This window comes from Microcebus murinus, chromosome 11 (genome assembly GCF_040939455.1).
Source record: "Microcebus murinus isolate Inina chromosome 11, M.murinus_Inina_mat1.0, whole genome shotgun sequence".
In the NCBI taxonomy this organism is placed as follows: domain Eukaryota; kingdom Metazoa; phylum Chordata; class Mammalia; order Primates; family Cheirogaleidae; genus Microcebus; species Microcebus murinus.
In genome coordinates this window covers 37,615,466-37,759,644 of record NC_134114.1, presented here as the reverse complement: position 1 = coordinate 37,759,644, position 144,179 = coordinate 37,615,466, and the positions used below count along the sequence as shown (strand labels likewise).

General features: G+C 34.9%; 1 protein-coding gene across 2 annotated transcripts; it reads right to left on the bottom strand.

Moving 5' to 3' along the window:
• Nucleotides 1-30,559: 30,559 nt before the first annotated feature.
• Nucleotides 30,560-140,210, bottom strand: NDUFS4 (NADH:ubiquinone oxidoreductase subunit S4). 2 transcript variants are annotated; one of them, XM_012756749.3, is made up of 6 exons: nucleotides 140,056-140,210; nucleotides 89,341-89,419; nucleotides 59,232-59,404; nucleotides 50,297-50,370; nucleotides 47,934-47,990; nucleotides 30,560-30,718 (listed from the first exon to the last, which is right to left on the bottom strand). In XM_012756749.3, the coding sequence occupies exons 1-5, from the start codon at nucleotides 140,169-140,171 to the stop codon at nucleotides 47,971-47,973; spliced, it is 462 nt and encodes a 153-aa protein (XP_012612203.1). In that variant the 5' UTR covers nucleotides 140,172-140,210; the 3' UTR covers nucleotides 30,560-30,718; nucleotides 47,934-47,970. The 2 variants fall into 2 exon arrangements, with proteins under 2 accessions (XP_012612203.1, XP_012612202.1); XM_012756748.3 differs by lacking the exon at nucleotides 47,934-47,990.
• Nucleotides 140,211-144,179: the final 3,969 nt, after the last annotated feature.

Here is a 144,179-nt window from a genome sequence, read left to right as displayed (position 1 = left end):
ATGGAAGTGGGGGTGATACAAGAAAGCCATCACACTCCCTCCTTATAAATGTATCTGTGTATTCAGACCTGCTTCAGTGAAGTTGCTTACTGCCTCTTACCTACATAAGTACAGTTCAGGGGCCAGAAAGAGTTTTAGTTTCCTCTGAGTAGACAGGAAGAATTATGCAGCCCACTGGGTTTTCCCTTAGATTAGAGCTTGTTAGCACCAAAGGCCAGGATTTGGGCTCCGTTCCTGTTATCTTTCTTCTGCCAGAGCTGCTTAGTATGATTTTTCCCCCTTTGAACTTGCTTTTTGTCATGTCAGGGTACCGATATCTCTGCTCCAGTACCTGTAGTGACCTTGGCATCTGCACTTTGCATGCTGACCGTGGTGTATACAGAGTAATGTGCTAGGAAGCACTTGAATGGGATCGGAAGGTTTTTGAAACCACTTCTTTTGCTTTAAACCAAAAAGCGTCTAAGACCACGTGACCTTCTCCTGGCTGCTCCGGAGTACCTGGAGAACATTCCAGAGGCCCACACAGAAGAGGGCCTTTGATTTGGTCACCAGAGCTGCTGTCAGCATGCAATGGCCCTTACTTCCTTTGTCCGCTCTGCTGCCCCGACTTACTTCCTGACCCAGACTTCAGTTCAGAAAGGAATCCCGTGTTCCTGGTTGCTTCTCAACAGGATGTTCTGCCTGCTTGGCAGCATAGAGATGTGGTGATTTGTGATTTGTTGCATCGCAGGGCATCTTGAAGGCATTTCTTCTGACCACCCTGCTTGCAGCTGCCCACTTCCTCTCCATTCCAACAGCTGTTCTGGTGTCCTGCTGTCTTCTCTCTGTGGACAGCAGACAGACAGTCTCTGCAGCTAGCGTCCATCCTTTCAGTGTTGGTAGGCTGGCTGCAGTCCAGGACATGGGTAGACAGATACAAGAGAACAAGCTTGGGAACTGAATGTTGGCAAGGGGGTGGCGTGAACACAAAGGCTTTTGCTAGTGATCATCAAGGAGGGGCTGCAGGAGCATCTTCCCCCTCGGTTGATGACCTTTCAGCGCTTAGTATCTGTATGAGCTTTGATACCCAGGGAACCTTTGTGGGACAGTATCCTCTAAAGGCACATGTTTTCTTCGAGGACTTGTTCGCCAACTCGGAAAGGTTTCTACTAGCCCTAATAAGCTTATGGCTTCCCAGCAACCTGGACCCAGCCCCTGTATATTCCAAGAGCAGTGACTGTAGAATTAGGTAAGCAAAGAATCTGATCTGACAGTACATATGGTTTGTAAGCGTGTGTTAAACTTCAGAGCAAGGAAAGTGCAAAGTGGAGAACAACAACGCCAGCTTAAACCCTCCTAGCCTCTCTGTCAAGATGAATGGAGAGTGATGACATTTCTTTCTTTTCAAAACTGGCACAAGGAAAACTCTGGAAAAGAAATGGGTAAGCCGTGTCACAGACTCTGAGCTGAGAAACCACATGCTGCACCTGAAGTAGGAGCTCAGGGCCTGGACTCCCGGGGCATTCTGCAGTGGCAGGTGGCAGGTGGAGACAACATTGTCAAAGGGACTGTTTTCAGGAAACAGGAATGAGGAACAGGACGGAGATTGGAGAGAGAAATGCAATTAACATTTGTCATTTTGGGCTACCTAGCACATTAACTGCCACGTGAGTTGTATTTAACTCACGCTAGTTGTGAGCTCGGGGCCCCATGAAGCATATGTAATTCACATGTCTCTTTACCTTTACCTTATGAACTATTTTTCAAGTTGCATATAACTCACACACAAGAAAACAATAAAAATAACACATTTTTAATTAGGATCACTCTGTTTTTGAAGTTTTTATTCTATTTTCATAATAAAACACCAGGGCCCCAGGGGCAAAAATTTTTTTTTGTAGTATGGCAGTCAATGTGCTAATATATAGACTACCTTTCTGTGTTTGAGAAATTTCTCCCCTAAAGGCCAGAAAACCCACTTCACTAGCCCTCGTTGCTGCTGAAGTTTAGGCATGTGATCTAGGGCGGATCTCTCAGGTGACTCAGCCCCGTCTTTGAACAGGGAGGCAGTGGCACCGAGAAGCACAAAAGGGAAGAAGGCATTTGGTTTGCAGTAGCACCAACACGCAGACCCCATGTTCTAGCATGTTCTAGGAGGACGGGAGAGCCCCTCTGGGCTGGGTCTGTGCTGCTGCCTGTTCTCTGAGCTCAGTGTTCTTGCAGAGTTCGTGAGCTACCTCCTATTCTTTGAAAACAATTTCTTTTCTGCTTAAGTCAGCCATAGTTTCTGTTGTTTGCAAAGTGAGACTTGAAGTGAGAAGACACCAGAGCTGCCTCTCACTCCTCACCCAGCGTAGTCAACAGTTTGAGCCTGAGTCTGTAGGGGCTAGCCTGGTGCTAGAGTGGGCCCGGAGTGGGGCTGCCTGAGGTGGGCCCAGGAACGTTGGGGCTGGCCCATTGCTGGGGCCAGTCTGCAGCCTGGGGCCACTGGGGTTGGCCTAGTAGTGGGTCAAGCCTGGAGGCTCAGTCTTTGGGTGCTAGCCTAGTGTCTGGGCCTATAAGGGCCTATCTGGTGTTGGATTTTACTGAGGCAGGCCCAGTGTTGGGGTCTGAGGCAAAGTCCAGTGCTTGCTTCTCTCTCCTTCCCCTAAGCAGAGGGTATCTTTCTTCATACTGTGCTGCCTGGGGTGAGAGGAGGGATGATGTAGGTAATGTATAACTCTTCCCCATTTCAGTGCATCTTTTCTTATTTCTGTGCTACACCAAGGTGTTATAATCTGTTTTCCTTAGCTCTGTGTATTTGTAAAGGTATTTTTATTGCATTGCTATGCATTCAAATGGATGGTTCTGTGGGATGGGGGATGAGGGCTGGAAAGTCCTATTTTGCTACCTTGCTGATGTCCAGACTCCTATTCTGTACAGTTGTTGAAATTACTGGTATAGTTTGATTTATTTTTCGATATTAACTTGAGGCATTTTTTTCTTTATGCTGTTGAATGGATTCATTAAGTTTTTCTTTTTATGCCTTTTCTCTCCCTGCTGCTTTAGAAGTTATCTCTTTCCATCATTACAATATTGTTCAGTTTTTAAAATGTATACTTGTCTTAATATTAAGTATAGGTTAATCAATAGTGCTACCTTTCTTTTGAGAGCAAAACTCTCTTTACCAATCCCCATCTGTCATGTTGTTATTGTCTAATATGGTGGTTGCATCTTGTTTTCAACCCTCTCAAATTAGTCCTTTTTATTAGTCAATCCTTATTTATATATACTTATGTTTATAAAGTTATTAACTCATCATTGCTTTCTGCTTCTTCCTTCTTGGTTCAATTTCCTTCTTAGAGGAGGTCATCCATTAGTATGTCTTTCAGAAAATGATTCTCAAATTTTGCTTGAAAATGTATTCCTTATTCTTCAGTCTTGAATAAGGATAGAATTTTTGATAATTATATTCCATCAGTGTTTTGAAGATATTATCTCCTGATCTTTGATGTTGCTGACAGGAAATCTTGATTTTTAGGTAAGATCATCGATCTTTTCCTTCTGGTTGTTTAAGACATTCTTTGCCATTTCACAGGTTTAAATGTAAATTTATTTTTGTCTCATTAGAGACCCATGCTTCTTAAAACTGAGAATATATCCTTTTAATTATTCTGAAAAACTTTCAAACATATTCTTTTCAAATATTCTCTCTTTCTGCAACTCTTCCCACATATTTTGTGTCTTTATTAAGTCTATATTCCATTTCTTCTAATATTCTTTTGGATAACTTTTTCAGATTTATCAGCCAGCTACCCAATTTTTTCTTCATTTTGTCTAATGTGCTGTTTAATCTTCCTAAAATGTTTTTTGTTAGTTTCATAGTCTTTATTATTATTTTTTAATTTATTTATTTTTGGCATATTATGGGGGTACAAGTGTTAATGTTACATATATTGCCCATGCCCCCCTCTCCCCTCGAGTAAGAGCTTCAAGTGTGTCCATCCCCCAAATGTTGCACATCTTACTTGTTGTGGTTGTATATACCCACCCCTTCCTCCCTGCTCCCACCCTCCTGAAACCCGATAAATGTTACTCCTATATGTCCACTTAGGTGTTGATCCGTTAATACCAATTTGCTGGTGAGTACATGTGGTGGTAGTTTTTCCATTCTTGAGATATTTCACTTAGTAGAATGGGTTCCAGCTGTATCCAGGAATATACAAGAGGTGCTATATCACCGTTGTTTCTTAAAGCTGAATAGTACTCCATGGTATACATATACCATATTTTATTAATCCACTCATGAATTGATGGGCTCTTGGGTTGTTTCCACAGCTTTGCAATTGTGAATTGTGCTGCTATAAACATTCGAGTGCAGGTCTTTTTCATAAAGTGACTTTTGATCTTTTGGGTAGATGCCCAGTAGTGGAATTGCTGGATCAAATGGTAGATCTACTCGTATCGCTTTGAGGTATCTCCATATTGCTTTCCACAGAGGTTGAACTAGTTTGAGGTCCCACCAGCAGTGTAGGAGTGTTCCTCTCTCTCTGCATCCACACCAGCATTTGTTGTTTGGGGACTTTTTGATAAAGGCTATTCTCACTGGAGTAAAGTGATATCTCATTGTGGTTTTGATTTGCATTTCTCTGATGATTAGAGATGTTGAAAATTTTTTCATATGTTTGTTGGTCATTATTCTGTCTTCTTTTGAGAAGTTTCTGTTCATGTCCTTTGCCCATTTTTTGATAGCATAGTCTTTATTATTTAAAAAGTTATATTTGGTTCTCTTTTACATCTTCCTATTCTTTGTGCATAGTATACTACTTTGCAGTTTCTCTTTTTTAAAATCATAATAAGTCTAAACATAGTTATTTTATATTTTCTTTCAGAATCTTTATCTTCAGAAATTTTAATACTAATACTTGTGTTTATTTTTTCTTCTTATACTGTTTGCCTCACAGTGAACTGTACCCTCATTTAGATTGATTTCTTTTCATTATGAGTGCATCTTTACCAGTGATCTGTGGGCGGGGGGTGGTGGCAGTATGTGTCTGTAGTAATTCAACATGCCTGAGTTACAGAAATATTGCTACAGTAGGAGCATTAGTTGTTCAGTAGTCCTTCAAAAAATAATTTCTCATAGAATCTCTCCCCTAGAGCCTTATAGTATGTGGAGACCTTCTGGTCATTATTTCATGGAGAAGCAGTCATTCCAAGGTTAAGGGCTTCAGTTCTAAATTTCCATAACCCACAGACCCATGACCCGATTTATTCCCATATGGGCATGAACACTCTCTCCCTTCCAGCACCCTACATGAGAGCATCCCAGCCACTGCTGACCATTCAGATATAAGTTCCTCCTTTGTTTCTGGCTGTGGACTTTTCCTCACTCAACTATATAGTTAATTTTTTGGTATGTTTTCTTCTGACTTGCTTATATGTTTGCAGCTGAAGAGGATCTCTATTATCTCAATCCGTGTGTTGTAGAAACGGGAAGTTTCATAAATTGCATTTATATGAGTATTACCTCTTGTTTGTGTCTGTTATTCAAACTATTCCCCAAATCTCTAAATCTCTGTGAAGCTTTTCCAGATTGTTTAAAGGAGAGATTAATATCTAACATTTAGTAAGCGCTATGTATTAGGCCTGAGTCTAAGCATTCTACATACACAGAGAAAAGGCCATGTGAGGACACAGTGAGAAAGTGATCAACTGCAACCCAGGGAAAGGGGCAGAAACAACCCTCCTGCACCTTGGTCTTGTAATTCCAGCATCCAGAGCTGTGGGAAAATAAATTTCTCTTGTGCCACCTAATCTGTGATATTTTGTTATCGCAGCTCTAGCTGAGTGATGCAAGCTCCTTTCCTTTCTCTTGCAAAGTATTTGATCAGTTAATGTATAATATTCTATCTTAATATAGATAGAATTCTATCTATAATCCCTTACACAATTTTATATGTTAATTAATACTTTTATTATCCTGATTTTCAGATGAAAACAGTGAATCATTGAGGAGATATAATTTTCCAGAGTCACATAGCTATTGAATGATGGGAACTGGGATTCAATTCCAGGTCTATCTGATGCCAGAGTCTATAATCTTATCCATAAGGTTATATTGCTTGGTGCCCTGTCCCTACTTTGCTAGATTGGCCATAGCTTCCCCCCACCACTCTCAGCCTTGCTTCACACAAAGACTGATTTCATGATCTCCATGGAGAAGTTCCTTATGGGTGGGATTAAAGATGGTAGTAGAAAAAACCTCAAAGAACTTATGCCCTTGTCTAAGCACTTATTCCCAGTAAGTGTTTTAGGCACAATGGAGAACACAGCTTAGAAATTCTCAGGAACCAATAGATTTATGGGAAAAATAGTTAAGAAATTTTTAAAAAGTATTATGCTACCTGTCAACTAGACAATAAATACAGTTTTTATTTAATTGAATTATAATTTTGGCCATTCAATATGAGATGTTTTTGGGAAATAAAGCATGTATAGCTATCCACTTTGTGAGCTTCAGTATTAAATTAACAGTGTACATAGACAATAGAAAACAAGAAAAACATTCTGTGTAGATCAGCCTGTAGTAATGAGAACATGTAGCAAATTAAGTACCACAAAAATATTACTATGGAACAGAGGTAATAAACATTACTTACTATCTTCAACACCATGGGAATTGTCCTCTTCTACCACTAAGAAACTTTTTCTTTTCTCTAATAGACATAATTCTTTCTTCTTTGCTTTAGCCCATTTCCAAGACATTACAATTAAGATCAAGATTTAGTTTTATAAGAGCCCAGTAGGCAGAACATTAAGTATTTAGATTGAATTTTATGTATGTTCTAAACCTCAAATATTCTCTTGTTTTTATAGCTCTGTTAGGGCCTGAATTGTGTCCTCCCCCAAATTCATACGTTGAAGCCCTAACTCTTAATATGATTATAGGTAGAGACTGGGCCTTTAGGAATTAAGGTTAAATGAGGTCATAAGGGTGGGATCCTAATACAACAGGACTGGTGTTCTTATAAGAACAGAAAGGGACACTAGAAATACATACACAGAGAACAGGCCATGTGAGGACACAGTGAGAAAGTGATCAACTGCAACCCAGGGAAAGAGACCTCCCCAGTAACAACCCTCCTGACACCTTGGTCTTGTAATTCCAGCATCCAGAGCTGTGGGAAAATAAATTTCTCTTGTGTCACCTAATCTGTGATACTTTGTTATGGCAGCTCTAGCTGAGTGATGCAACTTCCTTTCCTTTCTATTGCAAAGTATTTGATCAGTTAATGTATAATATTCTATCTAAACAAGCAAAACACAATTCTATCAAGTAAGCACTGAAAACAAACTACCTATCAATCGGCCTAGACTATACATACTGTGAGGAAATTTACTTTACTGTGACATAGAACATATCAATGTATAACCAGATATGTTCAAAAGCACCTAAATTATTTCTCTATTTTTAAAGTTGCATGGAAAATCTTCTTCACATAGCAAGTATTCTGAAAGGATGAGAACCAGAAACTTAAACAATGTTCTACATTTGTAGACAATATTAATAAAATAATTATTTAATAAGCCACTGAGAATTATTTAACATTTAAAATCTCATAAGAACGAGGAGGTGTTCTTTTTCACTTAGGGCCTAGTCCAGTGTGCCAATGAAGACTGCTGCCTTTAAGTGCATGTCTTTTGAATAGTAACCGTGTATGCAGGAATCTGACTTCTAACCAGTCTTTGGTCATGAACATCAGGCCTAACATATATGGAGACATTTATATTTCTCCCTCAAATCAATCACTTAGATTCTAACAATTCAATTTAACACTAAGGAACTTTTTTCATCATAGATCAACACTTGTGTGTTCTTCAGAGAAGGATGAACCTTTTCCCCTCAGAGAGTGTGATTTGCTTTACATTAAAGGTAGTTAGAAAGATTTAAAAAGCAAAATAAACAAAACAAAACACAAAACCCCCCTCTAGTTTCTTAGTTCTAAGACCAGAATGGGATTTGAGTATGGGATTTGAATGTCGGGACTGTGTAGCTTTAAAACAGAACACATGCCCGTAGCTCACGTTAGTAACTTGTCTCTGGCGAAGATGCTCTTCCAGGTAGAAACAAGATGTTTTCATAGAGAAGGAAATGTTTTTCCTTTTGCAAAGAATGGACAGATTTCATCTTAATCAGAAGTTGTCTTAGGCTTGAGTTTGCTTTTCGCCCTTTGCCCTCTGTGCTTCCTGGTGCTGTGTCACAAAAGGCTCCTGAGTAAACTTTGGTCCACCTTGAACATTCTTACCACTCCTCATTTGCATTCCACCTCCCAATTCCCCTGGCTGCTCCCCTCGGTTTTCTCCCTAGTTGCTGGTTCTCAGTAGCTCCATCATGGTTTTCTTTATTGCCTATGGGACACCTCCAAGGTGCTCCTGGGCCAAGAATTTACAAGACAGGCCAAATGACATAATCCTTGACGCCAAGGGTTAATGGCTTATGCCTAATGGCCTCTGAGGCCTAAGTCAATTGGAGAAAAAGTGACAGTTGGGTTTTTCTGAAGTGTTTACACTCTCCAGGGCACTGACTAGTTCATTGACGAGGTATACATCCTTCTTCTCTGAACAGTTCACAATGCAGTGACAGGGTTTGGTGATAGAGCCAAATCTAGCTTGGAGGTGGCTATCTTTCCTTCTGAGAAAGACCTTTTTTTGGATTTTTTGGCACCTTTCCTACGGGTGAGGGGGTTTGAACACATGTCCTAAATAAACTCAGACAACCAGGCCTGCATAATAAGTAAAAACTAGATTCTCTATCAACATTCATGAATAATGAGGCAGATATGTGGTATGATTTTAAAAGCGTTAAAACAAAACAAAACAAAACTAAAATAATCTATTCCCTGACTGCTCCACTGCCGCAGCTGCCTGAGATTCTACTGTGAGTTATTAGCTTAGGAAGCAGGCTGGATAATCAGGTGAGGGTGTTTTAGACAGTTAAGACTGATCAGAAATTAGTGAGCAGATGTATTTTGCTTTTTTGGAGGGGAGTAGATTAAGGTCGGCTTAATTTGGGAAGGAAGTTGGTAGGTAAGTGATAAGGACTAAGGGAAGGGCTGGGCGGGGTGGCTCACGCCTGTAATCCTAGCACTCTGGGAGGCCCAGGCAGGCGGATTGCTCAAGGTCAGGAGTTGGAAACCACCCTGAGCAAGAGCGAGACCCCCGTCTCTACTATAAATAGAAAGAAATTAATTGGCCAACTAATATATATACAAAAAATGAGCTGGGCATGGTGGCGAATGCCTGTAGTCCCAGCTACTCGGGAGGCTGAGGCAGAAGGATCACTCGAGCCCAGGAGTTTGAGGTTGCTGTGAGCTAGGCTGACGCCACGGCACTCACTCTAGCCTGGACAACAAAGTGAGACTCTGTCTCAAAAAAAAAAAAAAAAAAAAAGAAAAAGAAAAAGACTAAGGGAAGACACAAAAGGGAAGAAAGAAAGGTATGAACAGAGTTAGAGTAAAATCCTTCAAAACCTTAAACACTGGCAATAAAAGTAAAACTAATATCTAACTATAAAACAAAACATGTTTGCTGAAATTAAAATAGCTATTTTCTATATATCCTGATTACAATATTCTAGATAAGTAGTACATCAGAGCTGAACCAACTTTTCTCATTTTCGCTGGCCCCCTCTGGCTGATGCCCTAACCCAAGACTGGGGCAGCTTAGTGGCATTCATGGAGGGAAGTGTGTGTGGTGGTCTACGGGCATGGTGTGGGACCACACAGCTCGCTGCACAGCGCCGGGGCCGGGTCACAAAGAGGCTGTGATAGGAATGGCTGCCGCTGGGGCCTGCAACCAGGAGGGCCTGGGATTCAGGCTCTGACTGAGAATAACTGTGCTGAACAAAGTGTGGTCAGAGGACTCCACCCTGGAGTCGGTAGAGCACTTGTTACAATGCAGACTCCTACAGCAGTAGACTCGGTGAGAGGATAGGATAGCTGGAATTTCAGTTTTAAAATAGAGTTGCCAGGCCCAGCGCAGTGGCTCAGCCTGTAAACCTAGCACTCTGGGAGGCCGAGGTGGGCGGATCCCTCAAAGTTCAGAAGTTCGAAACTAGCCTGAGTGAGACCCTGTCTCTACTAAAAATAGAAAGAAATTAATTGGCAACTAAAAATATATATACAAAAAATGAGCTGGGCATGGTGGCACATGCCTGTAGTCCCAGCTACTTGGGAGGCTGAGGCAGGAGGATCGCTTGAGCCCAGGAGATTGAGGTTGCTGTGAGCTAGGCTGATGCCACAGCACTCACTAAAAAAAGAGTTCCTGAGCACACTGGCAACACATATTACCTACGTTTTTAGGTGAAGTTGCCACCTACTCTTCACCTTTGCCCCTAATTTCAGAAAACTACAAATCAGAGAGGCCTGAACTTTTGCTGTGGCGGCCAGTTGTGGCATGGCCTGCCCTAGTGTCTGGTCAGCCCACTGTGGCCATTCCAAGTTCTGCCCTAAGTCAAGTAAGCATAGATCCCAGGCCAAAGAGCTATGTCAGGGGTTCTGGACGACAGGGTTTCAAGATCTGGGCCTCGATTCCAGTTTTGCCACTAACTAGCTATGTGGTACTAATTAAACTTATAAAATCTCTCTGGATGTTTTCTCGTGTGTGTGACTAGAGTATAAATCAGAATTCATCTTCCAGATCTTCATATAACCATCTCTTTTTAAGTTACGAAGGTGAAAAAAGTACCTCCAATATGTCCACAATTCAGAAATTCCTGGAGTGTTTTGAAACTCAGAATTTGGTTTCTGAAATGTAGCATAATGCACATATCATATCTTACATAGTACCTTCAGGGTTTGACCAGAATCTGTAACCAAATAAACCAAATGTGATAATTATTTTTATAGAAAAAGTGTGAACATTTACACTATTATGATAAATAAAACTATTAATAGCCTTAAGTTAGGTTTTGCTGCCAAATGAGATGTCTCTAAAACTCCAAAAATATTACAGATTTCAGAACTTTTTGACTTTTGGCATTTTAGGATAAAGGATTGTAGAGTGGTACTAATGACAGTTCTTACATCTTAGCTAGAGCCCATACTTTTGGTACAGTACACAACTGTGAGGTTAGAGGAGAGAGCATTGAAGAGGAATACAGGTGCCAAGCAGGCCTCGGGATTGAGGTTAAGAGAAAACAGTATTGCAGCTTCAGTTCACGAGCCCCGCCCTGCTGCTAATGCACTATGATCTTAAGCAAATTAATCAACCTCTTTGTGTCTCACTTTTCCCATCTGTAAGTCATAGAGTTGTTGGGAGGATGAAATAACTTATTACATTCTAGGCACTTAGAATACTGCCTGGTACATAGCACTCAACAGGTGTCAATTTTCATTATCCTAGGAATTGTGCTAACTAACTTGTTTTTTTTTTTTTTTTTTTTTGCTTGTTTCTGTGTGGGGGTGGGGCTGGTGCGATAAGGCATAGAAACAGACAGGTGGTTATTTGGCAGAGGGCACTGTTCTCATTCCAGCCTCCTGTCCTCCAGTCCTGCTGCAGGTGTGGTGTTTGGTAACCCCACTTACCACCCGTTTCTGTGCTTGCCTGACGCCCCATCTGTAAAAGTGGGATGTCATCCTACTTACTGATAAGATTATGTTAAAAAAAAAAAAAAAGACTGAATTTTTCAGAAGGGGAATTACTATTTTCCTGAAAGATAAACTGTATTTCTGCCACTAATTTTAGCCTATATGGGTCACTAGGAAAAGTTAAGCAAAACAGGGGCTTGGAGGACTTGCCTTGTACTTAAACCATATGTCTACCAGGGAATCCAGATTAAACAATACCAAAATGAAATGGAGTGCATTTCTGTGAACTCGCTCATCTTCCCTACAGCCCAGGAAAATCTGCGTGATTTTAAAGATTGCAGGCAGAGGTTTGCTCTTCTCCTGATCCTAGAGTTGTATCTGGGCTATGACACATATGACCACTGAAGCAAATCACTGATTCTAGAATCAAAACTTAGCAAGAGCAGAATAGTCCAGCTGCCAGCCAGAGCTCTGGGTAGCTACAAGCTAAACCAAGTGGCATGCAAGCATTGGACATAGTTTCAGTCTCATGGAGAAGGTATTTCTTCTCAATCTGATATTTATATGATGAAAGTCTTTTTTCCTTACAAAAATGCAGTTCTCAAGTTGAGTAATTGGTAAACACCATAGTAGCAGATGTTCCAATTTACACATGCACCACAATCTAAAGCTACACTTTTGCCACCTAGATTCCAGTCATTTGTTGGAGTCTTTCAAATTTATCACAAAAAAAAAAAAGCCATGAAAAGTGCTATCACCACTAAATAGTTATTATTCTACCTGGGGAAAAGGGGTTGGTATAGGAAGAGACCAAAAGGAGGATTTTCTTTTCTTTTCAGTACATTCCAAAGAATTTACTCACCTTCTCACCACTGCCAGACATGACAAGACTTTTGAAATGGAAAAAATTCTTTCTGTGGTTTCAGATCAGCCATTTTTAACCCCCTTCACTGACTAGCTTAATTAGATTTTTCTTTAAAAGTATTGCTCTGGGCTAAACATTTGTGTGCCAAGTATCATCCTTGAGCATTATCTGTACTGTGAACTTATTAACCTCTGAGAAACCTAATAGAATCTTAATTATACTAATGCCACTGGGAACTACTAGAGTAGTCTTTGGTCCCCTTTTCTGTCACTTCCTTAGTTTTGATTTACATTTATTTTAACCAAGGTAATTAATTCAGAAATTTATGAATACCCACCTGCAAGAAATCATAGTTATAATATAGGTGGAGAATCATTTGATTCTAAAATGCTCTATAAATAAATTAAAAAACTCTTAATTGCCTACAGGATTTCCTCAGTTTATCCATCACTGAAAGATACTTCCTAATGAAGTAGAAAAAAATCACCATTTTTTAGGGGTACTTGGGCAGGCTAATGATGAAAGAAAACAGTAACTCTGATTTTGAAAAACATTTGCTTTTTTAAAGGACCACAGCTAAGCAAATCTGCTAATGAAATTCTTCTAAACAATTGCATGTCCCTGGGTAAGCCAATTAACTTAGATCTCTATCATGAAGATATCTTCCCAGTTCTATCAGGCAACTACATAGCTAAGGTGTTCATTTATATATTTCCAACTCTAGGATTGGGTTGTACAGATTTTGAAGAAGAAAAAGCAAAGATGTATAAACCTACTTATAGTTAGAACTGCCACTAAACCCTTTTAGGAAGATGGACCTTTACCTTGTTTTATAAAAATTTTTATGGCAGTACCACCTTGATGTATTCTTGCCAAAATGTTGACTCTGAATCTTACCAAAACTTAAGATTGAATTTTCAGTTTATATAAAATGGGAACCAAGAAAGGAGATAAATAACACCATTTGGAAGCAATTAGACAAATCTAGAATGTGGGACAGTCTATTTGAAAACTGATCTGGTCTCTTTAATAATTCATAATAGCTAAATCAATGTACAAACCTTGTTTTTTGGATTCAAATCCAAAAATTCAAATTAACTGTCAAAAGACATTTGATAGTGGTGGCAGGGAATCATTGCGAAATCTGAATATGGACTAGATATTAGGGTATAATACCAGTAAAATGCTATGATGTCTGGAATTTCTTTAAACTATTTGATATACTAGCAAATATGATAAAATATTAATACCAGTTTAATCTAAATAGAGCATATGGGGAGTCACAATATTAGTATTATTTTATGGTGGTTTGAAAATGTTCATAATAAAAACAAAAAAACACAAAGAGCCGGGAGTGGTGGCTCACACCTGTAATCCTAGCTCTCTGGGAGGCCGAGGCGGGCAGATTGCTCGAGGTCAGGAGTTCAAAACCAGCCTGAGCAAGAGCGAGACCCTGTCTCTACTATAAATAGAAAGAAATTAATTGGCCAACTAATATATATAGAAAAAATTAGCCGGGCATGGTGGTGCATGCTTGTAGTCCCAGCTACTTGAGAGGATGAGGCAGGAGGATTGCTTGAGCCAGGAGTTTGAGGTTGCTGTGTGCTAGGCTGATGCCACAGCACTCACTCTAGCCTGGGCAACAAAGCGAGACTGTCTCAAAAAACAAAAAACAAAAAAAAACAAAAAAAATACCCCACGAAGATATGAAAGAAGGAAATTCTACAACTTTCAGAGACATGCTTTAATTCCTTTATACTAATAGTCAGGATGTGTTTATATAGATAACATAAATTTCATGCTCATTTTCTTTTATTCTGCTCTTCAGGAAGATACAAAACAAGTAGAATTATAGCTTGTGTTTTTAAAACAAGTGGTCCATGAACCCCTGAGTTTCCCTGAGATCCTTTCAGGAAATCTATAAGGCCAAAGCTCGTTTGATAATTAGAAGAGATGTTATTTGTGTTTTTACTGTGTTGACATTTGCACTGATGGTACAAAAACAACCAATAGGGAGACAGTCTAAGATCATGCAAATATCCTACTCATCAGAACTTCCTCTTAGATTTAATATCCATCAATAATGAATCTTGCCTGATCCAATGGCTCACACATGATTAATGGCTTTCTTGAGGTATAATCCACATGCCATAGAATTTACTGTTTTTACATGCGGAATTCAATTAATTTTGTACAATTAGAGTTGTGTGACTATCATCACAATCTAATTCTAGAACATTTTCATCACCCCAAAAAGAAATCTTGAGCCCATTTGCACACTAATATTTTTCACATTTTTCTGATATTTTTAAAGGTAAAAAGTTAGGATATTGATTTGCGATCTTATTCTTTGTAATGTAGGTACTTACAGCTATAAATTTCCCTCTGAACACTATGTTAGCTATATCCCACAAATTTGGTATGTTGTGTTTGTTTTAATTCATCGCAAAATATGTTCTAACTTCCCTGTTATTTCTTTTTGATCCATGGCTTATTTAGACATGTCCTTTTAAATTTCTACATATTTGTGGATTCCCCACATTTCTTTGTGTTGTTTATTTGTAATTTAATTCCATTGTGGTCAGAGAACATTCTTTCTAAGGCTTTAGTCCTTTTAAACTGAGGCTTGTTTTTGTGGCTTAGCATATGGTCTATTCTGGAAAATGTTCCATATACACTTGGGAAGTTGTGGGTATTGTGTTCTACAAATGTCATTTAGGTCTAGTTGGTTGATAGTGTTGTTTAAGTCTTTTATATACTTGCTGATTTTCTGTCTAGTTGTTCTACCCATTATCAAGAATGGGGTATTGAAATTTCTAGCTATTACTGTTGAATTGTCTATTTCTCCATTCAATGTTGTCAGTTTTTACTTCATGTTTTTTGGGGCTCTGTTGTCAGACAAATATGTTTACTGTAATATCTTCCTGATGAATTGGCTCTTTTATAAGGTGCCCCTATTTGTCTCTAGTAACAGTTTTTGTCTTAATGCCTATTTAATCTGATATTGACATAGCCACTCCAGTTTACTTCTGCCTGCTGTTTGCTTGGTGTATCTTTTTACAATCCTCTGCTTTCAACCTACATTTTTATGTTTTTATCTGAAGTGTGCTGCTTTTTTAAAAATCTTAGTTTTATATTTTTTAACTGACATAGTAAGCGTACATATTTATGGGGTACATAGTGATGTTTTGATACATATAATACATAGTGGTCAGATCAGGATAATTAGCATATCCATCATCTCAAACATTTATTATTTCTTTGTGTTGGGAACATTTAATATCCTCCTAGTTATTTGAAACTATATCACGTTAGCTATAGTCAACTGACAGTGGTATAGAGCACTAAAACTTATTCTTATCTAGCTGTAATTTTGTATCCTTTAGCAAATCACTCCCTATCTCTCCCTTTCCCCTACCCTTCTTAGCCTCTAGAATCGCCTGTTTGACTCTTTACCTCTATGACATCAACATTTTTTTAGCTTCCACATATGAATGGGAATATGTAGTATCTAACTTTCTGTCCCTCGCTTATTTCACTTGACATTATGTGCAGTCCCATCCATGCTGCTGTGAATGATAGGATCTCACTCTTTTTATAGCTGAATAGTATTCAGTGATACATACATACATATACACACCACCTTTTCTTTATTCATCTGTTATTGGACATCTGGGTTAATTCTACATCTTGGATTTTGTGAATAGTGCTACAATAAACATGGGGGTGCAAGTGTCTCTTTAATATAATGATTTCCTTTCCTTTGGGTAAATGCCCAGTAGTGATATTGCTGGATCATATGGTAGTTCTGTTTATGGTTTTTTGGTGGAACCTCCATACTGTTCTCCACAGTATCTGTACTAGTTTATATTCATACCAACAATGTATAAGAATTCTTTCTTCCACATCATCACCAGCATTTGTTTTTTTGTTTGTTTTCTTTGTGTGTGTGTGTGTGTGTGTTTTTAACGATAGCCACGCTAACTGGGGTGAAATAATACCTCACTGTGATTTTTGATTGCCTTTCCCTGATATGATTAGTGATGTTAAGCATATTTTTGTTTTTGTTTTTTTGGCCATTTGTATGTCGTCTTCTGAGAAATGTCTGCTAAGATCATTTGCCCATTTTTAAAATAGGATTGTTTTGTTTTTTACTGTTGAGATGTGTAAATTTCTTATATATTCTGGATATTAATCCCCTATCAGTTGAACAATTTGCAAATATTTTCTGCCATTCTGTAAGTTGTCTTTTCACTCTATTGATTGTTTGCTGTGCAGAAGGTTTTATTAAATAGTTTGATATAATCCCAATAGTGTATTTTTGCTTTTGTTGCTGATAGTTTTGAGATCTTAAACTTTAAATCTTTTCCAAGACAATGCCCTCAAGGATTTCACCTATGTTTTCTTCTACTAATATTATAGTTTCAGGTCTTACATTTAGGTCCTTGATCCATTTTGAGTTGGTTTTTGTATAGGGTAAGAAAAGAGGATCTAATTTCATTCTTCTGCATGTGGATGTCCAGTTTTTCTAGCACCATTTATTGAAGAGATTACCCTTTCCCAAATGAGTGTTCTTGGCACCTTTGTCAAAAATCAATTGGCTGTAGATAAGTGAATTAATTTCTGGGTTCCCTGTTGTGTTCCATTGGTCTATGCATCTATTTTTATGTTAGTACCATACTGTTTTGGTTACTACAGCTTTATAGTATATTTGAAGTCTGGTAGTGTAATGCCATCAGCTTTGTTCTTTTTGCTCAGAAATGCTTTGGCTATTTGGAGTCTTTTGTGGCTTCATAAAGACTTTTCAATTTTTTTTCTATTTCTCTGAAGAATTTCATTGGTATTTGGATAGGAATTGCATTGAATCTGTAGATTGTTTTGGGTAGTAGGGTGCTATTTTTTTCTATAGATATTATATCTTTTTGTTCCTTTATTCTTTGTCTATTGCCTTCTTTTATATTATGTAGTTATTTTCCTTTTAAAATTTTAAATATATTTTGAATCATTTCTTGATAATTCCTCTAGGGCTTACAATATGCATTTTATCAGAATGTGTTTCAGATTAATAGTAACTTAATTCCAGTAAGATATAGAAATCTTACTCCAATATAGTTCCATTTCCTCCCCATACTCCTGTGGTGTAATCATATAGATTACACCAACATATAGGTTACTAAATGTTGCTGCATATAATATCCTTTAATGAAGCTAAGAAAAGTCCAGGCACAGTGGCTCATTCTTGTAATCTCAGCACTTTGGGAGAAGGAGGTGTGAGTTATCATGAGTCCAGAAGTTTGATACTAGCCTGGGCAACATTATGAGACCCTATCTCTACAAAATAAAAAATATCCACCTCAGGCAACAGTGAGACCGTGCCTTAAAAAAATGCTAAGAGAAGAAATAATATACTTATAAAGTCTTTGATATAAATCTATTTCTGCTACTACTCTTTCCATAGATTCAAGTTATTGGCTGGTGTCATTAACTCGCTTTAACATAGCTTCATTCCCTGCTTCTCTGTGTTGTTATTGTAATATATGTTACATCTTTATAGGAGTCCAATACAATTTTATAGTTTTTTTTGTAATTTAAAAAAATGGCTAAGAAAAGAAAGGGAAAATATGTAATCATATTGTCTTTTGTAATTACCTTCAAAATTACCATTATTAGTACCCTTTCTTTGTGTAAATTTGTATTACTGTTTAATGTCACCTTTCAGCCTAAAGAAATGCCTTTAAAATTTCTTTTAAGGTATGTTTGATAACTATGAATTCAATCAGTCTTTATCTGGGTATGTCTTTTTTGTTTGTTTTCATTTTTGAAAGATGATTTGGCTGCACAGGATTTTTATTTTCTTTTTATCTTTCAGCACTTTACATATGTCATTCCACTGTATTCTGGCCTCTGTGGTTTTTGATAAGAGATAAGCTGTTTATCTTTTGGTGCTTCCCTTGTACCTGATAAATTATTTTTCTCTTATTGCTTTCATGGTTTATCTCTGTCTTTCAACAGTTTGCCTACAGTGTGTCTAAGTATGGATTTTTTTATGCTTATCCAACTTGAAGTTTGTGTTTCTTGTTGGGTAGACTAATGTTTTTCATTAAATTTGGCAAGTGATCAGACATTATTACTTTGAATATGTTTTCCTGCTTTTGTGGTAGGCATAATAATGACCCTCACCCCTACTCCATGTCAGTGTCCTAATCTGTGGAACCTATGAATATGCTACCTTACATGGAAAAAGGGACTTTGCAGATGTGATTAAAATTAAAGACTTTGAGATGGGGAAATTATCTTGATTTTCTGGGTGGGCCTACCCTAATTTTGAGTCTTTAAAAGAAATTTTCCTGGCTGATGTCAGAGTCAGAGGGAGAAGTGACTATAAAAGAATGATCATAGAGATGCAACATCGCTGGCTTTAAAGATGAGGAAAAAGGAGCCATGCATTAAGAAATGTGGGCATCTTCTAGAAGCTGGAAAAAAAGAGACAGATTTCCCTGTAAAGCCTCCAGAAAGGAATGCAGGCCTGCCAACACCTTGATTTTAGCCCAGTGAGACCCATGTTACGCTTTTATCCTTTAGAACTGTAAATTAATTAGTTAATTAGCAGTGTTGTAAGCTACTAAGTTTGTGGAAATTTGTTATGGCATGCATAGGAACCAATACAGCTCCTTTCTCCTCTTTTTTTCCTTTAATATCCATTCTAACAGGTGTGAAATGATATCTCATTGTGGTTTTGATTTGGATTTCCCTTATGGCTAGTGATATTGAGAACCTTTTCATATAGCTCATGGTGTGTCTTTTTAAGAAAATGTCTATTCAGGTCCTTTGTTCATTTTAAAATCAGGTTATTTAGGGTTTTTTGGTTGGTTGGTTTTCTTTGCTAGTGAGTTGTAGAAGTTTCTTATATATTTTGGATAAAAACTCTTTTTCAGATAGATGGTTTTCAAATATTTTCTCCCATTCCATAGGTTGCCTTTTCATTTTGTTGATTTTTTTTTTTTTTTTTTTGCTATGTATAAGCTTTTTTTTTCCTTTTTCTTTTCTTTTCTTTTTTTTTTGAGATAGAGTCTCGCTTTGTTGCTCAGGCTAGAGTGAGTACCATGGCGTCAGCCTAGCTCACAGCAACCTCAATCTCCTGGGCTCAAGCAATCCTTCTGCCTCAGCCTCCCAAGTAGCTGGGACTACAGGCGTGCATGCGCCACCATGCTCGGCTCATTTTTTCTATATATAGTAGTTGGCCAATTAATTTCTTTCTATTTATAGTAGAGACGGGGTCTCGCTCTTGCTCAGGCTGGTTTTGAACTCCTGACCTCAAGCAATCCGCCCGCCTCGGCCTCTCAGAGTGCTAGGATTACAGGCGTGAGCCACCGCACCCGGCTATGTATAAGCTTTTTAAAGAATTGAACTAGTTTATTTTTGCTTTTACTGGCTGTGCTTTTAGTGTGATTATATATGTATATATATCATAGGTATATATAAATAGATACCTATATATATGAGATATATATAGAAGATGTGCTGAAACTCTATGTATATGTGTGTGTGTACACATTGCCAAGACCAATGTTAAGGAACTTTCCCCCAATGTTTTCTTCTAGGAGATTTATAGTTTCAAATCTTACATTTAAGTCATTGTTAGTTTATTTTTCTATATAGTGAAGTCCATTTTGCATCCTTTTGGATGTTGATATTCAATTTTCCCAGCACCACTTTTTAAAAGAATATCCTTTCATCATTTGTATTCTTGGCACCCTTTTCAAAGATTAGTTGACCATATATATGTGTGGGTTTATTTCTGTGTTCTTTATTATGTTTATTACACTCTGTTTTTATGCCAGTACTTGAAATAAGGAAGTGTGTTGCAACTAGCTTTGTTCTTTCTGCTCAAGATTGCTTTGGCTATTCAGAGTCTCTTGTGTTCCATATGAATTTTGGCTTTATTTTTTTCTAATTTTGTGTAAAATGTCATTGGAATGTTGGTAAGGATTGCATTAAATCTGTAGATTGCTTTGGGTAGTATAGACATTTTAAGACTATTCATTTTTCCAGTCCATGAACATGGAATATCTTTCCATTCATTTGTGTCTTCTTCAATTCATGTTGTCAATTTTTTATAGTTTTTGGTTTACAGATCCTTTATCTCCTTGGTTAAATTTATTCCTTAGTATTTTGTTTTGACTTTTGGGTTCTACTGTAAATAAGATTGTTTTCTTCATTTCTTTTTTGGATAGTTTGTTAATGTATAGAACTGCAACTGTTTTTTATATCCTGCAACTTTACTGGATTTGTTTATTCTTACTATTTCTTTTGGTGGAATCATTAGTGTTTTTAATATACAAATCATGTCAGTTGCAAAGAGAAACAATTATGCTTCTTCCTTTCTGATTTAGATGACTATTCTTTCTTTCTATTGCTTAATTGCTCTAGCTAGAACTTCAGTACTATGTTGAATAAAAGTGGCAAAGGTGAGCATCTTTGTCTTGTTCCTGATCTTGGAAGAAAAACTCTCAGCTTTCCACCTTTGAGTATTATGTAGGTTGTGGTCTTTTCCTATATGGCCTTTATTAATATGTTGAGGTACATTCCTTCTATACCTAATTTGAGTTTTTTTTTTTCAATCTTGAACAGATGTTCAATTTTGTCAAATGTTTTTTCTGCATCTATATAGATAATGATTTTTATTCATTTTTTAATGTAGGATATCACGTTTATAGATTTATGTACTTTGGACCATCCTTGCATCCCAGGGATAAATTCTACTTGATCATGATTTATAATCCTTTTAATGTACTGTTGAATTTGGTTTCCTAGTATTTTATTGAGGATTTTTGCATCTGTGTTCATCAGAGATATTGGCTTATAATTTTCATGTAGTGTCCTTGTCTGGTTTTGGTATCAGGGTATTGCTGGCTTTGTAAAATGAGTTTGGAAGTGTTTCTCCCCGTTCAATTTTTTGCAAGAATTTGAGAAAGACTGGGATTAATTCTTCTTTGAGTGTTTGGTAGAACTCAGTAGTGAAGCCATCTGTTCCTGGGCTTTTCTTTTTAGGTAGGTTTTTGATTACTGATTCAATATCTTTAATCATTATTGGTCTGTTCATATTTATTATTTTTTACGATTCAGTCGTAAAATTCCTAGGTTATGTGTCTAGGAATTTATCCTTTTTGTCTAGGCTATCCAAATTCTTGGTGTATAAGTATTCATAGTAGTCTCTTATGATTCTTTGTATTTCTGTAGTATCAGTTTGAATCTCTCTTTTATATATAATTTTGAGTCTTCTCTCTTCTTTTTTTAGTTTAGCTAAGGGTTTGCCGATTTTGTTTTTATCTTTTCAAAAAACTTGTTTTTTTTTCTAGTTTCTATTTTATTTATGCTCTAATCTTTATTTCCTTTTTTTTTTTTAACTCAGAGCTTAGTCTGTTCTTTTTCTACTGCCTTGAAATGTAAAATTAGTGCTATTTTTTTTGAGATCTTGATTATTATTGGCATTTATTGCTATAAATGTTCCTTTTTATAACTGCTTTTGCTGTATCCCCTAAGTTTTGGTGTATTGTGTTTCCATTCCTTTTTGTCTCAAGATATTTTGTTTCCCATTTGACCCATTTGTTATTCAAGAATGTGTTGTTTAATTTTACATATTTGTGAATTTTCCAATTTTCCTCCTGTTATTTCTAGTTTGCTATTATTTTGGTTGAAAAAGATACTTGATATGATTTCAATCTTCTTAAATTTGTTAAGACTAGTTTTGTGCTGTGACGTATGATCTGTCCTGGAGAATGTTCTATGTATGCTTGAGAAGAATGTGTGTTTTGCTATTTAATGGAATGTTCTATATATTTCTGTTAGGTCTATTTGGTTATTAGTGTTATTCAAGTCTGTTCTTTCCATATTAATATTTTTCACCTGCATCTACCTATTATTGAAGGTAGAATCCCCTATTACTGAATTGCTGTTTATTATTTTTTTACTTAAGTTTATTTGCTTTATATATTTAGGTGCTCTGATGTTGGCTTCATATATATTTATAATTGTTCTCTTGATGAATGTATTCTTCCATATTCTTTATCTCTTGTGAGAGTTTTTGACTTAAAGCCTATTTTGTCTGAAATAAGTATAGCCACCTTCCTCTCTTTTGTTTACTATCTGCATAGAATGTCTTTTCCCATGTCTTCACTTTCAATCTGTCTCTGTCCTTAATGCTAAAGTATTTTTTTAATCCATTCAGCCATTCTATGTCTTTTGATCAGAGAAATTAATCCATTTACATTTAAAATAGTTATTTTTAGGTAAGGACTTACTATTTCCATTTTGTTAACTTTTTTCTGACTATTTTTAGTCCCTTTGTTTCTTCTTCTCATGCTGTCTTGCTCTGTAATTTTTTTTCTTTTTTGGTAGTGGTATGGTTTTATTTCTTTATATTTTATGTATCTACCACAGGTTTTCTTCTTATAATTATCATGAGGTTTATATAAAACATCATATATTTATAACAGCCTATTTTAAGCTGATAATAACTTTGACCACTTACAAAAACTCTACACTTTTCCATTTTGTTTTTGACATTACAGTTTACATCTTTTTATATTATGTATCCATTAACAAATCATCGTAGCTATAGTTTTTAATGATTTTGTCTTTTAACTTTTAAAGTGATTACATATCACCATTACAATATTCTGATTTTGACTATAAATTGGCCATTACCAATAAGTTTTACATTTTCACATGTTTTCATGTTGCTCTTTAGCATTTCTTTATTTCATCTTGAAGAACTCTCTGCTTCTTAAAAGAGAGGACCAGTGGTGATGAACTTCCTCAGCTTTTGTTTGTCTGGGAAAGTCTTTTCTCTCCATTTCTGAAAGTCAGTGTTGCTGGATAAAGTATTTTTGTATGTCATGACTTTCTTTTTCTCTTTTCAGTACTTTGAATATATCATCCCACTCTGCGAGTCTGCAAGGTTTCTGTTGAGAAATCTGCTTTTTGTCATATAAGGATTTCCCTTGTATGTAACAAGTTGGTTTTCTGTTTTTGCTTTCATATTTTTTTGTATTTGACTTTTGACAATTTATAATGTGCCTTGGTGACTTATGTACAGTCTACTTGGAGTTCTTTGGGCTTCATGGATCTGAATATTTTCCCTCTCTAGATTTAGGAATCTTCTTGGTTTGAGCTTTCTTTCCTTTTCTCTTTCTCTGCTCCTTCTAAGAATCTCCTAATGTATATGTTGGTTCAACTGATGGTGTCACATAAATCCCATAGGCTTTCTTCACTGCTTTTCATTCTTTTTGTTGTTGTTCCTATGACTGGATAATTTGAAATGATGTCTTTGAATCCACTGATTCTTTCTTCTGCTTGATTGAGTCTGCTGTTACAACTCTCCTGTAATTTATATTTCAGTCATTGTATTCTTCATTCTTCAGCTCCAGAATTTCTGTTGGCTTCTTTTTTTATGGTTTCTATCTCTGTTGAACAGATTTTTTTTTTCATGTATTCTTTTCCTGATTTCTGTAGTTGTCTGTGCTTTCTTACAGTGCACTGTGAATTTATTTAAGATGGTTTTATTTCCCCACATTATTAATTATCTGAATGGGTGCTAAATATATCACAAGTCTCCTTATAAGAGAGAGGCAGTGTGAAGTTTGACCTGAGGACAGAAAGGTAATGGGGAGACTGAATCAAGATGCTACTGGCTTTGAAAATGAAGAAAGGGGCCACAAGCCAAGGAATGCAGCTCTAGGAGACAAGGAAATGGATTCTCTTTCCTAGGGTCTCTGGAGGGAGTGAAGCTCTGTTGATGCCTTGATTTTGGTCAATGAATAATTTTGGACTTCAGACCTCTAAAACTTAGAATAAATGTTGTTTTAAGGCATTAAGTTTGTAGTAATTTGTTACAGCAGCTAAAAGAAACTAATACAAAGACTAAACAAACCTTATACTTACTAGCAGAACTATGTTGTACTTTTATGAAGTTGCCTATCATTTTACTCAGTTTCAATTTCTAATATTCTAGTAATCTTGATCCTAAGCACTGTAGGAGCAAAAAGGTAATATCTTTTCCTTATCCATTACAAGGGTCAAGGCTGATGCCCCACAACAAAAAACATATTAACAAGAGGAATGCATAACAGCTTTATTTTTAAAAGTTTTATAGGACATAGGGGACTTCTGAAGACCCAAATACCCATGGAAAACTATTTTTATGTTAAGTCCAGTGAAAGAAGTGTGGATAGTTGTGAAGAAATGTGATTGAACAAAAAAGGTATGATGTAGTGCAGTTCTGGATCTAATGGTTCTGGAGGGAACTTAGTAAGGCCTGTTTGTTCAGATTCTTCTTGGCCTCTCTGTGCACCATTCCTTTCCTGTTGGTATGGGGCAGGACATCTAGCACAAAAGGGGTCTTATGACTGACTTTCAGGGCAGGTAAGTCAGAGAGTTACCTTTCTAGGTTTCATGGCTTTCTTTGGGGGAAAGGAATTCTAGTTTCTAGGACCCACGGTTTTTTTGACTTGCTTTGGGGGAAAAAAGATGATGCGAGAAGGTCAAAGAAACCTTATTTCTGAGGTCCTTCCAATTTCCTTTGGTTCAAAGCACTCAGCATGCCAATGTACCATACTCTGGGGTAGCATTCTCTAAGTCCTGGCAACATCTAGCAATCCTAAAGAGGTGTGTAGCCTCTGAGCTTAAACATAAAATCCTTTATTGGCCATCTCTATTCCTTATTTACCACTTCTTCTTCTTCTTCTTCACTTACCAGAAGTATTTTCCCCAAGGGACTGTCCTTGGCCTCCCTTCTCTCTTCCTTATAATCTTGCTCTTATTACCCTACTCACTGCCATAGCTTTAATTATTACCATACAGCCAATCCTCTTGGCCAGTTTGTTAAGCTCCAGACTCACATTTCCTATTGTTTGCTATGCATCTCCAGTTGGACAGCTCACTGGTATCTTGCATTCAGTATAACTAGAATTCATTTTCCCATGCATTGATTTATAAATGGAAAACCAAATCACACCAGTAAACAAATACTTCATCAAATAAGGTATGTTAAGAATTTTTGTTTTACACAATAATGGAAAACTAAAAAGTATCTTATTCTTTGGTTTTTGCAGATGTCAATTTGAGTAATATTTCTTCCAATATTTCTTCACTTTGCCTTGCTCCACATGGGCCATCCTAGTCATGATACAAATGACTGCAGGAATGGAAAATCTGACTTTTAGACTACTTTGTATATGAATTCTAACAATATGATCTTCTCAACTGGGTAACCAATTAATTCAAGTAACTTGGGACACAGTACTGACTTTGTCTCCTCTATAAATTTTTTTTCTGAAGACAAAAGAACTATGAAAAAAAATCCTTAACTTTACCTGTGGTTTGTTTCTGGTGGTGTATCATAGCAGTAATTTTAAAACTATTTTGTGTGTATTGTGGGATAGAACAAGTGAGTAAATACACTGATGGTAGAAAACAATCTTTTATCTCCTTGGTTAAATTTATTCCTTAGTACGGGTGTCCTCAAACTATGGCCCGTGGGACACATGCAGGTGTTTCTGCCCATTTGTGTTTTTACCTCAAAATAACATATGTGAGGTGTGCATAGGAATTTGTTCATAGTTTTTTTAAACTATAGTCCGGACCTCCAATGGTCTGAGGAACAGTGAACTGGCCCCCTGTTTAAAAAGTTTGAGGACCCTTGTTAGTATTTCAGGCAATGATGGACCACACATACAACAGTGGTCCTATAAGATTGTAATTTTGCTGACAAATTCCTATTGCTTAGCCACAGAACTATCATGCAGTACATTATTCACGTTTGTGGTGATGCTGGTGTAAACAAACCTGTGCTGCTAGTTGTGTAAAAGTAGAGCACACACAAATATGTATAGTACACAAGACTTGATAATATGTAACTATTTTACTGGTTTATATATTTACTTATTAAGAGTAGACTCCTTCTACATATTATTTATATAAATGTGTGTATATATTTTAAAATGTGTGTGTGTATATATTTAAAGTTAACTATAAAACAGCCTTAGGCAGGTCCTTCAGGAGGTATTTCAGAATGCATAGTTATCATAAGAGATGACAGTTCCATTTGTGTCACTGCCCCTGAAGACCTTACAGTGGGATAAGATGTGGAGGTGGAAGACAGTAATATTGATGATACTGTGTAAACCTCAACTAACACCAAGCTGTGTTTGTGTCTTCAATTTTAACAAAAAACTTTAAAAAAAAGAAATTTAAAAAGTTAAAAAAGCTTATGAAATAATGATATAAAGAAAATATTTTTGTACACTTGTACAGTATGTTTGTGTTTTAAGCTAAGTGTTATTATGAAAGAGTCAAAGTTTAAAAGTCAGAAAGTTTAAAAAATTAAAGTTAATAAGGTAAAAAATTACAGGGTTCATTTATTATTGAAGAAAGAAAAATCTTTTTATATGTTTAGTGTAGTGCAGTCTAAGTGTACAGTGTTTTATAAAGTCTATAAAGTGTAAGTAATGTCCTAGGCCTTTGCATTCACTCACCACTCATTCATTGACTTACCCAGAGCAACTTCCAGTCATGCAAGATCCATTCATGGTTAAGTACTCTATACAGGTATGCCATTTTTTATCTTTTACACAATTTTTTACTCTACTTTTTCTACATGTAGATATGTTTAAATATATAAATACTTATGATTTTTACAACTGCCAACAGTATTCAGTACAGTAACATACTGTATAGGGTTGTAGCCTAGAAGAAATAGGCTATACCTTAAGGCAGGGGTTCTCAAACTTTTTAAACAGGGGGCCAGTTAACTGTCCCTCAGACTGTTGGAGAGTACGCACTGTGGGCCCAGGACGAGTAGGCTGCTATGCAGGACAGGCAGCAGCGGCAAAAACACCCGGAGGGCCGGATAAATGTGCTAGGTGGCCCGCAGGCCATAGTTTGAGTATGCCTGTCTTAAGAGCTATACCAGTGACTTGCTAGTATTTTGTGCCACATAAATACATATATACACACATATAATGCGTGTATATTATAAATAAGTAAATATTATATTTATTTATGACATAAATAAATGTCGCTACCTCTATTCAACATAGTATTGGAAGTTTTAACCAGACCAGTTAGCCAAGAGAAAATTAAAAGGCACCCAAATTGGAAAGGAAATTAAATTATCCATTTGCAGAATATATATGTGTGTGCATATATAATTTATATTGTGTATATTTACTTATAATTTATAATATATGGGCTTGTCATAAATAAATATAATATTATATTAATATGGGCTTGTCATATATAGCCTTTATTATGTTGAGATACATTCCTTCTAATATTCCTTAATATACATTCCTTCTATATCTAATTTGTTGAGAGTTTTTATCTTGAACAGATGTTAAATTTTGTCAAATGTGTTTTCTGCATCTATGGAGTTGATCACATGGTTTTGGTCCTTCATTCTGCAGTGCGTAAGCTATACATAAATGTGGTGTATCACATTTATAGATTTGCATTATGTTGACTTATCCTTGAACCCTAGGGATAAATTCCACTTGATTATAGTTGATTTTTTTAAAGGTGCTTTTGAATTCAGTTTGCTAGGATTTTGTTGAGGATTTTCACCTATGTTCATCAAGGCTATTGGCCTATTAATTTTCTTAATAGTCTTTGGTCTGGCTTTGATATCAGGATAATGCTGCTGGCTTTATCATGAGTTGGGAAGTATTCCCTCTTTCAAATTTTTGGAAGAGTATGAGAAGAATTTGTATTAGTTCTTTAAATGTTTGGTAGAACTCAGCAGTGAAGCCATCAGATACTAGGATTTCCTTTGATGGGAGACTTTTTTACTGATTTAATCTCCTTACTCTATTGTAATTTGTTCAGATTTATTGTTTCTTTGTGATTCAATCTTGGTAGGTTGTATGTGTCTAGGAATTTTTCTATTTCTTCTAAGTTATCCAGTTTGTTGTATAATTATTCATAGTCTCTTATGATCCTTTGTATTTATGTGATATCAATTATAATGTCTTCCCATTCATTTATATTTATTAGAGTCATCTTTTTTTCTTAGACTAGCTAAGAGTTTGTCAATTCTATCTTTTCAAAATATAACTCTTAGTTTCACTAATCTTTTCTATTTTTTTCTAATCTCTATTTCATTTATTCTTTTTCTGGTCTTTATTATTTCCTTCTTTCTGCTGACTTTGGGCTTATTTTTGTAGTCTCTGAAGAGTCTTAAATTTGAGATTTTTCCTTTTTTTGGATGTAGGCATTTATTACTGTAACATTCCCTTTTAGAACTGTTTTGCTGCAGCCCATAAGTTTGGTATGTTTTATGTCCATTTTCATTTGTCTAAAGATATTTTTTGATTTTCCTTTTAATTTCTTTTTTGACCCATTGGTTGTTCAGGAGCATGTTGTTTAGTTTCCATGAATTTGTAAATTTTCCCAAACTGGGGACTCTTAACAGGTATAATTTATCATTCCTCAAAGTTTACCTTTTATCTAAAATTCTAAAATAGTAGTTGCCAAAATGTATATTTTTTTCAAGTAAAGCTAAAATGGCCAACATATAAAATGTAGTGGGCCTTCTTCGTGTGTGTGTGTGTGTGTGTGTATAATTATAAAAATAATACATCTGTATAGTAATGTATTCAGTGTGTTAAAAGTTAAAATAAATGTGAAAAACCTCCCCCTTTCTCACAACCAATACAATGGTATCTATTAAAAATCACCATTAAGAATTTCTTACATATCTTTTCTAAAATATTCTAGGTACATATAAGTAAAGTATTAGCCACCTCATATCACCTCCACATGTATTATCCACTATTCTTGTTTTTTTCACTTAGTAATACATTTTGAACATCATTCCAAATGTTAATACAGATATTTCTTGTTGTTTTTAATAACTGTACCATACTCTATTCCCCTTTTAGTAGACATTTAAGTTGTTTCAACTTATTAGCTATTAGAAACAATTCTACAATAAATATCTTTGTGCATTTACCTTTATATATATATCCCTAGGTTATTTGCCTAGAAGTGGATTTTTCAAATTAAATGGAATATGCAGTAACATGTTGAAAAAGCATTGCCAATATGCTCTCCAAAATGAGAGTGTACAAATTTACACTATCATGTGTTTTGTTGTTGAGCTTGGTCAATGTGCTATTAGTGGTTTTATGAAATGCAGTTGTGAGAAAATGTATTTAGTAAATCAAACAACATATTAACAATCCTAAGAAACCACCTGTCATTAACCAATTCTATTTCTTTATAACGAAAAGTAACTAAGAGTATGGGCTTTGAAGATAGACATTGGCTGAAGTCCCAGCTCTGGCACTTAGAACCTATGTGATCTTGAGCACATTATTTAATACTTTTAAACCTTGATTTATATCTTTTCTTTGCACAATGGGGAAAACTATAGTGCTTACTAATAGTTATTATGAAGGTTAGTATATATACAAAGTGTTTATTGAATAGTCTAACAAGATAGCATGTGTTTGATAACTTGTACTGTAAGACCTAAATGATTAACAACAAAAGCTTACATCTACTTATATTTCCAAAAACCAATAGTGAACACTAAAAATCCCCATCAATGAACTTTATTTTCTCTGACTCTTTCAATTCCTAAGAACATAAAATCTTCACCTGAACCCCTTGAAATTGTAAAGTGTTGATTTCTGGGCAGAGATTAGTATGAAACCATTCAGGCTGAAAAAAGCTTTGTGAATATAAAGTTCTAGTTAAAGAAGAGAACTTCAATAATGAGGTTTAGGTTTATAAGATTTCGATGTGATCATGTACTTTACTTATGATAAAACATAATTTCTAAGACAGTGTTTTCATAATGATGGCTGGTAGTTTATAATCACTATTAAATTGGGAAATGGCTATAAAAAGCAAACATAAAAACACCAATGTTGCAGACAATTTCAAGAATTCCTTTTAATAGATTCTAAGTATCAAGATTTCCTAGAGGTATGACCACCTCAAATCTCCTCTCTATATAGAAAATTTTAACATGCTCAATTTGAGACATCAAAAAATATTTAAAATAGACACCACAAAATGTATTTGTAGTTTAAAGGTCAAATTTATTAGGAGATTAAGAGATGTATTATACATGGACTATAAATACTGCACAGCTGACTTTATTCACAGTCAAGAACAGAGATATAGTCAGTGCCAACCTATTTTGTGGACACTCTTGTTCTTTTGTTCCAAGAAAAGTTTGCACCGTAGGACTTGGACTTGGGTTTTGGAACCTTCCTCTCTTCAATGTAATAGCTCCATCCTAGGGGGAAAAGAACAAAAACAAACCCACAGGAACAGAATTAAAGAGGATAACCTGAAGAACACAACAAGCTAGAGGTTAAATTTTATAATTTAATGTTTATTTATCATCAAGAGCAGGCGTCCTCAAACTTTTTAAACACGGGGCCAGTTCACTGTCCCTCAGACCGTTGGAGGGGCCGGACCATAGTTTTAAAAAAAACTATGAACAAATTCCTATGCACACCGCACATACCTTATTTTGAAGTAAAAAAACAAACGGGCAAAAACACCTGCATGTGGCCCACAGGCCGTAGTTTGAGGACGCCTGATCAAGAATATATGTCAACACATCTAAAATATACTTAGTAATTTGTTCCCTTATAATCCTGTGTGAGAAGAGGGCCCAAAAGATTGCCTGATGATGATTTACTATATCTCAAATAGAGGCGTAACCCATAATTCAATTTCTCCTTGCTCGTTATTCCTTGTTCACTGATTTCTATATATTACATAAAAATTTTCATTCCTCTATGTGGTTTAACATGTGACTTCTATAGAAACTACAATGAGGAACACTGAACAATATAACCCATTTCACTGTTCTTCTAAAAGATGGAGGGGTTACAACTGTTTGGGAAGTCATCTGAAGGGATACAGAAAACTGTGTATAAATATTACATAGTTGGAGTGGATAATTAAAAATAATCTGATTTAGCCCCTGGACGTTGACAGGCTACTGATTAAACTCAAAAAGTTTGTCAACTTTGTTTCAAGGAGTATCTGCATTGGTTAGAATTACGTAGAAATACTTGATAATGCAAATTCTTAAGCCTGATCAAAGGCTCAATGGATCAGACTCTCTGGTGGGGGTAGGGAAGCTGTACATTAACTATCAATTCCAGGAGATTTTTATGCATAGAAAATTGAGGACTGGTCAAAACTTTCTTCGCATGTTTGTATCTTCTCTCCAAAGCCTTTTCAGTGTTTTATAATTTTGAAAACTGGGTTTATTTATGCCTCCATCTTCTGCTTTAAGTCCTGTTCTTTAGTTCTCACAAGATATGGGAAACAAGCAAATCAACACCGTTCTATTCCTTTTTAACCCCCATAAATTTCACTTTTCTTCATTAAGATCAATTTTCCTATCAGGTATGGTTTGGATATTTGTCCCCTCCAAATCTCATATTGAAATCTGATTTCCAGTGTTGGAGGTGTGGCCAAGTGGGAGGTGTTTGGGACGCAGCAGGCAGATCCCTCATGAAATGGCTTCTTGCCCTCCCTGCAGTAATGAGTGAGTTCTCTTCATTTTATTAGTTTATGCAAGACCTGGCTGTTGAAAGAGACTGGGTAGCCCCTTCTCTCCCTCTTGATCCCTCTCACCATTTGACATGTCTGCTCCCTTTCTTGTACAGCCTGTAGAACTGTGAGCCAGATAAACCTCTTTACAAATTACCCAGTCTCATGTATTCCTTTATAGCAATGCAAAACTAAGATATCAACCCTACAACTTATCATTTTTCTCTCTTAGGACCTTAACTCATCTTGAAACATTTGATTCATGGCTGGATCAGTATTTATGTATAAAATAACCATATTGAATATCATATAGTATAATTAAGTAAACTTCCTCATATTGGTCAGTATAATATTTGTTGCCACAAAATTAACATCTCAATAGTCTTAGAATTCAGTTTGTGCCACAAAAGTGAAGCCTTTGAAACTCAAGTAATCAAAGTATACTGCTGCTCTTGTCCAAAAGGGAAAATCATAACATTTAACAGAGAATTAACATTTTAAACAACTTCAAATTAACTTTTTAAACAACTTTATCTATAAGAGAAAACTACACTCCCACTGTTAGAACTCCATTCACCTTCAAAGAAAAGGCCAATAACTATAAAGAAATGGGAAGCAGGAAAGCAAATGAAACATCAGAATCGAGAGACAAAATACTGATTGAATTTATTTGCTCAACGCACCATACTTTCACAGCAGAGAAAGTTTTGAGTACTTACCCATTAAAAAAAGTTACAAAGCTGTTTATTACTTTAAGAGAATCTGAACTTACAAAATAAGTACATTAACAATGTACATTTCTATTTCAAAAAATTTCCTAAAGGGTGTAAGAATAATGTCTACTTCATATGGTTGTTATGAGGATTAAACAAAGTTAATTCATCCAAAATGCTTAGAAAGCAGCTGGCACTTATTTACTGAGTTCTATGAGAAAGGTCCTTTTTTCTAAAACGTTTATATTATTCCCTTTGTACAGCTAAGCTGAGGCTCAGAGAGGTTAGGCAACTAGCACAAAGTCACTCAGCAAGGAAACAGGAGAATCAGAATTTGAATACAGCCTGATTCTGGAGGCTATGACTCGATGATGGATGCTATATTGGCTTTGGTAGTTTATAGTAAGCACTCAATAAATGTTAAGCTATTATTTCTTCAAATTTGATTCATAACCACCTAGCAACACATCTTCTACATTAAGTGAAGTATGAATATAAATCAATTTCCATCATATTGGAACTCATTAAATTTGAATTTGTGATGTTTTGGGCTAGCCATAATTTAACTTAGTTATTAACTATAAAAGGGATTTTGGTGAGCAAATTAATCCTGTGACATGAGCACAGTAACTTAAATATGGAAAGTGCTTGAGATTTTTACATTAATCAGCAAATGATGCTGATAATTACAAAAAAATTCAATAAGGCAGATATAACAATTAAAATTTACCAAGTGTTTGCTATTCATTTAATAAATATTATTGATTGCCTACTCTACGTCGAGGACTGTTTTTAGACACAGGAAGTAAACCAGTGAATAAACCAGAAAAATTTCTCAAACTTCTTGATATTAGCAGTGGAAGAGAAATTAATAAGTAAATACATAGTATATTAGGTGCTAATATCATAATATCTAAATTAAGAATGCATATCATATGCTAATGAGCACTAAGGAGAAAACATTTTAGATGGAGTAGATGGGAGAGCCTCCCTTCCTGAGAAGATAACATTTGAGTAAAGACCTTAAGGAGGTCTGGGAGGTAAGCCATGTAAATGTCTCGAAAAAGAGCTTTCAGGCAAAGAACAGCAACAGCAAAGGTCTTTGAGGCAAGAGTATGCCTGGTGTTCTAAGCTGTGCCAAGTGCTTTAAACGTACTTTTATTGAGACTTTATTGTGTTTATAAGTTGCCTGGCTTAAGAAGTAGGCATTATATATACCTTAATTTTATATTAACTTATAAGGAAAAATAAAACATACAGAAAATAAGAAGCCTTAAGCTTTAACCCAAGTTGACTTTAAAGCTATGCATCTAACTACCTCATAAATAAAACTGCATTTCTTTAAAAATATCCTGTAATTGCAATTTTTATCTATTTCACACATTTCCTTTCATTTGGTGTGATCTCGTAACTTTTTCCCTTTCATTTAAAAAAAAATATGTTGAAAAGACTTCTAAGAATCCTTGGAAAATAAGTCTGTCCCCCAAATGCTCCCCCGTCAACTGTAAGGAGGGAAATGATGTCTAGTGTAGATTCTGTTTGGTTACAATGACCACTGGCAAGTTACCCAAGACCTCCATGACCTTTTCTTGCCAGATGATGGGTGAGACAACCTATGTTCCCAACACATACTCTCCAGCTCAATAAAGACACTATGAATGAAACTGCAGAAGAAATGAGAAAGCACTTGGAAATATGTAGGAACTAGTGCTATACACAAACACATACCTGATAATCATTCCCTCATTCACTCAGTTTTTCAGCGGGAGAAAATAATTCATTATACTACATCAGAACCCAGACATAGATCTATTATGTTCTGGTTATGGAGTTTCAAAATGCTGTCAGGGTCACTGCAGTGTGAGAAGACTGAAGTTTTACACACAGAAAAGAACAACTGGTTTGGGTTTTCTCCTGTTAACTAAGGAGTGAGCTAGCTCTTGGGAATTGTGTGCCAGATTATAGCTGCTGTTGATGGTGATAACAACAATAAATAGAAGTATCATGACAGGGATTGGAATGTAGATGGGCAAAGCACCCTGTGAAAAACAAACAAAAATACACTTAGAAGAAATCTGCATTTGCCAATAGGATCCATCGCTATGTAATTACTCTACCACAATCACTCATGACTGTTAGGATGTATAGGGTAAAAATTTTCTTTCCCTTTTTGTGGAAAACAACTTTGTTCCCAAAGTTGCACAAACAACTGTGCTTCTAAGATTAAGTAAAAACAAGGGTATGAGGAAGTCTGATGATAATTTACTAAGAGACTGAAACTAAAGTCAGAATCTACATAAATTTCACTTTGGATATTCTATCCATAATCCAGAAAACTTTTCTACTATGTAGGGCTGTCATTATAATACAACTTTGTTCCTTTTTGGAATATTTTTTAAGAATCTGATCACATTTCCAAGCATCCTTCTCCAAAGTGTTTACCTTACAGTGCCTAGAAGAACAAATTTACTGGTCCCCCTATACTTGAATATAAAGGTTACTTACAGTGAGCTTTAGTTAAAAAGACAAAATAATTTGAACAACACTTGAAAGGACATTAAAAGTGTACTTAACAATTTAGATGAATTACACTCATTTTTCTACTTCTATTTGAAACTTGTTCCTAAAAAGAATGCAATGTATCTTACAAGAAACAGAATGTAGAAATTTAAGAATAGAATCTTACCAGTGAAATGTTTAAATTTCCATAAGAATTTTTTTCATCCCTAAAATTTTTTTTGGTAAAACAAGTCAAACTTGTCTTTCTGAATAGGATAATGGAAGTGAAAACACTTGCATTCTCTGAAGAATGCTTATATAAAATGAAGGTGTAGTCTACAATGACAGTGGTCCCATATGTAGTCCTATTAGGACACTGAAAACCATCCCTCTCTCTTCCCAGCTGTAACAGAAGAAGATCAAAGCAACTGAGTCCAAGGCAGCTGCCCTAGAGAATGGGGTAAAGCTCCCAGGGCTGCCTTCACTTCCCAGAGGAGAGTAGCCATATGGCATGGATTAGCCACAAATCCAACTACCAGCTCCTAAATGATAAGCTGACTCCTTTTGCTATGTCACATACTGGAATGCTTTCACAGAAATATTTTGAACTTTAAGCCTTAGTATCACAGAAATACGTTTGGCAAATGCTCTAATAAACTTAACATGTGATCTTTAATACCCTATGCCTAATTTCTTTTTTTTTTGGAACATACCAGCTTATTTTATAGGTCTCCACAATGGTTAGGATATATTCTATTTCCTATGATATGAACATTTAGTGTAACCTTCTCAAATGGCAAAAAAGCCTCTGAACAAAACCAGACCACAACAATTAACTTATGAATTCTATGTATAAGACAGAAAATGAACTCTATTCATTTTTATTTACAGAACAATTTCATTTATGGTTCAGTAATGCAAAAACACAGAGAAACATTCACCAGTTCTTTTACTGCTTGTGAAATGTTTTACCTCTAGTAACCTTCATTAATGCCTTTCTCTTCTAATACCCTAATCTCAAATCCTGACATTAATTTGGAAGTGAACAGTTTAATGATTTTTCCTACTCCTCATCTGTGCACAGAACAAGAACCACCATGTCATTTGGCAAAAACATAACTGACATTCACTGCAAATTGAGGCCTGGGATCAGAATAGCAAAGCTTTGGGAGGCCGACGTGATTCCTCAGCAGGCTATGTACCCACATTATACGTGGCTGAAAGTAAAGCATAAATTTAACATAAATTAAGGGGTGGGAGAAAAATAGCTTTTGAGGACTTTCACTTTAAAAGTCCCTGTATTTTGAAAGTACCAAGTACATATTTAATATGAGGGTGGGGTGTGGTAGAGGTAGGGGGTAAGGTTCAGAATAATTTAAAAGTATCCTAGACCTTTTAGAAAATACTATGGAGGAGAAATAGTAGGGTTTTGGATATACTGGCAAAGCAATTCTCTCCATGAAAATTATATAAAATGATTAAATAAGGTGAAAACATGAGGCACCTGAAATATTCATTAGATTAGTAAACCCTACACCTGTTGCAGTTGCACCACCTCTCAAGAGAAAATCCACTGTTTGACAATGACCCCTTAAATTTTATCTTATCAAATAATATTCTTGCTATATAGTAGTATTTCCAAAGTAGTAACTGGAACCACACTATTCAGAATTTGCCACAAACAAACCAGTATAGTAATCACTTCAGCTTTTGTGTTCCAAAAGTACATGTGAAAATCAGTCATTAGAAATTTAGAACACAGGCCAGGCAAGGTGGCTCACGCCTGTAATCCTAGCACTCAGGGAGGCCGAGGCGGGCAGATCGTTTGAACTCAGGAGTTCGAGACAAGCCTGAGCAAGAGTAAGACCTCACTTCTACTAAAAAAAAAAAAAAAAAAAAAAAAAGCTGGAAAACTAAAAATCTATATAGAAAAAATTAGCCGGGCATGTGGCGTATGCCTGTAGTCCCAGCTACTCGGGAGGCTGAGGCAGAAGGATTGCTTGAGCCCAGGAGTTTGAGGTTGCTGTGAGCTAGGATGATGACATGGCACTCTAGCCCAGGCAACAGAGTGAGACTCTGTCTCAAAAAATAAATAATTAAAAAAAAAAGAAATTTAGAACACATTTTTCTGGAGAAAGAAACTATACACAAATCATCAAAATCTCTAGGAATGGTTTTTGCCTAACTGCTCTGGGATGTAGACTACTTATAGGGATTCCCAGAATCCTATTTAACTCATAATGTTCTAGGAACCTCACTAAGCCACAACACTACCACTATGGCATAACACTACCACCATAGTTATGGTATAACTATACCAGTGGTATAAGACTACCACTATGAGAACAACTGTAATTACCCTGCCCTAGGAGCCTTAGCAGTCAAGTGGAACATTTTCCTAGCCACAAGACAGCGCTAGGACCTGGGACTGGATATTGGGAAGAAAGAGCTGTGTAGGGGGGAAAAATCTTTGTAAGTTGTAGGTACAAATAATTGTCATTATTTGAAGACTCTGTATTTGCAAATGTGCCTACTCACTAAAATTTATTTATAATCACAAAATCAATACTCATGGTGCTTCTATGGTCATTCGTGACATGCAGAATTTGAGTCACTGAACACTCATGATCCCAGCTGAGGTCAAGCAAAGCAATCAGTGCTCTGCCTTCTTGTTTCAGTTCTAATACAATAAACAAGTATACTTTCTGTGGTCTATTTAGTGCCACATTTTTTGCATTTTTGTGCTTCTTGGTGATTTCATTCTTTAAAATGGCCCCCAAGAGTACTGAAGTGCTGCAATGTCCCTAAGCCCAAGAAGGCTGCAATGTGCCGGTTTGTGTGTAAGATAGGCTTTGTTCAGGCATGGGATACAGTGCTGCTGGCCTGAATTCAGTGTTGATAAATCAATAGTATATATTAAATAAGGAATCTTTAAACAGAAATACACATAAAACAAAGTTATGTATTGGCTAACAAAATGATGCCACCAGAGGCTCACAGAAATCTAACCATGTATATCCCCTCCTAGGAGCCATAGTTTAGTATTCGCTAAATAAGCATTCAGGTGACTTTAAAGAACTACCATGAATAAGAAGAATTGACTGCAATTAACAGATATATAAATACTGTCCTGTCTTGTAGTGTTTTAACTGACTCCCCTACCCAGTCCCAGAAAAACCAGTTTTGTCTCCATTTGCAACTCATCTCAACATTTCTTTACCCCATACAAATTTGTGTTTTGACTTGTCCTTTGAATATCAGCCTGGCTCCCTTATAGAAGCAACATAAATTCTTCAATACGTGTTTGTTGTATGTCTGTGTTAGAGTCACTGTATCTTTTTCTGAAAAATTTCTTTTAACAACTGAGACATCCAATAGATTCAGCAACCAAAAGTAGGCAAACTTCTTCACCAAAGAAATGGTGCACCTTATGCTTAAGCTCATATGCTTCTTTTCTTGGCTCCAAGTGGTGAATCCAAAGCAGCAAGAGAACTTTGTTGACTCTGTTTTTCTAATTTTAATTTTGCTCTCTACTAATTTTGGGAATTGGTTTTGGAATCTGATTATTTGATGATCCCCATAAACAGATTAATGGTTTATAGAGGACTATTCTCTGTTGGGTGAGAAAAGACAGAGGTCTATTTTGTTAGTCTTTTCTATTTTCAGTTCAAATCAGTTGAGAATGTGTACTGAGAACAGCTCTTTCATATAGAACCATAAATTCCATAATTTTGTGCTTATTATTAACCCATGGCTAAAGTTTAGAATTGAAGTTATAAGTTCTCTATATGACTGTATGTCTATCAACATATTTGTATTCAGAAAACCTTTTCATTGTGTATGTAGGTAATGTTTTTCTACCTCCAGATGGCATTAATGAATTATAAAGTCTCTTTAAGGAACTCTGTTCTGATAAGCTTATAGAGAAAAGTGATTATATAAACTGCATAATCCTAAAATTCTCAGAAAATCAAAAAAATTGAACTTCTAATACTTTCAAAGTGCTAAATTTAAAAAGCATTCTTAGGGGAACAAACTGAAACATTTTGAGAAGTTTATATAATATAGGTAAACCTTTGACAAACAAGATTAATAATTTTGGTTTAATAAAAACAGCTGTGTTTTCTGATTTATCAGTGTTAAATATAATACAAGGATAGATTTTATTCATTATACTTAAATTCTTATTTCTATGTTTACTGATCAAATAAGCTAGCATTATATCTGTTTAATGTTTACAGTCATGAAAAATGCAAATTTGTGTTTAACCACATTGATGCATTATTCTGACAGTTTTATTTCAACAGTAATTATGTTTTATAGTATGTTACCTTGAAAATTAATTTCCAAGATCGTTAGGTAACTTAAAACTTTAGATCAGGCAGGGCGCGGTGGCTCATGCCTGTAATCCTAGCTCTTGGGAGGCCGAGGCGGGCGGATTGCTCAAGGTCAAGAGTTCAAAACCAGCCTGAGCAAGAGCGAGACCCCGTCTCTACTATAAATAGAAAGAAATTAATTGGCCAACTGATATATATATAAAAAAATTAGCCGGGCATGGTGGCTCATGCCTGTAGTCCCAGCTACTCGGGAGGCTGAGGCAGAAGGATCGCTCGAGCCCAGGAGTTTGAGGTTGCTGTGAGCTAGGCTGACGCCACGGCACTCACTCTAGCCTGGACAACAAAGCGAGACTCTGTCTCAAAAAAAAAAAACTTTAGATCATATTAATGGATATTTATTAGATACCTAGATCTTCTCTACGTAAGACATAACACTAAACTATTAATTATGATGTGATTCAGAACAAGCCACCCCAAAATATGTCTCCTTGGCATTTGAGGAAACAGCAGAAGCAGGAAGGCTACTCTAACCTTCAACCACCCCTGTCCCTTGAAACAGAAAAGAATTCTCTGTCCTTTTCTGTCAAAAAAGTCATAAGACACTCATGTGTCCTATACCTAGAGGAAGGGAATGCCACAGAGGGAAACAGAAGAACCTGAACAGGCCTGGCTAAGTTCCCTCCAGTTTATTACCACACATTAGATCATACCCTCTTTGCCCAATCCTAATTCTACACAACTATGTACTGTTTTCTTTGAATTTAGCATAAAATACACAGGTTTTCCTATTTCTTTGGGTCTTCATATCTCTGAAGGCTCTGTGTCAGATAAAACTTACATTAAATTAATCTGTGTGCTCTTCTAACTGTCTCTTATTATAGGCGTCTCAGTCATGAACCTAGCAATGGGTAAGAAATCTTTTCTCTCCTATAGTTACTAAGCAAAATTTTAAGTTTATATATCCTTCTTATTTTTATATGCTACAGAGAGATTGTATCTTTGAATTTGTTAGTGAACATGTTTGTCATTTGGAGAGGCTGGAGTATAAGGAATGCATATGGCTATAGAAAGTTGTGTTATATGTACTTATGAGCTCTGCTAGTCTACTAAAATGCTGGTGTAACAGTTTTCAATTATTCATTTCCCAGTTTCTCTATGAAATCAAAGTAACTTTGGTTAAAAGTTATAATTAACATACATGAATGAAATTCTACTAGGAGCAATAGTGGCAGAGAGGTATAACTCCGTATGTAAGGTAATTAGGGTAACACGATGTGTTTTTGTTTATTAAGGGAAAAAGAGTTGTGTCCTAAAGTAAAATGACTGAGAAAGAATGGTAAAAGGCAAAACATGAATGGATATAGGAAGTTATATTAATATAGTATTTGCAGAAAGGAAATTTTATTTGCTTTAGGTTATTGTATGTGCAAAAAAATCTGAAAAGCTATGAAATGTGTTAAAATCTTAGCAATGGTTGATCAATTTTGATGGGCTTGCTTCATTAATTTGTTTATTGTCTTTGCCTATAATATGAAGAATGATTCTTTTGTATGTCTAACCTGCCTACAATGCAAACGTTCTGTGGCTAATCAGAATAATCTTAAAAGTATTATAAGTCTTTGATCACTTATATAAGAACTAAGATTCTTTATAGTCATATAACCTTCTATGTTCATTTTTGCAAATTTTATTGTGACTTTGAAATGAGCAGCCAAAGATATTTCTCAGGCAGTTGTGATCCAATACCTACCCTAAGTGCGTACATCTCCTGAGAACTTTTGGTTTTTGCCTTCCCAAAATTGAATCTTAAATGTAAAATAAAACTTTCAGGACATCTTTGCACCTAGAATTATCTTTGAGATTCCCCAGAGGGCTTCTGGAAAATCACAAAGACATATTCTTTTACTTTGTAAAAAAAGAGGTGCTAGACATAATTAGGTTTGTTTGATATGCTATTATTAATGAGCTACTTGAGAAGAGTTGTCAAGTATGGGAAGAATTATCAAGTCAGAGGAGATGCTTAGCCATCCTGAGGTTAAATTTAATGGGTAAAATGTTATAAGTAATTCCAAAATTGTGTGCTATATGATGAGTTCCTAGAGATTTATCAATGCCCTCATTGTCCATGACATGTTCTATTTATCAGAGTCCTTGTACTGCTTTGCCTGATAATAGACTATAACAGTATGCTTTACCAGTCATTTCAGTTTAAAATTGTTTTTAAACAATTCATTCCACATGTATTTGTGCTGTTTTGACTTTTACTTTGAACTAGTTATAATATCTGCCTATAGGGGTAGGCAACCTGTGGCCTTCTAGGTCCTTAAATGCAGCCTTTTGACTGAATCCAAATTTTACAGAACAAATCCTTTTATGAAAAGGGGTGCAGCAGAGAAAGATGAAGCTTTTCTTGCCTCCTTTGGTGCTTAAAAAGGAACAATCTTGAAATCAGAAGGCCACAGGTTCCCCACTCCTTTTTAAAAATACTAACTTGGTCACATCTTTACTTCTATAGCTTAAATCTTGCATCTTCTACGCCAGTAATGTTAATTTGGAATCCATGTCACTTATCTGAGTTTTATTAATACACAGATATTTAGGATATATTCCAGCTTACTGAATCTTTTTACTTGATATTCTTAATATATGTTTGGCTTATTCATTGTATATTATATCTCAGGATTATTATGTCATCTCAAGACTTTTTCCTCTGTAAAGACTGTTCATCCATTTTTGTAAATTAGATGAATGTTCACTGTCAAAATAAGCTTAAATGATTATATTTAGATATTTTGTCCACAACTTTTTTAGATTGACTTTCAGTTATATTCTTGTTATAAACTCACATATTTCACTTTATTAGTAATGTCACCTGTAGCCATTTTAAGTCTCTTATCATCTACAAATAGGTTTTTTTTGTTTGTTTGTTTTACTCTGATGTTTCCCTCCAAGCTCTTGTAATCAGCCACAGGCCAGAGTGCTTCATCTTCAGTAAAGAAGGGCTATCTCAGAGTCCCGTGGAAAAGCACTATGCCAGGTACTTTGAGGTACAGATTTTTGATGCTATCACTTTAAACAATTTTAAGAAAATACCAGTGGACTGAGTCACGATTTCCAGAACTCCAGTAGAGAAACAGATACATTTATGATCCAGTAGGACAAGAAACAATTATATTTAAGAGTGAATGAACTGATGAGGAATGATTATAATTTTATGTTTGGAATATGGTTGATACCATTCTACTGTTCTATTTTTTGGATATATAATGAAGCCTTTTCTCTTTCCTCTTAAGGTATCTATAACTCATTACAATTTAGTAGTGTCTCTTTGCAAACTGAAATATTTGTGAATGATATCTCATTTTCCCTGTGTGACACCTCCAGAATTTGGAAACTCTATTGAATATTCTTATTTTCATCACAGTATAAGCTATTTACTTATGTCCATAATTCTGAGTACTAGGACATAATTGAAAACATTGGTTATACAATCCTAGGCCTTACCTGGAATGACACATTTCAGAGTGATGCTCATTTAATCTGATATGAACACTTTTAAGGAACTTAAGGTTGACTTTATGGAGCCAGTATTTACAAAGTCTTTCTAGAAAAGTGGCCTGGCATCTGGCTTTATAGGGTTCCCAGCCTTATAGGGAGTAAGGACCCTTAGGATATTTTTGGAATCTTAAGGGAGGAACTTGCCCAAATTAATAGGTACTGCAGAAGAAATATTGTGGCAAGTTTTTGGCTTGGCATCCTAGATTCAAAAGACTTTTAAAAGTCCCATCTGAGATTCTATACAGAGATTCTATATAAAAACTTTCAGCAATGCAAACAAGAAAGCTTATATGGCAAATTAACACTATTGCTATATACCTATGTAAGTAATCAGGCCAATTTAAATTTTTGATCATGAATAATTACATTATTTCCTTATCAAAAAGGAGTAGAAAAAAATTATGTTTCAATGGAAAACTGTGCATTGTCTCTAGCACACCCTTCCCCGTCCAGGTTATAAGATTTTTAGCTTAGTTCCTTGTCTTTCAGATGTTTGGCAACTCTTTTTAAATTGTACATAACTGGTATGTGTGTATATATATATCCTGTCCTGTATCCTTACTTAACTGACTCTCCCCAACCCCCCCCCACTTTGTCCCCATTTGCAACTCATCACAACATTCCTTTACTCCACATATATTTGTGCTGTTTTGACTTTTACTTTGAACTAGTTATAACATCTGCCTAAGGGATAGGCAATCTGTGGCCTTCTAGGTCCTTAAATGCAGCCTTTTGACTGAATCCAAATTTTACAGAACAAATCCTTTTATGAAAAGGGGTGCAGCAGAGAAAGATGAAGCTTTTTTTTTTTTACCTCCTTTGGTGCTTAAAAAGGAATAATCTTAAAATCAGAAGGCCACAGGTTCTCCACCCCTTAAAAGCTACCTTTTAACAGATATATGGATGTAAGGTGGAAGTCTAGACCTTACTGATGGTATCTATTTCTTGGATTATTCTAAAATTTTCCTGGATGTAGGGCCAGACCTGTCAGCTTCCTTTTCTGCTTCTACTTACTACTACTTCAGAGTCGGTTCTTCCACTCCAGTAGACCCCCTGTGGACAGAATACAGTTTCACAGCTCCTCACTGCCCTTCTAATTCCTGGAAAAATCCCTCCTTTATTTTGTGAATTTCAAAGAGGTTTTTACAGCTAATAACAATGAGAAAAACACGGCGGGGGAGGAGGAGCGTAAAATGACATACCAGAGATATGTCACAAGTTTCAAATAAGATCAAATGGGGAGCCATTTCTGTTTTTCCGCTAGCATGTAAATGATAGTAGATCCTACTCTTCCACCTCCTTTCTCTAAGATGCAGGTTCCCCATCCTCCACATCCTTCAACCAATCGCATAACACAAGGGGAGACAAAAACCACTTGGGTGAGAAAGGTGGGTCTTTTCAGTACAAAAAGAACTGAAGAAAGGTTCATCTACATTTCAGAGGAAACCCTAGATATTCTTTTTTCCCCCTTTATAAAGAAAGGTTATCTTTAAAGAGTTCCTCTGGAATAGATGCTGAGCTTAAAGGGAGAAGTTTAAGATGAGGCCCAGAAAGGAGTTAAGGCCAAAAGACACAGGGGTGTTTATATTTTCTTTGTTTTGTGTGTGATAAAACACACAAAAGGGCGGGAGGAGTTGGGGGATTGGAAGCCAGAGAATAGGGAATCATAGGGATCATCCAAGTCTTTTTTTCCTTAGCACTCCCTAATTTCAGAGAACCAGCCTTCCATGGGAAGTGAGGTATGGTGAGAAGAGAGAGCTATGCAAAAAAGATAGAAGCTGAAGGGTTAGTTGTAAAAAGTATCAACAGCAGGAGGAAGAGAAATTCCTTTAGTATCAGAGATGAGGGTATATTCTTATATAAAAAGATAAGCCTGTACAGATGAAATAGGTGATTCCTATTTTGGGATTTTTCATTAATATGAGTTTCTGCTTATCCTTGATTCATAGTGGTAAGAGTTTCTGAAGGATAGAGCTGTATTTCTTATGAAGTATAAAATTTAACATTTTTCAAGTTGGATAAGAGTACATCCTATTTCTCATATTCACTATAGAATATAAATAAAATATGCATATAATATATATCCTATTATTGCTAAATACTCTAGCTCAGTACTGTCCAAAAGAAATATGTGAACTACATATATTTTAGAAGTTTCTAGTAGCCACATTATAGAAATAAATAAAAAGAAACAAGTAAAATTAGTTTTAATTATGCATTTTACTTAGCACAATATAACTAGATTATCATTTCAACATGTAATAAAAATTATTAAAGACATTTACAACACATCTCAATACTAACTAGATACATTTTTAAGAGCTAAAGTCACATAGCTAGTGGCTATAATATTGGACAGTATAGAACTAGATGATTAATTTTTAAGATCTACCAGCATAATAGTATCACATGCACACAAAAAAACCAACATTAGACTTGGAATCTAGAAACTTGAGTCTTTACCAGGAGCTGTGATTGCTCTAGAGTTTGTTTTGTAAGCTCTCAGTACCTTTGTCAAAGGGAGAGTTCAGAACAAATAACATACAATTTGGAAACAACTCTAACGTTATAAAATTATCATCTTAAGTATATCGCAATACTCTTCAGGTTGCTAACCTCCTTAAACTCCGGATAAACTCTAAATTAATTTGACATAAAAAACACTTATTAGTTGTAATTTACATACTAAAACATAAGAAATTGCTAATTCTTCAGATATCTAATTATAAGGAATTGACAGTTTTTCTAAAAAGACAGAATAAGTAGCTAAATTATAGTGATTTAAAGTTTAAAACAATCTAGAGAATTTAGAACATTATTAAATTTATTCAAATTTGCCAGTATTTATTAAGTGCATTAAAAGATGAATGAGACTTGGTGTTCTCCATAGTAAATTCTTATAATCCAGTATGCAGGATAAAATATAATTTGAGAATGAAGACTATGCATTATGTAACTATCCCCTAGTCACACAGCACTAGCATACAACAGGGTGCTCAACATATATCTGACTGAATGCAGTACAAAAAAGGTAAAATATAAAACCACACTATAAGAGCTGTAAAAAAGGAACAAATTATTGTGGAAGTTAAAAAGGAGAGCTCATCCAGTGTCGGGGAGGGGGCAGGAGATGAAGGGTAATAAGAAAAGGGATAGGAGATGGCATATAAAACAGATTTTGAAGACTAGGTTGGAGCTTCATAGGCAGGAATAAGGATGAGAAAGGTAACAGTATGAGTGAGCTCATAGATGGAAGAAAGTATACCACAGGTTTGGGCTACAAGGGTATAAAGGAGAGTTGGGGCATATGATAAAGCTAGATTAATGCTCTGATAAGTCAGTGCTTATATTGTGAAGAACTTTTATCAGTTGAGGAGTTTGTCTATTAAGCATAGACCCTTGAAGATGTTTGAATAAATGGTATTTTTAATTTATAAAGATATCAGAGTATTGTGGTAATATATATAATGGTTTAGGGCTGAGGTCAGCTAACATATTCTGTGAAGAGCCAAGCAGTAAAAAATTTTAGGCTTTGGGGGACATATGGTCTCTATTATAACTACTTTTCTACTATTGTAGCTAAAAAGCAGTCATGGACAATACACAAATGAATAAACATGACTGTGTTCAAATAAAATCTGCTTCCTCACTTAGGTGACCTTGTTACTTACTATCCAATAAAATGGGGATAACTGTTCCTGCTTCATAGAGTTGCAGTGAGGATTAAATGAGAATGAATGAAAAGCTATTAGTACAATAACCCTAGCTCATGATTTAGTGTTTATGAATTTAGCTTTTGTGATACTTATTACCTGAGTCACAAAATATAATTAGAAGACATTAAATATGCTTAACAGAAAGCAATGGAATCTGAAAATATTATTCCTCATTGTATTGATTCTCTAAAATGCAATCTTTGATGTCAAGGGAAAAATGATGGTTATAACTTCTCCTTTCTTTTAAATATTTAAAAGTAAGGGAAATGAGAAAACTTGTATACTCAGGGACTATTCTGAAAATTAACAACTTGCCTTTCATTTCCTTCTTAGTTATCTTTCTCTGTGTGTGGCAGTTTTACTCTAATCTCCTATTTCTAGATACTATTGGAAGGTAAGCATTTAATGCTCATAAATGCATAAACTATGCCAGATTTTTACTATCAACACAGAAACAACTCTTATCAACAAAAACGTTCTTGCCCTCTATAACAGCAGTCCCCAACCTTTTTGACACCAAGGACGGGTTTCGGGGAAGACGCTTTTTCCACGGACGTGAGGTATAGGGCGGCAGTTGCTGCCCAGGCTCCACCTCAGAGGGTCAGGCGTTGAATTCTCATTGGGAGTGCACAACCTAATTCCTTTGCATGCACAGTTTGCAGTTGAGGGTCTGATGCTGATCTGATGGGTGTGAGGGCTCTGGCGGTTATGCAAGCTATGGGGAGCTGCTGTGTGTGCAGGTGGGGCTTTGTTTGCCTACTGCTGTGCAGCCCTTTCCAGGTGGGCCGTGGACCCGTGGACTGGTGCTGGAGGTAGGGGACCACAGCTCTAGAGCATATAATGAGTAGAGCAGTGGGCTAGCAAAGAAAGATATCTATAAGCTCGTCCAGGGGCTTTAACATCCTTACATCTACAGTGTTTGAACATTATTCAATCCAACTTCTCAAAAGATGAAGAAACATGTTTATCAAAGGCTAAGTGTAGTGAAGCACAGCTTGTTTAAGCTCTTCTATGAGGTCGACAACTGTAGAACTAGAATCCTAATTACCAGCCTCTTAATCCAGTAGTCTTAGTAGTGCTTCTGAACCATTTTTTTTTTTAATGCATTAACTTACCAGAAAATTGGTTTATCCAACCTTCAACACCACCAGCTCACAACAAAATGATGTTAGCTGTGAAGGGAAGGGGAATCCATTTGTATGTTCCTCATCACTATTTATCTAATCCAAGAGGGACAAATCAGAATGGAGGGGATGCTGCAGAATTTGGAAAAGATCCCCTACCCCACTGCTCTGTAAACACTTCAATGGAAGTATTTATTTAGATAGCACTTTCACTATAGCTGAAGAAACAGGACTTACCTATTTAATGATACATAATGCTAAATGTTAAATAAATGAGGCAGATCATGAGAAATTTCCTAGGAGATGAGAGTGGCTTCATATTATTGAGTAGGGAAATATATTCTAGAAAGTCATTACTTTCACCAGATATTGATGGTCCATTATATGTCAGATTTTGTGCTAGGTGCTGGGGAAAAAGCTATGACCAAGATAGACATGTCTTGTAAGTTCAAATTCCTGATTCACTGTTAACCTACAGTTTTACAAGTCACTATTCTCTAAGCTTTTTCCAGTTATACTTTCTGTTGACACTGATAGTGTTCCTCAGTTTTCTTTCCTGGGGAGGTAGAAATAAGATTGGAAAGGCATCTGATTTCAATAGCAGCAGTGGCTACTTCACACCTGCAATTCACATGGCAACTGTAGTCATGAAGTCCTTGTGACCGCTTAGAGGCTAATCAGGGATTAAACAGTTTAATTAGATTTCCTGTTATTAAACTCATGTTACAGACCTCAAATGAATAATTTTCAAGGTGTTAGACATGAAATATGGTAGGCTGAAAAGATGAAAAACATTAATAGAACTGTTCTTGATAACTGTTACAGTTTAATTAGAAAGAGAGCAATGTTAAGTCAAAATAATATTTTAAAAGGGTACTTTGAAGACAATTATGTAATTAAGAAATTAGAAACTGGCCAAGAAAGTGTTAATAAGGAATTATACTTAAAAACTTTTTCTAAGAAAGGTTTCCTTAGAAGTCTATTACTAATAATATATTTTTATATATTATTATATATTTACTATATGTTAGACCCTATTCTAAGCACTTTGCTTTTATTAACTCATTTAATCTTCATAGCAATGCTCACTGCACATATAAGGTAATAGAAGTACAAAGTCATATAGATAGTAAGTGACCCAACAAGAATTCAAACTGAGGTAGTTTGGCTTCAGACTTTTAATCATAAACTATATAATACTAGGCTAGGAAGAAAAGCAAATATGTCAGATAATAATAATAACTTTTATAGTGCTTTCACATTTATATGTCAAATATGTTATATAACACTAACAATCTTTTACATTTATATACTGCCTTATAGTTAACAATGCACTAAAACAGACATCATCTCATTTGAATTGAAGCTAAATTAGATCCAAATTAAATTTGACCAAGTAGAATGAGAGAATGTACAAATGTACAGTAGTGCATTTAAATCTAAGGGAGACAAACAGCACAAATGTCAGCTAGCAAGAGGTGAGGGTCAGAACTAATAGTTACCAATTATCTATTATGTATCAGGTATCACCCACTTCATGAGATAAGTATCCTTATTTGAACTATGGAGGAAACATGAAGTCCATTATGAAATTAATCCAAAATCATATAGCTTCAAAATGGCATAATAAAGATTAGAATCTTGACTGGTCTGACTACAAAGCTTCCTTTCACTACACTGTGTTGGATTACCAGCAAAAGCTGAGGGAAAAAAAACACATTTTGCATTTTTGTTGATAGCAAGATCAACATAAACCAGTGGTGTTAGCTGTTTGCCCCAAAAGCTAATATACTCTTAGAGTGCATTAATATAATTGTACAGTTGAGATTGTGCTTGGTATTAGGCCCCACCATATTTAGAATAGTGGCATATATACACATTTGGCTTAAAGGAACTTTTAGAAGGAATATAATAATGATAGCTATTTTCAAGTAACTGAAGACTTAATAGATGGAATAATAGGCATTAGATTTTGGCTCAATGAAAGAAAGAACTTAATAAGAAACAGAAGTGTCTAAATTGGAATAGGCTGCCTTATATTTAATGTTCAACTGAAGTTTAACCAAATATTAGCGATTTTGCAGAGAAATTCATAAACAAGGTCAGCAGTTTTATGCCCTACCCCTACTTCAAATTAGAGCATAGTTTGTCTTTTTACATGTTATATGGGCATTCCCTTTTCCAATTTTTTTTTGGATGGAGTGTTCTGATATAGTAAAAAGTCTAAAAACTATTTGATTACATACATTAAAGGCTTATTTCAACTCAAATTCTATACTCTGAATGGTTTTAAGGTTAAGAACATAAAATCCTATCTTGACTTTATTTGTAAAAATAAAAACAGACCAACATACCATTTTTTTCTGCAAAGGCAGCTGCATCTTCTTTAGTACTGAAGGTTAGAACCATGTTGGACAAGGGATCAGCCCTGTAAGAAACAATTTTTTCCCATGATTTAAATTAAGTGTTGGCTAGAAAAAGACAAAAATCAATAAATTAAAATAAAATTTTTAGGAAACAAGTTTACGATTAGTGGAATGTTTTATTTGTAATAATCTCTTTAAGACTGTTAACATTGAATTGAAATAAATTTGAATATTTTTCTGTTAAATTTGGGAGATTTTTAAATATATCAAATAATAAAATTTATAACTGCAAAGACATTCAGCTAATCTTTAATAATACCATTTATTCAATTCTAAAAAAAATGAGTTGAATTAATAAAAACCTAAGAGGATTCTCAAACTGACCTTAAAATTCAACATCAAGATTATTGATGAGTACAATTGTCAGTACTATCATTATCCCCCCCAAAAAGATGGCAACAACACCCACTCTTCCTAATGAACCTTTCATCGTTAACAATTTTCTTTTAAAGTATTGAGTTCTTCATTCTAGGATACTGTTAATATTTACAAATCTACATAGGGTCTTTACAAAATAACCATTTCAGGAATGTCACTTTTATTTTTATGTTTATAACAAGGTAGAACACTGTTGCAAATGTTTATTGTACATTTCTCAGGTAAATATAACACTCTGAATCATCACTTAGAAATGCATTATAGAACTAGAAAATATAGAAAGGAAAATTCTGGAAGTAATGTGGATAGTAGAAAGATATGAGATATACACAGAAGAGAATATGTGGTAAGTAGATCTCATTGTTGTGAAAAGCCACAAATTGCTGCTGCTGAAGTTCTGGTCATAAACGATGGTTGCTATTCTAGGATTCCTATGAGATCCCTATAATCTTATATATCATACCCGCTTCCCTGCAAGCAAGAGAGCTTCATGTGGCTGGCTATATTAGTACTAATAACAAATGATTATTTTACATTGGTTCCTCCTTTTCAAAACACACATGATTTCTCAATTGATAGTTAAATAAACTATACTGAGAACAGAAGTGTCAACATAAATATGATCTAGTAATTTGAGTGTTGACAGGCACATTGGCTTAGTTAAAAATACAGAAAAAATTTAGGAGCCAGGAGACCAGAGCTCTATTTCCTGCAAAAGTGGTAAAGTCTTTATTATTATCCTCACTTTCTTTATGAAGAAATATATGTAAGTTAAATAGCAACAACTGGCATCAATAAGCCACCATTCTTCCAGTCACTTGGTTTCTACCCTTTTCATTCTTCATCTCCTATATTTTGTGGTTCTTTTCTAGGTATGTTGCCAGCACCACTTTATACCCTTTTTAATTCTCTGAACTACCATAACATCTTCCTAACTAATCTTTCTGCCTCCTTTCTTGACCAATCCACCTTTTGCCACGTTGCCAGATTAATCTTCCTAACGTTCAACTCCCAAACACACTGCCCAGCTCAAAAACTTCAAATAGTTTGCACTGTCTACCACATTAACTTCAATCTCCTGACCTGGCATTTAAGCACTTCTATAATATAATATAAACCAAACTACTTTCTAACCTTCTTCTTAATTACTCCCCTGAGAAATAACCAGCTAGTGAAATCAGATTGCCAACTGTTCCTATAAATGCAATTTGTTCCTTCCACTTGGAATACTCTCTCAAATCTCTCTGTGTATAGAAGTCCATCCCAACCATCCTTCATGGTTCGTTCACCTTGAGTACCAACCTTTTCAGTAAGTCTTTCATACCTTATCCTCCTCCAACAGTATATAATTTTCTTTCAATCTCCACAAATATAATTTGTGCTTTTAATTTTACACTTTATTTGCTCAATTGCTGAAGTTCCAATTTAGATAATGGCAGAATAGTACATCAGATTTACCTAGTAATTATAAACTCTAGACAAAACAGAAGAAATTTTTTTGAAGAGACCAGAGAGTGACCAAAAGCAGGAAGAATTCTCTCGAGTTTCTTATCTTTAAAAAAGAGGAACCACACTGGATTCTACCCAAATTATAGTGTTTCCTTTAAAGGTATTCTCCAGTCCAGGCAGCTAGGATCTTAGAGAACTCAAAGAGAAAGCCATAGTCTTATTAGCACAAGGAGTCTGAGATGGAGTTTATGATTGCCAAGCAACTGGAAAATTTAGGTGGAAAATACTGAAAAGGAAGAATCCACAGAGGAGGAAGCTTTTGAAATGCACATGATGAGCAAGCTCTAAACCAATAGCTGGGAAGGGTGAAAGAACTGAGCAGAGACTTCAGCAGTTGTCTGCTACAGAGGAGACTAAGTCTCAAGTAAGAACGAGAACTTGGTAAACAAAAGGCCATGTCTTTTTATTTTAACACTATGTTCTAGGACAAAGACTAACGGTAAAATTGAAAACCATGCTAACAATGCATAAAATTAATCCTCCACAGGTTCAAGGTGATCTATCAGTAATTTAACTGTCTGCTAGAACAAAATTCATCACATTGCTATTGTCAGTAACTAGAGAAGCATAAGGGATCAGAGAATTAATAGATTACTGATTTCTTAAAATGTTTTATTAACTGACTAAAATTCAGGGGCTAATTAGCATATTAGAAAGTAACACATTCACTACAAGATATGTACAAGATTCTTATACATAATAGCCCCAACTGAAAACCACACAAATGCCCATCAATAAATAATGTGGAATGGATGAATCTTTCAAAGTTAAGCAAAAAAGCCAGTCACAGGACAGCACATAAAGAATGATCTCTTTAATTAAGTAAAAAAAAATAGGCAAAACTAATCTATGGTGTTAGAAGTCAGAATAGTGTTTAACTTTGGAAAGGAACAAAGGATGAGATGGGTAAGGTACTGCAAATGCTGTGTTTCTCAATCTGGGTGCTAGTCATGTGGGTATGTTCAAGTTGTAAAAAATTTACAAAACTATACTTTTCTGAATGTATATAAAATTTCAATAAAAGTAATGAGTTCTAAGGTTGATTTTTCTTCCAATGACACCATTTTAATGTACTTTACTAGACATTAATAAACTGTTTCATTAATAAACACCACTAAACCAATAAAATGAATACAGAAAATTATTTCATCAATTATATCTAACATTGGTTAGCATATTGCCTTTTGTTCTATATACTATGAAACAGAAAGCCTACTTATCAACTGACTCATTACCTAATAGAACTATGACTGCATGAAAGATATTTATGAAACATTCTGGCACTGAGAATTTTTACTATTAATAGATGCCTTCTGAAAGAAAGAAAATGGAAAGTGAATGAGTTTCTACTTAGGAGGCTTAGCTTATTTTGTTCAGTTTCAGTAGCACTAGCTGTTATAGTAATAAATGGCCCTAAATGTTACTTTGACTAGCTCCATTTAGAAATGTCAGAAGGTCATCTTTTTGTAAATAGACTTGAATAAGAGACAGAGATATATAATAAAAACTATAGAAAAGTATGTCTAAAAAACATTTATTAAAATATTGATTTGTTTTAAAATATTTCTGAGGTAAGAAATGTCAAAGATCTGAGCAATGACCAAAAAAAACTATGTTCTGCTTTAGGATAATGTGTGCCTACATGCACCACCCACCATAGGCCAATTCCATTGGTTGATTAAATGCAAAAATGTTAAAGACATATTAACAAATATTTAAGCGATATACTTAAAAATAGTAAATCCATGTCCAATTAAAAAATATCTAATTGGATTAGAAATATATAATTAAAATTCACTACAACTCAAATAAAGGAGAAAATACCCTTCAATAGATGTTGAAAAAAGTATTTAATAAAATTCAATAGCCATTCCTGACTTAAAAAAAAATATATTGCTAAGTCAAGATTAGGAAAGAACTTTGTTCATTTTATTACATCAGAAACATTTCTGCTATAGAAGGAAAGAAGCAATAAGGATGGTGGATATCACCACTGATATTCAACATTATTTGCAAATTCTAGCCAATGCAACAAAGCAAGAAGAAATTATAAGCATAAGAGAAAACAAACTGCCATTATTTTTAGATTATACAACTAATCAACATGAATCCTTTGAAAAGCTATGCGAACTAGAGACAGTGCATAAGGTGGCTATATGCAAAATCAACTTTTAAAAAACCTCATCCAAAATAGCAATAAAAAGTAAAATATCTAGGAGTAATTTTGATGAGAAATGTAAAAAAATTGTATTAAGAAAATAAAATCTTACCAAAAGATATATAAAGTTACCTATAAACAAAAATGCACTGAAAAAAGGATGGATGGGTATATAGCAAATTGTTATCAGGGTTTACTTCTATGGAGGGAGTAGGTACATGGGCAGTAAAAGGGGAGGGAGAGTTGTAACTTGTAACTTTCATGGCTCATTCTACATTGTTTACATCTACAGTACAAACATACTCATTTACTTGTTCAATAAAGTCAGTAATGAGAAGAACGTTAGACAGAATCTGAGTTTTAAAATTTTTAAAAAACTGAACCACCACCTGATTAAAGCAAATAAATTGCCTTTGCATTGGGGAGAGCACTAAAAGGGGGAAAGATGGTACAGACAATACTTCCATTTGTTATTTACTTATAAGCAAAAGGACTATCTGTAAGCCTTAGTATGATGTCCACTTTGATGACTAAGGCTTGAGGATCAAGTATACTAAGGGTTAGGTGATGAGGGAATCTGTAACATCTAAATTAGTATGCATCTCTGCTTAAATTAGTTGACTTTCTATGTCCATGATGACATGGAACAAATCCTTATTTCCAGAAGCTGAATGACAGATTCATAACTCTCTAATGAAAAATTAAACATGGAAGTCATACTTTTAGAATATGATGAAATTAACACAAAAAAGTATTGAGTCCAATGGCCAATGTACATTAATATAACTAAGAAAAAAAGTCTTGTTTTTAGGTTTTATCAAAACTTAAGTCCTGCTTATAGAAATAATGATAAGAATTTACTAACCTAACAGACTGTCAAGAAATATAGAAAATTTATAACCAATAGTCATCTTTGGCAAGTAGCTATAATATTAAAACAAGGATGAGTCATCCTCTCCTTCCCCCAACTGTATCACAGAGATTTAAACAGTAAAAACCTTTGGTCAAACCCAAGGGATGACTTTGCATCTTAACATATTTTTCATATTTATACAAAGATAAACCTTCTACCTTTGAGTTCTAACATTTAAAGATTCAGGTAATTGAAAGAGCATAAGAAAAGCTCTACTTTGGATGAGAAAAGAAATGTAAATATAATATTTAAAAATACAAATTAAATGTGCTTGATCTTTGTTTTTAGATTTTTTATCTTAAAATCCTACATTAGAACAAAAGTGGCCTTTCAAAATAAAAAAAATACTGTAGACAAACAGATAACAATGAAATTTATTCAGTACATTTTAAAAATAAAACCACATTCATAGTCATGAAGCAATGACAACCCCCCTCTTAACTCCCACTGAAAAACTTATGGGAAACATTTAAGATTTCAAATTTCTGTCACAAAAATATCAGAGTAACTTTGTAAAATTATCTTCTCCATAAGCATAGACTCTATTGCTCAATGAAATAAGTATCCCTTTAGTGTATTTAATAGCAACTCTGTGAAAAAACCTCCAAAGGTATACAAAGATTATCTCTGTTATATTTGTCATATTTCTTATGTTATACACTTCTAACCTTCTGTAATACACTTAGATTATGAGGGTTAGGTGTCTTAAATCCTCCAAGCCATTCTATCTATGTGGTAATTCTAGCGAAAGGTAATCTACCAGAAGAAATGAATACAGTCAAACCCCATATCCCCTATTTTGGGAAACTTTGTAGTTTTGGAAAAAATGTATTTTAGGTATAGGACAGACAGTCATTTCTCGTTTAGCGTGTCTCAAAATCATGACCAACAGTAAAATTCACCTTAAAATATTAACCTCCTCTTTTTCCCATTAGATATAGTTCTCCCAACTAAAAAAATAATACAAATCCACATAGATATATCCAGCCAGATTTTAAATATTTTTCCTACACTATCCATATTAATATTAGATACATAATCATAAAATGAAATATAAGCAGACTGAGCACCCTCTGGCCAAGGTGCTATGGCCAAGCCATTAATTTATCTTTGACACAGGTTTATTTCTTAAATGATAAACTTTTCTTAGATGATCATGAGAAATCTTCAGTTTATAATTCCAACAAGTTTATAAAAGGTCTCAAATATTTCACAAAAAGAACTCAGAATTCAACATGTCCAATCAATAATTAATATTACATATTTTTTATGTCATTAAAATGTAAAGGAGAAAAATAAAATATAACCCTGATTCCACTATCAGTAAACATGGCAAATGGAGTCCCTGTTCTAATCAGATGAAATAAAATTTTTAAAGTCATAATATTTTTCTTATTTTTTCATGCTAGTGGATGTTTCTTAATATCAGAAAAAGGGAAATATATATATATTTTTTTTCTTTTTTTTTCTTTTTTTTATTTCAGCATATTATGGGGGTACATATATATATATATTTTTAATAAAGATCCAAAACCATGCCTCAGACAAACCAATTGCAGAGTCTACCATTTCAAAAGAACTTTTTACTTCATAAAAACTAGATTTTGAAAAGATCTTTACCTACCAAATATGTATCATATCTCATTTTCAATCAATATGTAATAAAAGCATTTTCATATTCATGCACAATAGGTTATAGTGTGCTTTTAAAGCAGCAGAGTATTAAATAATCACTAAATATTTTGAAAATTGTTTATGCTATTTCTAGACTAAGCAGTGCTATAATGATGACTGAGTGAACCTGTCAAGCATGGAAAGTAAAACTTATTAATCTAAACAATGGGGTTTAGGACACACTACCCCAAAATATGGCACCTGGGCATTTGAGAAAACAGCAGAAGCAGGAATGTCTCTTTGTCCTTCTCTTGCCCTTCTCCCCTGAAGCAGGACATAACAGAATTCTCTTTCTTATGAGGTAGGTTCTAAGAACCTTCATTCCAGAGGTGCCCACTCTATTCCCAGAGGAAAGCAATGTCCTTATGTCTGAAGACACTGGGACACAAACAAGAATCTGAAAAAACAGGCCTAGCTAATCCTCCCACCCCCAGTTTATTACCATTTGATCATACTCCCTTTGTCCAATCATCCTTCTGCATAACTGTCCACTCTTCATCAAACCTAAGCATAAAAATACACAGGTTTCCCTATTTGTTTGGGTCTTCATTCTGACACGTAAAACTTGTAAGTGAATTTGTATATTATTCTCTTGTTAATCTATCTTTTGTTATAGGTGCCTTAGCCACAAGTCTTGTGATGGATTGAGGAAAAGATACTACTTTTTCTCCTCTATACCACTCAAACTTATATTCTTATATAAAGTGTTTTACCCAGATGTTTCTACAATATACAAGGCAAAAATACTCAAAAAATGATTTATTACTAAATGTTCCTGGGAATGTATTGTTACAGTGAGTCTGGGGTACAGATAAACATGTTAAAATTTCATGTGACTCTAAAGAATAATATTTCAATCACAGAATATGGATAAAGTTTTTCCTTATAAATTCCTTTAGTCTCTAGAAGCATGTGATTTATAAAATATTCCATACATTACATGAAACAAAATCTAAAGGACATCAAAATACCTAAAAAACTGTACCTATATATCATATAGGTATATATATATACCTATATATGCCTATATACCTATATATACCTATATACCTACATTATATATCCTAATAAAATATTATTTAAATTGTAACAGATGTTTTTTAAATTGCCTAATAAAATATTATTTAAATTATAACATAGTAGATGTTTTTAACAAAAACTCTCTCAGGTAATTGACAGGAATCTAAAATATTATACTTTTCTACAGACAGATGATTTAAACTGATAACTACTTTAGAGACTGGAAATATATAATGTCCTAGAGTCTCAATAAGAATGACAATTTTCTACTTTATCTGGCTAATGTTTTCTCTAGTGGCAGCTGCTTTTATTTAACTAGAGGCAGCCCTGCTACTTAACATTAGGGACTTATTTCATCATGGAGATTTAGGTCACTGACTTTACTGGTGCCATAAGAATTTAATCCAATGCACTGTAAAAAGTAACTTATTAATCATAAGATCTCAGAAACTTATAAGTTTCCCTCAATTCAGCTAATTTCTAAACTCATCTAGTTACCACCCTCCCTCACAATCAAAATATATATTATAAAGTTTTATTTCAATTTAAAAACAAAGGGTAATTAAATTCTTAACACTATTTACATAGTATCTTAGACTAACAGAGTAGTAGTCCCCCTTATCTGCAGGGGTAAGTTCCAAGACCTACAGTGGATGCCTAAAACCACGAATAGTACCGAACTCTATATATACTATTTTTTCCTAGACATATATGCTTATGATAAAGTTTAATTTATAAATTAGGCCCAGTAAGAGATTAACAATAACTAATAACAGAATTGTAACAACATATTGTAATAAAAGTTATGTGAGTGTGGTCTGTCTCTCTCAAAATATCTTGCACTGTACCTGGGATAATTGAAACTGCAGAAAGTGAAACCATGGATAAAGAGGGAGCCACTGTGTACATAGCTTGGGTATGCTATGTATGTTAATAGTGCTAACAATGCCGGTCATTTTTATCCAATAAATAGTACTTTGAAAAAAACTGTTCCTATGGTTTATTGTTGGGAGTCACACTTATATATACATAAAGATATATATAAATGTAATATGTAGAATCTATGTCTTTGAGCACAGTGATATCTAACATTTTCAAAAAGTACCATCATAACCATATTGTACAGGAGAGAGTTTGAAAATCAATATATTTAAAAGAAAAATCTATACAAAGAGTTGAAAACAATACTTATGTTAAACCAAAGTACTCACGTTGATGCCCAACCCATCAGAGGATTTTCCCATCGCTCCCTGGTATCAAATTCCATCTTCCATTTCTTTGTGTTGTTTACTCCAGACTGCATGTTATTACGAGCAGGAACAAAGATCCTGACTTTTCTAGTTTTGATATGTTCTTCTGGAACACCAGTTAAAGTAGTGATATCCTACAGAAAAAGAAATAAACATGTTTCAAACAGCCCTACATACTCACTGATGTGCTTCTGTTGTTCCCTATATTCATGCAACTCTGTTCAGATTTGTTTATAAATTGAAATAAGTTTTCTGGCTTATTTCACTACTACTCTGATATTTTACCACATAAACTACTATTAGATACCTATAAATGTTATATTTGGGAATTGGTGTTAGGGAACAGTGGAACAGAAGTCATAAAAAAAAATTTTAGGCCCCTTTGTCTAACAAAGTATTGGTAATTTCTGAAGAGTTTTTTGCTGGTAGCACAGCATGTAGTTAATACATTCTTATTTTGTGAGCAGATGTAACTAGTCAGAGGAGAAAAAAATGTAAGGGAAATAAGATAGGGGATACAAAAAGAAACTAAATTTTGAATAGAAAAAAATCTATTACCAGTGTTTTCTGTGTCAAACTGCTTACCACAAGGCATTCCCTTCAGAAGGAGGCCTGAAACTTTTTATAAACTAAAATCAATTAATAACTTTAACTGGCATTTTGATTTATCTCCCTTTGGTGAAACCTACTGAAGAGAGAATGATGTAATCAAATCTATTCTGCAAAGGTAAGCCATAAAAGTTACATAATTTTTGCAGAAATGTCAGATGAAAACAATGGTAACTTCCTTAACTCTCTTTTACTATGCTTTTATCCAGTAACAGATGCTCAGTTGGCAAATGCATAGAATTCTTATGTTAACATGAAAATGATTGCAGCAAACTTGTGAAAACTAGAAAATTTAACCCATTTTTTGAATTTTCACTTCATTGTAATATATCCCCTAGTGAAGGCTAATGTTTATTTGTGGTCTAGCAATGCTACAAACCAAAAAATTAGTATAGCTACTTAGTGCTGCAATATGTACTGGGAAAAACACTAAGCGTATTTTTGATTCAACTAGTCTCTCTACCCATAAGATAAAAAACAAACAAACAATTCTTTAAAGTTATTTTAGTTGGCAACCAATCCTCTTTTTAACACAATGCCTTTCCACCTGTACCAATAATTAGGTGTGACTACTCTGTTACAGTCTGTTTAGAGAAACTATCAAAATCATCCATATAAACATTTACACAAATATGCATTTCTAATATGTGCCTACATTTATTTTTTTTGAAAGTTTCTTTACATCTATGTTAAAGTAAAAACAAAGAGTGCAGTTGGCACATAATTTTAAAGGTATGAATTTAAGTTTTAATGACTTTCTAAAGCATACGCCTCTACTTAAGAACTTGAAGTGACTCGGCTCAGAATGATTTTTAGGATGGAAACTTCCTTAAAATAAGTAGCTACAAAATGTTGCTAAGCTCGTTATATTTTGAACTAGTACCTACCAATGTTCCATGTCTTTTCAAATTATGGCAATTATTTTTTGCTATCTTCCCTCAAAGTTCTGAATTTGGAAGCCTAAGTTGTCCTGACATAGACTCACTGTTTTTGCTTGCAGAAGACACGTAAGGTACTGTGCCCAGCTGAGCTGATGCCTAAGACAGAATAGAGAGGCTTGGCACCTCTCACATACTTGACACCTAAAGGGCACAGAAGTTCTAAAATTCCTAGTCCCTGTAGGCATACTCTCCAGTCTAGACAAACTGATTTCTCACACTTTTAAAATGCATCACGACACTCTATTGTTATCATTTCATCCACACAGCTTCAGCTAGTGACAGAAGAACCTGTTCTTTAAGCCACATTTCAATGGGCTAAAGCTCTCACTTTAAGATTCCATTAAAACAAGTAACACTTGAAAAGAACTATGAGGCACTATGTTGAACTCTACTTATATCTTCAATGCTTTGCTTTCCCTCTAAGTTCTCACTGAGCTACCTAACTCAACTTTCACACACACAAAAAAAGTTTGCAAACCATTTAAACTATATTGAACTAATGATATTCTCTATAGATTTCTACTTCTGTATTGCAATATGCATCACCTATGACTTTTTAAACCTACTTATAAAAGATAGAAATGCATTAGGTATCATGCATAAGGTAATCAATATTACCTTTTACAGATTTCTCATTTTATTGGTAAAATAGATAAATAATTTACAAGGATTCATAAATTTTCTATGATTACAAAAAAAGCAAAATCATGTAAGTTATGAAAAGCCTTAGAGTTGGCACCTGAAGAACCTCAACACTCACCAGTTACTATTTATAAATTCTAATAAAACAAGTTACCCTATAAGTAAATACAGATTTGCTGAATTTTAAAATGTTAAATTTTTAAACAGTTGGGTAAAGCATGAAATCTATATTCCTATTAGGAATAATGTCACTATCCCAATAGTTTCAGAAACACAACTTCATGTACAAATGCTATTTTAAGAAATGGTAATTTAAAAATCAATCATAATTCACAGATTAAAGCCATTCAAATCAAAATTTGTACTGAAAAGATGCATGTCATAATTTAAAAGTTCACTCTTAACACCATTTCTTTCACAATTTTATATTTTGGAGGAGATAACAGACCTTCCATTTCACAAGTCTAGTTAAAGGAAGAATTTTAAAAATCATTATGAAGGTATATGCCTATATATGAATATGCACTTTATTATTTCAAATATCAATTTCCATTATAAAATATTAGTTTTCTATATAAAAACTGTATGATTCGGTTATCAACTGTCCCCATTTATCTTCTGTGAATTCAACTTTTTTTTTTAAACAAAGGAAGCAAGGAACAAGCAATGGGAAGTTAGTGTCAAAATGCAGAAAAACCTCCCAGCAAGCTTCTTGCAACCACCCAGGATTTAGAGTCTTGCTGGCCGCTCTCTTTTCAATACCAGAATTTCACACATTTCAATGACTATTATGACTTCAAAGAATCAAATTTTCATCATTGTCCGTCATCTGCCGGTTGATTTGTATAAAGGAGTTCTTCTGCATGCACTCCAAACAAAAGACTCCTTACTTTTGTGGCTATATATCAAGTTTAAAAGTTTTGTTTGTGACAGTTGTGTCTTTGGTAAATTAGGGTAACAGTGAAGGAGTGCAGCTGCTCTGCAGGAACCTCCTTTTTGGCACCATTTCACTTAAATAAAAACTGAATAATTAGCTTCTGCCTTTATTAAACCACAAAATGCCACTGGCCTTAGTAATTACTTCCGGTTGCCCCACCCACTTAACCTTAACAGTTTATACTTATCATAAAGAGAATTAAATGAAAGGTTTTTCCACGTTTGGATGAATTTTTGCTAGATCTCTCAGCATATGCAGAAAAGCCAAAATGTTTACAGGCTTTCTGGTAGTAACTTCACTATACTGCTTGTTATTATGGATCAATGTTGAAAAGCTTTAATAGAGCACATATTGGAACATTAAGTAAAAATATTGCTTATAGAAACTTGTTCTATTCCAGGCTGTTACCAATCATGTGTTTAAATATATTTTAGAGCTAAAACTGATCTAAATTTGATGATTGTGTTTATATCCTACTTCACCATGAAAGACATTAAAAGTCTTAAATCTATTAATAAAAACTTCCTTTCAAGTTAACCCACAGATTCTTAAAACAAAAAACTCATTAAAGGTCTCATAAATAAGGACATTTTACAAAATAAATTTTATAGGTTAAAACATACAGAGTTGGCAAATAGCACAATCATATCCATTCACTGTCCATGGGAGAACTTTAAAGAATTCTAAAAAGTCAGTGGCCATAGGGATTCAGATATAATAAAAAATGTAAAAATATGAGTTGTGCCAGTAGAGACAATTTTTGTTTGTTAACAAACATTAAAGCAATGAATTGATGTAAGAGTCCAACCAAGTAATGAATCAAGTGTTGGAATGCAACATATGTTATTATACATTTTGCATACTGGGCAAAGGTATCATGGAACCAAAGTGTAATTTACTTTTATTTTTGAGACAGGGAGGGGCTCACACTGTCACGTGGGCTAGAGTGCAGTGGCATGATCATACCTCACTGCAACTGCAAACCCCTGGGTTTAAGTGACCTTTCAGGCTAAGCCTCCCCAGTAGCTGCACCACTATGCCTGGCTACAAAGTGCAGTTTTAAATGAAATGCCCTGGGCAACATAATAGGAATAGATCATGCAAATGATGCTGTTAATCATATAAAAAGTAAAAAAACTAAGAATTAGAGACACATTTTTCAATCTCAAACTATTTTTATTACTCCTAGATCCTGGATTGAGTAGAGCAATGGCTAAAAGCAAAGGGGTGAGTCAAAACTGGGTTGGAATCCCAACTCTCAATTTTGGACAAATTAATAGACTTCTCCTGTTGCATCATCTATAAAATCAGCTTACTATGGTAAAATGAGAACTAAATAATGTATGTAAAGTTCTTACTTTGGGCAACTAAAAGTGTTTCTCATTCATTCAATATATTTTTTAGCACCTACTATGTATTAGACACTGGACACAATGTTCATCAGAGTAGACATCATCTCTTTTCGCATGAAAATTACTACTGAACATTCTTTAAAAGGACTGAGTGAACAACTAATGTGAAGTTGGTGTTAGGATGCATAAAAATATCCTATTAATATCTTCTTTGAAAAATATGAGTTAGTAATTAAAATATTCTACAAAGAAAGTTTTATAACTAGAATCAATAAGTTGCTTTAAGTATGGAGGAGGGAAAAACCTAACTTTTCTTTTAATAAGGGATGAATACTCCATTTCTTGTATATGTCAAAAACACTTGTGTACAATATCTGTTAAATAACTTTATGTAGCCACATACCAAAACACCTATGACATTCATGAAAGTAAAGAAATAAGATATTATTTACCTTTGTTTCAATTAAAATGCAAAGATTCTACTATGCCAAATTAACTATTCTATGGGTGGCGAAGGATATAAAGATTAGATTTTATTCCTTAATTTAAGAAATCTATAATCTGTAGATTTCAGTTTCTTGAGCAAAAAAAAAAAAAAAAAGAAAGAAAGAAATCTATAATCTGTGTACCCATGGGGGAGGAAGGGGTGGATATAACGAAATAATTATACTGTCAAATACAACATTGGTTAAGTTACCACAAAATACCTGACCAAGGAGGCAGAAAATGATTCCTTCAGGATACTTAAAATTTTTAAATGACACTGTTAAAACATTACGATGATATTAAAATGAAATTTAAAAACATATACCCATATGCTTAACGCCATAGCAACCATTTTTTAATTTGTATTACCTACCAACAACTATCATATACATATCCATTTTACACAATAGTTATTTTGCATTATTTTTATGTAACATAACATCTCTTTTTTTCTATGTAGTTATCAAGTCTTCATATTTCTTTTAATGAGCCTCATCAATAATCTATCAAGTCAAAGTGTCATAATTTCTTAGCTTGTTCATATTGAAAAATTAAATTTTTTTATTATTGCTTTTTAAGTATAGATTATTACTATAATGAAATTCTCAGTAATTTTTTTTTTTTTTTTGAAATAGGGTCTTACTCTATTGCCCAAGCTAGGATGCAGTGACATCATTATAGCTCAATACAACCTCTGACTCGTGGGCTCAAGAGATCTTCCTGCCTTAACCTCTTGAGTAGCTGGGACTGCAGGTGTGCACACCACGCCCAGCTCATTTTAAAATTTTTTTGTAAAGATGAGGTCTCACTATGGCCCAGTCTGGTGTCCAACTCCTGGGTCGACTCCTGGGTCCAACTCCTCCCACCTCAGCCTCCCAAATTGCTAGGATTATAGGCATAAGCCACTGCACCCAGCCTTCAGTTACCTAATTCTTTTAAAGTTCATCACTGAGACTAGAATTAAGTGAGTCAAAGGTTGAAGGAATTTCCAGTCTCTGCAATGTTATCTAATTATTTTCCAAAAGAGAGGTAAAATTTTACATCGCTACCAACAATGTGTTAATACTATAAGTAGGCCAATATCCCTTTATATTCTCAAGGCACAGAGAAACAGGTATATATTAATTGGCTTGACTTTATTTAGTGTGTGTTATTCCAAATAAAACTAGAAAGGAGAGGATGAATTTGATTTTTGACATGTAAAAACAAAAATAACTATCAAAATTTTCTCAAAATTGATCCAACTGGAACACTGCTTTGTAAGAGCTGCTACTACCAGAAGAAAAAGGCATACCAAGGAAAGTCATCTAAAATCTAATGAACTGCTCAATCTCAATTGCACAAATGTGCAATCTCTTTGTAATTATAGAGGAATGGCAAATATTTTCAGATTTTTACTTAATGAAGTTATAGTTCATCAAGTTTAGTTCATTAAGTTATAGTTCATTATAGTTTGTAGGAATGGGGCTCAAAATATGGCATCTTGGAAGTCACTCTCTGACCTTTTCCTGCCTCTCTCCCATGGAGCATAGGCATAAAAAATTTCTATGACCTACCTCACCAGAAAGGTGGTCATAAGAGATCATAAGACTCTCATTCCAAAGGAGTCCAACTCTACATCCAGAGACCGAGAAGAATCTGCACAAATAGGTTTGCTAAGTTTCTCCCAGCTTATTACCATTAGATTATACCCACTTTTTTTGTCTAGTCACATTTCTACAGGACTGTCCATTCTTCATCAAACCCAAGCATAAAAATACACAGTTTTCCCTGAGTCTTTGGGTCTTTATTTCTGAAGGCTCTCATGTCATGTAAAACTTTGGTTAAAAAAATTGTCATGTTTTTCTCATGTTCATCCATCTTTTGTTATATGGGTATCAGCATGAAACTTGTAATTTTTAGGTAAAGAAAAGATATTACTTTTTTCCCCTATAGTAGCACCTGATTTGACATATGCCGTAGCCAAATCAAGTCTAACAAGAAGCTACTTTATGAGGAATGCAATTTTAGAAAAATCATATAAAAATAAACTCCCCCAAAACTTCCCCAAATCAGGAAAATCCACTGGAATACTTTTTTCATTTTTATAAAGAAACAGTTAAAACAATCTTTGTTTTCTATTAACTCTGTAACAACTGAAAGTGAAGTTGTTAAAAAACATTATACTTAACAAATAAATGAATGATCAATACTGCCTCAGTGAAAACCAGTATGCCTAACTAAGGTATTTTGAAGATTAAAGTAATATATTTTTAATACTTCAAAAATATAACATGTAATAACTTATTTAAAATAACTTTTAATAGCTAAGATGGCTTATTTCTTTGCTTTTTAAACCAGGATTTTTTTGATTTTTAAATCATTAAGTCATGTGGTTATCTCAGGACACCTGGTAGATTTTCAGAAGCTGTAATAAAAGGGGGGAAAAGTTTGGCCACAAGTTATTTGGAACTTACATAACATTACATTTTCAAAAGAACCAATCTGTTATTTCTTAATCAAATATTACTCTTCATCACCTGGTAATAAATTAAAATGCTGACAAATACACAACACATATTAAGAGTTATAAAAACGAAAGGCTTGGCAGCAGGGAACTAAATATGAAATAATCATTGAATAACATCAGGCCAAAGGAAGAGAACATAAATAAACTTCTTAAAATCAAGTGATAGTTTAATAAATGAAATTAATTACATCTGAAAAGGAAACTGAAAAACTAAAAGCTGAATGCTTCTGATCTAATCAAGAAATATTCATGAGGCAGTGGCATACAAATAAAACTAGACTGCAAACATATTTAAAAAGTATAAGTTAATTCCTTGTTAACTTAGCATAGGAATTAAACTATGCAATAGAAGTTTTCTGTTATTAGGAACTGGTAGCAGGTCACTTACTTGAATATATTTGGGAAAAAAGGGAAACACTAAGTAATAAAAACATGCATGTGTGCACATATAAACACACCTTAAACATTATAATGCAAAAAGCATATATATGGATTCTCTTAATAATCTTCTGATGTAGGGCAATTCCTTTTCTTTGAATATAGTTCCAGTGATTAGAATCTTAAGTGTTTCTTCTATAAACTAGCAAGAAATACACCATCTACAATTTATGGTGTCAACGTTTTGTTTTTGGTTTTTTGTGAGACCAAGGTCTTTCTCTGTTGCCGGGCAAGAGTGCAGTGGCATCATCATAGCTCACTACAACCTCAAACTCCTGTGCTTGAGCAATCCTTCCTTAGCCTCACAAACAGCTGGGACTATAGGCACGCACCATCTCGCCGAGCTAATTTTTCTATTTTTTGTAGAGATGGAGTCTCACTCTTGCTCAGGCTGGTCTTGAACTCCTAGCCTCAAGCAATCCTCCTGCCTCAACCTCCCAAAGTGCTAGGAGTATAGGCATGAGTCATCATGCCTAGCCTACAGTTTGTTTTATAAATGTGAAGTGAGAATATAAAAATGTAAAATAATCTGAGTCCAAAATATGTCTAGGATTTTATGATTTCCTTTAATATCACAATCTTTTAAGGTCTTACCTCTCCTACATTAACAGAAATTATTAGTATAGGGAGAGAAAAAAATATCTTTTCCTCTACCCATCTTAGGTTCATGGCTGAGGCTCCTATAATAAAAGACAGATAAACATGAGAAAAGCATACAAATATATTTAATATAAGTTTCATGTGACATAAGAGACTTCATAAGGAAATGAAGACCCAAAGAAACATTTAAACCTGTGGAGAAATAAAATAGGGCAAAAAAGGTATGATTTAATGATAATAAATGGGGAAAATTTAACAAGGCCTATTTGTTCAGATTCGTCTGTGACCCTTCACCTTCAGAGATAAGGATATTCTTTTCTTCCAGACACAGGGAGGACACCTTTCACATAAAGATCTTATGACCTGCTTCACGCAAAAGTCAAAAATTCTTCTTAGGTTTTATAACCTACTTCATGAGAGACAGGCAGAGGGAAGATCAGAGTGACTTTCTTGCTTTTGCCTTTTTCATAAAATATTTAGTATGCCAAGGTGCCATACTCTGGGGTTGTGTCTTGAACCCCATCATTAGAAATTCACCTTTATCATTTTCTCAAAGTATTCAACAGAACTGTTATAGAAGAACTCTTTTGTCCTCATATAGCATCAGATTATAATATTCAATTAATTCAATTATGTAATTATAATGTCAAGTATAATGGCAGAGACAGGTATGGAAATAAGCACACTGACTCTTGGTAAAACATAATAACTGAGAGCTAAAGTTTGGCAGTATACTAAAATGACGCCTCAAGTAAGTCATATATGTAGTATGTAAAGGATGTTAGCATGCTTTATAAAGAGAATTGAGAGCATCAATAACTGAGCAAGTTGTTAAAAGTTAGTTAAAAAAGTAAAGATTCATTAAAGAAGCCATTTTTACAAAATAATTTTACAAAAGAATTGTCACAATGTAGTACTGTGATCCCTGAAAGGAAAACTCAAGCTGTACTCCTACAATTGTCTCAGTTTTATGCTTGGGGGCACATCTCAGACTATGGTGTAGATAGGTGAAGCCCAAGCAAAACACAACGGCATCACTAAACAGAAAAGGTAGTGACTGCAGTTCAGAGGTGCTGACGTAACTGGCATTTGTGGTGCAGAGTTTCGAAGAGAAGACATTAAGCAAAAAAGAAGCTTCAGGCCGGGCGCGGTGGCTCACGCCTGTAATCCTAGCTCTCTGGGAGGCCGAGGCGGGCGGATTGCTCAAGGTCAGGAGTTCAAAACCAGCCTGAGCAAAAGCGAGACCCCGTCTCTACTATAAATAGAAAGAAATTAATTGGCCAACTGATATGTATATAAAAAAATTAGCCGGGCATGGTGGCGCATGCCTGTAGTCCCAGCTACTCGGGAGGCTGAGGCAGAAGGATCGCTCGAACCCAGGAGTGTGAGGTTGCTGTGAGCTAGGCTGATGCCATGGCACTCACTCTAGCCTGGGCAACAAAGCAAGACTCTGTCTCAAAAAAAAAAAAAAAAAAAAAAGCTTCAGAAATCTGCATGCTCTTTGTGAAAAATGAGAATCTGTGAAGTAGGACAGGTAATGGTACGTTCTAACAAGCCACAGTGGAGAGACTTTGCTAAACACTCCAGGCATTCAACTGAGACACAAGAAATGTCAAATCTTAGAAGCAGAGCAATTGTACAATCACACATACGATATGTAATAATAATCACTAAAAGGATCAAGTTGATCAAGCAATAACTGCTGAAACAACACTAAATGTTCTATAAAAAAAGACAACAAAATTTAGACTCTTAATAGCAAAGCAATCAGAATATCAATTATACAATTATCACTAAATGATGCATACATACACAGGAAAATCTGACTTCAATACAACTACAATAACTATTTCAACAGAAACAGACCCTGAAACAATACTGATATGAAAATTAGTGAAGGTTTTAAATAGCTACTATAAATATGTTTAAAGATTTAAAGAAAAAAGATGGACAAAATGAACAGATGGGGAATTTCAGCAGAGAAATGGAAACTATAGAAAAGAACCAAATAGAAATGTTAAAACTGAGAAATATATTGACACTTTTCACAAAAGGCAATATATAATATCTAAAATGATAAATAGTATATAGGATTAATAGAAAATAGAACACTACAGAAGATCATTAAACTTGAGGACAGAGCAATAGAAAATAACGAAATTGAACCATACAGAAGAAAATGACTGGAAATAAGATAAATTTGGCCTCAATGATTGGTTGGACAATAATAAACAGTACAATATAAGTGTTAGAATTCCAGAAGGAGAAGAGAGATTGAAGCAGAAATATAAAAAACAAAAAACAAAACAAAACAAAAAACAACTAAAAAATTTCCAAAATTGATGAAAAAGACCAACCAAAAAAAAAAAAACAAAAAAAAACCCAAATCTTACTGAACCAAGAATCTTAATGAATCAACCAAGATCAATGTAAAGCAAACCACACAGGAATACAGAATCACTGAGTTTCTAAAATTTAAAGATAAAATTAGATTTTAAAAGTAGTCTTAAGAAAGACACATTACATACATATATAAAGATGATAAAAGAAAATGGAAAAGACTGAAAGCTTTTCCTGTAAGGAACAAGACAATGTCTACTTTTGCTACTTCTATTTAATGCAGTAATGGAAATTCTAGCCAGAGCAATCAGGCAAGAAAAAGAATAAAAAGCATCCAAAGTGAGAAGAAGTAGTACAACTATCTCTGTTCCCAGATGATATGATCTAATATGTAGAAAACCCTAAAGAATCCACAAACCTGTTAGAGCAAATAAATTTAGAAAAGTGGCAGGATATAAAATCAATACACAAAAATTAGTTGACTTTGATACAAAAACAATCAACAATCTACAAAGGAAATTACAAAAATAATTCCATTTACAATAGTGTAGAAAAGAATAAAATACTTAGGAATAAACTTAACCAAAATGTAGAATTGAGAGCATCAATAACTGAGCAAGTTGTTAAAGGCTGATTTAAAAAGTAAAGATTCATTAAGGAAGCCGTTTTTACAAAATAATTTGTATGTGGAAAAACTACAAAACACTGTTGAAAGAAATTAAAGAGATAAATGGGAAGACATCCTGAGTTCATGAACTAGAAGTCTTAATATTGTTGAGATAACATTACTCAAAACAATTTACAGATTCAGTGTAATCCCTATTAAAAAATTCCAATGGCATGTTTAGCAGAAATAAAAAATCCATCCTAAAAGCCATATGAAATTTTTGTTTCAAAACAATCTTGAAAAATAACAAAGTTAGAGGACTTGCACATCCTAATATCAAAACTTACTACAGAGCTACAGTAATTAAACCAATATGGTACTGTCATAGAGTAATAGACAAACCAATGGAATAGAATAGAGAACCCAGAAATAAACCCTCACCTATACAGTCAATAGGTTTCTAATAAAAGTGCTAAGACCATTCAATGGGGAAAGCATGAACAAATGGTAATTGGAAAACTGGATATCCAAATGTGAAGAATGGAGTTGAATCCTTACTACACACCATATGTGATAGTTAACTCAAAATAGATTAAAGACCTAAACATACAGATAAAAGTATAAAACTTTTAGAATAAATATAAGGGGAAATTTTCCTGACAATGAGTTTGGTGAAGATTTCTTGGCTCCTCACCAAGAAATAACAAAAGTATATGCAACAAAATTAAAATACAGATAGAGACTTCATCAAAATAAAAAATTTTGTGCATCAAAGGACATCTAATAGAGGATTAATATACAAAATACACAGGAAATTCTTACAGCACAACAAAAACCCTAAACAACCCAATTCAAACTGGACAAAGAACTTGAAGAGACATTTCTCCAAAGCAGATATATAAATGGGCCAACAAGCACATGAGGGAATATAAAATAGTACAGCCAGTGTAGAAAACAGTATGTCTGTTCTTCAAAAAATTAAACATAGAATAACCACATGATCCAATAATTCTAATCCAAAAAATTAGAAGCAGGGACTTGAACAGACATTTGGACATCCATGTGCATAGCAGCATTATTTACAATAACCAAAAGGCAGAAGCAACCTAACTTTCCATCCAGATAGATGAATGGATAAACAAAAACAATGGAATATTATATATAGCCTTCAAACAAATGAAATTCTGACACATGCTATAACATGGATGAATCTTGAAAACATTATGCCAAATGATATTCTAACAGAAAAAAATGGCAAAAAATATTTTATGTCTCTTTAAAACATCCCTGCTGCTTTTGGAGAACAAGGACATCCATCCCTGCCTGCCTCAGGCCAGTGGTTGGGAGGGGCAGGGGAGTATCTTTTGTTCTTGGAACCATATATATTAAAGCACAAGCTATGAACCATATTTATAAAATTACATAGAATCAATTGGTTATAATTTCTCTAGAAGTATTCTGTATCGGTTACTTCTAGGTGTAAAAAAATACTTAAAATGTTGATAGTAAGCTTTTGGATTTAGCAATCTTCAAAGAATCAATCCTAAAATAAAGATGTTATCAAAGATTTGACTTAGTCATAAAGATGTTCATTCCAGAACCGTGTATAATTTTGAAAAATTATAAACCTGTAGTATAGTAACTACATGTTGGTTGATATTTTACAGTATAGCCATACAATGGGAGATTATATATTCATTTGCAATTATGTTTTTGAAAAATTTTAAAGACAGAAAGATATTCATGATATAATGTACACAAATGAAAAACAGTATATAAAATTATAAAACATGATTTGTGTTATAAATAAATATGTTGGATATTATATTTAGTGTGTTTAAATATTCCAAAAAGAAGTAAATACACCAAAACTGTAAGGTTAATTTTCTTCATTCTACTTTATCATTTCCAAATTAATGTTTCTACAATGTACATTATTATTTTTAAATGTCTTTTTTTTTATTGGCAAGTAAAATTACATAATTTATGATGTACAATGTAATTTTTAATGTGTATTCATTACGATTAAAATCAATAAAATTTTTTAAAAATTACATAGACTTTAATGACCAAATATAATAATATGAATACAGCCTTTAGAAACTTCTTTGGAGTAATACAGTTTTAAACTTCCACCATTAAAAATAGATTATAAATGACTAAAGAGATTTCTCATTGAAGGAATAATTATATATCAATACATCAATTAAAGAATTACATAATTGTCAGAAACGATATAATGAGATATTATTATAGATATTAGATGATATTAATGCTATAGTCTGTTAGAAAAGGCAGGTTACATGACAAAAATCATTACCAATTATATATACACATATGTATACAAATGAACACACAAGACTGAAATAAGGCCCACTGTTACTGAGGACAACATTTTGCTCCAAGATCCCCTACAACTCACTATCTGCATAGCAGATGTGACTCAGAAAAATAGTTTTCACAATTAATTCAGAACCAATTAAGAATAATTATTCCAGGCTGCTTCTCTAACAGCCAACTAATAACTCCAAATAGCCAAAAAAAAAAAAAAAAGGAGTAAAAGAACTTTAAATGAATGATAAACATAAATAATTGTGTTCTCCTGTTGCTTAATGTAGGTATTCGCAATTACCTTTTGAAACAAATTTTAAAAGGTATTATTTTCACTTTATAAGATAAGGACACACACAGAGGTTAAATAACTTGCTTGAAGTCGTACAGTTAAAAGAGAGGATTAAAGATCTAAGGCTGTAGCTATAATAAGTCCATGATCTTTCCACTATCCATGTATCTCTCTAGGGTGAAAATTTCAAATAATGTGCAAATCACAGTATTTCTTTTTGCAGTTAGTAAATGTCTCCACAAGTCTCATTTATTTATAAAGGGGGAAATAAGACAATAAAAAGAAAAAGCACTTAGAGGTTGGGGCCTTCTCTGTATCTCCCTCCAGGTTCTGATGTAGCTCCCTACTCATTCTGGGAAAGTGAAAGGAAGAAAGAAGAAAAAGGGCAAAAGGAACACAGTGTGGAAGAAAGGAGAGAAGTAAAAGAACAAGGAAAGTAAAAGAGATACGAAAGTGGGGAAAAGAAAAGAATGATGATAGCCAAAGAATGAGACAGAGAACCAAAACCAGAGAGAGACAAAAAAGAAGGCAGAAAAAGAGAAAGAAATGAGAGGGAATGAGAGAATTGGGGGGGGGAGAGGGAGACTCACAAAGCCATAAAGGGAGAGAGAGATGACCTTCAGCTACATAGTCAGCAAAAGAGGGAGAGTCACAAAGACAGAGAGAAAGAGCTACACCAACAGTATGTAGAGAGACAAATTTCAAGAAACAGAAAGAGGGAGAAAGGTGAGACAGAGAAGTAGAGTCAAAGTTAAGATGTAAATAGACAACTATCACTACCCAGTCCATGCCACTGGCTAAAGCCAGGTGTAGTGCTTAAATGTATTTGGAGTTTGTCACCATCTATCTAGCAGACAGCAGCTCAGCCAATTTCTCTTCGTCTCTTCCTTTACCTATATGATAAATCTCCATTAATGTTTTGTTCCCTTTGTAGGGGGGAGGTGGAGGAGGAAGGGCCATAGGAGTGGAGAATTAGAAAAGGGAAATGAGTTTATTACACTAGATCCCAATATGACCTTTATCAAAAAATAATTTCAAAAAAAATTTTCAAATTAAAAAGATTTAATAGAAAAATCACTGCATTGTTATACCATATATAAAATCTAAAATGCAAAGATAAAAATTGGGTTCCTTTAAAAAGAAGCAGTTGTTAAGAATTCAATCACTTGTATCATTATGTAGAAAATATAACTTTATGAAAACCATAAAAGTTATTTCATGAATATCAAAAAGGATATTTGAATAAATAAAAATGGCAACAAACTCATCCTTTCCTTTGAGCTGCTTGGAAGTGACCCTTAACCATAATAGCTAAGTAATTCTGCAGCTTTTTTGATCAGTAAATCAGATTGGACCACTTAAAACTCTATAAAGGCTTCCTATTATAATTAAAATTCAAACTTCTTGTTATGGGCCTAAAGGGCTTTCTTACCTGATCCAACCCCTGCCTATACCTCTGACCTCATTTTATGTAATTCTCCCCTTTTCTTATTACATCATAGGTTTCCTTCTGTTCTTTGACTAGTATCAGCTAGTTTATACTTTTGGTCATTAGCTTTTTCCTCTACCTGAAATGCTCTTAGCTTGGATCTTCACATAGCTGGTTCTTTTCATCATTCATATCTTAGTTCATATATCACACAATCTCAAAGTGGCTTTCCTTGATTGCCTGATTTAAATAACCCCTATTCCACCCAACCCCCAGCTATGCTCTATCCCATCACCTAGTTTTGTTTTTTTTCTATAACATTCATTACCTATGAAAAGTATCTTAATTATTTTTAATAAAGTTAGCATATGCTTACACATGAAAATAAAAGCTCTAAGGACAAGGATGTTGTCCTTGTTCACAGCTATATCCATAGGACCTAGAGTATGGTATATAGTAGGTGCTCAAAATAATTGAAAGAATGGATGAAAAAGTACAGTAATCTTTTATATTATAAGTAAGAGATAAGTGAAAAATCTCTTGAAGCCTGGCATTTTGGCTTATACCTATAATCCCAGCTACTCAGGAGACTGAGGTGGGAGGATTGCTTGAGTCCAGGAATTAGAGAGCACCAGGCAACATAGCGAGAGCCTGTCTCCTGTCTCAAAAAAACCCAAAAAACAAAAACTTCCTGAATGGTCTTCAAACAACTACATATTGTCGTAGTTGACAACTACTACCCCTATAGGAGTGTTAATCTCTGAACAATAAAGGCACAGACCATACCAACCATATTTGAATGTCTGATATGTTATAATGCATACTAAACCAGGAACCTTGTTTTAAATTCTCTGTATGTCAAATCTCAAACTACCCAATTAGGTTTCAAAATCTTTTAATTGATAGATTTGAATTATAACAATATATACCCAGTAGTCATTGTAATACATGCTAATTGGTACACTAATCAGATCCTCAGTTCTTCAATTTCAATTAGCTTTCTCTGTCCAATATTTTGGTATATCTCTGTGTCCTATATATTGCTTAGAAAAAGCCAATATTATTTTTCAGGTCTATTTTATTATAAGCATTAAAATTTTTAAAACCCTCAACAACATGCAATCTGTTGAAGGCTATTAGAAGCAAAGTATTAAACATGAAACAGCAACTGAACAAAAAGCCTATTCACGCATTTCTAGAAGAGTATGCCTAATAAAGAAGTAGTTTTATGGAGACATACCACACCGCATACAGTAAAGCTTCCATATCACTGCCTTGTTTTTTAAACTTCCCCATCTTGTAAAACACGAATATCTGTGAGCTTGCAGATGGCAATTTGAAGAGTAGAATCCAAGTAGAGACTAGGTCATATAAAATTAGAAAGCCTGAACACAGAAAAAGAATCAAAGTTGGCTATTCTCAAATTTTGAGGTCTGTATTCACCTTTTCTTTGCTCTAGTTCTAGTCCCTGAGATACATGATATAAAGAGAAAATTATCACCAAATGATGTTCCTCTATTTCTTTACATCCTCTTACCCAAGCTTTCATTGATAACTTACTATAAAATGATGGACATGAGACTTTAACAAGTTTATGGTGGGTACTTGGATGAATTCTTGAGTTCTACAATTATCTGGCAAATTGGCCAGATAAAAAAAGCTGTAACTCTAACAATAAAATACTCTCTACTACCAAAAAGACTGAAACAAAACAAACTCAAAATCTACATTCAAACACAATATAAAATAAAGCAACAGGTATTTACATACTCTAATATATATCTAATGATTAGTTTATAATTATATCCAGTTAAGTAAAAAAATTTGATAAGCAATTTTCAAGGCAATAATATAGTTTATGTACTTTGAATTCATTAAAGAGTAACAGATAATGTGTTTTCACATATAATCTCTAAAATATGACCAAAAAACCTTAATATAAAATCTAAACAAAATATTAATTCTGCTTTATTGAGCCAAAGCTCCTACATAATAACATGCAAGAATTTTAAATTCTTGAAAGCAAGTGTCAAGTACTATACACAATTTCCATACACAGCAGGTAGTAAAGCAAGAAAAGAACTGACACAGTTACTCTCCTTAAAAGAGACATACAATGGAGAACTGTTATACAGCTCTAGCATACTACAGGTCTATGCATTAAAGATGTTGTGGCTATTAACAGTTTAAACCTTTACTGTATTTTGCTAATTGGTACATAGAACTTTAAAGCTTTTGAAAGATAAAACATTCCAGTCAGTTCAATTCTCCAGCATTGTTCAAGTATTCCAAGTAGGAACAAAGAGGAAAATAAATCTGCTTTAATTGCTGAAGAATCACAGATAATAGACATGGCTGAATACTGTAGAGGAAAGATCTTTTGTTCCTTAAACAATTTAAATATAGAAAGATCATTCTCTTTTTTAAGTTTTAATGGTTCCTGTCTGCATATAAAACTATTATTTTTAGTATTTACTTCCTTTGTGGTACGCAAAAAGTTTTATACATTAATAGCTTGATAATATGCAAAAATAACTTACTGTAATGGGTGTATATTTTAAAAAACAAAAAATCTGTACTTATCTAGAGAATTTTATTTAGCAATAATTGTATATGATAAATAATTTGCCTTGTGTTAATGATCATCATTGTTAAACACATGAAAGAGTTAACTGAAAGTTGCTTTAAAACTTAGGTCATTATTGAGAATAGAAATGTTTCTGCTTTAAATGATCAAGTAACTTCTCTTTACATAAATTTTTCAGTAATTTAAGAGCATGTTTTACCCATAAACATAAAAACAAACTATTTTAATATTAGTTCATTTGTTTACTTATATGTGTAATGTATTAAGACTATCAAATGCAATGTAATAATCTAAACACATCAGCAATCATTTATTATATGATTAATATTATTGGTACATAACACATTTACTGATTAACCTACACAAAAAGTACAGAAAGAAGAACTTTTTCTTCTAGCTTTACTAAGTATTAATATTTTTCATTACTTGAGTCTGGTATTTTTAAAAATCAATCTCTCTCACACACACATACACACATGATAGTACTAAAAAAGACCAATTAAAGAATGGCCATGTCACCATAAAATTTACACTTCCCAAATCACTAGTCATTACTTCTTTCTTGGAATTTTAAGCAACAGTATTGCTACAAACTTAAAGGCTATTCATCCATTTTTTTCAATAGCTTGAGGGTAGTGTAAAAACTGACACAGGGAAGTACATTGTAAAAAAACTAGTTGCTTTTAAAACAAAATATATTGCAAATTAACATTTATGTTTAGTCAATGCTTTATCTCTTTTTATGTTAAATGTTTCATCTAAGTACAAGACTATAAGTATTTGTAGGCTGAAAAACTTGAAGAAACATTATCCATATTTAGTGAAAGTCTTAAAAAAAAAAACCCACATGCTAAACTGCCACCATGGTAGTTCTCAAAGGCTACTATTCTTTGATGTAAAATGAAATACTACTTAGTGAATAAAACATAAAAACCTCCTGTCTACCCTTCAAAGAGACATATCCTTTGACCCAGTGCTCCAGACTAAAGCCTTGAAATTTTTGCACAAGAATGCTGCGTGAGTAAAGTCCAGACAAAACAGACACTTGAGATGCTAGAAGGCTGTATAACTCCAATCGCAGACACTATTCCTTCCAATAATCTAACAGAGATAGCGCTGCCATACACCAAAAGAAAGTAATCTCACCAAAAGAAAGCTGACCTCTTTAAAAAAAAAAAAAGCGAACAGTCAAAGCAAATGTAAGTCTTTAACTTAGGTTTATCTTTTTGTGCAGGTCACCTTTTAAAAACCAATTTTTAATTCAAATTTGCAGACTTATAAAACGCTTTCATCTGTAAACTTTTAGTACCATAGGAAGAAAAAACATAAAATAAATACTTATATAGCAAATACAATTATTCTATTTTTAAAGGTTTGCAAAAATTATTCAATTTTACAAATTTCTTAGAACAAGTTTCAGTAATGAAAAAATTTTAAAAACTATTACGGTGACAAAAAATTTTCTATTAAATAACCATTCCTGCTATAGGGACATTCTAAAACAGCAATATTAAAACCTCATCGGCTGACCTGTTAGTACCATGTGCTTATTAATCAAGGAGTAATTACTTATTGCAAGTATCAGCAAGTACAGAGGCTTTAACTGCTTTTTTATTGCTATTTGGAAGAGACTGTTAAGTAGTGAAATACAACAAACTGGCGACATTCAGATTCTATTTGCTTTACATGCACACCTAATTTTTAAATGAAGATATTAATAGAGAATACTAAAAATGTCTAACATAGTAGGATTTTACATTAAAAGCAGTGTACTACAAAGTAATTTTTTCAAACAAGCTTGTAATAAAAGCTATTCTTCCCCACTCCACAACACTCCAAAAGACTTAAGTTTTACATACTGCTAAATAAGAAGTTTCCATTCTCACATACATTTAAATTGAGGATGCCTATGTAACTAACCATAGTACCTTTGTAAAAGTTAAAACAGGTGGTACTTAATGGTTTTTAAACAAAATAACTAAGGACATAAATGAAAACAAACAATTTGAAGTGTCAATATAAGCACTGAAGCATAGTGTCTGGCATATGTAATTGCTCAGTAAGTACTTATGGAATAAAATAAAAAATGAAGGAAAGATGGTGCCAATATAATTTATACAAAAGTAATATACTAATCTCCAAACTATTAAAGCTTACTTCGTATTATTTTTATTAATAAAATTTTGAATTTTGAAATTGTTCTTACATTTTCTGAGAGTATTTTTCTATTTTTTGTATTAATATCTTAACTGTAGTAGTAAATAGTTAACATAAGGCAATTGTGACAAACAATGAATCAGTATGTAAAAAACAGGTAATAAAAATGATTAAAAAGCAAATCAAAAGCATACCTATGTAGGTCTAATTTATGCTTTGGTTGTTTTGTAGGGAAACACATACTCAAAATCTTTAAAGAGCACTGCAAATTTAACTTCTCTCCTTTGTATAGTCTAAGAGTATATAAAAAAGACAACATGTTCATTAAACTTGGGTATTCATCAAATGTACTGAAAGGAGATTGTGGTGGGGGGAGGCATAAAGGAAAAAAAGTTGCCCTCTTAATAAAGCACAAAGGCAAAGACATTCTTCACCCAACCTCCATGGCACAGCTCCTCCTGCAACAAAAACCAAGGGCCAAGCAAACAACCATTTGTAAGTTTTCCTTGTTATCCATAGGAAGTATCACATATTTGGAAATAATGATGCTACAACCCACAAAAAGTTTTTTTAAACATTAAATATAAGTTTACACAATTGTTTTAAGATGCTATCATCTGCCTTTTCGATATTTAAACTCTTATTAGCTCCAAGAGTAAGCAAAAAGGTTAGCAGTTCGTGCACAATGAAGAGAAGACATTCTTAACATTGACTAGTTAGAAAATTACCACGTACTCTAATGTTAAATTCTAAATTAACAATAATAAAGGAATTATTACAACTTTATTTTCTGAACATTCATTGTCTAACAATGTCAACATTGTATACAGCTCCAAAACGAGAAAATGGGATTCTTTGCACTATAATGTATTAGACTGTTCCCCTCTACATTCTATGGCTAAAAAAGGATAGCATACATGCTATCAATATACAACTGATGTCCAGAAAAAAACAATTTTTTCTTTGAACTGACATCCACAAAGTACTATGAAAATTCCTTTAATCTATTTTATCCTATATATTAAATTCTGTCTATAACATGCAATAGTAAAAAAACAAAATTAAGCTTTACTTGGTAACATGTTCTTTGAGTGAATCTGAAAGTTAAAGATAATAAAGATACTCAAGATGGAGAAAAAGAAACATGACTTGATAACAGTACAAATAAAAAAGAATCTGAGATTTTAGCTCTCCATGAAAACCACATAAGAAGCATGAGATTTAAAATTTAAAGTTGCCTTATTAGAACTGTTGTGATTAAAAGGAATAAAGGCAATAATCCCCATCGCAACCTGTACCATATCTGTAGTATGAAAAATCCTGGCAACAACATTTTAAAAGAGATGCAGTCAAACTGGAGAGTAATTAAGATAATTAATTACCTGGAACTCAGTAAGATAAATAAAAGCCCTGGGGATGTTTAACCCAGAAAAGAGAAGACATAGGAAAATGACTCAAACTTTTTGGTCTCAGGACTCTTTTATGCTTTTAAAAATTACTAGAACTCAAAAAAAAAAAAAATTTACTAGAACTCCAATGAGAGTGTGTTTATATTAATACAGGCATACCCCATTTGATCACGCCTTGCTTTATTGTATTTCACAGATAATTATGATTTTTACAGATTAAAGGTATGTGGCAACCCTTTGTTGAGCAAGTCTATCAGTGCCATTTTCCAAAAGCATGTGCTCACTTTGTTAATCGGTGTCACATTTTGGTAATTCTCCCAATATTTGAAAATTTTCATTATTATCGTATCTGTAATAGTCATCAGTGATCATTGACATTACTATTGTAATTGTTTTGGGGCACTACAAACCACATCCATAAGGGACTGCAAACTTAATCTATAAAAGCATGTGTTCTGACTGCTCCTCTGACCAGTCATTTCCTGTCCCTCTCCCACTCTCTACCCTCAGGCCTCCCTACACCCTGAGACACAACAATATTGAAAGTAGGCCAACTAATAACCCTACAATGACCTTTAATGGTTCCAGTGAAAGGAAGAAGAGTCCCATATCTCTGACTTTAAATCAAAAACTAGACATGATCAAGCTTAGTGAGGAAGGCACGCTGAAAGCCAAAACAAGGCCTAAACTTAGGCCTCTTGCAACCAACAGTTAGCCAAATTGTGAATGCAAAGGAAAAGTTCTTGAAGGACATTAAAAATGCTATTCCCATGAAGGCATGAATGACAAGAAAGCTCAACAGCCCTATTGCTAATATAGAGAAAGTTTCAGTGATCTGGACAGACTCTCAAACCAGCCACAACATTCCCTTAAGCCAAAGCCTAACCTAGAGCAAGGCCCTAATTCTCTTCAATTCTATGACGTCTGAGAGAAGGGAGGAGGCTGCAGAAGAAAAACTGGAAGCTGGCAAAGGTGGGTTCATGACATTTAAGGAAAGAAGCTGTCTCTAACAGAAAGATGAAGCAGCAAGTGCTGATGTATTTAATAGAAGCTGCAACAAGTTATCCAAAAGATCTCACTAAGATAACTGATAAAGGTGGCACACCAAACAGACAACAGATTTTCAGTGTAGATGAAACAGCCTTATCTTGGAAGATGATGCCATCTAGGACTACGGTCCTCAACTCGTGGGCTGTGACCTGTACCGGTCTGTGGTCTGTTAGGAAACGGGCGCACACCACTGCCCCCCAATCCACTGTACCTCAGCCCCTCATCCCCCGGTCTATGAAAAAAACTGTCTTCTGTGAAATTGGTCCCTGGTGCCAAAAAGGTTGGGGACTGCTGATCTAGGAATTTCATAGCTAGACAGAAGTCAATACCTGACTCCAAAGCTTCAAAGGACAGACTGACTCTTCTCTTGTTAGGGGCTAATGCAGCTGGTGACTTCAAGTGGAAGCCAATGCTCACTGAACATTTTGAAAATCCTAGGGCCCTTAAGAACTATGCTAAAGCTCTGCCTCTATGCTAAACTATGCTAAACTCTGCCTCTGCTCTATAAATAGGCAACAAAACCAAGATGACAACACATCTGTTTTCAACATGGTGTACTATAATATTGAATATATATGTTAAGCCCACTGTTGAGACCTGTGTCCCACCCCCCCCCAAAAAAAAATTCCTTTCAAAATATTACTACTCACTGACAATCCACCTGGGAACCCAAGAGCTCTGATGGAGATATGCAAGAAGATAAAGTTATTTTTGTGTCTACAAACATGTCATCCATTCTGTAGCCCATGTATAAAGTAATTCTGTCTTTGAAGTCTTCTCATTTAAGAAATATATTTTATAAAGCTATCTAGCTGCCATAGACAGAGATTCCTCTGATGGATCTGGGCAAAGTAAATTGAAAATCTTGTGGAAAGGATTCACTATTCTGGATGTTGATGAGAACATTCATTGATTCATGGGAGGCAGTCAAAATAGCAACATTAACAGGAGTTTGGAAGAAGTGATTCTAATCCTCATGGATGACTTTGAGAGGTTCAAGACTTGGTTCCAGGAAGTAACTGCCCATGTGGTAGAAATAGCAAGAGAACTAGAATTAGAAGCACAGCCTGAAGATGTGACTGAATCGCTTCAATCTCATGCTAAAACTGGAACAAATGAGAAGCTGCTTCTCGTGGATGAGCAAAGTAAGTGGTTTCTTAAGATGGGAATGACTACTGGCGAAGATGCTATGAGTATTGCTGAAATGACAACAAACGATTTAGAATATTCCGTAAACTTAGTTGACACAGCAGTGGCAGAGGGTACCGACTCCAATTGTGAAAAAAATTCTACTGTGGGTAAAATGTTATCAAACAACATTGCATGTGACCAAAATCTTTCATGAAAGGAAGAGTCAATCAATGTGGTAAAACTCGTTGTTTTAGAAATTGCCACAGCCACACCAACTTTCAGCAACCACCACCTTGATCAGTCAACAGCCAACACAGAGATAAGACTCTCCACCAGCAAAAATATAATGACTTATTGAAGGCTCAGATGATCATTAGCAATTTTTAGCAGTATTTTTAAATTAAGGTATGTACATATTTTTAGACATAATGCTATTGTATACTTAATAGACTACAGTATAGTGGAAACATAACTTTTGTTTGCACTGGGAAACCCCCAAAATTTGTGTGACATGCTTTATTGCAATATTCACTTTATTGCAGTAGTCTGAAACTGAACCTGCAATATCTCTGAAGTATGCCTGTATATCTATAGATATTTACCATACAATAAATTAAAATGGCAAAAAATTAAATGTGAGCTTAATTTAAAATAATAAACCAGTTATATAATAAAAATGTTTTAATTAATAAAAACTGTATTTCCAAAAACTAAAAAGTCAGAAGAGTGGCACTTTTGTATTTTATAAAATCCTTTAATGTATAACTTAATAGAAGACTGCTGAATTCATCTGTTCTTGCATTTACACTGCTGTGTTGGTTATTGTTATGGCAATATATGAAGAAAATTCATTCTCATACAGATATGTAGTTAGAAAAAGGAGCAATATTTTAATAGTCTTCATATTTTCATACTTGACTACATTAAAATATACTATTCTATCTTGCACTTTACATGAAACTTTTACTCATACATGATTTTATGATATCATGCTTTGGTCATGTGGAAAATACTGCTTCACAGAGGTATGCAGATCTTCCAAATGTTAACATATTTAATGCAGAAAAATCAAAAAAGTCCCATTTGTTAAATTCATTACCAATTGCATTAGAACAGACTTTAAGTACCAGAAAGACATCAGGTTCAAACATATCAGTGGCAGAATCAAGTTATATAACTATTCTAACTTTCTTTTGAAAGCATTAGTTTATCATGGACAATACTTCCTTGAAGTAACAAGTTCACTTTCAAGAAAATGTCTGCCATGTACCAAAAACTAAACAACCATAGTTTCTCATCTGTTACTGTCTTTTCAGTTAAAAGCTGTACCATGAAAAAAGTGGTTAATTTTCAGTTTGCAACAGCAACTCAACCATACAAGTACTTTTTAAAAAACAATCATTATACTTTGGTATGTAGAAGTGTGTTATGCATACTTCCATTCCACTACATGAAACATGAAAAGATATGTACACAGGGTTGAGATTTTTTAAAATTAAAAATTTTCACTGCTTCATTAAGGACATTAAGTAAAACTAATTTTTCTTTTTTAATCCGTGACTGCAAGGAAGTGAAAGCTACATTGACTAGTAACACAGTTTGGGCCCACTGCTTTGATTTGTGCTAAATGCCAACAGCTTTACCACAATTGTTTTGTACTATCAGTGTAAATGTCAACACAATGAGTAACGTAAATAAAGAATAATAATTACAAATATAAATATAATAATTATAAAAATAGTTTGACTTTGTGCACCTCCTAAAAAGGTCTTGGGCACCACTGCAGACCACCCTTTGAGAATCACTGATTCAAGTGACCAAATGGTGGTTTCAAATATACAGAAGGCTATCATGTAGAAAATGGCATGCCCTGTATATTATTAGGGCAGACTTTGAACTAACAGATAGACGTAACACCAAATTAAGAAATAACCTTTTTTCCTCGTGAAAAATTGAGCTATAACTTATAAACAGTAAAATTTGTCCCTTTTAGTATATAGTTCTATGGTTTTTCTTTCACAAATGAATACAAACAAATATGGATTTTGACAAAAGAATCACCCTCCAAAATTTCCTCATATGCCTTTATAGTTAACCCATCCTCCTCCATCCAATCCTGACAACTACTGATCAATTTCCTATCGTTAGAGTTTTGCCTATTCTAGAATGTAAAATAAATGGAATTACAGTTTGTAGCCTTTTGAGCCTGGTTTCTTTATAAGTGTTGTTTACATTTTTTGGATACATTTCCTTTATCAGATATGTGTTTTGCAAATATTTTCTCCCTATCTGTGGCTTGTCTTTTCATTTTCCTAACAATGTCCTTCAGAGAAAAGTTTTTAATTGTAAGAAAGTCCAATTTTATAATGTTTTTTAAAATGAGCCGGGCGTGGTGGCTCATGCCTGTAATCATACCACTCTGGGAGGCCAAGGCAGGAGGGTCATTTGAGCTCAGGAGTTCAAGACCAGCCTGAGAAGAGCGAGATCCCATCTCTACCAAAAATAGGAAAAATTAGCCACGTGTAGTGGCGTGTACCTGTAGTCCCAGCTACTCAGGAGGCTGAGACATGAGGATCACTTAAACCCAGGAGTTTGAGGTTACAATGAGTTTGAGGTTGCAGTGAGCTATGATGAAGCTGCTGAATTCTACCCTGGGTGACAAAGTAAGACTCTGTCTCCAAAAACAAAACAAAACAAAACAAAACGAATCATGCTTTTGGTATTGTATCTAAAAAATATTTGCCTAACCCAAAGTTATAAAAATTTTCTCCTACATTTTCTTGAAATTTTATTAATATATTTTTTGGTTTTAAATTTAGAATCATGAGTTTATGTTTAGAACTTTGGGGCTAACTTTTGTGTATAGTATGAGGTATAGATGGAAGTTTGTGGGTTTTTTGTATATAAATATACAATTGTTCCATCATCATTTCTTGAAAAGACTGTTCTTTCTCCCTAAGAAACAACTTTCTAATTATAGCTGATCAGTAATATAAAAAGCAGCCCCACAAAGAAATGAGTTAAGTGAAAATTATTAAAATAGAAGTTGGATGTCCAGTTGCACAGTCTAGTAAAAAAGAGCAAAAGATTAAACTATCTTTCCAAATCTCACTCCACGAAGTCCCCACAGAAGGCTCCTCTGGGAAAGGCTTACAAGTCTTCCCTCATGTCCTACCCCCAACCTTCACCCTCTAGTAGTCTAGCTTTTATTTATTTTGTTACTTATTGGATCCCGACATAAGACTTCTCTTAAACAAAAGGTCAATTTTTAAAATGAAAAATAAATGAATTCAGTAATATCACTAGGTAACATCTAATGTTATCCTCTGGTTTTAGACCTCCAGGATCCATTTTATAAAACTGGAAATAACCACTAAAATAGATCCCCAACTAAGTATAGTCTATTTGCTTAAGCCCTAGGTTTTAAAAGGTATCACTTATACTAATTTACAAATGTAACAGTTATCTAATGTTGGGTAGTTAACAAAAATGGTATACTAATCTAATAAACTAGTTTACATTATAATAATATTGACATTAAAATGCTATCTCTACATCTTTTAAAATACATGGATTTACTTCACATTTTGAAACATCTTTATCATTAATGTTGATATATATATTTTAAAATCATTTTTGTTCAAAATGCAAATATAAGCAACTCCAATTATTCAGTATTTCTGGAAGTGCCCCTTTGAGCCCCTGGTCTTGTCATTATGCTACTTATTGAACCCACCATTACAGGGTGTGTGGAAATAAGAAGATATGAAACCCTATCAGCATTATGTCACCTACTGGATTATTTAATACTTTAATTTGAATATAAATCTAAATGAATTGCTATAACTCAGGCATGAGAATTACATATGGGTTTCAGTTATCCATATTAAATATTACTTCAACAGCTATGAAAAATTATACATAAGGCATCAATTGATTTCAGCTGGAATACCATACTGATTTTTTTTTCTTAAGGCAAGCATGAAAATGAGATTTATTGAGGAGAGAAAGATAGGATTATAGCACAAGAGCAAGATGCCGGTTTACAGAGCATGATACATACACCACAGATGACAACCGGACACATTGTCGCAGCAAAGGGAGAGCAAAAGGAAGGGTGCAAAAGGGGGATTGTTTATGGTCTGCATCTTGTTTTATAGTGCCCAGATTGGGACCGCCCTAGTGGCTCAGACGTCACCAGGGAACCACTTTGACTGGACAGTTGGGAGTTGCATTACTACATATGAGGGTTGTTCTAGGTCAATTTCCGGACTCTGTGGTACCTATGCTGCTTAGACCGCGGGCTAAAAAGTCCTCCTCATCCTTTTGTAGCTGGCGCACTAAGTTATGACTGGCCGATTCATGGGGTATTCCCTTCTCCCCCAGGTATGGCAGTCGCTCAGGAGAGGATTAGGGTGGAGCAGGACCAAGACAGGGGCCACAGCACTCATTTTTGTTCCTAGGAGACCCAGAATCCCTCGCTATCCACCTAACAAAACCAGGACATCTGATGATGGAAACTTCTGATATCTGGATGACAGCAATTTTAAATTATGCAATGACATAGCTTGGAGAAAAGAGTATGAAATAACAATAATGAAAACTAGCAAATTGATAACTTACTCTTTACCAAGTTGTTTTGGTTTTGCATTTTATTTTCATAATAATCTATTTTAAAAGATTTTATATTATGATTTCACTTCATAACACAAATCCTGAGACTTAGGGAACTAATGTACTGAAGTATACATTAGGAGGTATTGATAGAGATATGACTGAAACACAGGCCTCTAGAACCTGTTTAGCCATCACATTGTCTAGTCACTTCTTGTTCTATCCCTCAGATTATTCTGAGGTAACATGAGAAAGAGGCTGTGGATTAAGAAAGACCTGTATTTTAATTTTGGCTATGAATATGTCAGGTTTCAGTCTGAAATGTAGGTTCTTAGTGCACTCATAGCTGAAGAATGATAATCTAAAGATGATTTAAAGTATATGAGAGCATATGCATAGTTATGTGCAAATACTATCCCATTTTATATAAAGGACTTGAACATCTGTGGATTCTGGTATCCAAGGGGAGTCCTGGAAACAATCTCCCTACAGATATTGAGGGATGACTATACTTCAAGAAAGATATAACAAAGCTGAGGAAAATCTATACAGGGCAACAAAATTCACCAAAGGTATACAACTGGTTTTATGACATATAATTAAAAACATCAAACTAAACTAGTTTGTATACCTCTCTGGTATGCTTCTTAGCACTTTGTTTAGAGCAACATATTATGGGCTGGCTCACTCATTTGTCAAACTAGAAAGAAGAGAACTTAAAAGAGTTGTTTTATAGAGAATAAACCATAATACTGGAACAAGAACCTCTGGGGCTTAAAAGAGATAGTCCTAGGAAAAATTAGAATAATGGTATACTCATTAATTAACACACACAAGCAATGTGAAAATCTTCCTCCTCACATACACACATAACTGCCTCATTTCTTTTATAATTGACTACGCAAGTGGTATTTGATTAACATTTGAAGAATAAGTAGATGTTGACTGATGAAGACCTAGGGGTTGGTAAAAGGCATCCAGTTAGAGTGAACAGAAACTCTGAATGCCCTGAAGCAGGAAAAAGACAGCAACTTCAGGCTTGGCGTGACTGGAGCACAGAATATAAAACACAGTGGTATAAGATAATCTTACAGAGGAAGGCAGGAGGTAAATCATGCAAGACCTCAAAGATGATGAAAGGATTTTAATGTTTACTCTAAGGGCAATAAGAAACACCAAAGGATTTTATACAAGAGAGTGAGAAAACTAGCATTTTTAAAGACTATTCTGGCTATCCTGTGGAAAATGAATCAGAGCAAGATTAAAGAGTCTGCAGAGATCAATTAAGAGACTACTACAGCAATCTAGGTGAAAGATGATGTATCCTAGACCATAATGACAGCAATGTCAGTAGGCAGACCTAAAATAATTTTAAGATAAACAAGTCCACCTAAGCCATAGATGTAAGTTTTCCAAATTGTTTCTCTTGCCTTATCTGTTTGTCTGTATCTTTAATGGAAATGCTTAACACAATCATTATCTTTTTGTGATGAATATTTCTTCCTAAAATGCATGTATAATCTAGAAATTCAAATTCAAGTCACTTTTGTATTGTACAAAAATAACACCAAAGGCAGAATCATAGCAGGGTGTACTATAAAATCCTTACCAATTTTTCATCAACTGTTATGAGTTGCGTGTCTTGAGTTTGGTCCTGTGCCAACCTCCATGGGGAAGTGCTCAACGACCTGCAGTGCAAGACTTTAAGTTAAAAAATGATCCATGCAAGGGGAAAAGAGAGGCAGACAAATCTTACATAAACAAGCTACTTTAACAATATCTGTCTTATTTAAAAACAAAAAAAGGGAAGGGAAGAAAGAGAAGAGGGCACAAAAGTCCTTTTTCTCCCCAATTAGTTCTGTCTGCTGAGTTTTTGGCAGACTCTCAGTTGACAGTTCACAACAAGCTGCACTTTATGTCAGTCTACAGGCTTTCTGTCACAGAAATGCCATCAGTGACAAGTACTGTACTACTTACTCTCCATGAGTATACAGTGGCTGGTTTGTCATGACCAGGCAGAAACATGCAAAGCTATACCAATTGCTCTGGAATGTTGATTTCTAAATGGATGGCATCAGAAAGGGAAAAAAAAAATCTCAGTAAGTTCTTTACTCTAATTTCAAACCAAAAGTAAATAGGAATTATTTATGTGATTATTTTAACTAATGTTAGCAGTTTAGTCCTCATCCCATTCACAAAATTAGAGAAAGTACGAATGGTTAAAATAGAAGTATTAAATTGGAAGTAAAATGGGCACAGAATCTAGCTCCCTTATACTAGCATTTTTCTCCTCACCCCAAAGAAATTACTTAAAGCTAATAGCCTTTTTATTTCATGTACACGCTGTCATTCATACTATTAAAAACAAGTGCCATACCTATCCTTGACTGTGACATTTTAGCATTTTAGAGTTTTCCAAACTATTAAGGCATCTTATATAGATTTCTTTTTGAAAATAAGTTAGTGTACACAATTATGGCTGGCTCAAATTTCCAAACTAAATATATAGCCTTTGGTCCTTTCTTTTTTTAATACAAGATAATCACTATCATAATTTTCTCTCTTTTTAAAAAATTTTATATGAGTAGAAACACTATCATAATTTTGATGCAGCATAATTAATCATCAATAACTGACACAAACTGTTAAAAGTTCAACTTTCAGTAACATGTACACAGATTTACAGAAAACCTACATATTAATCAGATAATTTAAAGACAGCAATACAAAAGGCTTTATTGCATTATGAATATATTTTAAAAATAATCTGTCAATTATTTCCCAAACTCATGATATTATGTAATTCTTTAACACTGTAAATGCCCCACTCCACACAAAATATATCTATATGGAAATTATTTTGTTTACATGAATGGATAAAATATATGTTCCAGTTGTTAGAATATTAAGGAAGTATAATTATACTCTTTTTATAATCTATTTTATTCTGAAAATCATTAAGATCAATATGACAATACAAAAGTTAGGGGCCAGGCATGGTGGTTCATGCCTGTAATCCTACCACTCCAGGCGGGAGGATTGCTTGAGGCCAGGAGTTTGAGATCAGCCTGGGCAACATAGAGAGATCTCTTCACTACAAAAAATTCAAAAATCAGTTGGGCATGGTGGTGCATTTCTCTAGTCCCAGCTACCTGGGAGGCTGAGGCAGGACGACTGCTTGAGCCTAGGAGATTGAGGTTGCAGTGAGCTATGATGACACCACTGCATTCCAGCCTGGGTGAAAGACAGAGTGAGATCCTGTCTCAAAAAAAAAAGAAAAGAATACTTTTAACCAAATACACATATGGCAAGAAAAACATTAGCCAATGATAAGAGAACTCATGAGAACTTGAAATATTAGAAAATGTAATTACATTTTCTAAATACAGGTGTTCCCCCCGTATCCTTGGGAGATACATTCCAAGATTCCCAGTGGATGCCTAAAACTGTGGATAGTACCAAACACTATACATACTATGTTTTTTCCTATACATATTTACCTATGATAAAGTTTAATTTATAAATTAGGCACAATAAGAAAGTAACAATAATAAAATAGAATAATTAAGTAAAATAAGGGTTACATGAACACAAGCACTGCAAATACCATGACAGCTGATCTGATCCTCAAGATGCCTACTAAAGTGACTAAAGGCAGGCAGCCTACACAGCCTGGATGCACTGGACAAAGACATAATTCACATCCTGGGGGGGACAGGGCTGGATGGCCTGAGATGTCATCACACTGCTCAAAACAGTACAGAATTTGAAACTTATTTCTGGAATTTTCCATTTAATATTTTTGGACCATGGCTAACCATAGGTAACAGAAACCGAGAAAAGCAAAACCATAAATAGAAGGGACTATGGTAGTTTCTCTAATGAAGAGACTTGTTAGGTAAAAATAGTGCAAATTATTAGATTTAAAATTGAACACCCATTGGGCTGTGCAATTCTGGCCTAGATAGTGGATTTAAACAACTGTCTCTCCATTGTTTAATAAAATCTTAGTGTATATTAGTTATAATCCAAAGGAAATTTCTTAATTTAAAAAACCATATATAATTTAAAGGATATATTTTAATAATTTTAGATTAATCTCCAACTAACTATAAGAATAAAGCTATATTGTTTGTAAACATATGTGAACTATTTATTATAAATACACAGATGAAAAATTGTCTCATTTTAATTAAGCTGTATGTAAAAAACACAATAAAAAAACATTAAGTAAAATAATCCTACCAGAAAGCTAAAAATCACAATTAAAAATTTTTATATATTGGCCGGGCGCGGTGGCTCAAGCCTGTCATCCTAGCACTCTGGGAGGCCGAGGCGGGCGGATTGCTCGAGGTCAGGAGTTCAAAACCAGCCTGAGCAAGAGCGAGACCCCGTCTCTACTATAAAAATAGAAATTAATTGGCCAACTAATATATATATAAAATTAGCTGGGCGTGGTGGCGCATGCCTGTAGTCCCAGCTACTCGGGAGGCTGAGGCAGAAGGATCGCTTGAGCCCAGGAGTTTGAGGTTGCTGTGAGCTAGGCTGACGCCACGGGACTCACTCTAGCCTGTGCAACAAAGCGAGACTCTGTCTCAAAAAAAAAAAAAAAAAAAAAATTTTATATAAAAAAAAAATCTTTAAGATACACTAAATTGCAAAGAGACCAAAAATAAGGATTTTAATTTTTATTTAAAGCAATATATTCACATAATTTATTTCAGAAAAATTTGCCTAGGTTAAAAAGCATATATAATGTGTTTGCGTAGGTTATATTAGGTTATGTGATAAGTCACTATACCTTAAACAGCAAGCAATTATTAAAGGTATCAATGCAAGAAAAAATTTTCCCCAATTCTAGATAAGGTAGCCACAAAGGTTCAGAGTCAATTATGAATACAGCAATTAATAAAGTATACATATAAAATATAATCTATAGGTAAATTTTAGACTATGAATTATATAGCAAATATCTTTTTGCTGACTAGCCTGTAAGGAATGTCACATCAGTGAAATGATAGAAGAAAATATTTTTAATAACATTAGAGTATAAAAACCTTGTTAAGCAAAAAAGAAATAAAACAAAGAAAACATAAATGACAGAAACTACATAAAACCAAAAATTTCTAAACCTAATATATTGTAAATAATATATAAGACAGATAATAAACATGGAGAAAATGTTTACAACATAGAACAGTAAGCAATCTATATCCAAAATAGGAAAAAGAACTTCTACAAATCAGTAAGGGGTATTTATTAAGTTTTAAAAGATAGACTCTAAACAACAACAAAAAACCCAATTAAAAATGGAATAAAAAGACCTGAATAGACATTTGTCCAAAAAAAAGATCAAAATGGCCAACCATCAAATGAAAAGAAGCCCAATAGCACTAAGAATCAGAGAAATGCAAATCACAACACAATGAGATACCATTTCACACCCATTAGGGCAGCTAGCTACCAAGAAAACAGAAAATAAGTATTGACAGGGATGTGGAGAAATTTGATCCCTTGTGGGACTGTAAAATGGTGCATCCACCATGGAAAACAGTGTGATGTTTTCTCAAAACATTAAACATAGAATTACCATAGAATACGATCCAGCAATTCCATTACTGGGTATAAACCCAAAAGAACTGAAAGTGGAGACTCTAATGAATGTTTGTGCTGCAATATTCACAGAAGTATTTAGAATAGCCAAAAGCAAAAACAGCCAAAATATGAATAACCATATTTTACTGGGCAATGTATCATAACACTAGGAAGTATACATGTAGAAACAATGACTGTGTCATTATTAGAAAATAAATGGTAATTTTGCTTACTCTGCTATCTGGTATCCATTTTTGAGAAACATAAAAGTTCTGTTTGCCTCATAAGCTTGCCTTTATTTCTGTCTTCCTATTTGTTTTTAATTTTTTTTTTTTTTTTTTGAGACAGAGTCTCACTTTGTTGCCCAGGCTAGAGTGAGTGCCATGGCATCAGCCTAGTTCACAGCAACCTCAAACTCCTGGGCTCAAGCTATCCTGCTGCCTCAGCTTCCCGAGTAGCTGGGACTACAGGCATGCGCCACCATGCCTGGCTAATTTTTTGTATATATATCTTTTTAGTTGGTAAATTAATTTCTTTCTATTTTTAGTAGAGACGGGGTCTTGCTCAAGCTGGTTTTGAACTCCTGACCTTGAGCAATCCGCCCGCCTCAGCCTCCCAGAATGCTAGGATTATAGGCATGGGCCACCATGCTCAGCCTTCCTATTTGTTTTTAATTGGCCTGTTCCCATTTCCAGAGTTCTAAAATGTCAACCTTGATTCAAAGCCCAAAGGATAAACTCTGAGGGCTGTGACTGTTATCAATTACCATTATTAATAATAGTATTTAAAGTATATAAGCCATTTGTTATATTTAGTCTTTCTATATAAGTTTCCTGTAAGAAAAGAAATATCCAATCAAAGACCTTATTTCAACCCTGGTTTTACCACTTAACTAGCCGTCTAAGAGCAAATCCTTTACTTCTATGCTGCTAGGTTTCATTCTTTGAAAATTTATAAAATTAGGAACTTGTTCTAAAGCTTCTTCTAGTAATGATAATTTATATGATTCTAATAAGTGGAATTGAGTACAGTTCTAGTTTGTCTCAATGTTATGTAGCAACCACTCAACTCATATAACACATTTTTCTTTAAAAATCTATGCAGTTACAACTTTCAAAACATAAATATACACATTTTCTTTATCCCTTTATCCACTGATGGATGTTTTGGTTATTACTGCTAAAAACACTAATGTGTAGGTTTTTGTGTGGTCATAAGTTTGCAACTCATTTGTGTAAATACCTAGGAGCACAAGTGCTGATCATATGTTAAGACTATGTTTTAGCTTTGTAACAAAGTGCCAGACTAATCTACACCAAAGGGCTGTACCATTTTGCATTGTCACTAGCAATGAATGTCGAGACTTCTTGTTCTCTTCATCCATGCCAGCAATTGGTGTGATCAGTGTTTTGGATTTTAGCTACTCTAATAAGAGTGTAATGTTATCTTGTTGTTTTAATTTTTAATTCCCTAATGACATATGATGTTGAATACCTTTTCATATGCTTGTCATCTGTATATATTCTATGATGAGGTGTCTGTTCAGACCTTTTCCCTACCTTTTAATTGTAGAATTTTAAGAGTTCTTTGTATATCATGCTGTGGGAATGAAGAGAAACTTCCTCTTTACTTGGAAGTTTCGCTAAAAGATCAATACACAATAAGGCAGATTACTAAGAGAAAGAAATTTATTAATGCCATGTGCACAAGGAGAATTAAGAGTGAGTGATTGATTACATTGATTCTAATAAGTGGAATTGAGTATAGTTCTAGTTTGTCTCAATGTTATGTAGCAACCACTCAACTCATATAACACATTTTAATGTGTTTAATTTAACCCCAATATCCCAGTGGGGTCCAGAAATCTATATACCCTCATTTTAGAGGGGAGAAGACATAAGGAATATAGATAAATCTGTTTAGGGTCAATAAATGGTTACTAGGGAGGATAAATGGGTGGGGGGAAAACAGACTGACTTGTAAATGATTCTCTTTGGAAATTAAATTAACCTGAGAGATAGATATAATACTTAAAATTATTTGGGCCAGGTTTAGTTGCATTCTTGATCTTCTTTCCTGTAATACATTGAGACTACAGGGACGGGATGGGAAGCTGACTGTTCTTTTTGATGGGTCTGTTTCTTATTTATGAAGAAAGAGGGAAAGCCCCTACCAATGCCTTTAATTCAAAATACTCTTTATACCAAGGGGTTATATTTTGGGGTGAAATTTCCTGAGCTCCTTTATTCTCCCTATCTGGAACTTCCCCATAAGTTTCATACATTAAAAGCTGAGTTGGTGGCTGTGGAGAGAGAGATCAGGTTAGTAGTTGAGTGAGTAACAAGAGATCTGAAAAGGGAGACAAGAACATAGATTAGAATGATAATGAATAAGCAGAAAAGAACAGATCTAAGTATAATTCCACACACCCCATTAAACCAGTCTCTCATCATTCTTGGGAGTAGGTCAGACCAATATAATGGTTTTGTTTCATTAACCTGAAGGAGAGTACTTATCTTGTCGTTTAAGAGGTGTAGATCAGTCTCTACTTGCCCTGAGCGGTTTATGTAGAAACAGCATTTTTCACCAATAATCACACAACCTCCTCCCTGTTGGGCTGTCAGGGCATCCAGAACACAGCAGTTTTGAAATACAACAGAGGCTAGGCTGTTGAATTCTGACTGAAGTACTTCAGACTTGTATAGGGATACTGAACTCTTATCCTGTTATCACGGAGAGATTCAAAACTGCCTTTTTCAATTTCATAAGTTCCAAATGCTGGGAAAAGAAACCTAAGCACCAAAAAGAACTTAGAATTGTGATATACAAGTGGGTTTTTAATATCACCTCTAGTACGTTTGTGTGGTACCACTTTTATGAATGAAAGAGCCCATGTTTGTAGTTTGGCTGGCATTTAAAATGCAGAACCTGCTAACAGAGGGTATCAGATAACCAACTCCACAGCGCCTTGACCATCTAGGTGGGAACCACTTGTACACTTTATCGCCACACAAGATAAAAAGACTAGTGTTATTTACAGATGGGATCAGGTTGGAAACTGTGACCTCCCAGCCTGGAGTTTGCTATGTCTTTTCTTCCTCATTGGCACTTCCACATCTCTAGTTTCCATGTGTTCCTGCCAGTCTGTGGGAACAGAACGAGTTGTGAAATATTTGATATTAAAGGCCTTTGGTCCGGTTCTGGCAATTATAAGACTTTATTTTGTCACCTAACCAAGTCAATCCAGACTTTTGGTTTATCCATATGTAATCTTTAGTGTCTGGCAATTTAACAATGGGACCAAGTGAGCTACCCCATGTTGAATAGGCCTGCCTTATGAGCCATCCATAACATCTGGTGATTTAACAAGCATTGACATCATGAGGGTTGGTGTCAGCTCCATCTATGATCTTTGCAAGAAGTCCAAGAATGCCAAATGTGGAATCAAATTGTAGGGTCTGATCACAATATTGCCCTAGTATGTCACCTAGGAAAGAGCCAGCATCAATCATCCCTATCTTCAATGCAGAGGGAAAATTTTCTTTCTAGTGACTTTACCTGAGCAAAAGATAATAAAACCTCTGTGGAAGCTCAAGAACTATGTCTAGGACTCCCCAACAAGAGAAGCAGTACGTTGTTGGTTTTTTTTCTGGTTGTGGATGCCACATCTTGTCATATATCCACCCTTCTGGACTGGTTCCTCCAGCCACTCACATTGGCAGAAACAAAAATGAATTCAGGTTTCTTTGCATGCTCTAGAGGTTGGCATAACCAGCAATTAGACTAATCAGTTAATGTGGCCAGAGTTGGAAAGACTGGTGCAAGGGGATGCCAGATCTGTGCCTGACATTCTGGGGAAAAAAAGGTTAGTAAGAGAAAGGCATAGTTTGAAAGAAAAATCATAGTGGAAGATTAAAAGAGAGAATGGGATAGGTGAAGGCGATCTCCACTCAGCTTCCAATGTGCAGTCCTCAAAGGGTGAGGCTTAAAAGAAGAAACATTTTAAAAGGACCTTTTTTTTGGGGGGGGGAAGGGGTTAAAAAAAGGAGATTTTAGATGAAAAATGGGGTTTCTTGCTCTATGATCTTGGGAAAAAGCTGTCTACTTCATGAAGAGATCTGCTTCAGGGGCCTAGGAACTGGCCTGAAAATCCTTACTTTCAGGGTCACCTGTAGGGATGGTCTTGGTGTGGTCTGGTGTGGTTCACATGAATCTAAGAAGACTTTTATTTTATTTTTATGGTAGTGTAGATGGTTAACAGTACTTAATAAGGGCATTCCCAGAGAGGTGACAAAACTGATACAAACACAATCTCCTGGTCAAAAAGGTTGGGAAGACTTGTCAGTTGGCAGAGGTCATGCTCCTTTTACCTGTTGATGACATGCTCCAAGCATATTAGTTAGTGCCTGTGTGTAGCTAGTTATAATATTGAATTGTTCACTTAAATCCCCACAGTGTTCAGCCAACCCAAGCATAGAAGGTTTAGAGGTGCCAGTAGGCATAGGGAGACTGAACACTACTTCAAAAGGGGTTTTAATGTCTCCTATTTGGAATATTCCAGAATTTTATAAGGGCCAAAGGTAATGCTTCTGGCCATTTAAGTCCAGTGTCTTACAGACTTTTCCCAAAGCCATTTTTATGTCTACATTTTTACATTCTACATGTCCTGAGGATTGGGGATGATACTGGCTATGAAATGTTATGAGTGCCACAGAGCCTTCGCAAGCAAGTAGTTTATTTCTCCTGTAAAATGAATCCCTTTATCTAACTAAATCCATAAAGGAATACCAAAATGAGAAAGAATCTCAGTTACTAATTTCTTTACCACTGTTATAGCATCAGCATGCCTAGTTCAATAGGATTCAGTCCATCCACTACACATATGAACAATAATCAAATAGTGAGAAAAGCCTAAAGCTGGAGGTACATCTATAAAATCAATTTGGAGTGCCACAAGGGGCAATGTGGGCCTTTGTGGCTTTCTGGAGAGTGATGGTCTCCTTGAGAGATTTGGTGAGATTTACAAATAGTATACTAAGAAATAATATGGTCAGAGATTTTGTAGATCCCAGGGCTGTATCAACTATTTTTTAGTTCCTTAATTATCCCCCATTTGTACTTATGTCTGTCCCACCTGATGGGAGATAAGTACAAGCCACAAGGTTAAAAGAAAAGGGGTCACAGGTAGTCCATTTGGCCCAATATACAAGCCACCTGATAATTGTTTAGCACCATTTTGTACCCACCTATCTTTTTTGGATTGCAGAGCATCAGCCCAATAATGAATAACATCAGACAAGGACAGAGGCAGAGTAATAAATTGAGTGGAAAAAACATACGGAGGGCCATTTTTGGATACATATTTAACAGTCCTGTATGCCCTATCATTTCCTGGGTATACAATACCCATTTTCTTAGTGTGGGCTGGGCAATGAACAATAGCAATCTTAAAAGGAAGGTGACTAGCTTGTAATAGGGCATCTGTTATAGGCCCACTGGCAATAGGAGTGCCAGCAGAAGTTAAAAAACCACAAGACTTCCAAATTGTGCTAACTGCATGGCAGACTCTAAAGGCGTACTTGTAGTCTGTGTAAATAGTGGTAGTTTTTCCTTTTGCCAATGTGTAAGCTCTAGTGAGAGCTATAGGTTTAGCAACTTATGCTAACTTTACGGTAGACAGAGAAAGAATATGCCTCAAGAGTTTCACATGGGGAAACTATAGCATAACCAGTTATTATACTTCCTTTGAAATCTTGTTTATAAGAGCCATCACAAAAGAGGAATAAGTCCGGGTTGTCTAAAAGAATGTCCAAGAGATCCTCTCATGGCTTTGAAACCGTATAACAGCTGCAAGATAATCAGGTGAGAGAGTACAGGTTTCCATCACCAGGGAAAGGTATGAGAGAAGATGGATTTAAAGTGTTGCAACAATGTAAAATAATGAAGGGATTGCTTAATACAGCTTCCTCATAGGTGGTCCGTCAAGTAGTAGAGAGGTGCTATGTTTTATGGACTAGTAAGAGAGCAGACACAGCATGGGGAACATATAGGTGAACAGGGGAACCTAATGTAAGGGTTGGCTTTGTCAATCAGGATGGCAGCTGCTGCTACTGCATGCAGGCATAGGGGCATGCCTGCTGCCACAGGGTCCAATTGGCATGAAAATTACACTATAGGACGGATATGAGAGGAAAAGGGCTGTCCTAAAATACCCAGCAGCAACCCCATTATTTTCATGGCAATATAGGTGGAAAGGTTTATCAAAATTAGGTAAGCCCAGAACAGGAAGTATGGATAATACTAATTTGAGAGCTTTGCAGGAGTCTAATGCCTCTGAGGGCCAGCAGATAGGCTCCTGAATACTATCTGGAGGGGGGCGGGGGAATATAAAGATTTAATAAGAGCAACAAATTAGGAATCCATTGGCAGCAGTAGCCAGGTACTCCTAAAAATTTACTTAGCTGTTTCTTAGTTTTGGGAAGAGGGATGGACAAAATTGACTCAAGGTGTTTTGGAGTGAGCTTTTGAGTACCCTGAAATATTTCATGTCCTAACTACATAACAGTTATCTGTACCCACTGGAGGTTAGACTTGGAGGCTTTATTGCCTCTTTCAGCTAGCAGGGGCCCTCAAACTTTTTAAACAGGGGGCCAGTTCACTGTCCCTCAGACCGTTGGAGAGTACGCACTGTGGGCCCAGACGAGTCGGCTGCTAAAGCAGGACAGGCAGCCGTGGCAAAAACACCCGGAGGGCCACGGGGGCCTTAGTTTGAGGATGCCTGACTGGAACCCTTAAAAGAAGGAGGTAGTCTAAGAGGGCACCCTACTTAGTCTTGTTACAGAGTAAAAGGATCGTTAACATAATGAATAAGAGTGGGTAAAGGTTACAGAGTCTAAATTAGCTTTGAGGATTTGAGAGAATATTGAAGGAGGCTCACAGTATCCCTGAGGTATTTGGGTCCATGTTAGTTGTCTCCCTCTGAAAGTATACGCAAAGAGAAATTATGAGTCAGGGTGCAATTGAAAGAAAGCTGAGCAGAGGTCAATTACTGTAAACCAGGCTGCATCAGCAGGAACTGAGGTAAAGATAGTAGCAGGATTACGCACAACAGGGTGCTGAGGGATTACAAAGGAGTTTATGGCTCTCAGATCTTGTAGGAATTGACAGATTTGATTCCCATCTGAATCACATTTCCTTTTTTTTTTTTTACTGGTAAAATTGGGTGTTACAAGTGATGAAGACAAGTATCCCCTGTTGGAAAAGGGAGTCTATTATAGGTTCAATTCTCATTCTTCATCTTGTGAGAGGGGGTACTGAAGGGAAGGGTTTATTTCTTTTCCAAGAAATGCATGTGGGTTCGGCACACTGTGGCAGTCTGACCTCATTTGCGTGTTTTGCCCAGAGGCTATCTGGGACTTCTAGTAAGATTGATTGTTTAGTGGAATTTAAATCAGGCTGGGTCTCCATTAAGGAGAGTAGGAAGTTTGCAGTTTGGGTCTGAGCGCAGAGAAATAAAAAACTTTTCCATTACTTTGTATGGTGGCATTAAATTGATGTAACAGGTCTCCACCTAAAAGATTTGCAGGTGAGGAGTCAGATATTAGAAAAGGATGGTGGGTGTTAAGGGGACCTAGGGATATCAGGGTGACCTGAGAGGTAATGAAATAGGTCGTCCAGAGACTCCAATAGCTTGAATAGAATTATAGATGAGAGGTACAGATAATTCCTCTGATCAAATGGTAGAGAATGCCACACCATTATCAATTAGAAAATCCAGTTCCCGATTCCAGTCCTCTATCTTAAGTTTAATGGTGGGGTCTAGGGTGTGAGGATACCCTGACCCTGTCAATCAATGGGGCATTGTCCCACAGGAGAAGAAAAATGAACCTGCTGGGTTTGGGGGAAGGCTTTTTTTTTTTTTTTTTTAGTTTTCCTTTGTTTTTAAGGGCCAGACAAGCATTTTTTTAAATGTCTGGGTTTTCTGCAGTATCTATAACTGATCAGAAAAATGAGAGGAATTTAATTTATTTTCACAGGACTGTTTTTGGTTCTGCAGTGATTCAACCTGCAAAGGAAGGATTGTAAATTTCAAATCTTTCCTTTTTTTGTTCTCCAGCAAGCGATTTTCAAAAAACCATGTAGCTGCTTCCACTGTAACACTTAGAAGACTGACCAGCCCAGACAACTATACTGTTTTGAATTTTTATATATATATATATCTGGAAGATTTCCAACTAGGACAGAAATTAAGAGATTTCTGTGTCAATACTCAATATATTTCATAGTTAAAAAAAAAGATTTCTGTGTTCTGGTGCATTAGGATTTAATGTCGTATGCCTCTGAAAAACTTGTGTAAATCTCTCAATAAAGCTTTAAGGTGCTCTCTCCCTCCTTCTGAGTACATAATTCAACTTTAGACAAATTAACTTTAGGAGGGAAAGCCTCCAATATCACCCCTATAAGGCCCTGAATATAAGCATTTCACTGAGCTACTTCTAGGTCATCTATAAGGAGTCTAGGGAGAGGATCTGGCCACCTGTTCCCTCTATGGATAGGATTTTCTCCTGGAGGCCTTCTGGTCTATCTAATGACTACAGTATAATCATGGGTGGGAAGTACACCTCTTAGCAGCCAGTCAAGGTCCCTGTGACTGGGATTATGAATGGCTACTAGCCTCTCCAACTCTTCTCTAAATTTGGTAGGATCTTCTGAAAATGGGGGCAAAAGAGTTTCTGTACTTCAGAAGATATGCTGCAGTACAGGGGATATGAATTCTTTGTGGTGGAGATCCTGGATACATTCTGAGGGCACTGCATAGGGAGGTCTGGAGCTCATGGAGTTGGATCACACAGCCCTAGAAAGTAAGGGGCATCATATGGCACAGAAAACCAAGTTTTGGCCTGACTTTGTGACAGGCTTATCTCTTGCTTTTATTTAATCTGTATGTCTTAGGACTTTAAAATCAGCCCAGAATGAGTTCTGTAAATCTTGGAGGGACACAGAAGTTAAAATAGGCAGTTGGTTATCAAAAGGGTTTTCTGAAGAAACTGGGAGATAGTTTTAGGGGTTATTAAGGAAGATTGCTATAGAATTAAGGCTGGATTTTAAGGGTGGTTTTGACCACGGACCCGGAAATCCTAAAGATCATCTAGCGGGTCAGGACAGATAGTTGAGGATAATGGGGAGTACAAGTTGGAGGGAGGTTTAAGGCGGGGCAAATTTTAATTTTTGTTCTAGATCAGATTTTCACTCTTTAGTTTTTTTAAGAGAGTTTTTAAGGCTAGCCACAACACTGATATGTTTCCTTTTTTCAATTTGATCTTCCCATAAATACAGATAAGGCAATCACTTAGGATGAGAGTGCTCTAAAATTTACTTTAAATTAAGGAGTCTTTCTAGTTCAAAGGATTCATCTTCTGGCCACTGATAATTAGAATTATCAATGGTATAATTATTCTAAAACCAACTCAATTTAATACGCCTCTTCAGAGAAAGCCCATGTGGTAATTTTCCAGGTTTAGAGTAAGTTTTTATCATATAAGCAAGAGGTGTTACTGCAGAGGGAATAAGGGAGGCAGTTCCCATGATTAAAAAAATTCACTCTCAGAAATAGACTTAAGATAGACAAAGAGGATGGGACCTTATAAGACAAACATCCCCAAGAGCTTGACATGCTTGGTACAAAGACTATGCTGCTTAAGTGTGTGGTGTCTCATGTTTTGGGCTCCCAATTTTTTCAGACTAGCTGCCTGGTATAATTCCAAAAATATAGCCCCCTGGAGGGCAGAGAATGAGGAAAAAATTCCCACTCTGTCACAAGACAAGCTCAGGGATATATAACAGGATGAGAGAGAAATCTCATACTTTTTCTTCTTTTCAGGGACTTGCAGCAAAGTTTGTCTTTAATAGAGACTGGTCTAGTCAGGATTGTATAATTGGCTAGCCTGCAGGGCTGGCTCAAATACTGGGCTTATAGCAGTTCTCGGCCTGGTAACTCTCTTTATGACAGAACACCACAAAAAGACAACGACAAAGGAAAGCAATGACAAAACTGGCTATTACTGAGGGGAGAGGGATCAGACAATATGAATATTCATACCACAAAGTATAGAAAAAAAAAATACCAGAGTTGCTATACCAAGACTAGTTACTTACAAAAACATTTTATTTCATTAATCTTAAATCTGGAAAGGCAAAAGAGACAATGATCTTTACCATCTGCTCAACCACAGCCTACAGAGAGACAGAGGAAAACTGGGAATCTGACTGGTAAGGTATCATACCATGTTGCCACTTGGTCAGTGTGCTGATTCTCCTCACTATGGCTTTCAGAAGAGCAGAGCAGCTTTGAAGATCTAGCCAGCTACACTGAAATAGGGAGGAAGGTGGGGTGAGGGGAAACTTCCCCTTTGCCCCTGAAGGTTTGTTGAAAGATCAACTCACAATAAGGCAGATTAATAAGAGAAAGAGATTTATTTACCATGTGCTTAGGGAGAATCAGAGAATGATTACCTAGTATCTCAATGGGGCTCAGAAATTTATATATCCTCATTTTAGAGGGGAGAAGGAGATGAAGAATATAGGTAACTCTCTGTTTAGTGGCAATAAATGGTTACTAGGGAGGATGAATAGATACTTGGGACAATGAATGAATGGGGAGGAAATAGATTGACTTGTAAGCGATTTTCTTCGGAAATTAAATTAACCTCAGAGACAGGTATTATATTTAAAATGATTTGAGCCAGGTCTGGTTGCATTCTTGATCTCCTTTCCTGTAATATGTTGAGACAACAGGGAGGGGAAGGGAAGTCCATTGTTCTTTTAGATGGGTCTGGTTTTTTATGAAGAAAAAGGGAAAGCCCCTACCAATACCGGTGGATCTCCAAGGGCCTTTAATTTAAAATACTCTTTTTATACCAAGGAGTCATATTTTGGGGTGAAATTTCCTGAGCTCCTTCAATGGATATAGTCCTTTATCAGAGATGTGTTTTGCAAATATTTTCTCCTTGTGATTTATCTTTTCATTCTCTTAACAGTATTCTTCACAGAGCAGAAATTTTTAATTTTAATGAAACCCAACTAATCCATTTTTTTTCATTCATGGATCATGCTCTGGCCATCTTCCTATCCATGTATCCATTAGGATCTTCTTGGATTTTCTTCAGAGTTATTTAGTTTTTTTCATAAAGATCTTATAAATACTATTTTTAATATTTTAAAATATACTTTTCAAAAAGTCTTAAGAGACAAAAAGATAGAAAACAAATCATTTGCACTAAAAAATAGTATCTGAATAACATAACTGACCCAAAGTATTAACACTATTTCCCCTTTAAAACAAATTAACTTTATCAACTAAGAATTTAGTAAAATTCCCATATCCCCTATAGTGGCTTGAAAAACTGGCTCCAAATTTCTTTGACATTCTTCCCCATTAACAGGTGAAAATCTAGATGCTTTTCTCCTAGAATCTGAGCTCTGTGACTGTTTGATCAATTTAAGACAGTTGAAGCGAGGTTATGAGTTTCCAGTGTCAGGCCTTAAACTAGCAGTTTCCACTTTCTGTTTCTTAGAACATTGTTTGTTAGGATATTTCACTCTTGCTACCCAGCCGCCATGTTGTAAGTTGGATAGAGCTGTCCCACAGATAAGTCCATGTGGAGAGGAACTGATAGCCAAATACCACTCTGCCAGTCATTTGAATGAGCTCAGTTGGACATGAAACCTCCGCCTACATTGAGCCATCTCAGCAGACACCACATGGAGGAGATAAGCTTCCCCACCAAAACCTGCCCAAATTGCAGATTTGTGAGCAAAGCAGAAGACTATTGTTGTTTTAAGTAATTGAGTATTAGGGTGGTTTGTGTCCAGCTATAGATATAAAAGAATCCCTCTAAATAACTGAATATGGTTTTTATTACTATAAACATTAAAATTGAACTGGTAATTTCAAGGGACCAGAAATTTACTTTTTAACAAAGTTAAATTCCTAATCCTTCAAAAACCATTAAGGAATTAATTAATCCTTAGCCTTTTGATTAGAATTATGTTTGTTTTCAGTTTATTACAAATTGAAGTAATCCAAATTCATATTAAATCAGAAACTATTTAATTCCATGCTAAACCATAAGGAAATATTACTGAGAGTTCTAACTGAAATGATAATAGATATTCACCATGCCACAATAATTACTTCAGACCTGAAATATGTTGATATTTGGGTCAATCATTTTCAAGTTAATGATCTTGAAGTTTTTCAAGATCTTGACTCACTAAAGAAAATTTCAATTGTCTTCAGCATACTGTATTCACTAGATATAAGCAGGAAAGAACCAAATGTTAATGGGAAAATTAAAGATAAGGGGTCAAGAGACTATTTTTGTGGAATATGTACAGAGTAAAAGGAAAGACAACGTTCCTACAACTGCTTTTTAAGTTAGAGGAAATAATAGTGAAGATAATTTCTTTACAAAACCATAAATTCTTTTATTCTAATTCAGATTTATTACAATAATTTCTAATCTTTATCTATAGTACTTAGTATTATCTTAAAATGTTAATCTGGTCAAATCGGTAAAAAGGAAGGAACTCCTGCTCATGGATGTCCTTATCCCCATTCTTCTGAGCCCCTAGAACCTGTGGTAGAAACTAACAGCAGTTGTGTCACAACTGCTTGGACACAACTCAAGCCAAAAACTGAAACTAATCCTTTGAGAGTCATCCAACAGACAAAGGAAAGATTTGTGCAAGAGTGATAAGGATAATTATGTTCACAAACCAGACTTTGAAATGGAACTGAGGAGTACTAAGGAAGGCAGTGTGGGCAAATTATTGGGAGATGAAAACAAAGAAATTAAAGGACACGATGGCAAATGTAAAGGAGAAAGAAATACATCCAAATTTACAGCAACCAGTTATAAAAATAAATATATCTGAGGTGCAAATAAGGAGAATAAGAAATAAAGATGTTTAGGTGATGGTAATAATTATATTATAAAGCACAAAAAAATAATGAAAAATTCACATTTAAGAAGGTCAAATCATAGGCTGGGCACAGTGGCTCACACCTGTAATCCTAGCACCTTGGGAGGCCGAGGCAGGAGGACTGCTTGAGCTTAGGAGTTGGAGACCAGCCTGAGCAAGAGCAAGACCCCATCTCTACTATAAATAGAAAGAAATTAGCCAAACAACTAAAAATAGAAAAAATTAGCCAGGCGCAGTGGTGCATGCCTGTAGTCCCAGCTACTTAGGAGGCTGAGGCAGGAGGATTGTTTGAGCCCAGGAGTTTGAGGTTGCTGTGAGCTAGGCTGACACTACAGCACTCTAGCCCAGGCAACAGAGTGAGACTCTGTCTCAAAAAAAAAAAAAAAAAAGGAAGGTCAAATCACTGAATTATACTGGCCACAAAAGAATAAGTCTACTAGTTTTGAATGCCTTACAGGAAGGAATTATGTTGCTATACTTTGACATGTCTTATAAATTGGAAGAAAATTTACCATAAAGGTGTTAATTATTAATTCATAAAGTAAACATAATAGTAATAAAAATCCCAAAAGAATTTTTACTAAATTAGAAAACTGTCAGCAGGAAGAAAAATTCACAAAAATAATCAAGTTTGAAAAACCACAAAAAAGTAGGATTGCCTTGCCAGATAATAGACTACAGTAATTAAAATATGTTATTAGCACAGGCACAGACATACATCAAATAATACAGATCAGAGTACAAAAACAGATTATGTAGATCTGCAGATTTATTATATAATAAAAGCACAATTTCAAATCAGTGGTGAAAGGCTGGACTATTCAATAAATAATATTGAGACAACTGGCTATACTTTCATGAAAGAAAAATGTTTGAATCTCCTTCTAAGGTGATTACGTCATACACTAAGGAATTCCAGACAGATTTTACAACATATTTATACACACGATACATATATTCGTACAGTATGTATGTATGTGTATAAAATACTGAAATAAAATATAAGAGATTTTTAAAATAAGTTTTGAGTGGGTAAAGTCTTCCAAATCAAGACAAAATACCCACAAACCATGAAAGAAAAATGACTTTTGAACAAAAGGCATACAAACTAAATTAAAATAAAGAAAAAATCAGAGATAAGTAAAACATATAACAGCTAAAAGACTAATATCTAGGATATATAAAGAACCCTTACAAACCAAAACAAAAATCACCCAAAAAAGGGAAGGGGAAAGCAGATGATATGAGAACAGTAGATGTTAATACCAACTATAATGATAATTACTTTCTTTTTTAAGAGATGGGATCTCCCTATGCTACCCAGGCTGGAGTGCAGTGGCTATTCACAATCACAATAACAGTGTACTACAGCTTTGAATTCCTAGGCTCAAAAGATCCTCCTACCTTAGCCTACTGAGTAGATGGGACTATAGGCATGCAACCCTATACTAGGCTTCAATATCACTTTAAATGTGAATGGTCTAAATATACCAATTAAAAGAGTGTGTTGGAGTGGATTAAAAAAAAATAGGACCCAACTACATGTTACCTAAAATTAAACCTTAAATATAAGGATACAGATAGATTAAAAACAAAGGAATGGAAAAAGACATACCATGCTAACACTAATCAAATCTTGCTTTAGCTATATTAATCTCAGGGAAAGCAAACTTCAGAAGAAGAAAAATTATCAGGGATAAAGAGGGCATTACATAATGATAAAGGGGTCAGTTCTCCAACAAGGTATAACAATCCTTGATGTACCTAACAAGAAAATGTCAAAATATGCCAGCAAAAATCTGATAGAACTGGAAGGAGAAATCCATTATTACAGTTGGAGACTTCAACATCCTTTTAACAGTAACTGACAGAGCCAGAAGGCAGAAAATCAGTAAGGATACAGTTCACCTGTATAGCACCATCAATTATCTGGATATATTTAATAATTGGCATTTATCAATTATTTCATCCAACAATGGCAGAAGACACATACTTCTCAAACTCAAATGAAACATTCACCAAGATAGGCCACAGTGTGGGACATAAAACACACTTAAACAAAATTTAACACATTGACTGCCACACTAGAAAAAAAATTTTTTTCCTTGGGGCCATGGTGTTTTATTACGAAAATAGAATACAAACTTCTAAAATAGAACAGTCCTTTCTAATATAATGAAAAATTTTTTATTTTTTATTGTTTTCTGTGCATAAGTTATATGCAACTTGGAAAAATAGTTCTCATGGCTCCCAAGGTGAAGAGACATGTGAGTTACATAGGCTTTATGAGACCCTGGGCTCAAAAGTAGTATGAGTTAAATACAACTTACCTGGCAGTTAATGTGTTAAAGAATAGAAATCACATAATGTATGCTCTTAGTCAACAATGGAATTAAGCTAAAAATCAGTAACAGAAAACTAGAAAATCCTTCAATTATTTAGAGATCAAACAACACACTTCTAAATAACTCATGGGTCAAAGAAGTCCTAAGAGAAATTTTTAAATATTTTTTTTTTTTTTTTTTTTTTTTTTTTTTTTTTTAGGCAGAGTCTCGCTTTGTTGTCCAGGCCAGAGTGAGTGCTGTGGCGTCAGCCTCAGCCTCCCGAGTAGCTGGGACTACAGGCATGCACCACCATGCCCGGCTAATTTTATATATATATATCAGTTGGCCAATTAATTTCTTTCTATTTATAGTAGAGACGGGGTCTCGCTCTTGCTCAGGCTGGTTTTGAACTCCTGACCTTGAGCAATCCGCCCGCCTCGGCCTCCCAAGAGCTAGGATTACAGGCGTGAGCCACAGCGCCCGGCCTTAAATATTTTTAACTAAATGAAAATGAAAACACAACTCTCAAACTTTGGAGGATTCACCAAAAGCAGTGCTTAGAGGAAAATTTATGGCACTGAATGCACATATTAGAAAAGAAGAAAGGTCTAAATTCAATAATCTAAACCTCTACCATAGGAAACTAGAGAAAAAAGGCGTAATATAAATCTAAAAAGAAGGAGAAAATTATAGTAGACATTAATGAAATTGTAAATATGAAATTGGTAAAAAAAAACCAATAATAATAAACAAAACCAAAAGCTATTCTTTGAAAACATCAATAAAACTGATAAACCTGTAGCCAGGCTATATACCCCATGTCCCCCCCAAAAAAGAAAGAGAGTGAGAATGAGAGAGAGAGAGAGAGAGAGAGAGAGAGAGAGAGAGAGGGAAGACACAAATCACCAATATAAAAAATGAAATAGGTATCATCACTACTGATCCAATGGACATTAAATAGATAATAAAGAAATATTAACAATATGCCCACAAATTTGGTAACTTAGACAAATAATTATTTTAAAAAAAACTAAATACTAAAACTCACACAAGGATAAAAATATGAATAGGCCTATATCTATTAAAGGTTTTCAATCAATAATTAACTAACTTCCAAAAAGAAAGCAAAAGACCCAGTTTCCTGGTGAGTACTACCAAACATTTAAGGAAGAAATGACACTAAATTTCCATGATCTCTTCCAGAAATAGAGGCATGTCCTAATTCATTCTATGGGACCAACATTACCTATGGGACCAGCATTACCTTAATTTCAAAATTAGATAAAGACATTACAAGAAAGGAAAAATACAGAGCAATTCTCTTATATAGAGACAAAAAGCTTCAACACATATTAGGACATTGAATCCAACAATGTATAAAAAGATTTACACATTGTGGCCAAATGGGATTTATTCCAGGTATGAATGTAAAATTCATGTGCAAAGACAAAAGACTAAAAATAGCCTACACAATACTGAAGAAGAATAACAAAGCCAGAGGACCAATACTATCTGTATTTAAGGCTTGCTACACGATTATAGTAATCAAGACAGTGTATTAGCTAAAGAATAAACAAATAAATGAATGGAAAAGAATTGATAGCCCAGAAATAGACTACTCAAATACAATTAATTGATCTTTGAGACTGCAGCAGACAATCCAACAGTGAAAGGACAGTCTTTTCAATAAATGATGCTAAAACAATTTGTCATCTGCATGCAAAACAATGGACCTACACAGTGGTCTTACACCTGTCACAAAAATTAACTCAAAATGGATAATAGACCTAAATGTAAGAAGCAAAACTATAAAACTTCAAAAGACAACATAAAAAAATCTAGGTGACCTTGGGTTTGGTGCTGAGTTTTTAGATACAATACCAAAAGAATGATTTAAAAAAAAAAAAAAGGCTGGATTCATTAAAATTAAACGTTTCTGTTGTGTAAAAGATAGTATTAAGAGAATGAAAAGACAAGCCACAGAGTAGGATAAACTATTTGCAAATATATACCTAATAAAGAACTTGTATCCACAATTAAACAAAGAACTCTTAGAATTCAACAATAAGAAAAGAAACATCCCAATTAAAAAGTGAGCAAAAGATCTGAACAGATACCTCACCCAAGAAGATACACAAATGACAAGCATATGAAAAGTACACAACACATATGTCATTAGGGAATTACAAATTAAAACAATAATGAGATAGCATTACACACCTATTAGAATGACTAAAACCCAAAATACTGACCACACCAAATACTGGCAAGGATGAAGAGAACAAGAAATCTCATTTACTACTAGTGGAAATGCAAAATGGTATAGCCAATTTAGAAGACAGTCTGGCAGTTTCTTACAAAGCTAAAACATAGTCTTAACATATGATCGGCAATTGTGCTAGTAGGTATTTACCCAAATGAGCTGATATTATATGTCCACGCAAAAACATGGACAACATGGTAGGGACATAAAAAAGAAAACCATTAGATACCACTTCACATCCATTAAGATGGCTACTATTACTCAAAAAAAACAAAACAACAACAACAAAAAAACCCAGAGTGTAGCAAGTGTTGGCAAGGATGTGGAGAAATTGGAACCTTCTTTTACTGCTGGTGGAAATGTTAAATGATACAGCTAATATGGAAAACAGTATGGCAATGCCTCAAAATATTTAAAATAGAATTACTGTATAATTTAGCAACTTCACTTTGCAGTATATATCCAAACAATTGAAAGCCAGTACTTGAACAGATATCTGTACACTCATAATTACAGCAGCATTATTCACAGTAGCCAAAAGGTGGAAGCAACGCTATCGTCCATTGACAGATGAAAGGATAAACACAATGTAGTATACATGCATTAGAATATCATCTAGCTTTAAAAAGGAAGCAGATTATGATATATGCTACATCATGAATGAACCCTGAAGACATTGTGGTAAGTGAAATAAGTCAATCACAAAAGTACAGTGTATGATTCCATTTTTATGAGATATCTAGAGTAGTCAAACTCATAGAAACAGAAAGTAGAATGGTGGTTGCCAGGAGCTTGGGAGAGAGGAGAATGGAGAGTTATTGTTTAATGAGTACAGAGTTTCAGTTTTAGAAGATGAAAAAGTTCTAGAGATGTATGGTAGTAATGGTTGCACAACAATGTGAATGTACTTAATGCCAATGAATTATCCTTAAAAATGATTAAAATGGTAAATTTTAGAATATGTACATTTTATTACAACATAAAAAAAGAGTATACCTTCTGAAGAAACTGTTGGACCCTGGTTCACACCACCAATATAGAGAAACACACACACAAAAACTTGTCAAAGCTGAAGATTTATAACTTTGTCTAGAGAAAACTTCTTCACATAAGAACATAAAAGTAGTATGTCTGTGTATATTAATCATTCATCTCCTTAGAAAATTTTAGAAGTCCAGACTGAAGCCATTGAAGTTCAATATGCTTATTCATTTTTACTGTCTAATGTAGCAAATCTTCCAAAATAATATACTTTTAAAAACTTCTAGTGTATGTCTAATGTCTAGGTAATACAACATAAGTGATACTTTTTGTTACCAAATACCCTACCAATTATTACGCTTGTGATTTTTTAGACCTTGCAATGGAACCATTATTCAACATGTTTTTACATAAAAATGGCTGATAATTTTGATCTTCCTTTACTAACAAACTTAGTTATAAGCGAGCACAAAAGAGCAAATTTTCTTTAATTTACTTATGAAAATGTAACAGACAAAACACAGGAAATGGAGGCTCAAATGACCAGTTGATTTTTCTACTGGATATTTTCGATTAACAACCTGGTTCACCTTTCAGCATCAAGATCCTTGATTCAATCAAAATAAGATCACTCCATAGCTACTTAGCACCTAAGAGTCTACTCATCAACCATACATAATTCTATATATTCCTTATAAGGCTTATGTGTTACATCATTAGGGATGTGCACCAATATTCCAGTTCTTCTTCTGCACATATTGTAGAATTATACTTCACTGGCACCTCTGAAGTTAGGTATGAGCATGTGACATACTTTAACCAATGAAATAGGAGGTGAAGTGACACTATCTAGCAGAAGCTTTAAAAGGTCCACCTATAAATTGCCTATCTCTTTTCCTCTATCATACTAACCAACAGTGGTTAATCTGAATCCCCACGTGAGGACAAACATAGTAGAGTTCCTGATTGTCCCACAAGGGACATGCAGTTATAAACAAGAAATAAATCTTTGTTATTTTAAGCAACAGACATTTGGGAGTTTGGTATCCTGCCTGATACAGCTTGATAAGCAATTCAACAATTCTTTATTCATATACTTCTCTAGAGAATACTGAGAATTTAAGTTGTATGACCTTTGTTTTACATTGACTCTTTCAAACAGTTGGCAGTGTTATAGTTTGTCAGTTTACTATTTTTAAATGAATGAAGATGTCACTTTTAAAAAGCTACATTTTTTATCTTTAAGGGAAGCATGATTTATTGTCTAAGATCTTGGAAACTCTGAAGGGGTCAAAAAGCCATTAGATGATTTGCTTCACAAGAGCTCCAATGCTACTGTTTCATATTGGACAGCTCACCGAATATTTTTTTTTTTTTAAAGAAGGCTATGCATTTTATCTTCACTTTGAAATATTCCAAATTGTCAATTTTTACTTCAAATCTTTTGGTTTAAAACTCTGGATCAACCCTGAAATCACTGGGATTATGACTATAAAATATATTTAAAATAAAATAAAAAGCAAATATAATAGAAAATATGCTGTAATTATAAGATATGATATTTTATCATCTAGCAACATTACATCAAAGGGAAAGCTAGTTGGTAGAAGTTGTTTATTCTTTAATTCAAGGATAAAGTGTCCATCCATCAGAAAATAGGACACTCTTAAGGCGGATGGATCACATGATTCCTATTACAAATACACATAGAAGAAAACAATCACTAACATTCATATTCTTTTTTACCTCATGAAACAACTTGTAAAACAGTCATGTATTGACTTTGGAGTTAATCACACCCATGTTAAAATTCTAGATCCAGGCCTAAACCTAGGTCTCTTGTGTCAAAAGAGCAATATGATCTTGAACAAATTACTTTACAACTCTGCACTTCAATTTCCTCATTTGCAAAAATAAAGATAATACCTCACACAGTTACTGGTAGACTTAAGTAACATGTTAAGAAATTGTCAAGGAGTACCTAGTGTAGAGAGAAACAAATGTTCATCTTTCCTTCTAGTAACAAGCAGGACCAATTAATTTAGTGACAAGAGAAGAAAGAGAACCCTATAAAAGATAAACAAACACATCTTCTGAAGACTTTCTCTAAACGAATGGTTCTACTTCTTCATTCTCTCTCACATAGACTAATACACATATACCTCATTTTCCCTTGAGGGCTTTGCTTCACTCTACATCGCTCTATAGCACTTCACAAATAATGCAGTCGTTTTTGGTTTTTGGTAGTTTTTTTTAACAAACTGAAGGTTTGTGGCAACCCTACGTGGAAGGAGTCTACTGATGCCATTTTTACAAGAGCATGTGCTCACTTTGTTAAACTGTGTCACATTTTAGTAATTCTCCCAATATTTTAATTTTTTTCATTATTATTGTATCTGTTATGGTGGTATGTGATCATTGATCATTAATGTTACCATTGTAATTGTTGTGGGGCACCACAAACCACATCCATAAGGGACTGCAAACTTAATCCATAAAAGCATGTGTTTTGGCTGCTCCTCTGACCAGTCATTTCCTGTCCCTCTCCCACTCTCTACCCTCAGGCCTCCCTAAACCCTGAGATACCCAATGCACCTGGGTATCCAAGAGCTCTGATGGAGATATGCAAGGAGATAAAGTTACTTTCATGCCTACAAACATGACATCCACTCTGCAGTCCATGCATCAAGTAATTCTGACTTTGAAGTCTTCTCATTTAAGAAATACATTTTGTAATGCTATATAGCTGCCATAGACAGAGATTCCTCTGATGGATCTGGGCAAAGTAAATTGAAAACCTTCTGGAAAGGATTCACCATTCTAAATGGCAATGAGAACAGTCATGATTCATGGGAGGCGGTCAAAATAGCAACAGTAACAGGAGTTTGGAAGAAGTGATTCCAATCCTCATGGATGACTTTGAGGGGTTCAAGATATAGTAGAGGAAGTAACTGCCCATGTGGTAGAAATAGCAAGAGAACTAGAATTAGAAGCAGAGCCTGAAGATGTGACTGAATCGCTTCAATCTCATGATAAAACTGGAACAAATGAGAAGCTGCTTCTCATGGATGAGCAAAGTAAGTGGTTTCTTAAGATGGGAATGACTCCCGACGAAGATGCTGTGAATATTGCTGAAATGACAACAAAGGATTTAGAATATTCCATAAACTTAGTTGATACAGCAGTGGCAGGGTTTGACAGTATTGACTCCAATTTTGAAAAAAAGTTCTACTGTGGGTAAAATGCTATCAAACAGCATTGCATGTGACAGAGAAATCTTTCACGAAAAGTACAGTCAATCAATGTGGAAAAATTCATTGTTGTCTTATTCTAAGAAATTGCTATAGCCACACACCAACCTTCAGCAAGCATCACCCTCTCCAGTCAGCAGCCATCAATACAGAGGTGAGACTCTCTACCAGCAAAAAGATTATGACTCATTGAAGGTTCAGATGATCGTTAGTGATTTTTAGCAATATTTTAAATTAAGGTATGTATATAATTTTAGACATAATGCTATTATCCACTTAACAGATTACAGTATAGTAGAAACATAGCCTTTATATGTACTGGGAAACCCCCCAAATTTGTGACTTGCTTTATTGAAATATTCGCTTTATTGCAGTAGTATGAAACTGAACCTGCAATATCTCTTGAGATATGCCTGTATATCTATAGATATTTACCATATAACAAATTTAAGTGGAGCAAAATTTAAAATAAACTTAATTAAAATAAGCCAATTATACAATATAAACGTTTTAATTTAAAAAGCTGTATTTTCAAAAACTAAAAAGTGAGAAGAGTGGCACTCTTGCATTTTATACAACCGTTTAATGTGTAGCTTAATAGAAGACAGCTGAATTCATCTGTGCTTGCATTCAAGAATAGGTATGCATATACAACAATCACATAATTGGCCTGTTTCTAGTCTTTTCTTCCTGAAAGGCATCTTCTACCTAATCAAATAATTACATCCAATCAAGCCACTCCTTTGCTTAAAATCCTTCACTGACTGGGTAGTAAAATACTTTAAAAAATAGAAGTATTTGGGATGAAGTACCATGATATTTCTACTTTACTTTCAAATGGCTTAAGTGAAAATGAATATATGTGTAGTATATGCATTTTGCTCATCTACACATGTATATACCTATATACTCATATATATGCATTTTGCTTATTTATATACATATCTATGCAAAATAAGCCAAAAATAGAGCAATGTTAAATCTAGGTGGTGGGTTTATAGATTGATTGTACTCCACTTTTTTACAAGTGTGAAAAAAGTTGTAAAATTGAAAGCAATTTAACAAAAAGTTGTAAAATTGAAAGCAAAATGAAAATTATGATTAGTATGCCACTTTTGTAGAAAAATGGGGAGGAACAAGAATATATTTTCTTGAATACATATAAACAAATTTCAAGCATAAGAAACTATTAACAATGATGGAGGGGGTGAACAGTGGCAAATGAAAGATGAGGGACAGAGATGAGAGGGAGACTCTTACATAGAATTTATTTAACATATATAGAACTCTGTGACTATATTATGTATTAAATATATTACATTGAAAAGTAATGTTGACCATATTTTTACTCATGACACATGGTTACCATGAGGATTAAATCAAGCAATGTATATAAAACCTTAGTAAGTGCTTACCATTTGGTCAAGGTTCAATAAATATTACCTAGTCTAGCTGCTGAAGAAAAAAATCCTTCAGTATTAATAGTACTATGAAATGTGTACACATTAATTTTAATCTATACCCTAGGGTTGGTTAGTTACACCTGGGATTTCCCACTTTGTGAAAGATTGCTTGACCTAATCAGTCCTGCCATAAAACTATTGTTACTTAGCTTTAGTAAACAGAGATTCTCATCAAAGGGCCTGTGAACCACCTCTTTATGAAGGATACCATAGCCTGACTTGATTAGATAGGTGATCATTCCTGTCATCAGAGCATGTTACTGTCTACTCTTCCTCTAGTGAACCAAGGTATTATCTCCTAGAGCTACTGAGAAAATTAAGTGAGATATAAATGTTAAACACTTACCACTGTTCCTGACATATTCCAAGTAAAATTATTAGCAAAATTCATTACTACTTTTGAGAAGCTAGTTGCTAGATTAACAATTAAATTCCATTCAAAATATTTAAGTATTTTTTAGCTTAAATTCTAAAATTTATGTCAACTCTAAGGCATGGATTCAACTAAAAAAAGTTCAAGTTAAATATAACTAAATAATTCATTTTCCTGAACAGCTACAGAAGATGTTTGCTACCTATGGCTCTTCTAGAGTGATCTTTTATTTTTTAAATCAGACAAAATCAGGGAAAGATTTAGTAATAATTTACTATAACTAGAGGTGAGTTGTTAATAAAAGAAAAACTGAAAATACTCTGTACTAGTCAGCAGAGCTGTGCCACTTTGAAATAGTGTATTTTTTAAAAAAATAATGCATGTCTATAAACTTAACTGACCTAGTCATTTGCTAAAATTAAAAGAAAATCCTAATAGAATTCAAAGTATAAAATACAATCTAGACTTTATTACCTCACAAATGTAACACAGCAAACTAAGCAGAAAAGGTCACATAAAAATAAATTATAATGTGCACATACACATACAACTTCATAGTGGTTATTAGCCTGATGAAGAAAATAGCCTACTTATTTTTCAATTTATAATTTTGCAGGCCTTCAGAATACTTAAGTAAAACTCAACAATCACTACAAGATTTATTCAAATCCTGTCAATACAACTGCAGAACACTAGACTTGGATAGAGTAACTAGAACTCCCACTTTTGGGGGTGGGTAACCTGTGGCCTTGGGGCCATATATGGCCTTCTGGATCCTTCAGTGTGGCCTTTTGACTGAAGGTTGGATTCAGTCCAGGGGCCACACTTGGGGATATGGAAGGCCACATGTGGCCTTGGGGCCACAGGTTCCCCACGCCCCTAAGTCAATAACTTTTTAATAAGAAGCACTACCAGAATTATACATGCAATTTGATTTTAACCACAAGACGGATCTAATCAACAAGAAAAATGAGACATGAAACCAGTGAAACCAGTGACTTCCACTGACTTTTCATAATATTCCAGCATTTAAACATATTCATCTAAAGAATTTTTTTTTCTTTTTTAGAAACAGGGTCTCAGTCGCCCAAGCTAAAGTACAATGGCCTCATCATAGCTCACTGCAACCTCAAACTCCTCAGCTCAAGCGATCCTCTTGCCTCAGCCTCCCAAGCAGCTCGGACTGCACATGCGTCTCACCACGTCTGGCTAATTTTTCTATTTTTTGTAAAGATGGGGTCTCACTCTTGCTCAGGCTGATCTTGAACTCCTGGCCTCAAGCAATCTTCCTGTCTCTGCTTCCCAAAGTGCTAGGATTACAGGCATGAACAACCGCACCCAGCTAAGGAAGATTTTTTTTTTAACTTTAAATATTTTTAATTATATTGGTGAATATACAGGCAATAAAATACTCTGGAAAGAAGCTTGAAAGACCTGACAAAAGTTAATACTTATCAACTACAAAATAGCATATCTATGTTTAAAAAACCTAGCTGACTCTATCAACCATATATATTTAAGAATATATACCAAGATTCTAATTCCTATTCTCAATTGGCCAAACATCTATTGAAACATCTACTATATACAATGCTAGATCCAATTACTGACTTTCAGTTTAATGGGAGAAGGAAGAAATATAAACAATAATTTCAATGCAAAATAATCTGTTAATGGTAATTTCTATGATAAAGGTATAAGTGAGGTGCTTTTCTATGCATGGAGGAACAACTGTGTATTGGGAAATGGGTGGTATGGTGGGATGCAGGACTGTCAGGAAAAAATTCCTTAAGAATGTTGCCTGTACCTTCTAGTACCATCCAGATATTTTTGTTTTCACGGAGCATCCAATGCCCCAGGATAGAGAAGGGAATTAAAAACATTTCGCATATTACTTTAATTCCTTCATGCATTTAGGGCTTATTATGTGTGGTACAGTCTTGGCAACCACATTCATAATTTATTTATAAATGTATAGTACCACATAAACAGTTTACATTTTGGTTGAAACGCCATGATTTCTTCATCTTCCCAAATATATTTCTACCAATACTTCTTATTTTGTCACTCCTCAACTACTTTCCAGAAATTTAAATGAAATGGTAAAATGTAACAATAGCTACAATATTCAAAAATGCCTTAAACCCTAGTAGATGCCATGTTTTAATTGTTTTTATTTCTAAAATAAATAGAACTGAACAAATTTTACTAAATAAAATTATGTGGTTTGTTTAATATGAACTATAACAGAATGTGTAATTTTTTAATCTCAAAAGTCAGCTTATTCTGTATGTCAAGCATTCTGCCATTCCAAAATCTATACCATAATAGCTACACAGCTATTTATTACAGAAAAAAATAATACTTTACTATTGGCAATTACTTAGATTCAATACATTTCCATTCTTTTATGAAAAACTTTGGAATTCTAATAAAAACCCAAATCAAACAAAAAGCTGTCTTTCTGACAGAATTCCACTTATACATTTTAGCATTAATAAATATTGCCTTAAGATAAAGTCTGCAATATTATTATTCAACAGTATGAAAGAAGAAACATGCATCATAAAACTGCAAAAGTCATTTTTTGGTAATCTGTGATATTGTCCATGAAGGCTACATTTAAAACCCAAATTGCTATTTCATAAGGGGGGAAAAAAACCCTAAAATGCTATACTACTTATGGAGATACTGCTGTGCCATATTTTTAAATTTCTGTATTATTCCATAATCAAATGAGTACATAGTACTGTGTTATGCCATGAAAACACACAAGTGAAGAAAAAGTTGCGAGAGGAGAGAACCATGCAATGGGATGGTGTCCTGTCAAGGTCAGTATAATGCCTCAAGCCCTAAGCAGCTAGGACAGGCTCTGGCCACCCTTGACCATGAATTGAAATAAGTGGGTAAATAATTATCTTACTTGTTTTTATTAATCTTTCTTCAATGTATGTATAGCTCACATTTATTTCAATGTTTAATATTAAAAGCGTTGTGGTATGTATTTAGCAATGTGGTGATGTTTTTGTGGCCAGGAATATACCACAAGAACTTAACTCTTGTTTACATCAATTAGCCTAGGGCAAAACTGGTTTTGCTACACATCATTTTGCTCAAAGTCACAGTTTCCAAGAACTTATGGATGACATGAAGTGAGGACTTATTGTAGTAGTAAGAGGTAAGAACAGGGAGCTCTGGCCAGGTATGGTGGCTCATGCCTGTGATCCTAGCACTCTGGGAGGCTAAGGCGGAAGGACAGCTTGAGATCAGGAGTTCAAGAACAGCCTTAGCAAGAACAAAACCCCGTCTCTACTAAAAAAATAGAAAGAAATTAGCCAGGCAACTAAAAATAGAAAAAATTAGCTGGGCTTGTTGGCACACGCCACTAGTCCCAGCTACTTGGGAGGCTGAGACAGGAGGATTGATTGAGCCCAGAAGTTTGAGGTTGCTGTGAGCTAGGCTGACACCACAACACTCTAGCCCAGGCAACACAGTAAGGCTCTGTCTCAAAAAAACAAAACAAAACAAAAGAACAGGGAACTCTAAGACCTTAATCTAAATTTGTGAATTCAAATAATGTTCCTCAAACAAAGTGATGTTTAACCCGCCACTTGAAGGATAAATAGTACTTCAATATTTGGCAAAGAGTGCTGGGGGTGGGGCAGGGGCAGAGAAGACACAGAGAAGAAAGTATAAGAAACAGTCCAGGCAGACAAAACATTAATTATAGAAGAGAGAAAGCAAGCATTTAGGGATTGCAAATAGTTCAGCAACACTAAAACATAGGGTTTAAATATGGCAGGATATCGGGCCAGAAGGGGACTAATGAAAGTATAAATGCCAAAGAATGAAGTGAGCAAGGAACAAGAAGGACTCTGTGGCATGCTAAGTTTAAACTTTATCCTGTATGCAAAATAGAAAACTAAGACTGATGACCCAGAGACCAATTAGGAGGCAAGATGATGGTAGCTACTGTTGCAGCAATGATAGAAATTGAATGGGAGTTAGGAAAATGAATACTAGGAATTAATGAGGCCTATGAGAGTGAGGAGATAAGAATAATACATAAGTTTCAGGCTTAGATAACTGGTTGGGTGTTGGTGACAATAACTAAGAGGAAAATGAGTGGAGTAGTATAGGAAGTGATCACCTTAAAGCTGTTTCAAATATGCCAAGTTTGAGAAGCCTATGGAAAATCCAAAGTGGAACTGTCCTGGTTGGATCTAAATATCTAGAATTCAGGAGAAAGATACAGAATTGTATCTTTTTACAAGGAGAGTCATAAAATCAGTGTTAGGCACTAAAGTCAGTTAGGCAAAAATCAGAAATAGTAAAATTTATCCTTGGAAATTCTTTAGGAAGGGGCCCCCTCAGTGGAGACTAACATACCATCTCTAATAAGCCAGTCCTATAGTCCTGGAATTACTGTTTCTTTAGTTGAGTACTAAATGATCACTAAGCAGAATAATGAGAATATTAACTTGCATTTGGAGTTAAAGGCAATCCTTTTCTAGTTGCCATGTGTATGGGTTGAATTTCTTTTTTTTTTTTTTTTTTTGAGACAGAGTCTTGCTTTGTTGCCCAGGCTAGAGTGAGTGCTGTGGCGTCAGCCTAGCTCACAGCAACCTCAAACTCCTGAGCTCAAGCAATCCTTCTGCCTCAGCCTCCTGAGTAGCTGGGATTACAAGCATGCGCCACCATGCCCAGCTAATTTTTCCTATATATTTTTAGTTGGCCAATTAATTTCCTTCTATTTTTGGTAGAGACAGGGTCTCGCTCTTGCTCAGGCTGGTTTCGAACTCCTGACCTTGAGTGATCCTCCCGCCTCAGCCTCCCAGAGTGCTAGGATTACAGGCATGAGGTGTTGAATTTCTTGAATGAAAAGTGCATATGATATAAATGAATTGTATACATTTAGGCTTTAGTGAAAATAGATGGTAAATGAAGTCAGGGTAGATAATAAGATACAACAGAATACATTAGTTTCCTGTAGCTGCAGTAACAAATTACTGCCAAGTTGGTGGATTTAAACAACATAATTTATTCTCTTACAATTCTGGAAGTCAGAAGTTGAAAATGAGTCTCACAGGGATAATATCAATGTGTCAGCAGGGCTGATTCCTTCTAGAGGCTCCAGGGGAGAATCTGTTCCTTGTTTCTTCTAGCTTTTAGAGACTGCTAGAATTCCTTGGCATTTGGTCACATCTTTCCAATCTCTGCTTCCAACTCTACAATGTCTTTCCTCTGACTCCTCCCGTGTCCTTCTTATAAGCATCATTGTGATTGTATCAGGCCTACCAGGATAATCTCCCAATCTCAAAGATCCATAATTTAACCACTTCTGCAAAGCCCCTTTTGCCATATAAAGTAACATTAATAAATTCTGGGAATTAAGACATGAACATATTTGGAGGGACCTTTATTCAGCCTATCACAGAGAATATACAAAGAATAAGAATAAAGGAACTGGTAATTCTGTAGTTCTTAAACTGAATTCACAGGAATTCATTTTATTATTATGTTTAACAGATATATGGTATAGATAGTCATGTGTATATAAAATATTTAATATTATATAATTTAAAACATTTTTAAAAGATAAAGAACTATAAATCAAACTAAGAAACACTGACAGTTCCATGAACAGGCAAAAGATAATGAGTATTCAAAGGGAACTGAGAAAGAAGAAAGCCAAAGCAGAAGTCAAAGGAAGACTCTTTCAAGAATGAGAAAGTCATCTTTTAGATTGCAAAGGTCATGTAAGATAAGGACTGAGAAGAACCTATTCAATTTAGCAACAGGGTCACTGTTGACCTTGCTGAAAGCTATTTCAGTGGAATAGTGGATGCCAAAGATAGACTGCTTTGGGCTGAGGAGTGCATGGGAGGTCACAAACTGGAAAAAGCCAAGTGCAGAAAATTCTTTCATATATTCATGAATAAATACTGCAAATAAATACACAGACAAGAATTGGGATCTAGACAAAACTTACAAAAGAAAAAAAAAAGGTAGGGAAGGGAGAAAGAAAACAAAAAGAAAAAGAAAGAAGCTATAAAATAAATAATAATGATGATGATATTAGCTATGATCATGCCACTGCATTCCACTCTGGGCAACAGAGTGAAACCCTATCACATGGGGAAAAAAAAGATGATATTGATGATGGGGAGGGGAAAGAGGGGACATTGTTGTTACAATTTATTAGGCACTTAGCATAAGCCAGGCACTGCACTATGCACTTTATATACTTTATGAAACAGGCATTAATATGTCAATTTTATAGAACAGGAAAATAGGAATAAGGAAAGCACAAAGCTAGGAGCTGTCAGAGCTGGGACTCAAACATAGGTAGAGCAGATTCCAAAACTTGTGCTCCTACTACTCTGCTAGACCAATATGATGGATCCAAAAAGTAGCTCAAGGATAAGCAGGCTAAAAATATAGTCTAAGGGCATGGTTAATATGATCAGCTAACAGAAAAATCTCTGGAAAGCAGTGTTTCCCAAAGCTAGAGTAAAGAGATTTTTTTTTTTTTTTTTTTTTTGAGACAAAGTCTCACTTTGTTGCCCAGGCTAGAGTGAGTGCTGTGGCATCAGCCTACACAGCAACCTCAAACTCCTGGGCTCAAGCAATCCTACTGCCTCAGCCTCCGGAGTAGCTGGGACTACAGGCATGTGCCACCATGCCCGGCTAATTTTTTCTATATATATTAGTTATTAGTTGGCCAATTAATTGCTTTCTATTTATAGTAGAGACAGGGTCTCGCTCTTACTCAGGGTGGTATCAAACTCTTAACCTCGAGCAATCCGCCCGCCTTGGCCTCCCAGAGTGTTAGGATTACAGCCATGAGCCACCGTGCCCAGCCAGTAAAGAGATAAAGGGAGTTGGTCACATCCACAGTTTGAACTCAAAGCCAAAAGATTAAATTTGAGACCAAAATAAAAACCTGAACCCTAATTAGGGGCCTCTTATAAGGAATAACTAGGATGGACATAAACCATCAACACCATCAGCAACAGAATAACAATGTTTTAAGTCACAACTAAGGAAAAAGGAATCTGAAATTTGTTAAGTAACCTCAGATGCACGTTGTATCCATTCCAGTGCTAACTATGCACTAAAATGGTACACTGAGACATTAATAAGATGGAAAATAAGACTACCACCAAAGTAATCAAAGATGAAAGTGGGACAGGAGTAAGAGCTTAAATTGCAGTTATTGAAGAAAAGTCTCTTAACTACCATTAAATGTTTTAGGCAACACTGGTGAAGAGAAAATATATGCTTACCCAGGGAATTAGATCATCCCTGCAGTCCCCAACCCCTGGCTGCATATCACCTCCTGAGCTCCATGCTACCTCCTCCGACCCATGACAGCCCCCCACCCTTGGTCCATGGAAAAACTGTCTTCTAGGAAACCAGTCCCTGATGCAAAAAAAGACTGGTGACTGCTGACCTAGGCTACTGAATTCAAAGAAAACTCTGTAGGTTGATCTTTGTTTGCTGAGATGTTATACACAGTCCCCGGTTGACTACCCTGACATAGTATAGGCATATACTGTTGTCACGAGTTCTTTTTTTTTTTTTTTTTTTTGAGACAGAGTCTCACTCTGTTGCCCAGGCTAGAGTGCCATGGCATCAGCCTACCTCACAGCAACTTCAAACTCCTGGACTCAAGCAATCCTTCTGCCTCAGCCTCCCAAGTAGCTGGGACTACAGGCATGTGCCACCATGCCCAGCTAATTTTTTCTATATACTTTTAGTTGGCCAATTAATTTCCTTCTATTTTTGGTAGAGACGGGGTCTCGCTCTTGCTCAGGCTGGTTTCAAACTCCTGACCTTGAGTGATCCTCCAGCCTCAGCCTCCCAGAGTGCTAGGATTACAGGCGTGAACCACCGTGCCCAGCCTCACAAGTTCTTTAGGTGTGAAATTTTATAGAAGAAATCATCTCTTCCCACAAGAACTTCTATTATTATTCATAGTTAAGTGAGTCGTAAGACCTCAATTTCCAGATTCTTTGTTATGTCCTTCAGAATAGGTGAATAAAGCAAATTCCAATAAGGGTGAATTATTTTACAACCCTGGGAATATATCAAACTATAATACAATTGCCAACAGACCATCTGAGATTGTTTACGTTACTGAGATTAAATAATATACCTAAAACAATTACTGCAGTGCCTAAGTGCTCAATAGACAACAGTTATTAGTCCAGGCCCAGTGGCTCACACCCGTAATCCTAGCACTTTGGGAGGCTGAGGCGGGAGGATCACTTGAAGTAAGGAGTTCAAGACCAGCCTGGGCAACAGCAAGTCCCCATCTCTACCAAAAATTTTTTAAAAGTAAGCCTGGCATGGTGGTATGCATCTGTAGTCCCAGCTGCTTGGGAGACTGAAGTAGGAGGATCACTCAAGCCCAGGAGTTGGAGGCTACAGTGAGCTATGATGATGCCACTGTACTCCAGCCTGGGCAGCAGAGCAAAATCCTGTTTCAAAAAACAAAAGCTATTAGACCCCTTATTATTAGCACCAAAAATAAAAAATAAAAATTTTAAAAAGAAGATTACAGAGACTCTTGAGCTATAAGGAAGTCTCTAACAAGTAACTATGGTGCTCATGTTAACACTCTCTGGGCCCATTTGTCACTTTAGCCACAGCTCAGACTCCCACATCCTCCAGCATCCCAGTTCAAGTGAACTCATGCCTCAGGGTCTTCAGAAGCATAAGTACAGAAGAGTTGACACATTTAACCAAAGGGGAATGATAGCTTATAGATGAATGTTCAAAGCCCTCCATGTTACAAGTTAGCAATACTGAGAATCATCGTCCGTGGGTTCCTTTACTGCTTACAGCAACAATCGCAATATCATACTTTTTGTTTCCTTTCTTATTCCCAGGCTTCTCACTCCTACTTCCTAGATCAACTCTCAAATAAACCACCTACATCCATGTCCTTGTCTCACACTCTACCTTAGGAGAAGCCAAACAAGACCCTGAAAAATGAATATCTAGCCTTCACTTGAACACTGTTAACCCTCAAAGTAGATGTTCTAAGGGCATACATCCTAGCAAAGTCTGTAGAAATGCAATCTTTTGAAACTAGAAAAGAAACACAAATATTTCACTAGATAAAATAGTCCTGTTCTTAATTCTGGAACAGGAAAGGAAAAGCTTTCATTACATTTGATTTCCAAGATTCCCATAATCTATAAGCATATAATATAGCAGTATAAGTAGAATTATAAACACTGAGTATATTATAGTAAATCCTTAGTCTGTTTAATCTGACTCAAATCAAGTATTTGCCCAGGATTTTTAAACTTAGTATCAGAGAAAGGGATTTTCAGTCCCTCCCTGATAATAAAGCTATGAGATATAAACCTGAAAAAATTTCCATCAGTTATGATAATTTGCCATGTAGGAAAAAACAACCTGAAATAGTAGCTGCCACTCAGAAAAAGACTTAGACAAACTGGAAAAAGAGAACATGTTGGCTTTCTAGCTCTGGTCCGTGAAACTAGCTAACTGCACCCCTGCCTTTTCCATTGCTTGGTAATATAAATCAATTCTCTCTTTGTGCCTAACCCAGTCATCTGAATTTCTAGGTTTCTATGAATTTCAAGTGAGAAAGGTCTAACATAAGAACTAGTATAAACAAAACATCATATAGACCTAATACTGCCTAAGGAAGGGTTACAAAGCCTGGGATCTATGAATCCTCTAGAAAGGTAAATCTGATTTTATATATATGAGTACATATATTTCTAGAGAGATGTCACCAAAACTCCTATCGGTTACTCAAAATAGATCATTGACCTCCACATCTCTCAAAGTTAAGATATGATGTTTCCTGGTCAATGATTCAATGTATTTTTCTGCCTCATCACTTGCACTGGAAACAAACTTCCATCTTTTATTAAATGCCATTATTTTCAACGAAGAATACCTGTATTTTGAAACCCTTTCTCTGCCCTATTTCCAAGATTCTGGTATGTGAATTCCTCTTTCTCCCACCACAGTTGAGAATCAATTGGTTAAGAATCTGATCATATGAAACATTTTCTGAGTCATTTTAGATCATTTAAATCCATTCAGATATGCTAAAATGCAAGAAATACTAGAATTTAGCTTTTCAAATAATCCATCCTAGAATGACTGGTCCCAGGTGAGATTACGGTAAGCACACTTCACCCTGTCTCTTTCACTGAATGCAACCATAAAATCTGGACAGTATGCAGGAGGCAGCTATTTAAAGGCTCTAAGAAGGAAATAGCAGGCAGATTAGGGAATTACAAGTATCCATGAAACAGCAGTGATTTGGCTATACTTTTTCCCTCTAACGTCCCCAGCTTGAACCTAACGCAGTTGGAAACCCAAAGTGAGCACTTCTCCAGTAGAAAGCACCGTATCCTAAGGAACAAAACAGAAAAGTAATACTCAAAGAAACTGTGGAAACTGACCATTTTTTCCTCTTTTCTCTATTCTCTCACACACCATGAACCAGCCATATGCAATCCTGTGACCATATGCGGTGGTAATAACGGAAACCTGCAGGAGCCAAAAATCTGAAGAAGGGTCCTTCATTCTCCATTCATTGGAGATGTGGTTCTAAGAAGGTGGGGCCAACATCTCTCTCTCTCTCTCTCTGGTGCAACTGTGGATCTGCACTACAGAGCAAGGTAATGAAAGCTACAAGTTTCTGGGCAAACACTGAAAAGAAAGAGAAACCACAGGGAACTAGATTCTTAGAACAAAATGGAATTAAACTAGAAACCACTAACAAAAAGATAAAAGAAAAATCTCTAAATAAGTGGAAATTAAACAAACAACTTCTAAATAATTCATGGATCAAAAAGAAAGTGTCAAGGGAAATAAAATATTTTGAACCAAATGAAAATAAAATATAACATATCAAAACTTGTGGGATGAAAAAAAAAACAGAATATGAAGAAAAACTTCCTAGCTTATTTTATGAGTCCAGCATTACCGTGACAGCAAATCTAAACAAAGACAGTACAAAAAAGAAAACTACAGATCAATATCCTTCATAGATATAGATGTAAAAATGCTAAACAAGATATCAGCAAATCAAATACTACAATACACAAAAAGAATTAACACGATTTAGTGGGGCTTATTCTGAGAATACACGGCTGGTTCAATATTTGAAAGTCAATTATAATCTACCATATTAGCAGTAAAGAAGAAAAATCACTAGAATATGCCAACTGATACATAAAAGGCATTAGATAAAATATAACATCCATTCATGATAAAAACTATTAGCCTTCCTCATCTAAAGAAGGGTATTTCTACCAAAAAAAAACTGCTTTATTTAACATTATATTTAATGGTATTAGAAAAATGGGAAAACCGAATGCTTTCCCTTAAGATTGATAAATGACCTGTCACTGCTCTTATTTAACATCCTCCTGGAAATCGAAAAGAAATAAAAGGCCTCATGATAAGGAAAAGAAGAAATAAATTTTTCCTATCCACAGACAGCATGACTATCTACTTAGAAAATCCCAAAGAATCTAGAAAAACTTATAAAAACTTATAGAACTAACAAGTGTATTTGGCAAGGTTGCAAGTTACAAAGTCAACCTCAAAAATCGCATTTCTACACGAATAGAAAATAAACCGGGCGTGGTGGCTCACGCCTATAATCTTAGCACTCTGGGGGGCCGAGGCTGGCAGATTGCTTGAGGTCAGGAGTTGGAAACCAGCCTGAGCGAGACTCCATCTCTACCAAAAATAGAAAGAAATTAATTGACCAACTAAAAATATATATACAAAAAATTATCCGGGCATGGTGGCACATGCCTGTAGTCCCAGTTACTCGGGAGGCTGAGGCAGGAGGATCGCTTGAGCCCAGGAGATTGAGGTTGCTGTGAGCTAGGCTGATGCCACAGCACTCACTCTAGCCTGGGCAACAAAGTGAGACTCTGTCTCAAAAAAAAAAAAAAAATGCTACTCACCATAGCTCCCCAAAATTGAGATACTTTGGCATAAATCTAACAAAATATACATAGAATCTACACATTCAAAATTACAAAACACTGATGAAAGAAATAACTCAATGAAGATATAACATGTTTATGGAAGACTCAATGCAGTAAAAATGTCAACTCTTCCCAATTTAATCTATAGATTTAATGCAATATCAAAATCCCAGCAGGATTTTTCATGGATATAATGAAGCAGATTCTAACGTTTAGATGAAAAAGAACTAGAAGAGCTAAAACAACTTTGAAAAAGAAGAATGAAGTTGGAAGAATCACATCTGCTCAATTATAATACACATTTGCTATAAAGCTACCCAAACAAATAAGGCTAACTGTTGACAAAGGTACAAAAACAATTAAATGAAAAAAGGATAATCTTTACAATAGTGGTGAAACAATGTACATATGCAAAAAAATAATCTTGACTTAAACTTCACACTTTATACAAAAGTTCATTCAAAATGAATCACAGATTTAAATATAAAACATAAAAATTCAAAACTCTAAGAAAATACAGAAAAAACTCTTCAGGGTCTGGGGTTAGGCAAAGAGCTCTTAGATATAACAACAAAAGCATAATCCATGAAAGAAAGAAACTGGTAAGCTAACTATATCAAAATTAAGAACTTTTATAATACTTTGTGAAGCATAGTGTTAACAGAATGAGAAAGAAAAGCTACAGACTGGAAGAAAATATTTGCAAACCAAATATCTTCCTGGTGGAGTTCAAGACACACTACCCAAAATATGTCACACTGAAATACTGAAAAATGGCAGAAGCAGGAAGGTCTCTTTGACCTTCCCCCAACCCTTCTTTCCTGAAGCAGATCACTTGTTAATCTGGCTTTTGTTACAGGGGTCTCAGCCATGAACCTAGCATAGACAGAGAAAAAGATATTTTTTCTTACCTACATGACAAAGCATTTGTCTCCAGAATATTTTAAGAACTATAAAAGCTGAACAGTAAGAAAATAACACAATGTAAAAATGGGCAAAAGATATGAATACTTTACCAAAGTTCATCATCATCAGACGTTAGGAAAATGCATATTAAAGCCATAATGAAAGGCTAGGCGTGGTAGCTCGCATATTAAAGCCATAATGAAAGGCTAGGCGTGGTAGCTCATGCCTGTAATCCTCACACTTTGGAGAGGTTGAGGTGGAAGGATTGAGATAAAGAGTTCAAGACTAGCCTGAGCAGCCAGGTGGGCAAGGTGGCTCATCCCTGTAATCCTAGCACTCTGGGAAGGGAGGCGGGGAGATCACTCAAGGTCAGGAGTTCGAAACCAGCCTGAGCAAGAGCGAGACCCCGTCTCTACTAAAAATAGAAATTAATTGGCCAACTAAAATATATATATATGTGTGTGTGTGTTTGTGTGTGTGTGTGTGTAGAAAAAATTAGCTGGGCATGGTGGCACATGCCTGTAGTCCCAGCTACTTGAGAGGCTGAGGCAGAAGGATTGCTTGAGCCCAGGAGTTTGAGGTTGCTGTGAGCTAGGCTAATGCCATGGCACTCTAGCCCAGGCAACAGAGAGAGAGAGAGAGAGACTGTCTTAAAAAAGAAAAAAAAAGAAAGACCAGCCTGAGAATCATTACAAGACCCCATCTATACAAAAAACAGTAAAATTAGCCAGGTGTGGTAGCATGTACCTACATTCCCAGCTACTCAGGAGGCTGAAGCAGGAGGATTGCTTGAGCCCAGGAGTATGAGGTTGCAGTGAGGTATGATGACACCACTGCACTCTAGCCTGGGCAACGGAGTGAGACTCCATCTCCAAAAAAATACGGTAATGAGTTAGCCATCATGGAAATAAAATCATAATGAGATACCACTTCTTAAACTCATTAGGATGGCTATTTAAAAAAAGAGAGATATTAATAATAACAATATTGAAAAGGATGTGAAAACACTGGAACCTTCATTCACTACTAGTGGGAATGATGCAACCACTTTAGAAAACAGTCTGGCAGTTACTCAACAGGCTAATATACAATTATTACATTATCCTGCAATCCTACTCTGTGTATTTCCCCAAAAGAATATAAACATATGTCCATACAAAAACTTGTACACAAATATTCATAAAACATTGTTAATAATAGCCGAAAGGTGGAAACAACCCAAATATCCAACAAAAATAAAATATGGTTTGTCCACACAATAGAATACTATTCTTCAATAAAAAAGAATAAAGTATTGATATATGCTACAACTTGGATGAACCTTGAAAACATTACGCTAAGTAAAAGAAGCCTGTAACAAAAGACCATATATTATATGATTTCATTTGTATGAAATGGCCATAACAGGCAAATCTACAATGACAAAAAGTAGTTAGTCTATTACCTAGGGCTGGAGGGAAGGGAGAAATGGGGAATGACTGCTAATGGGTAGGGGGTTTCTTTTTGGAGTGATAAAAATGTTCCAAATTAACTGTAGTTATGGTTGCACAACTCTGTGAACATACTAAAACCTATCAAATTGTATACTTTATATGAATAAATTTTATAGTATATGAATTAAAGTTCAATACAGTTGTTCTGAAGTAAAAACCCACAATGAAATACCATTATACACATATAAGAATGGCTAAAATAAAAAAATAGTGACAATACCAATGTTAACGAGAATGCAAAACAACTAAAACTTTCAGACACTGCTGGTAGAAAGCAAAATGGTATAATCACTCTAAAAAATAGCTTGACAGTTTCTTATATAGTTAAAGATATACTTACCGATGACCCAGGAATCTCTTTCCCAGGCATCTACTCTAGAAAAACAAAATCACATTCACACAAAATCCTATACACAAATGTTTACAGCAGCTTTATTTATAATTGCCAAAAACTAGAAATAATCTAGATGTCCTTGAATAGGTGAATGGGTAAAGAAACTGTGCTAGATCCACACAATGGAATACTACATAATAGTAAAAAGGACTGAACTATTGCTACAACTACTTACATGAATCTCAAAGGCATTGTGATGCATAAAAGAAGCCAATCTCAAAAGGTTGTATACTGTATGATTCCATTTATATTACAGTCTCAAATTACAAAACTATAGAGATGAAGAAAAGATAACTGTGGACAGGGATTATAGGAGTTAGGGAGGGACAACACCATGGAGTCTTCAGGGTGATGAAATCTTGGTATTCTATATCCTGATACAACACAGTGTAACAACTATTTACAAACCATTACATTGTATTCTGTACCCTGATTACAGTGGTGGTTATACAAATCTATCAGTATATTAAATCTCTTAAGAACTATATGTCAAAAGAAAAAAATGAATTTTTTTTAATAACTTTAAAAATAAAATTTTTAAAAATTCAACCTAGAGTCAACTTTTTTCCTTAGTACAATCTCAGCCCACTAAACCACTACCTCTGATCATCTCATTTAATTAAAAGTACAATATACAGTTCAAAGAAAGACACTAGAAAAATGGAAAACATTGTAGGGAATACCAAGAGGTAGTAAAGCATCAAGAAATCTGGTCATCCATGAAGAGTAAACAGACTGAAGATGCTAAGCCTGGAGCACAGACTTGCAGTGAGAATGAGTGATGACAAATGTCTTCAATTATCTGGAAGGGCTGAAAGTGCATAGGGCGTTAGACTTGTTCTATATTGTTTCAAAGAAAAACATCATTTACCAATAAGTCTAAAAGCATAGAGTGTTTTCTAGGGCTACCAGAAATTCACCATACTTACTCAACAGCTAGATAATCAAGAAGCAGAAAGTTCCAGAGATTCTTGCATTACATAAAGGGTCAGACTTAATGATTCTAGAGTTTTCTTCCAACTCAAACATTATATGAATCTATGAACTATAATTGCTAGTTAATCTACAAAAGTAGAAGGTACCGAACATCTGAAAATATACCCCTTCCTGCCCAAATATCACTTTTCATTGCACAAAAGTAAATATTAAAACATACTTTAAGTTTCATATTTTTAAAAAGGCTAAATATAAAATCTTAATAAGTCATATTATGAGATATATTTTATTTCCTCAAATCTCATTTGTATCAAGATTAAAATTAAATTCAAATTACTAATGTCTAATTAAGTCTAATTTCAGACTTAAAAGACAAAAGTTATAAATTTCATGTGAATTTCTATAAGTATATTTAAGAAACCTCTTGAAAAAGTATTATTCTTTCCATACAAAGAGTAGTAGTCCTCAAAAGAGCCAAAACATCTGTATTCACTTTAAAGCTTATCAAGACTGACTGACATTTTTAGGAGAAGCATATGGCTTGCTGAACAGTCATCTAGAACAGGATCTTTTGTCTAGTAAGCCCTATTCAAGGACCATTTACTTATGTATGAAGTGGCTGAATAAAGGAAAGAACATATTTTTGAGTCCTAGAAAACACAAAGAAATAAACTCTTTTTCTAGCTTTGTTTAAAGACAGAGCAAAACATATTGCAAAAGCAGTCACTTCTTTACTCTCAGAGACAGTGCTCTCAACATTTGAAACAATTCTAAGAAATCACTGAAACAAAAGAACTCTAGAGAAGCATGAAACTTTCTTAGAGAACTATATCCAGCCCAAGACCACCTCCCTAAAAAAGTCATTTCCATTTTAAAGGATAAAACACTTTCTTCTTAAAACTCTGAAGGGCAGAGTTCAACAGCTGTGCTATATTAAACCTGAGCCCTTCCAAAAGGAAGAACAAGAGTCTCCAGAGAGGGAGTAACATGGCCTGCTTTCTCCAAAATTATCAACATGCCTTCTTTGCCTCTAAGGAAAGTTTCTCCAAGAAAATGCCTCTATGTAGTGCATGGGTGAAAAGCATAAAACTTAATTTAGATTAGGAAAATATGCAAAAATGGAAGCACTTTTGTTTCTGGAAATCTCCCCCACCCCTTTCCCAAGGAAAAATGTATTTCTGAAGTCTTTCAAGATATAGAATGGAAACTATTAAAAAAGAAATCAGTAGTTTTGAGCCCTAGCTGGCCATTAGAATCACTATACAGCTAAGCATCAACCTAAACTAACTGAACCTCCTTAGATTAGGGCCAAGACATTTGATCTTTAAAGCACACAACAGGTAATTTTGATGCACAGTAAGGGTTTAAAAACTATGGAACTGGAGAATGATCCCATAAAGGAAAAATTAAGTCTAGTGAGTCCAAACAAGAAGAAATGGAAACATATGAGCAACTAACTAGTTCTAAAGAACCTAAGTTTGTATTTACCCATTAAAATAGTCAATAGCAGACAACAGAACAGAACTCGAAACAGGAATTCTGAATTGCTCTCATGTCATTACTTAAAAGAGAAAAGACTTAGAATAGTTTACTAAAATATTCAAATATTTAGATGAAAGTTGTTAAGAAGAATGTAGTTGCTATGTAATTAAGATACAATAAGGTTCCATCAGGATCTTTGGACTCTGAAAACTAGGAAAGAAACGTTGTAAGAGCTCATATATTAAATGTAATTATCTGTTAACCTTAAAAAAGTTCAAGGCTTTAATCAAAAAAAGTAAACTTCTGCCATCATCAGTGCTCCATTAAGCCTACTTGATTTTATACAAAATTCTAATAGCTTTAGTTTCTTGATATTCAAGCCCGTGATAAATGAAAAATTGGTGGTGAAACTGCTAAAGGGAAGCAGATCAGTCAAAGAAGAATACAAAACACTATTAAAAAGCAGACACGTGAACTCAGAAAGCATAGCAGGCACTTGATAGTTTTTAAAGGCAGAATACACAACTATTTTTCCTAATGATCACTGCAGTAAGAAAAAAGAAGAAATACATCCAGTATGTCTCATTTAACACATACATTTTATATCTTTTAAGAGGGTAAAAAAAAGCATAATCAAGTCACCAACATAAAATCTTTCACCAAAAATTGTAACAAGATTCAGGGGGGAAAAAGTTAGCTAAAAAAAATGTAACAGAAAACTAATTCCTCATTTGGAGACTCTCACTGTACAAAAGGAACACTGAAAAGTAAAGATAAGAGCACCAGATAATTTCTCAAAGACCACACCTTACAGAGAAGACACTGAGGTGTTCATTTATTATTATCAAACATAATATTCCTCACTACTAAAGTCAACATACTCATTTAGACTGCTAAATCAAACTACAGTAAACCCTTCATGGGTTCCACATCATGGATTTAACCAACTGCAGGCCAAAAATATTCAGGGGCAGGGGAAGCTAAATTGGTACTGAACATGAACAGACTTTTTTTCTGTTATTGTGCCTTAAAAAATACAGTATAACAACTATTTACAAAGCTATTTACATTGTATTAGGCATAAGTAATCTAGAAATGGTTTAAAGTATACTGGAGGGTATGCATAGGTTATACACAAATACTACACCATTTTAATACCAGGGACTTGAGGCATCTGTGGATTTTGGTATCTAAAGGGAGTCCTGGAACCAATCCCCTAGGGATTCTGAGGGACAACTGTATTTCCTAGCAATGGAAATTTAACCAATTTCACTTCTGTACCTGTTTCCTCACCTGAAAAACGAGGATAAGAATATGTGAGTTCATTGGATTACTGTGGGAAACACATGAGATAACGTAGGTGAAATGCTTGGCACAGTGGCTGATGCTCAGTAAGCTAAAGATAAATGTTAGCTGCTGTTATTAATTTGTGCTCAAAAATAAATTCTCAAAAACGATTCTCAACTTCTACCAAGGGATATATTTTAGAAGCTTTTTCCATATTCACCTTACCCATAAACAGACGCCTTTTAGCAGGTATTACACAGGAACCAAGTTGTTCTATCTTGCTCCATTAAGCTCCATATACTATTAACTTTTAAAAAACTTCAGGTAATGTTAGTTACTATCATTACAAAAAAGTTCTGAAGTTCCAATAAGTACTCTGCCTTTTGCTTTCTTAAATTTGAATACAAAAGAGGTATGAGGACATTTGTTAAAGTGTATGAGTTTCCATTCCAAAACAACTTCAGTCCAGAAGTTAACAAAGTTCTAGGTGAATACACTAAACTCAGATCATTGCAAATAATTAGAAAGAATATAGGTTGTAGATATTTTATATTCACATTTATGTAGGTTAGTGCCTATTTGGCTTTCACTGATGAGGCCAATAATACAAGTATTGCCTATGGTTTCTTGCTTTTCCTCACAATCACTCATCTCTAAATAAGTATTTATTCACCTGATAAGCATTTACCTGCTATGTTCAAGCCATTACACTAGGTGCCATGAAGTATACAAAAATAAAAATTTGTTCTTGCCCTCAAAAAGCCTGTGACCTCACTATTGATATATCAGTGCATGTGCTAAACCTTGCTCATTTGCAAATGTGTGTGTGCATAAAATAGAGTTAAGTGTAAGTTGTTATGCTGAGGTAACTAACAATCTGAACATCTTTGTGGTTACAACAAAGGTTTATATCTCACTCAACTTATATTTTATATACCCTATAAGAATCAGTTTCTGCTTTGCACCACGTTGTCTTCAAACCAGGATTTGGGCTAAAAGAGCAGACCCCACCTGAGATATGTCCATCTCATACCAGAGAGAAAAGGAACATGGCAGAATATGGGACAATCCTTAAAGCTTCTGTTTGACATGGTATATCATTTCCACTAACATATCACTGGCTAAAGCAAGTCACTTGGCCAATGGTTAGGGATATATAATCCTGTAACAGGGAATGGTAGTGAATACTTTAAATAATAATGCAATCTATTTTAATATCTATCACCAGAAGTAAAGTATTCAGGCTATTCCAACTAACAGTAAAATTAGGATTTATCTGGAGAAAGTTTACAATGTGCCGGACATGATTCTCATATTTATATGAATTAAAATATTAATTTTCCTAATAAGAATTCAACAAAGATGTCTGCTATTAATAAAAACTAATCAACTAAGTATGGGTATTTAGAAATGAAGAAAATAAGCAAAACAAAGAAACCTACTAGAAGACACTTTAGAAACATTTCAAGCCCTCAAAACTTGGTTTTGATGTATTAGATAGATAGTAAAAGTAGCTGCTCCTCGGACAGGAATTTGTTTTTCCAGTTTATTTGAAATAGAAGTCAACCTATTGGTCTCAAATGTCCAAAATGTGTCTCAAATTTGGATTGAGCTTCTTCCCAGCCAAGTGTAATATACACAGAACTCTTGTCAACCTTAAGAACTGCTTACTTATTAAAGATGTCTGCAAACTCAATTTCATACTGGCTTATCTAATGCTGAAAAAGGAAACAGAGAAAGTGAATAAAGCCAGAGACTGAAGCACAAAATAGGCCTCACAAAGAGGTCTCATACACTCAGTCTCCACCATAGTCATTAATTAACACCCTCCAGGGATTTACCACCCTAAAGACCTATGTTTGACACAAGAACTAGTAAAAATTAAGAAAGGATGATACAGGGCTAGGTGAGATAAGTATACAGGAATAATTTAAATAAATAAATAACACCACTGCATCGAATATCCTGAGTCCTAAGAACTGCTATTTTGAAATACAGTGCCATTTTATCTGGCTAGTAGATTAATATCCTAAATAGTTAAATTTACCCAGGAAAATCTCTTTAAAAAGACAGGGAAAGTAAGGATAAATGTAGACAATTAACCTGTTCTCTCCTCCTTCATGTTCAGTCCAGGGAAATGAGAAGCACATGGAAACTGAGAATCACTCTAGAGCACAAGCTCAAGTGATTAATTAGATCAGCTGAATCGTCTGCAATATTTAAATATCTTTGCTCTCTCTTGTGTATATGTTGTTGGGTTTTTGTTTGGCTTTTTGTTTATCGATATACTATAATTGAATTCATATAAGTTAATATAGCAGCTCACTACATCCTTCCATTGATAATTCTTTTCTTCTGTTCCCTACTGCCCTCCTTACCTCATGCCTTACTGTTTCCACTTCCCATATTTTACTCAAGTGATCTGAAATGTTATATCAATTGCAAATGTTATTCTAAGTATTACAATAAAATAAATTCTAGGTATAGATTTCCTCATTAATTGATTGTCTTTCCACTCAACCTTTTCAAATCCTATTACACTCAAATCATAATGGAAAAAGAGCACTTAAGGATGAAAAGCAAATAATATGTAAGGTGGAGAGCCCATAAATTTCCCTCAAAATGAGATGAACATTATAAGCTCTTCAGATTAAAAAAAAAAAGTATAGAAAGCAAGTAAATATGTTAATTTGTATTTAAAAATTGTTTTCCTTGTTTTGAGGTGTGAAAAAAAGATCATCTCATATGATTTAAAATTTTATTTTCAATTCTATCACAACACACTTACAAGCAGAAACTCTAAAATTTGGAAATGTAGTAATAACTATCATTAGTTTCCTAAATCTAGTATCATCTTAACTTCAACTACTATAATTGTCGACAAAATGGTTGTGACTTAAACTTAGATATATAGCCATGTTTTTTTTTTTTTTTTTTTTTTTTGAGACAGAGTCTCGCTTTCTTGCCTAGGCTACAGTGAGTGCCATGGCGTCAGCCTAGCTCACAGCAACCTCAAACTCCTGGGCTCAAGCAATCCTCCTGCCTCAGCCTCCCGAGTAGCTGGGACTACAGGCACGAGCCACCATGCCCGGCTGATTTTATATTATATATATTAGTTGGCCAATTAATTTCTTTCTATTTTTATGGTAGAGACGGGGTCTCGCTCAGGCTGGTTTTGAACTCCTGACCTTGAGCAATCCGCCCGCCTCGGCCTCCCAGAGTGCTAGGATTACAGGCGTGAGCCACCGCGCCCGGCCTATAGCCATGTTTTGATTAGCCATGCACCAGTGGTCCCTTCAAATTTGTTTTCAGTTCTGGGTCTTTGGTGAGTACATTATTATTTGGGAATGCAGAATTAATCCCTATACTCTCTAGGGGGGAAATAACTAATCTGTGTCACAGTTGTACTAGCCCTAAATTAACTACTGGAGTATTTTACCTTAGAGAAATACTTTCCATCCCTCTAGTTCCCCATATGTAGAACATGTAATTACAAACTTATCATTTACCTTTCCCCAATCTTAGCACCCATATTTTCTCAGTGACTCTATACTATGTATATACTGCTCTACTATTGCATTTAAGCCTTTTCAGAAGCAACTGACACTACCCAGGACACCCTCTGCTTCCCCTCCGAATACCCACTATTTAAAACCTTAATAAAACTCATCTTTAAAATTTTTTTCTAATTAACTCATCCCAACTATCTTCATTTCCTTTCTATTTAATACTAAATTAACTAGCATTCTATTGGGCACTCATCAATTTTTAACCACCCACATTTCTCCTATCCCCTTCACATCTCTCCATCCAATCTTTCCATCTTCGTTTCAGTATGTGTGTGAATGTATGGTATTAGTACCATAAAAAATTCAGGAAAATTCGGAAAAACATGGAACTGTAGTATTAAGAAATACAGTCGAAAAAAACTCTTCACATAAACGCTTCAAGGCAAAACAATAGCAACACTCCCTGAATTACTGTAAGCCTTTAATAACATTGTGGATGGAAAGCCTCAGGCATTACTTTCAGTCTTTTAAAAAATTATCTTCCAGTACTACTAGCAGTGATATTATTACAAACACTGAATTCCAAACATGTTTTCTCCCAAGCAGACCGATGACTAAAACAATCTTTTTGTTCAGATACCCACACAAAACCACTTAAAGCAAAGGAAAAAAGGGACTTAACTATCCAGTAAAGACTGGAGTGGTGGGCAAACAGGTGACAAATGGAAGGATGCGGAAACTAGAGACAGCAATCAGAAAGACTCCTCCCCTTCTCTGGGGGTAGGGTTCAGCTCACAGCTCCACGGGCAACCCCTCCCCACATAACCTCTCCCTCTGCCACACGACAAAAGTTTCCAAGAAACCAGAGGTTCTCCTCCCCCTCCACGAATTCACACCCCCACTCGCCTGGCCAGCGCCCCTTCATCGCAGCTAGTCCCAGGCCTGCCCGCCCTCTCCTGAGAAAAGGGTCAGCAGAGGACGCTTTCCCCGAAGCCTCATCAGGGACTCAGCCAGCAGAGACTCTGCAAAAGTGGAGGGACCAGAGAAGCTTGAAGAAGCAGCCTGATAATTCTGTTACCTGGTCGGGACCCTGGAAAGGGAATTAGCCGCTATAGCTACTGCCCTTGTCCACCACAGAGCCTGCTTCAGCGCCCCTGACATTGAGACCGCCGCCATCTTGCTGCAGGCAAACATCAGGATGGGAAGACGGGTCGCCGCAAGGGACTAACTTCCTTCGTTTTCAAGCCAGTGCAACCGCAAAGTATCAGAGTTCTATGGGGGGTTGTTTGCTTTTAAATACTGGGAAAGAGGCGAAAGATTTGGTTGAAAGAAGTAAGAAGGAAAGTGGATGGGGAAAAAATGCAGAAGTGCATTAGGTGTAAATATTACCCCCATAAACTATAATCGTTGTTGTTTGTTAGGACCTGTTTATTTACAATGGTAATAAAAAGACCAAAAGAAAATACTTGCAAATTTAAACAGCTGCAATTCATAATTTTTCAAAGAACTCAGACTACTTGCGGATGAACCTACTGGAAGAGCCAGAGGGCTTTTTGGGTCCTTGAGAACCTAATGTAGTACTTTTCCAAAATGTTGCGAGATTCAGTTTGCGAGCCCTCAGGACAGGGCTGTATTCAGTTTGCTGTTCTTTAGTTGTAATGATCGTATTTTCCAAACGAAAAATGTGGAGACATGGCCTGGCAAAGGATTCTTTTTTGACGTGTGGATCTGTATGAAAAATCAATGGAACATAATATTTTATATCACCGTTTTTCTAGTAAATCCTGAATGTGTGCTTATAATCCATAGACGCAAAGAATATTATTAATGCTCCTGCATATAAAACAAAAGTTATCTTCCAAGATAAGCGTTGGATACATATTGTGGGCTACTGGCCCACAATATATAAATAATATGTATTTAAAAAACAATGATTATGGGTTATACAAAATAAAAAACAGGTTAGTTTGTGGGTTTTGTTTTTAAAGAAATTTAAAGAGAACGTTCCTGCTTTTAAAATTAAGCACCTGAAAACATAACCTTAATTAAATGAATAGGATTAACAGGAGGATGGGGAATGACTTAGTTCTGCATTATGGTCAATTAAAGGAAAACTCAATACATACGGGAAAGGGAGAAAGCAAAAGAGAAAAAAGTCATTTCCAAAGAAAGAGGAAATGCACAGGATGAAGGCAGGCAAGTGAGAGATGCCTCAGAGGAAATTTTCTTTTCAATGTTTTATTTTGAAGTGATTATAGATTTATAGGAAGTTGCAAAGATAGTACAGAGAAGTCTTATGTACCTGTTCAGTTTCCGCCAATTGATTACATATAAGTCTGTTGAAATATCAAAGCCAAGAAACTTACATTGATATAAAGTATTTGTATAGTCTTATGTCATTCTACCAAGTAGGTCATTTCATGTAACTATTCCCATAATCAAAATACAGAACTATTCCATCCCGCAAAGATCTCCCAGGTGCTACCACTCTATAGTAACACCTACCCTCTTAACCCCTGGTGATTTCTACTTTGTTTCCTTTTTATAATTTTGACATTTTGAAAATGTTGTATAGATAAGACTTGTGCAGTATGTAACTTTCTGAAATAGACTTCTTTTCACTTAGCATAATGCTCTTGAGATCCATCTCAGTTGTTGCATGTATCAATAGTTCATTCCTTTTTGTTGCTGAGTAGTCTTCCATGGTATTGATGTCCCACAATTTGTTTAACCGTTCACCTGTTGCAGAACATTTTGTTTCCCATTTTTGACTATTATAAATAAAACTGGTATGAATAATATACAGGTTTTTTTGGATGTAAATTTTCATTTCTCTAAGATCAATGCCCAAAAATACAATTGCTGTCATGTGATACATGTATATTTAGTTTTTTAAGAATTCCTGTCTTTTTTTTTTTTTTTTTTTTTGCCCTGTATGTCAGTCTTTAAAATACATCCAGAATTTGATTATTTCCCCTACCTCTACTGTCACTTCTCTGATTCAGGCCACCATCATCTCTTGCATGGATTCTTGCAATTGCCTTTGAACTTCTTCCACACAGCGATCAGAGCTATTGAAACAAAAGTCAGATCATACTATTCTTCTGTTTATACTCTTCAAGAGCTTCTTAACCCATCAAAATAAAAGCCAAAGATCTTATTATGACATTTAAATCCTTGTACAATGAGTACCCTAAAGGCTCTCTGACCTCATTTCCAACTGTCCCTTCACTCACTACACTCTAGACCCACTGGCCTTGATATTCCCAAAATACACCAGGCACATTCTTATCTGAAGTCCTTTGACTTAATGCTCCTTATTCCTAGGAGGCTGTTCTCTGTGTCTGTAATACTCTTCCCCATGCATCTCATTTTCTCTCTCTCTGTCTCTGATCTATCTTTATCTCTCTCATCTCCTTCAGGTCTTTACTGACATGTCAACTTCACAGTGAGTTTCTTCCTCACCACACTGTTGACAATTTTGATGCCACCCCAACAATTTCTATGCCTCTTCCGTGCTTTATTTTTCTTTCTTAGTATTTTTGTAAGTTTCAGTATTTTATGAAATTTCTGTGATAAATATGAATTATAAAATAAAGGGGAAAATCCTCTGATAAATAAGGTCAATCACCCTCCAGCTAGGGACAAATTTTTCCTTACCTACACTATAATGCTTCCAGGAATAATTGTTCTAATTCTGCAATAAATATTGATCAAATGAAGAATTTCTTATAATAAATAGTAAGCTATGTAATTTTATTCACACTTTTACCTAGATATCTGCAGGTCATTTTCCCAGTGTCTAGACTAGTCTCTGAGGCATAATGGGCTCCAAAGGACATGTAGCATAAATGAATGAGTGAATAAAGCTAAATGGAACCTTTAAAATATCAAAAATAAGAAAAAAGGGCCATCTCTATTGTTAGTTTGGCTTAAGAAAAGCTTGTACAAATTATATTTAATGTGATTATTTTCTTGGGTCTACAGGTCTTATTGGTTTCTAAAATTTCATCTTTGATCAAATGCCATTTCCTGAAAACCTTGGTGGAAGATCTGGGTTAGTAGCTCCATGTTGCTGGCAAGAGACCTGAAAGCATAAATCTACCTTTTACCGGGCTTGCATTAAAAAAAATGTAATAACCTTCTTCATTTCCTTATTTCTCACATTTCAAATACAGGATATAGACTTGAGAATGGAAGAGAAATAACTTGCTGTGTGTGTTTATTTTTTTACAATTTCACCCAAACTATAGATTCTCCTAATAAACTTAATAGAATGTCTAAGTCCAAATATCATTTTATTATTTCAAATAGGAGTATTAAAATGTGAATTGACTTTACTTTTTGCTTTTATTTCATGCATGGTGGCCAAAAGAAACATTTAGCTTAGCCTTTTTGATGGCATGCGAAATTTACAGTGGATCTGAAGTTGTCTGTTTTTAATTTTTCCCCTTGCACATGGGTCTTTAATAAAGCATCCAGGAAAAAAAGAAATTAAAACCAGACATTTCTATCAGAAGTTTCACATACAATCACTATAGACATCACAAAATTCCACTGTCACTTATTGGCTACAAACTAATTTTTTAAATCACATCTTGTTTTTCACTGCTAATTTATTTGAAAACCTTGAATTAAAACCTTATCATCTTATAAAATTATCATGACAGCTGGCAGTGCTGCTGAGGCTTTGGCAACAAATGAAATAATTTCTACCTATAGTGAAGAACTGCCACTTGAAATTATTTTTGGAAAACAAAGGGTACAAACAATCAAAATTCCTAAGAATTCAAGGAATTTTCCCACATAAATTTGACCACATGCCCCATCACACTCTGAAGTTCCAGCGCTAAATTTTCAACTGCTTATGGGTCATTCTCAAACTTAACATGTAAAAAACAAAATTATTTTTATTCCTTCCCTTTCTCTTACCCCAAGAAAATCTGTTCTTCCCCTCCAGTATTCTCTGTCTTGGCAAAATATATACTACCATCTTTCTTCCAACAGATGTCATCAACTGTAAAATGCATAATTATTTTCTGTACTATTAAAAAAGAAAAAAATGCAACAGTTGAACCATGACACAGTACCAGTTATGTATTTTGATTCCAGAGAGATAAAATGTGGGGAAATGATCATTTTGGGGAAAAAGAAATATAGTAATTGCCTGCCCCAGTATATTTCCTCTTGTATAGAATAGAA

What these genes read in the sequence shown, in the direction of transcription:
- NDUFS4 (XM_012756748.3), bottom strand. Translation starts at nt 140,171, where the DNA reads ATGTTTGCCTGCAGCAAGATGGCGGCGGTCTCAATGTCAGGGGCGCTG. An exon ending in CTTTCCAGGGTCCCGACCAG is followed by an intron (nt 89,420 to 140,055) that starts GTAACAGAATTA and finishes CTTGCACTGCAG; the next exon opens with GTCGTTGAGCACTTCCCCAT. An exon ending in TAACAGTTGATGAAAAATTG is followed by an intron (nt 59,405 to 89,340) that starts GTAAGGATTTTA and finishes CTTTTTCTGTAG; the next exon opens with GATATCACTACTTTAACTGG.